The 144,179-nt window shown below is 36.1% G+C and overlaps 3 long non-coding RNA genes across 3 annotated transcripts; 1 reads left to right on the forward strand and 2 right to left on the reverse strand.

Annotated features, from left to right (window-relative positions):
* Positions 1 to 27,713: 27,713 nt before the first annotated feature.
* On the reverse strand, positions 27,714 to 61,654 carry LOC145507093 (uncharacterized). The gene is made up of 3 exons (XR_014054555.1): positions 61,476 to 61,654; positions 57,833 to 57,894; positions 27,714 to 30,571 (listed from the first exon to the last, which is right to left on the reverse strand). It is a non-coding gene; the product is annotated as an uncharacterized LOC145507093 (long non-coding RNA).
* Positions 61,655 to 67,683: 6,029 nt separating this feature from the next.
* LOC145507094 (uncharacterized) lies at positions 67,684 to 73,398 on the forward strand. The gene is made up of 2 exons (XR_014054556.1): positions 67,684 to 67,903; positions 72,845 to 73,398. It is a non-coding gene; the product is annotated as an uncharacterized LOC145507094 (long non-coding RNA).
* Positions 73,399 to 79,076: 5,678 nt separating this feature from the next.
* LOC145507092 (uncharacterized) lies at positions 79,077 to 94,348 on the reverse strand. Its single transcript, XR_014054554.1, has 5 exons — positions 93,622 to 94,348; positions 85,157 to 85,278; positions 82,315 to 82,465; positions 80,531 to 80,632; positions 79,077 to 79,595 (listed from the first exon to the last, which is right to left on the reverse strand). It is a non-coding gene; the product is annotated as an uncharacterized LOC145507092 (long non-coding RNA).
* Between the last annotated feature and the right edge of the window lie 49,831 nt (positions 94,349 to 144,179).

Here is a 144,179-nt window from a genome sequence, read left to right on the forward strand (position 1 = left end):
CCATGTATTTCAGTTAAAAAATATTTGTTGAATCTTGTTCTTACCACTTAGTTTAGTGAAATAGGAAACACTAAATAATTATAAGATGTAGCCCGTGGCATGAAAAGACTTATTATTATTATACAGAAATATATATGTAAAAAAATTAAGAAGGAGTAAAGAGAAGATTGGGCCCCCCTTGTGGCTCAGCTGGTAAAGAATCTGCCTGCAATGCAGGACACCTGGGTTCAATCCCTGGGTTGGGAAGACCCCCTGGAGAATGGAACAGCTGCCCACTCCAGACTGTATATTCCATGGGTCACAAAGAGTTGGACACAACTGAGTGACTTTCACTTTTCACTTTCAAAGAGGAGATTGTCAGGATTATCAGCTGGTGCCAAAAACAAATTTAAATGGGACTGAAATATTTCTGAAACGCTTTTGGGATGAAGAAAACAAGTGTCCCATCTTATAAAATATGGAGAACTTGAACAGTAAAGAAAAGAAGGGTGAAAGTGCACCAGGTTGTGAGAGATCCACAGGCAAAGATTGAAGAATGATGGCAAATAGGAGATAGTGAGGAAACAAAGTTCACTAAAGCAAAATATAAATGTCAGATAATAATAGGATGAAATAGCCAAAAATGAAACTGATTTGTGTTAAAGAATAACATACCATTTGATTTGTTCAAATATTATTCTTTTTTGTTCATAGTTAAATATGTTTTTGAACATACAGAAGAGAAATGTGGCTGTTGGCTATAACCATAAATTTACTCTCATGCAAATGAGCATGCCAGATTTTGCATTTAAAATTCAAGGAGCAAAATTTCATAATTTTGTACAAGTCTGAGTTTACAATGCATAGATTCCTGATGGCAGAAGTAGAGATTACTAGTTAGAAATACATAGGAAGTGGAGTACGTAAATGATGATGAAGTGCAAATGTGCTGAAATCATATTATAAAGTTCTCACCTTCCTTATTAGCTTCATTTTCTATGCTCTTGACTAAAGAATATTTATTCTCCATCTGCAAAAGTCATCCTCTGGTATTGTGTGGCAAACCAAAAGGAAAACTCACGAGCACTGATCAAGATCATAGACACTCAGGAGCCAACCAAATTACCACCAGCCATCAGAAATATGAAAGATATTTCAGTTCAGTTGCTGCACACTTGTGATGCTGCTGTCCCTCAGAATCCTGGTGAAGAATTTTAGCTATTTTAGGAAAATAAAATTCTTATCTGAATAGGTGTATTCTTTTTATTTCAACTTATATACTGATTATACCAAGGGTGACAGGTAAGCAAAACAGTTTATTATATAATCAGGGCTTTGATTTTTTTTAAAAAATTAATGGCATATAGACTCTATATTTGCTATTTAACACTCTTTTGGCAATTTCAAAAACATATTAGAACTATATTATCTCAGTCAAAACTGCAAGTGTTCTTATTTTCTCAGTGAAAAATGAACACATTAATCATCTTTTTATCCATTAATCATTTACCCTTACTGCTATTGTAAGAGGCACTGGGGCACAAAAATGAGATATGGTCCATGTACATTATACTCATTAGTCTTATTTCTAATAGCCCAGCTCCATCTCTTAACAGTTAAGAAACATTAACACACTTCACTTTTCAATGCAAAAATGCAAGCACATGATTTTTTTAGGTTGTCTGAACCCTACAAAAACTGCATTCATTAGACTCATATCTAGAGACTTTGCTTCATATATTTATTCTTTAATCCACCACACACTTACTGAGTACTAATTTGCCAAACATACTGCTAAATGCTGAACATATAAAGATGATTAAGTTCTTGTACTCAAAGAGCTTTTGTGGTTTAATAAAAATGCAGTAATGCAAATAAATATAGGCAATAGGATATCAAATGTTCACAACAACACAAATTTTTAGATAGAAATAAGTAGTTCTTGGTAATCATGGAGAGTCAGAAGATGCTTTATAAAAATGGTGGTACTTGATCTGACTTTTGAAGGCTAATCAGCTGGTATACAAGTGTAGTAGATGGTTCAAAAACCAAAACATACTACTGTCAGAGTGATTTGCAATTGTTTTGATAAGATGTAAAATTTAAAAATTTTTGTGCATGTGTATCTGAATGTATAAATGTGCACACAGATCTACGTCTCATTGCATAATGAGTTATCATTCCAGTTTGAAAAGAAACCAGAAGATGCTAGTGTTTGTGGATTCACTAAAAATCATGAGTTGATTAATTTTTTAAAAAATCTTTGTAACTATTACAATATTGTAAAGTAATTAGCCCCCAACTAAAATAAATAAATTTATAAAAAAAAAAAAATTTGTAGATTCACAGATATGACCAGTATATTGTAAAATAATTAGCCTCCAATTAAAATAAATAAATTAATTTTAAAGAAAAAAAGACGTGTCTTGATGGTCTCATTTTTTTGGGGGGGGAGGTTCTTATGTCCATTCTTGGACATAAACCCATTATCTTTACTATGTTTTCACATTTGTAAAATAAGGATGAGGATACCCACACCCCAAAAGTGATTGAGAAAACTGATAGAAAGACTACATTTTTTTAATCTGAATATTTGTAGACCTGATTTTAGTGGGAGAAATATATTCAGGTAGATGCATGATAAGTGTATCATCTAGAACTTCACTAATGATATGGGAACAGGAGGAAGGGGCTGTAAAAAATACATATAAGAAAAATAATGATGGACAAATTTTCTATTAATAAACTTAAAAGTATAATTATAAAGTCAGAAACAACAATTATATCATCAGATGTCTATATACCAATGCATAGACTTTGGATGTTAAACATGAAGTTATACGAAATGTGAAATAGCTTCTTAATGCTTTGTGTATGTGTGCTAAGTTGCTTCAGTTGTGTCCAACTCTTTGAGACCCTATGGACTATAGCCCGCTAGGCTCCTCTGGGATTTTCCAGGCAAGAATACTGGAGTTGGTTGCCATGCCCTGCACCAGGTGGCAACTTCCCAACCCAGGGATCAAACCTGCCTCTCTTACATCTCTTGCATTGGCAGGTGGGTTCTTTACCACTAATGCCACCTGGGAAGCCTCTTTAGTGCTTTGGCAGGTTTCAAAACTAGCCAGAGGCAACAAAAAGAAATACATAATTTAAAAGAAAGGTAAGAAGAAGTCCTAGTAATGTATAAAAAAAAAAGTATGCTCCGTGAAAATCGCAAACAAGATAATTAAAGTACAACGGAATACATTTGGATGAAATGAATGGGAAAATTTTTATTTTTGTATAAACATACTATGCCTTCAGTTCAGTTCAGTCACTCAGTCGTGTCCGACTCTTTGTGACCCCATGAACCGCAGCACGCCAGGCCTCCCTGTCTATCACCAACTCCCTGAGTCCACCCAAACCCATGTCCATCGAGTCAGTGATGCCATCCAGCCACCTCATCCTCTGTCGTCCCCTTCTCCTTCTGCCCTCAATCTTTCCCAGCATCAGGGTCTTTTCCAATGAGTCAGCTCTTTGCATCAGGTGGCCAAAGTATTGGAGTTTCAGCTTCAACATCAGTCCTTCCAATGAACACCCAGGACTGATCTCCTTTAGGATGGACTGGTTGGATCTCCTTGCAGTCCAAGGGACTCTCAAGAGTGTTCTCCAACACCACAGTTCAAATATTTTTGTAAGAATATACATTGCAATGGAATGAAGGAAAGAGATCCATGCTTTGCTAATTCACAATATACAATAGTCAAAGACACAAAATATCTTCAATAGGAAATCATCTGCTACACATATCATTCAGTTAAAACAAAGCTTTTGATAAATTCTTGGCTTGACTTCATGACAATTTACCTCTAAAAAGTAGTCATAGGGGAGAAAAGGCAGAATTTATAAAAAATGGAATGATCTGTCAGTTAAAATTTTTGCTCTTTAAAGTGATGGGCTTTTTTATTTTTTTTTTTTTTTTACGTACATATTGCTTTACTTATTTATGGCTATGCTGAGTCTTCATTGCTACACGTGGGCTTTCTCTAGTTGCAGAGAGTGGGGGCTACTATCTAGTTGCGATGCTTCTCTTGTTGCAGAGCATGTGCTCTAGGGTGCACGGGCTTCAATAGTTGCAACAGAGGCTCATTAGTTATGGATCGTGGGCCCTAGAGCATGCACACTCATTAGTTGTGGCGTGCAGGCTCAGTTGCTCTGTGGCATGTGGAATCTTCCTGGACTAGGGATCGAACTCGTGTCCCCTGCACTGGCAGGGAGATTCTTATCCACTGTACCACCAGAAAACCCTTTAAAGTAATGTGTTGAACCAGGAAACATTTCTCATTGTGTTAGGTTACTAGAGCTGTAATAAAAAGGGTAATTCTAGAGGGTAGAGTTCTAAGATCAAAGTGTCAGTAGGCTTGATTTCTTGTGAGACCTAAGATTTCTTCCCTCTTTCCATGTCCTCACATGGGTATCCCTCAGTTTGTGTTGTCTTGTGTTTAGTCTTCTTGTAAGGACACCAGTTATGTTGGATTAGGACCCACCTGAATGACCCCATTTAAACTTACCTCTTTAAAGTCTGTATCTCCAAATACAGTCACCTTCTAAGGTAGTGGAAGTAAGGGCTATGATATACTAATTTGGGAGTGACACAATTCAATCCATAATACTCATCTTACGAAGCAGGTTAAGAAAATAGAAAAAGAACATCAAATGCCCAAATGTTAGACCTAAGAATTTTTTCTCCTTTATAAAACCTCTCCCAGTGGTTCTGTCTTCAGCCACACTGTAGATAAAAATTTGGGAAGGTTCTAATGCAAAGATCTAACCATTATGGATAAGTAGGTGACAAACCCAATGTTGTTTGGTGCCTTTTTAGACATATAATTCGATTATATTATGTTGATTAGATTAGTACAAGTTTAAAGGTGCAACAGCAACAAAAAAAAAGCTTCCCCAGTGGCTCAGACTATAAGGAATCTGCCTGCAAAGCAGGAGATCCAGATTTGATCCCTGGGTAAGGAAGACCCTGGAGAAAGGAATGGCAACCCACACCAGTATTCTTGCCTGGAGAATCCCACATACAGAAGAGCCTGGCAGGCAAAGAGTCGGACATGACTGAGCGACCAATACCTTCACTTTCAAAGATTCAACATAGGTAAGAGAGAATGTCGATCATGTGTCAACTTTGGTTGACAATGGTCATCAGATGAATAATAATGTTGTTAAGAGACCACCTCCAAGCTCCAGAGAGAAAAGGCTCACAATGCATTGCCCATACTTGCTATGGAAAAGGTAGGGGAGAATAACTCTGCATGTTCTATATATGTGCCTTTCTCATATAATAGGAAATCTCTTAGTTTCTAATAAAATTGTAGTTTTCAATCATATGACCTCCTACAGTACTCAATTTTGGTTGCTGGTATCTTATCTTACCATCTTAACTACAATAACGCCCACATTATAAACGTGACCAGTATATTTCTTTATTTCAGAAGTAGGTTTTTTCACTGCTTATTACGTGGAATCACATGTTAGCAGCATTTTTTGTGTTTTTTCCTACCCTCTCCAGATCCAAATCTGTCCTATTGTTTCTTTGGCACCCTCCTGCCCTTACTGTCATGTCTTTTCTTACATGCTTTCTCTACTTGCCTTTTCTGAGTCAACTTGCTCCTCTGTCTCTGCCTGCTTTCTCTCTCTTATCTGGTTCTTCGTTTTATGAAATACCTTTTAAGCTCATACAACAACCCACCACCTATACTCATCAGCTTTGTTAGAGCCACAGTAGATTCAGATTATAGATTTATTCCTTTTAAAAAATAAAACACAACATTCTCACTTCATGAATTCTTTTTTTTTTCAAATGAACAAATGTGCATTACTTATAATTTGAGTTTGTAGTTTATAATTTGGCCTCTTAACAATAGGCTGATTTGATATACATGTGTATTGCAAAATCGTTACAACAATAAGGTTGATTAACACATATGTCATCTCACACACACAGTTATCATCTTGTTTTTCTGTTTTGTGGTGAGCACATTTAAAGTCTACTGTCTGAGCAACTTTCAAGTATATAATATTATTTAACTATAATCACTATCCAGTACATTAAATTATATTAAATCATTCATTTTATAACTGGAAGTTAGTATCCTTTGACTAATGTCTCTCCATCTCCAAGAATTCTTGAAGATATTCATATTAAATATATTTATCAGCAATCACAGGAAGAAACTTTCTATTACTATTTATAATAAAAATACTTAAGCCACTATTTTTATAATATATCACTAAAGCTCAATTTACCACATATATTTTCACCATTTAGTTCATAATGATTTGGGGGTTCAGATGAATATTTCACATTATTTTTCAGGATGTCTATTAGTTTTACATTGGAATGATCAGGGGTTTTTTTGCACATGGCAAAAATTAGGAAAAAAGTTTACATGCATTTTTAAAATTCTTAGATGATTAGTTTTGCAATAAATACTGTTTTGGAAGATAGTAGAAGCATTTATAAAACTATGAGTAAATAGCTGTTGAAATTTAAAAATATATCCTAAAGCTGAGTGAAGTGTTTGAAGAATAAATAAACTTCTTTTTAAAATATTCTGGTTTAATTTGTTATTTTGCATCTAAGGAATGCAAGACCCAGAGTCCCCCAAAGGCAGTCTCTCCCATCAGGACACCTCCACAAATTTCTTGTCCTTCTCCATCACAGGGCAGAGAGAATGCAAACCACAATCACAGAAGACTAACCAAACTGATCACGTGGATCACAGCCTTGTCTAACACAATGAAACTATGAGCCATGCCATGTAGGACCATCCAAGATGGATGAGTCATGGGGGAGAATTCTGACAAAACGTGGTCCAGTGGAGAAGGGAATGGCAAACTGCTTCAGTATTCTTGCCTTGAGAATGCTATGAAGAGTATGAAAACGCAAAAAGATATGAAACTCCCCAGGTCGGTAGGTGCCAATATGCTACTGGAGATCAGTGGAGAAATAGCTCCAGAAAGAATGAAGAGATGGAGCCAAAGCAAAAACAATGCCCAGTTGTGAATGTGACTCATGATAGAAGTACAATCTGATGCTCTAAAGAATAATATTGCATAGGAAACTGGAATGTTAGGTCCATGAATGAAGGTAAAATGGAAGTGGTCAAACAGGAGATGGTAAGAGTGAACATCGACAACTTAGGAATCAGTGAACTAAAATGGACTGGAATGGGTGAATTTGATTCAGAAGACCATTATATCTACTACTGTGGGCAAGAATCCCTTAGAAGAAATGGAGTAGCCCTCATGTCAACAAAAGAGTGTGAAATGCAGTACTTGGATGCAATCTTGAAAATGACAGAATGATCTCTGTTCATTTCCAAGGCAAACCATTCAATATCACAGTAATCCAAGTCTATGACCAAACCACTAATGCCAAAGAAGCTGAAGTTGAACGGTTCTATGAGGACCTACAAGACCTTTTGGAACTTACACCCAAAAAAGATGTCCTTTCCATTATAGGGCCCTGGAATGCAAAAGTAGGAAGTTAAGAGATACCTGGAGTAACAGGCAAATTTGGCCTTGGAGTACAAAATGAAGCAGGCCAAAGGCTAACAAAGTTTTGCCAAGAGAACACACTAGTCATAGCAAACACCTTCTTTCAACAACACAAATAAGATTGATTATATTCCTTGCAGCTGAAGATGGAGAACTTCTATACAGTCAACAAAAACAAGACTGTGAGCTGAGTAGGGCTCAGATCATAACTTCTTACTGCAAAATTCAGACTTAAATTGAAGAAGGTAGGGAAAACTGCTAGACCATTCAGGTATGATCTAAATCAAATCCCTTAATTATACAGTGGAAGGGACAAATAGATTCAAGGGATTAGATCTGATAGACAGAGTGCCTGAATAACTATGGACAGAGGTTTGTGACATTGTATAGGAGGCAGTGATCAAGATCATCCCCAAGGAAAAGAAATGCAAATAGGCAAAATGGTTGTCTGAGCAGGACTTACAAACAGCTGATAAAAGAAGAGAAGTGAAAGGCAAAGGAGAAAAGGAAAGATATACCTATCTGAACTAAGAGTTCCAAAGAATAGCAAGGAGACATGAGAAAGCCTTCTTCAGTGATCAATGCAAAGAAATAGAGGAAAACAATAAAATGGGAAAGACTAGAGATCTCTTCAAGAAAATTAGAGGTACCAAGGGAACATTTCATGCAAAGATGGGCACAATAAAAGACAGAAATGTTATGGACCTGACAGAAGCAGAAGATATTAAGAAGAAGTGGCAAGAATACACAGAAGAACTATGCAGAAAAGATCTTAATGACCCAGATAACCATGATGTTGTGATCACTCACCTAGAGCCAGACATCCTGGAATGCAAAGTCAAGTGGGTCTTAGGAAGCATCACTATGAACAAAGGTAGTGGAGGTGATGGAATTCCAAGTGAGCTATTTATTATCCTGAAAGATGATGCTGTGAAAGTGCTGCACTCAATATGCCAGCAAATTTGGAAAACTCAGCAGGGGCTACAGGACTGGAAAGGTCAGTTTTCATTCCAATCCTAAAGAAAGGCAATGGCAAAAAAACCTTCAAACTACTGAAAATTATACTCATATCATACACTAGGCAAGTATTGTTCATAATTATCCAAGCTAGGTTTCAACAGTACATGAACCATGAACTTCCAGATGTTCCAACTGTATTTAGAAAACGCAGAGGAACCAGAGATCAAATTGCCAACATCCGTTGGATCATCGAAAAAGCAAGAAAGTTCCAGAAAAACATTGACTTCTGTTTTATTGCCTACGCTGAAGCCTTTGACCATGTGAATCAAAAAAACTGGAAAATTCTTCAAGAGATGGGAATACCAGACCACCTGACCTGCCTCTTGAGAAATCTGTATACAGGTCAAGAATCAACAATTAGAGCTGGACATGGAACAACAGACTGGTTTCAAATTGGGAAAGGAGTACGTCAAGGCTGTATATTGTCACCCTGCTTATATAACTTAATATGCAGAGTACATCATGTGAAATGCCAGGCTGGATGAAGCACAAGCTGGAATCAAGATTGCTGGGAGAAATATCAATAACTTCAGATATGCAGATGAAACCATCCAAACTCCCACCCCTTCCCCTGTTTATGGAAAACTTGTATTTCATAAAATGAGTACCTAGTGCCAAAAAGGATGGGGACTGATGAAGTAAAGAGAGACTTCTCTATGAGGCAGGACAGTACCCACTCCCAGGAGGAAGTAGTTACAGAAGAATGACAACCCCACTCTAATTCCCCAAAATTATCTTGGATATCAATATATGCAGATGACATCACCCTTATGGCAGAAAGCAAAGAGCATCTAAAGATCCTCTTGATGATACTGAAAGAGGAGAGTGAAAAAGCTGGTTTAAAACTCAACATTCAAAATACTAAAATCATGGCATCCTGTCCCATCACTTCATGGCAAGTAGATGGGGAAACAATGGAAACAGTGACAGACTTGATTTTCTTATGCTCCAAAATCACTACAGGTGGTGACTGCAGCCATGAAATTAAAAGATGCTTGTTCTTTGGAAGAGAAGCTATGACAAATCTAGACAGCATATTAAAAAGCAGAGATATTGCTTTGGCAACTGAGGTCTGTCTAGGTTTTTCCAGTAGTCATGTATGGCTATGAGAGGTGGACCACAAAGAAAGCTGAGCACTGAAGAATTGATGCTTTTGAACTGTGGTGTTGGAAAAGACTCTTGAGAGTCCCTTGGACTGCAAGGAGATCCAACAAGTCCATTCTAAAGGAAATCAGTCCTGAATATTCATTGGGAGTACTGATACTGAAGCTCCAATGCTCTGGCCACCTGATGCAAAGAACTGACTCATTTTAAAGACCTTGTTGCTGGGAAAGATTGAATGTAGGAGGAGAAGGGGACAACAGAGGATGAGATGGTTGGATGGCATCACTGATCGATGGACATGAGTTTGAGCATGCTCCGGGAGTTTTGATGGACAGGGAAGCCTGGCATCCTGCAGTCCCGGGGTCACAAATATTCAGACATGACTGAGCGATTGAACTGAAGGGAAGGAATGTATATACTTAATATAGGAGGAAATCTAACAAAGCAAATATTTTAAATTGAATCCAGGGGAAAGGATTACAATTTTTAACTTAATGAGTTATATTTTATATTCTGTGTGAGATGTTTAGAATGGAATGTGAAAAGGGTAAATGAAAGTGAGAAAGTCATTATAAGTTACATTAAAGGTTTTCATTAACAAAGGAATATATTCTTGACTATAATTCCTATGCTTTAAGGAAAATGTATTTCCTCATATAATGTTTAAGGAATATTCCTTAATAATATTTCCTTAAATATGTTAAAACATATTTTGTACCTTTGTTCATGTAAATCATTAAAATTCCAGAGATTATAATATTTTACTATCTATAGTCTACTACATTTTATATTGAGAAGTATCATAAAAAATTTTATCAGATTACATAGGTTTTAGTTTAGAAAATATGTTCACTGCATGTATGCTAAATCACCTCAATCGCGTCCTATACTTTGTGACCATATGGACCCATGAGGCCCCTCTGTCCATGGGATTCTCTAGCAAGAATACTGGAGTGGGTTGCCATGCCCTCCTCCAGGGGATCTTCTTGACCCAAGGATTGAACACTTGTCTCTTATGTCTCCTGCATTGTTAGGTGGGTTCTTTACCAAACCAAAACCAGGAGTCCTATTGACTTACCATTTTCTTTAAATAAAATGAGCTTGAAGGACTTGTTGATTTTCCTTTTATTCCCCTTTTTATTTCCCCTAGGTGAAGCTTTCTCATCTTTCCTCACCCAAACTGGAGTTTCTGCCTCTGACCCATCCAATAACCATTGACAAGGTGATTGCTTTGCAAAATGTAAAATGCAATATGATAATGTCACTCTCCTGGTTAAGACAAAAATAAACATAAAAATAGATGCTACCAACTCCAAGATAAAGTTCAAACTTCTGAGTATTTCATGAAGTAGATTCACAGATATAGAGAACAAATTATTAGGGGTAGGGGAATAAGGCTTTAGAACTCTTAGGTATAAACTAAGCTACAAGGATATATTGTATAACATGAGAATACAGCCAATATTTTAAAATAACTTACAGATTGAGTGTAACCTTTAAAAATTGTGAATCACTGTATTGTACACCTGTAATAATAATATTACACAACTGTAGTTCAACTAAAAAATAAAATAGTTAAAAATTCAACTCTTTGTGAACTTATTTCCTGTGACACACTTCATATTCTTGCTACACACACCTCATCTCCTAACATCTTGTACATCCTGTAGCCTACATACAGTCTGCCCTCCAGGCTCCTCTGATGCTTTCCTGTGCCTCCATAACTTCCAGGTTCCAATTTAATTTGCACAGGATTTTCCTTGATACACACACACACACACACATACACACACACGCACACACATAATGGATTCTTTGTTATTTTTCAAATATTGTCTAAGACTGGAAACTTTGGTTTTTATTCTGAGTACTCATCTTCTGAGATCAAATTACATTTTGGGGGAAATTATTTCTCCCACACTTCTATCATATATGACTCTAGTGAGAGGTCCTAATCATGGATTTCCATCTCCTGATCCCTGTTGATTTGTTTAGGATAGACATATGGTCCAAGCCACGCCAAACAGTCCATCTCATGATTTTGTTGATTGGGATGAATAAAGAGAATCAGTTCCTATTTAATGACTAAGCTATGCTACAGGAGGTATGGAAGCTGTCAGGGATCAAGTTCCTACAAAAATAATTTGAAGCCTGCATCCAATAACACAGAAAGAGTTAGTAATGTTAGATAGCACAGGAGTCTTGAACTTTTTCACGTGGGTTCCTACTTCCATTTGTCCCTGAGGCTTCTACAAGGATATGTAAAATTGTAAATAAAATTTACAAGCTATGACCAATCTAGACAGAATATTAAAAAGCAGAGACATTACTTTGCCAACAAAGTCCATATAGTCAAAGCTATAGTTTTTCCAGTAGTCATGTATGGATGTGAGAGTTGGACTATAAAGAAAGCTGAGCACCAAAGAATAGATGCTTTTGAACTGTGGTGTTGGAGAAGACTCTTGAGAGTCCCTTGGACTGCAAGGAGATTCAACCAGTCCATCCTAAAGGAAATAAGTCTTGGATATTCACTGGAAGGACTGATGTTGATACTGAAACTACAATACTTTGGCCACCTGATGCAAAGAGCTGATTCATATGGAAAGACCCTGATGCAGGGAAAGGTTGAGGGCGGGAGGAGAAGGGGGTGATAGAGGATGAGATGGTTAGATGGCAATACTGATTCAATGAACATGAGAGCATGAAACTCCAGGAGAGTGTGAAAGACAGGGAAGTCTGTGTGCTGCAGTCCATAGGATCGCAAAGTGTCAGACCTGATCTAGTGACCAAACAACAGTAAAACAACAACAACAACAATCTTATGCATCATTGCTTGTATACACTTTTTTTATTCACGTCTGGGTTCTTTCTGCATTACCTAAAGTATGCTTCCTACATACATTTACCAGAAATTGCACTACCCCTGCCTTTAACTGAAGCTTTTTCAAATCACCAGCCTCCTAACTGGTGTCCCTGTTTGATGTGTCTACTACCTCCAAACTGCATATTCAAAAATCATCAGAACCATACTTTAAAACATACAATTAAGTGTAGCATTCTCCTTTTTAAAAACACTCGATGGCTCCTTAGTTCATATAGCAATAGTTATAAGTTCATTTTACCATCATGTCAGTAATGGCTCTTTATTATTTTCCTCTGTGAAGATGTCCATACATAGGAAAAATTTCTTGAGCCAAAGCAGGGATGTGAGTGGTAGTAGGTAGAGGACCTAGTTTTGCCTGCTGAATCTTCTTATTCACTGCATTCTGGAGCACCTCTGATGAATCTTGAGAATTCAAGACCAGTCAGTTCAGTTCAGTCGTCCAGTCATGTCCAACTCTCTGTGACCCCATGGACAGCAGCACACCAGCCTTCCCTGTCCATCACCAACTCCTGGAGCCTACTCAGACTCATGTCCAATGTGTCAGTGATGCCATCCAACCATCTCAATCTCTGCCGTCCCCTTGTTCACCTGCCTACAATCTTTCCCAGCATCAAGATCTTTTCAAATGAGTCAGTTCTTTGCATCAGGTGGCCAAAGTATTGGCGTTTCAGCTTCAGCATTAGTCCTTCCAATGAATATCCAGGACTTATTTCCTTTAGGATTGACAGTTTGGATCTCCTTGCAGTTCAAGAAACTCTCAAGGGTCTTCTCCATCACCACAGTTCAAAAGCATCAATTCTTTGGCGCTCAGCTTTCTTTATAGTCCAAATTTCACATCCATACATGACTACTGGAAAAACCATAGCTTTCAGTAGACAGACCATTGTTGGTAAAGTAATGTCTCTGCTTTTTAACATGCTGTCTAGGTTGGTCATAGCTTTTCTTCCAAAGAGCAAGTGTCTTTTAATTTCATGGCTGCAGTCACCATCTTCTGTGATTTTGGAGCTCCCCCCCTAAAATAAAGTCTGTCACTGTTTCCATTGTTTCCCCATCTATTTTCCATGAAGTGATGGGATCAGATGCCATGATCTTAGTTTTCTGAATGTTGAGTTTTAAGCCAACTTTTTCACTCTTTGACTTTCATCAAGAGTCTTTTTAGTTCTTCACTTTCTGCCATAAGGAAGGTGTTATCTGTGTATCTAAGATTATTGATATTTCTCCCTGCAATCTTGATTCCAGCTTGTGTTTCATCCAGCCCAGCATTTCTCTTGATGTACTCTGCATAGAAGTTAAATAAGCAGGGTGGCAATATGCAGCCTCCATGCGCTCCTTTCCCAATTTGGAGCCAGTCTGTTGTTCTATGTCCAGTTCTAACTGTTGCTTCCTGACCTGCATACAGATTTCTCAGGAGGCAGGTCAGGTGGTCTGCTGTTCTCATCTCTTGAAGAATTTCCCACAGTTTCTTGTGATCCACACAGTCAAAGGTTTTGGCATAGTCAATAAAGCAAAAGTAGATGTTTTTCTGGAACTCTCTTGCTTTTTTAATGATCCAGCAGATGTTGGCAATTTGATCTCTGGTTCCTCTGCTTTTTCTAAAAAATTTCCCGTTAAAAAGCCTCAAACTTCTCAGCATTTTATTGAAGACCCTAAAAGGGCTGTACCTATCTACTTTTTTTTTTTTTCACTACTCCCACATCATTTATCCTAAATTTTGCAATCCTAACTACTCAAAGTTCACTGAATATAGCATTTATTCATTCATTTTCTTTTATTGCTTTCTATGCCTAATAACTTGAATTCATCCTTCAAGTATTTCTTTTCTTTGAAGGCATCCCTCAGAACAAAACTAATTTTACTTGTATGCAGTATCTCTGAGAGCATTTTGCATAAATGTTTCCTATAACACTGATCATGATTTTCTATCATATATTTATCCTTTTATGTCCTTCTAACAGAATATAAACTTTTGAAAATATAGGGTCTATGTCTTAGTCTTACCTATATGCTCCCAATTCCTCATACAACGTCTGCAACATAGAAGTTATTTTATAAATATGGACATAGAATTGACAATGCGTGTGTAGTATAAAACATATAAACATCATTAAGTGCACATGGTTTATTATTTACACTGAGTCTAATTTTCTAATTACACTCTGATATCCAGCCTCAGTGGTCATCCCAGACTGAGAGTCCCTTTCATATTCATTGTGTGTTAGTTGCTCAGTCGTGTCCAACACTTTGTGACCCCGTGGACTGTAGCCCACCAGGCTGTCCATGGAATTCTCCAAGCAAGAATACTGGAGTGGATTGCCATTCCATTCTCCAGAGGAACTTCCCAGCCAGGGGTGGAACTCTGGTCTCCTGCATCGCAGGCAGATTCTTTACCGTTTGAGCTACAGGGAAGTCCTTCATATTGATTGCTATGTAGTATTTTATAAAGATGCTGCAGCAATAATATCCTTCATCCCACGTGTTCTTCTAGAATAGAATTTTACAAGGTACAGACTATTAAGCAAATCAGCCTAGCTTTATACCATCTTGTTCGTTTTTTACTTCCCTCAAGCTAGGAACGTTTTTTTATCTTTTTAACAATTATAAAATAATGACGAATACGTGACAGAGATTGTGTGGGGGCCACAGAGCCTAAAATATTTATTTGCCCTTTCCAGAAACTTTGCCAAACTCTGTCCTAGAAACTTGACACATCTTTCAAGTGTAGTATCTAATTGCCTTCCCCTTAAATCTATGGATTTAAGACTTACTTACAAGTAATAGAATGTGATGGTATGATGCTGCATGATTCCCAAGGCTAAGTAAAAAAGTCTATGCATTGCTCACCTTGCTTACTGAAACACTCATGCTGATGTCCTGAGGTTGCCACATGGAAAGGAAACCTGAACTACCTCACATGGAGAAACTACATGCAGAATCTATGTGCCTGTGTGAAGAGAGAGAAATATCCAATCAGCTCACAACCACAACATTTTAGCTACAGCCACTATCTGACCATGGCTGCAAGAGAGGCTCAAACAAGAACCGCTCATCAAGGCTCTTCCCAAATTTCTGTTTCATGGAATGTGTGTGGTAATAAAATGCTGGAGTGGTTTATTATGCAGGAATGTGGGCTGTAATAGGTTTTAGCACCTGGAACTAGGACATTGCCCTAAAACTCTTCAAATGTGGCTTTAGGTTTAGAGCTGAATGGCAAACAGAAGCTGGAAGGGCCCTGAGGAGACTCTTAGTAAACTCCAAGGCCCTGAAGGGATTCAAGGAAGCTGTTGGTGAAGACTTAAAGGAAAGTAAGAAAAATCATATTGAAACTGAAGGGAAAGAGATCTGTGTTACGGTGTGGAAGAAAGTTTGACAACTCTGTTACCTGCAGGAAAGTGGATCACAGGAAGCGTACTAAATGATTGTGTGATGATATAACTAAGCACATTTAAAGGCAAAATATTGAAACTTGCATCTATGTTTTTCTCTCTGTTTCTTGCAAAATGTAGGAAGATAGAGATGTGCTAAGGAAAAACTCTTAAATATAAAAAAGCCAAGATGTACTGAATTGAAAAATAAAATTGTTTCTCATCCTTAGACGATTGACATACAATTCTCAAATTAAGGAAGGATCTCAGGCTAAAGATCAAATCCTCAATGGGAATCTGGGATTGATTTTTAAGGCCTTGGAAAAATACAAATCTAGGACTCATAGAGCCTTTTAGACAAATGGCCCCCTTTGTTGCTGTTGTTGTTCAGTCTCTGTTGTGTCTGACTCTGTGATCCCATGGACTGCAGCATGTTAGGCTTCCCTGTCCTTCACTATCTCCCAGAGTTTGCTCAAACTCATGTCCATTGAATCAATGATGCTATCCAACCATCTCATCCTCTGTTGCCCCCTTCTCCTCTTGCCCTCAATCATTCCCAGCATCAGGGTCTTTCCAAAAAGTTGGCTTTTTGCATCAGGTAACCAAAGTATTGGAGGGTCAGCTTTAGTATCAATCCATTCAATGAATATTCAGGTTTGATTTCCTTTAGGATGAACTGGTTTGATCTCATTGCTGCCCAAGGAACTCTCAAGAGTCTTCTCTAGCAGCACAGTTCAAAAGCATCAATTCTTCAGTGCTCAGCTTTCTTTATAGTCCAACTCTCACATCCATACATGACTACTGGAAAAACCTTAGATTTGACTATACAGACCTTTGTTGGCAAGGTGATGTGTTTGATTTTTAATACGCTGACTAGGTTTGTTAATATGCTGACTAAACAAGCATCTTTTAATTTTATGGCTACAGTCACTGTCCACAGTGATTTTAGAGCACAAGAAGGTGATTCACAGATTCTCTCTATTGAACAACATAGCTTCTAAGAATCTTAGAGGTATTGTCTCACAACAGCCTCATAAGGTTGTGGATTTGCCTAGTGGAGAGAACAATAAGACTGGTAGAATAAACCATGACCCTTTAAGAGAAATATGTTGGTAGGAGTACTGCCAGCTTGTACTAAAATGGGCAAACACAGGACAAAATAGATAAAGGTCTTTGAATCTCCATCATCTTATGGACATGAAGCAGGATGAGAAGGTGACTCAGTTTCAATCTTAGGTTTTTGTTATTATTTGTTTTTATTGAAAATAAAGAATGATATAAGATCTTAGGAACTAGAACCAAGATCCCAGAGAACAGTCAGAGTAGTAATTATCCATAATGAAGGAAGTGGTACTATGTCCTTATGCAAATTGAGAGAATGGACTACACTGTTTGGTAAGCTATTAGTTCATTATTTTTTGCTGTTTTACTTTAGATTAATTCCAAAAAATATGAGAAAATAGTTACTAGAGGATGATACTTTTTAGATTATAGATTTTAACAATACAGTTAAGCATCCATTTTCCATCTGTGCCATCCCAACTAAAATATCACTTACTTGTTGTTTTAAATATTCTTGTTAAAATCTGATATCTTTAATATTGAATGAAGAAAACTGGACAGAAAAAATATTACATGCTGTATGATTCTGTCTTTATAAAGTTCAAGAACAATAGAAAGAATTTCTGCTGTTGTAACACAGGATGGTGATGACCTTTGGAAAAGGAGAGCGACTCAAATGGGATATGAGAAGAACATCTGGGTTGCTGGTAATATTCTGTTTCTTGATCTGAGTGATGATTACATGGTTGTACACTTTTGAAAATTCATTGAGTTGCATTCCTATAACTTGTAAATTGCATTTAATATTACACTTCAATTTTGAAGGTGCCTATTTTTAGGCATCAAGTACTTGTAGTTATATGTTAATGTTCAGTGAAATATGCCTTGGTATCGAGGTGGTGCAGAAATTAAATATGAAAAGGTTAGAAAGAGAAGGAACATAAAAGATCACGGAATGCAACCATAATTTTGCATCTGACATACCAAGATGGTATCACATACAAAGTCATGGTGCAATTTACAAGCTGAATTAAATGGTTTTATGGCTATTTAGTGTTCTCTTCACAGTATAAAAAGTTGTAAAATAAAGATATGTTGCTTATTCTTGAATTTATTACATCATTTATTCTTGAATTTATTACATTATGATTTATGAAAATTATTGTCTATTCCTCTACCACCATCTTTAGGTTCTGAACATACATATAACTTGCATTTATACTTCTAGTTCTTATAAAAGCATCCTGGCTCAGTTTTATTCACTGCTGACCCAGCAAGTTTCTGGCAGATTTGACCTCAGAAGACCCTTTTAATCTTAGAGACCTTGTAAGTGTCTATACTTGCAATATCCTCTAACTCTGCTAAAAAGTCACAGTCTCTGGGTTGTTTCCCATTAAAGAGGTGTAAAAGCTTAGATTTCAGCCTGTTCCCTCTCTGCAGGCATCAAGTCTTTATTAGGTATTTTTCCTAGCACATAAGCCAGGACTTCATCAAACTGCATCCCACTGGGTACAAAGACTGTTCTTAAGTTTCTGGAGAGAAATATCTTTTGCAATGACTCCTCTGTCCTTTTTCTCATTTCTAGGTCACTTTCAACTTGTTCTTTATAATATGAGGAGATTAATCAGTCAGTTTTTCTGATGACCATATACTGTTAATCAGAACAGCTTCAGCACACTGCTGCTTTGGGCTCGTCTGTTAGCTGCTCACTGTTCCTTTGACTACATGCCCTTTCTTATCATCAAGAGGCTATTTAGCATTTTATGATGTTTTTACCTTGGAACTTGGCAGTTTAGTTTTTCTACCTTTATGATTTTGATTTTTTTTCTGACTAAAAGTAATATATACCCAGTATTAAAAGATTGAAAAATATAAGAAATCATTGTAATAACAATATAAAAATGATCATAGTAATAGCTAACATTTATTTGCAGGTTACTCTGGAGTACCATACTATTTTTTTACACATATTAGTACACACTCACATTTTATCTAACCCAACAATATCCTAGGGAGGTAGGCACAAATATGGTTAAATGGAAGACAAGTTAAACTGTTTACTTCAAAATCCTATGGCTAATAAGTGGCTGAACTGGGAGTCAAATCTAGATCTTCTGAATATGAAACCCCAGATCTCTCTTAAATCTACTGTTCAAAAAATAACCATTGTTACATTTTAGAGTTTTTCTGTCATGTAATAAACATGTAGAGCTCAATATTTTTCTGTATAATTGGGATCATTCTGTACATAAAATTTATACCCTGCTACTAACACCTAGTACTTAATAATTTTCTCATTTGATTAAAGTTTAAAACATTTGAAATCTGTTTTCTCTGGGTTATACAGTATTAATAACAATTTTTTAAACAATGTAAGAGCTCTGGGGGATAGTGATAGACAGGAAAGCCTGACATACTGCAGTCCATGGGGTGCTAAGTCATGTCTGACTTAGCAACTGAACAATAACATCAGCTATTCATTTCTCATATACATTATATGAAGTAAACAGCTCAACTGTACTCTGCTGGGCTCTGCTTTGGATGATCTAGTCTTGGCTTCAAGTGTCGTCTTAACCAGAATTGGAGCTGGAGAAGAAACTTCAATCTGGAAAAAAAGTGCTCGTGGAGGAACACTAGAACACAAAGAGCCCAGTGAAGTCACTCAACTGCAGTTAAACCCATGTTCAGATATGTGAAAAGTCACAAATGTTTATATCAAATTGGCAAAAGTGTACCACATAGCAAAACCCAAAGACAGTGGTACCAGGGAGCACAGCAAATGTAGGAAGGGAATGAATGATTATATACCAATAATACAACCTACCAGGGTATTCATTTCCATTCTTCAGGCAAAATATACATTCACTCCCTCCTCAAAGCATTGAGATGTCTTTTCTTGAAGTTAAAATAGGATCAAAGCCTAAGATCTTGGGATCTAAGAGCTTCTCGTGAATCAAAGAATGTTCAGTTAAAAAGACAGATTATCTGCTCCCCCTACATACCCAAAGAACAGTGAGGGGACAAGAACAGGATAATCACAATGAATATTCACATAGAAACAGAAAAAAATACATATTCCCAGTAATCACTGGTTCTTAGAAATCCTGAAACCCCACTGGGCAAATGTGAGATTGGCCCTAACCTAGGGAATTTTTCTTGACTAGGCTCCAGCTCTGTCCCATAGAATTAACAGTTCTGTCCCTGGTACTCCAAGGCACTTAGCTCTGTGTTTGGGAATATTCTTCTTGGTGTAGTTTAAGAAGGTTTTGAGATGTGCCCTCCTTGCCATTGAGCAAAATTTCCTTCTTATAGAGGCCTGAGGGAACAAGAGAAATTTTACAGCTAGAATATTTACAGTCATTTTAACCAAGATATATAGCACTTTGATGATACATCTCTCTCAAAAACTGCTGGTTTTTACCTCTTTAATTCTAGTCAGCATTACATAATAGGCAAAGTCCCAATACTTCTTGACATATATCTGTCACTCTAGACTTAATTGCAAAGAGTTGACTCATTGGAAAAGACCCTGATGCTGGGAAGGATTGGGGGCAGGAGGAGAAGGGCCGAAAGAGGATGAGATGGCTGGATGGCATCACCGACTCGATGGACATGAGTTTGGGTAAATTCCAGGAGTTGGTGATGGACAGGGAGGCCTGGTGTGCTGTGATTCATGGGGTCGCAAAGAGTTGGACACGACTGAGCAACTGAACTGAACTGAACTGAAGACTTAATTGATGTTCTTTGTGTTTATCAGGTTTCTATGAGACCACAACAGGGCACTCTTATCTTTAAGAAATTTTGTCAAAATGAAAGGATTTACTTAAGTCCACTTAATAAAATCAGATTTAAGGAACGTTTTGACATTTTTTCCTTTGATTTAGTCTTTGTCCAGACATTACATTTCTATGACCACACCCTTGATTTGGTTTTTACCTTTGCGTTTGATCTTAATTTGAAAATCTTTTAACAGCTGAGGTGAAAAACTGATGCATTTTTCAACTCTGTGAGTCTCCACATTTCTATACTTTCCCTTCTTTCTCACTTGGAAACCATTTTTTTCTGAGCTTGTTTCTTACTTGAAACACTTCTCCAAATGGAGCAAATACTCACCAACTCATGTTGCCATTACTTTGATGAAAACCTTTTAACCCAAAGTTCAAAGTTATATACTCTGCCTCCCAAATGAACATTTTACCAAACATTTCACAATAGAATCCTGTGGTCTTCTTTTTTTTTTAGCCTCTTATGACAGCATTCTCACTTTCTTTCTTCTCCCTCTATAGTTAACGCCACATGTTTTGGTGCTTTGTTATAGCAGATAACATATTAATAGATATCCCGTTTTCTAGAACTCTGTATGCAGTTACCACTAGGTTAAGCTATAGGGGGAAATCCTCAAAATATCAGTGGCTTCAAATGACAAATAATTATTTCTTATTACCATCAAATGAGGGTTACAGGGAGCCCAAGACATCTAGGCTCTGCTTGATGGAGGAAGGGAAACAGGTGCGTCAATTTGTGCCTAAAATGAGGCACTTTCCTAGGCTCTTATATAAGCAAGGTTAAAACATCCTCCGTGTGCTTAAGCTATTTTGAGTTACATTTTCTGTCACTTGTTCTAAGAGAAATCAACTGATCTGCTTTATTAAGGAATTTGATCCTTATCCTAAGAGCACAGCAGATATTGAAAGAGTTCGACTTACCTGGTGGCTCAGATGGTAAAGCGTCTGTCTACAATGCGGGAGACCTGGGTTTGATCCCTGGGTCGGGAAGATTCCCTGGAGAAGAAAATGGCAACCCACTCCAGTACTCTTGCCTAGAAAATCCCATGGACGGAGGAGCTTGGTGCAGGCTACTGTCCACGGGGTCACAAAGAGTTGGGCACGACTGAGCGACTTCACTCACTTTCCATTAGAGAGATAACATGAATTGTGTTTTGAAAAAAAAAAAAATTGCTCCACCTACAGTGTGGAGAAAGAATGGGGAAGAGTCCAAAGTAGATGGGAAAAGACCGAGTCTAGGCCAACAGAAGAATTTAGATAGTAGAAGATTATAGATTGGAATAGAGTAGTGGCACCAAAGAAGGAGACATGCAGATTTAAGAGGTTTAACAGAAGAGACAAGTATTGGTAGTGAATTAGATATGTGAGTGAGGAAGAAGAAAATGTCATAACTGATTCAGAGAAACTCAGAAATTTGTTCTGTGCAACTGGATACATATGATAGAAAGCATTGAAACAGGAGCTGTTTTCTTTATAAAATAACTAGTTAGTTCTTAAACGTGTTGAATATTATGTGCCCTTAAAACATTCAAGTGGAGATGTGGAGGATGCATGCATGTGTTCTCAGTTGCTTCAGTCACGTCCAACTCTGCGACCCTACAGACTGTAGCCCACCAGGCTCCTCTGTTCATGGGATTCTCCAGGCAATAATACTGGAGTGGGTTGCCATTTCCTTCTCCAGAAGATCTTCCCGACCCAGGGATTGAACCTGTGTCTCCTGTGTCTCCTGCATTGCATGCAGATTCTTTACCCCTGAACCACTGGGGAAGCTCAATGTGGAGTATACAGTTGGATATTTGAAAGTTAGAAAATAAATCTTGATTAGAAATATAGATTAATGAGCCTTTAAGCTAAATTTGGACACAGATGAATTCTTAAAGGCACTTACCCTGTTTTGTGAGCATTTAGATTCTCTTTTCTTTTCATAATGAAAAATTCATAGTTGTCAGCTCTTCCATATATATAGAACTTTTCCCTGTGTAAGAAGTTTATACTCTCTTGCAAGATGGGAAATTTACTTCCAGTGTCCAGAATAATGGCTTATACTTGGTAAGAGTTTACTAAGACTTAGTGAGTAAATGAAGATTGCAAGTAGAATCATCTATCTAGCATTTTGGCTGGAGTATTTTTTCTGTTCCTATGATTTCAAATGTGGCTTTTAAAGTCACTGTTCCAACTCTCAGCCATGTATGTCTCCATTCATTTTGCCTGGTTGTTTCCTTATTCAACTATTTACATAGAAAAGACTATTTATAAACAGTTGTGCTCTCATTTCTCTGCACACTTAAGACCAAAAGAGTATATTTTCATAAATATTTTCTACACAATTTTGTTCCTTGTGTTTACATTTAAACTAACTTGTGGTGAAGTGGGAGATGGAGCAGTCTATCCAATATCCATATACCTGATCAATTTCAATTTTTGATGCAATGGTAGTTTGTTTCTTTAGGGTGGGTTGGGTTTTTTTTCCCCCTGAGCCTACAATACAGACTTTTGGAAAGTATTAAGAATAGATTATATGAATACAAAATTTGATCAGCTCTATGGGGTCTGGTGTTTCAGTTTTCATGAATACTTCAAAACAACTAGAGGAATATTAAGATATGTCATCCCTGACCCACTTAAAGTTTTTCATAAATAGTGTGTTCCATTTATAAAGCAGAAGTGTCTGTTGGATGACTAACACAAAAGCAGATTTAATTCAAAGGGCAGCAGGAATTTCTCAGCTTACTGTTTATTGCCACAGCTGCAATATGAACATACAATACATTCAGGGCCTCTACCCCATATATACAAAGAGAAGTCCGAAAGGAGCTAGCCAAGCAGACAGGAGTTACGCTAAACTGGCTTCAGCTGCAGGTCTCTTTCTTCATATCTTCCCACAGCAGAATGGCCCTTCCCTGCCAAGACCAGAGCAATCATTTCTCATGCAAATGATACATTTCTGAATGCCAGAGAATGGAAAAACAATGACACCTGGAACCACAGTCTACTCACCAAACACCCATTATAAAATGAGATCATGTTGGAAAATATGCAGGTGTTGATCTCCAACAGCTTTTTACAGGAAGTAAAGCATTTGGGCGTGGAGCCACAGGTGCTTTTATAGGCTTTTTCCTTTTTTTTTTTTTAACCATCTAGTGGCATATTAGGCTGAGACAGACTATTTTCAGGATTTCATTGCCATATAAATTCTCTTTTGTGGAACAAGAAATTGTAATAGGATGGGATTTTGACCATGCAAATACAGAAAGATGACACTTACAAAATACTGGGTTGGCCAAAAAGGTAGTTTGGATTTTTCCATAAGATAGTGTGGGAAAGACCAAACAAATTTTTTGGCTGACCCAAATTTCATGTTTCTAAAATAAATTCTTATACAGTCAATTCAGTTACCGTAAATTTTCTGCTTCTTGAGAGATCTGGGGGAAAAAATCAGGCTAATAAAATAACTGAGCTTACTGTCTGTAAAGAGTATTTTTACATTCGTCACCATTCTATGGGTTATGTGTAAGTCCACTTTAAGCTAGGTATCTATATTAGCCAGTTCTTTCCCCAGTCTGCTGGCTTTAGCCCTCTGCCAAGTCTCTAGAATTCCTTCAAGCCATGCCTAATCCCAACATTGCACATCTCAAATGGAATTCCCCAATGTCCAGATGTTCTGCTAGGCACCAATGAAATTCCCTTGTTTTCTCCCCGGTGCACAGTTTCCAGGAGCAGGTGTGCTCATCCATTTGGGACTATATCTCCTCTTTTGAGCCTCCAGAATGCTAAAGCTTCATGTTGGTCCATACCATCTTAAAGCAGGGACAGGAGAGAGGAGAGAGTGTGTAGACAAGAAGAACAGGATTCTCTTTGGTATTGTTCTCTTTTAGAGGGCTCCCCAATCCATTTCAGAGCTAGGTAAAACTTCTCTTTCAGTTTTTATTATACTCCTTTCTCTCTCTGGGGCTTCCCTGATAGCTCAGTTGGTAAAGAATCTGCCTGCAATGCAGTTGACCCTGGTTTGATTCCTGGGTCAGGAAGATATGCTGGAGAAGGGATAGGCTACCCACTCCAGGAAGCTTCAGCTTCCCTTGTGGCTCAGCTGGTAAGAACCTGCCTGCAATGTAGGAGACCTGGGTTCGATCCCTGGGTTGGGAAGATCCCGTGGAGAAGGGAAAGGCTACCCACTCCAGTATTCTGGCCTAGAGAATTCCATGGACTATACACAACTGAGCGACTTTCACTTTCACTTTCTCTCCCTGGGACCCAGATATAAGTCCAAGACAGCTAGCATGAACTTTAATAGCAACTGGCATTTTTCTCAAAATTTTTCTCTGAAGATGTCTTTTGTTATATGCTTTAGATAGTCATCCCAGGTTACTTCTTTATTTAAGACAATTCCTTCATTAGCTGTCCCTTAATTCCCTGAAGATATGCTTCTCTGTGGCCATCCTGCCAGTTTGCCTGTTCTAAAATCCAACACCTATTCATAAATCAACAAATACTTATTGAGGCTCTATCATTGACTAGATACTACACAAGTTTTTAATTAAAAACTTTATCCCTAGTTTTTATTTGCTGAAAAAGTACTATCCTGTGTGACTGTTAGAATCCAAAAATAATCTATTTACGTATGTTTTTGCAAAAAACTAAACACAAAAAAGAAAGATTTGCAATTTTGTGCATGTGTAGGAGTACATGTTGTTGATATTTTCTGCATGTTAGTTGATCACAAAACTTCTCTTAACCTCCCCAGTCTGTCAGCTTCCTCTTTTCCAAGGAATGTGGAACCAAACAGTATACTTAAACTTTAAAAATATTCTCAGTAGCCTCATCAAACCTCCAATACATTCCATGCTATCGCCTTCATTGTAGGTGGTGAGTGATGAACCTTGATTTGCAGAACTGGTTTCAGATTTTCTTTAAACATCTTTCATAGGCAACCTGAAATTTCACTGCAGTATATGAGAGTACTTCACACCTCCGTCTAAGACAAAAGGGAACATTGTGTTACATGCTACTAGAGTCACTTTTTTCATGCTCTTCTTTTGTAGGATAACTCAGTTCAGGCAGTTGTCTACAAGGGCTAAGCTAAGGTGTGGCAAAGTTGAGTCTTCCTTCTGTAGCAGGTGCACTCAGAATCCACTGAGGAAAGAAAACAGATTGACTACATTTCTCACTAACTCCTTTCTTACCACTGTGTCTCTTGCAACATTTTCATGGAATAGCATTAAGATGCCTTTCTTTCATCAATGTAATTAAATTTCTACCTTTTAGCCCCCCTCCTATTCTTTCTGTGGTCAGTATTGAGAAATAGCATAGATGTTGGTTCCCAGGGGAAAGGAAAAGATAAAAAGAAAGAAGAGGAAAACAGAGATCCGGGATTCAAATATTATGACCTAAAAGTAAGCTTGTGAACTAATCAGCGGTTTAGTGTTGGTTATTTATCAGCGTTTTTTCCATCTTCTTTTAAATCCTTTTTACATCAACTCCCTTTTCCAACTCATCACATCTTGATGAAAGGACTAGTGTAGATGAAAGCCTTCAAAAGTATCTCATGCGGATACAGCATGAATCTTCTGCCTTAGGAGCCTTTACAAATTTATTTAAAATCTTTAAACTATTATCAACTCCACACGTTTCACATTAGTAACTAGCCAAAAAATAAAAACTATACACTAGAGAAAACAGCGTTTCACGGAAACCAGCAAGTGTATAATAGATCAAAAATCTATTTTCTCCTTTAAATGAAGTGATTGCTCTGTGAAGTCCTCTATTAAACTTGGCATAAAGAAGAAATCTATTTAAATCATTCTCTTCTCTAAAATATTTTCAAAAGTAGATCAGAATAAAAATCGTATCCCAGTGTTCCCTATTTAGAGTGTACGTTAAGCTAGAGGTCTAGACATCGTTAAAGTATTGCTCATGGCATCTTTAGAGATTAGATAAATCTCTAAAGCTTTAATTCAGGCCTTTAGATTGGAATACTTCCAAAAGAGCAAGTAGTTATTCTAGGATTATTACAGAGTTTGAAATAGGATTAAATTCAGAAGTGTTTATTAGATATTTTTTCTTCTCAAGAGGTATCATTTTCACAGTGATCTACTTAATGGTACACTAGAAGATTAAAAAAAAAATTGATGTACATCCACAGAGAAAACCTGATAATAAATATCATAAAAATAGAAATCCACTTTTAGATAAGCACTTTATAATTTAGAAAGCATTTTCACATTTTTAATCTTGCATTCTCAAAGTTAGTTTTCAGAGCTCATATTATCATCCTCACTTTACAGACAAAAAGAATACAGTTCAAAGAAGGTAAGATTTGCCCAATATTGCACAACTTAATGACACAGCTGGGACTTCAACCCAGATTTCTAACACTTTTGGTACCATTTCAAAGACTCTTTTGCTGCAGCAATAGTTGCCTTAGGTACAATTCTCCTTAACTGGTTAGGAAAAAAGCTAAACAAACGTAATACATTTATTCAACAATGAAGTAATCAATTGGCTACAACACATAAAAAAGGTATATGTGTCATTGTAAAAACTTTTGAAACCTGTGAAATGGGCAAAAAGAATGTATGTCCTTTCAACAGAAAGCAGAACATTCTCTAGCAAATCATTCTAAGTTTCTAATTTTATATATGTCTGAACCATCTCCTGGGTTGGATCTGACAGTTCTGTAAGATGTAGAAAACTGACAGTAATGAAAATAATTCTTGCCTATAGAGATCCAATTTGGCCCATAGAGATTATTTCCACCCTGTGGATATTCATCAGTTTTGCACCTATTGGAAAATTCATTTTCATATTTCAATGGCCTATATGTATGTCTGTACTTTGGAGTCACCTTTGGATCTACAGTCCTCCGCTCTACCAGCTTAGCTATTGAAGGGTGCACGGAGTCACCTTTGAACCAGTTTTAACTTTAACTGGTTCCCTCATTAACTGAGTTAAATAAAAACATTTGATACATGTTCATTTTTCATTTGTAGGAGAGTCATAATTTTACTTTTTGAAAAACGTTCTTATCAAATGAAACTAAATGTGTCTTATAAGAAATTACCGTACAATAAGGATTGAAATATAAGTAAAGTAGTAAATGTCAAATAATACAAATTTGTGAACAAAGTGATTTATAGACATAAATAAACAGTACTGTAGGGTTGAGCAATAATGGTTTATTTCCTACCTGAAAATGAAGAGAAAAACCACAAAAGTTAAAGAAACATAACAGTGAACCGTGTTTAAACATAAATTGGACAATTAATAGAGATACAGCAAGCAGTCTGTTTTGGGGTAATGAAGCATCATTCTTCACATGCATGCTCAGTTGTGTCTGACTCCTTGTGACCCCGTGGACTGTAGCCTGCCGGGCTCCTCTGTCCATGGAATTTTACAGGCAAGGATACTGGAATGGGTTGCTTTTCCTACTCCAGGGTATCTTCAAGATCCAGGGATCAAACCTTTGTGTCCTGCATTGGCAGGCAGATTCTTTACCACTGTGCCACCTGGGAAGCCATCATCATTCTTTAGCATTGATAGACTGAAACAGATGGTTTTTATCCTACCTAAGCTGCAATATGATAGGCAAGTGAAGTGGGAAATTGCACTAAGATTTGGTTGATTCAATCTTTTTGGCCTAACTGGATATATATCCAGCCCCTAAAAGATTTTTTTTCTCAATTATTTCAGCTGAATTTCATATTTGTAAAGACTGCATATTCATTAAGAGCATTATTTTTGTAATTCATATCAGTAGTTATCTGAATACTAAACAAAGATTACTGTCAAGAAAATCCATTTCATATATATTTGATGAATTTAAAGAATACTGGAGCTCATGCTGGTGCTTTCTTCTGAAGTGTTCTCCCCTTCAGAAATACCATTTTTTTGAGGGTCTTATTGTAAAGACCCTCAAAATGTTCTCCTACTTGAAACTTCTGTCTGAATCAGACAACCACTTTTTCCATTTCTCTTATAGCATTTCACATCTCTCTATAGCATTGGTTTCATTTTGCCTTGTAGTGTGTAGCTATTGGTGGTTTAGATCATCACATTCTCCCCTCCTAGAATCTTGTCTCCTTGAGGTCAAGACCTTGATTTATAATATATCTGTATAACTTTCAAATGCTTGTCATGATGCTTGCACAGATATCTGCTGGATAAGTTCATAAAAAATAGTTCACTTGGCACTGAAAATGCTTGAGAGACCAAAATATATATTTTGAACATAAAGAAAAATAATTTTTCTAAATAGTGCATTTTCATGAGACAATAATCTTTAATTAATCCAGAATTAGTTTTGAAATTTACTTTTTTAGTACAAAAAATTATTTGAGCCACTGGTAAGGCAGTCTGTACCAAAGTTATATAAATATGGGAAATTTATGGGAGCTATAAATAAACATGCCTCTACCCACAACATTAACGAATAGTGAATGAGAAAATGATATCACGGAAGGAAGGACAACAAGGAACTTTATAGTCACAGACATTGCTTTGTAGAAGCATTGTGATTTACTAGGCTCTGCTCGTATCAATAATACCCTCTATAGTATGCATGTGAGTGCATAATATTCCAAACTAAATAAATATGACTATGGCAGAGCTTTGGATTTTCATATCATCTGTGGGTCTATAAATTATCATCCTGATGACAAATAAAAATTTCTTCATATATAATTATTTTCAGACATTGTCAAATGACACAACATGACAGCTGTGTTAGCGATTCTTAAAATCAAGTATAATTTGGGCAAAAATATCCTTGTATGTGGGGCATCGCAGGTGGCATAATGGTAAAGAATCAGCTTGTCAGTTCAGGAGATGCAAGAGACATGGTTTCAATTCCTGGGCTGGAAAGATCCCCTGGAGTAGGAAATGGCAACCCATTCTAGTATTCTTGCCTGGAAAATTTCATAGACCGAGGAGTCTGGCAGTCTATAGCTATGGAATTGCAAAGAGTTGGACATTACTGAACACACACACTCACACATATTCTAGCATGTTACATACAAAGGAATCATCCAGTAAATGTGTGAGGCAGGGTAGCAACTGGAAAACTGTGTGGTCTGAGGGAAGCCCACAGCCATACTGGTACCAACCAAAGGAGTCTAGGGGAGAGGGGGAGTGAAAATAATGGAATTGACTTCATGTCAGGTTGATTCAAAATCTAATAGGAATGGGAGCAGGCTAGATTCAGTGAAATAGAGCCATTGATTTGACAGTTTTTAAAAGTTACTTACTTGCCTTAAGTGATGTTATAGGTTGAATTATGTGGCCCCAAACAATGGTGAAGGCCTAATCCCCAATACCTGTCAATGACACTTTATATGGAAACAGAGTTATCACAACTGTAATTGGTTAAGTTAAAATGAGTACTGGAGTAGTACTGAATCTAATATGATTGATGTTTTTATAAAAAGAGGAAAATGTAGACAAGGACAAAGAAAACAGCTATGCGATGTTGGAGGCATGAAATTGGAGTGATGCATCTACAGGTCAGTCAGAAGGGCTGATAGGCTTCTGGGAGGATGAGGACTAGGGAACTTCCTCTTCCAGAATCTTTGGAGGGAGCATGATTGGTGGTGCTGGTGGTAAAGAACCCGTCTGCCAGTGCAGGAAATGTAAGAGACGCGAGTTCCATCCCTGGGTCAGGAAGATCCCATGGAGAAGATCATGGCAACCCACTTCAATATTCTTGCCTGGTGAATCCTATGGACAGAGGATCCTGGAGGGTTACAGTCCATAGGGTTGCAAAGAGTCGGACATGACTGAATTGACTTAACATGCAAGGTTCTGCCAACAGCTCAATTTCAGACTTCTAACCTCCAGAGCTATGAGAGAATAAATTTCCATTGTTTTAAACCATATAGTTTGTGGTACTTGTACAGTAATACTAAGAAACTAATACAAAGATTTTTTTTTTAGGTACTAAAGTAACAAAGACTATTTTAAACAGTTACTTTTATGCACTTACCTTAATAACTGGATTCTATGTGGCATAATGCCATTAATATAGAAAAAAACACTGAATTCTTGTGGTATGATTGTCATAAAATCTGTTTAAAATCTGTTTAATTGATGGTAGCAGTAATTATCATGTATCAAATGCATGATCTTTAATTTCTTCCACAACCCTAGAATGTTAGGCAATATTATCCTCCTTCTACAGAAGATGAATATAGGGCATAGTTGGTTAGGAATTATCACAAGGAGAATAGCTACAATTCAAATCCAGGTCTATTTGATTCCATGCAATACTGTTTGAATAGAGCCTCTAGTCGTCTAATAAATCGACACCCAAAATAAATAATTTGACTGATTTTTCTTAATTGAATTGACTATATATTTGAACATTTAAAGTTTCATCCTTAACAAACCAGTGAAAAGTAACTTGCTCAAACATCACAAGCATGTATCTGAATTCTTTTATTCCATCAATCAGTGTAACACAATTAGCAGAAAACATATTGTATTTCTTCTCTTACCCACTACTTCTCCATATGTTTACTGCATATCTTTCATTTCTTAAAAACGGAGTAACTCTTCTTTTTTTCCAGGGATATGGCATATCATATTGATTAAAATGAGAATGAGTTTTGATGTGTTATAGTCCCTATGACTGTGGTGGTTTCCTTGTACCTTCAGAGCCCCAGTTTCTTCATTATAGAATGAGGATCATAATACTTACTTTGTAGCATTGCTACACAAATCAGCTGCTTAGCATAATGGCAGGCACATACACTAAGTTACTATTACAATTACGCCTTCAATAGTATACTTAGAACTAAGAAAATGTGTTGATTATATGAAATTGACTACAAATGTATTGTTATATAATTTTAACCATCAGCTCCTTAGTTTCTATCATCAAAAGAAATTTTAAAAAGATGCAGAAATCAAAGAAGGCATTTTCTTTCCTATATTATTTAAAGAATCTCTTACATTCAAAATACAAAATAATAGTTGTGAAAAGCTAGTCTTTACAGTAAGAAAGAATTTTTAAAGTTTCAAGTTATATATAGAAAAAATATGATTATATAAGCAGATTTAGTGCCAAGCTGCTTCCAAATTTTCTCTGATAAAACATAATAGTCACATATTTTCCATCTGAACCATTTTTGCATTACAATGGAAACCAAATTGTAAAAATAAAAAGTATTTACTTGGATTTTTTGTGTTGCAGATGCGGTCTATCCAAATGATTGAATATTCCCCCCAAAATTGGAAATGAAAATGATGATGGCATTAAAGGTGACCCAATATTTACATTTTCTTTATTTAAAAATTATATCTACCAACAAATTAGTTCTGAAACTTTTTGTCATCATTAGGATTAATGACAGTGAAACAGCAAAGTGTATGATTGAGAGTGTGGACTCTGGAATCAGAGTTTGGGGTTATTAGCCCATCTCCATGGCTCACCGGTCATGAGAACTTTGGCAAGCCACGTGGCCACACATTCCTCAGTTTCCTCATGTGCAAAACATAAACATGAATATTACTAATCTCATAGAGTAACCAAAATTATTATATGGATGCATGTAAAATGTTTTAAGACGATGCCTAACACATAGATAACTGTTAGTCACTCAGTCATATCCAACTCTTTGTGACCCTATGGACAGTAGCCCACCAGGCTCCTCTGTCCATGGGATTTTCCAAACAAGAAAACTGGAGTGAGTTGCTATTCCCTTCTTAAAGGAATCTTCCCGACCCAAGGATGGAACCTGGGTCTCCTGCAGTGCATGCAGATTCTTTACCGTCTGAGCCACCAGGGAAGCCCTAAGCTTTCATTTAATGTTTATAATTATTATTAATATTAAACCTTACAGTGTATCATATGCAGAAATAATAGCTAAAAGATATTATAAAATAAATAATTAAAATAGCTCTGTGTGTATTGAACACTTATCCTGAGCCAGTCCCTATAAAGATTGTATATTATGGATATATCATTCCAAAAACATTATTAATATTATTAATTTTACAGACAATGGAACCAAGGTATATGTGGAGGAGCTGTCTATTGCTTGCATACTCTAGCAACTAGGAGAGCCAGGATTACTCTTCTTGTCCCTCACTCATGGACCAAATATGGAGAGGGGCCCACAGGATGCAACAACCTTCCGTCAGGCCTCTCCCCTGCCTCCAGTGGCACATAGGATTTTCACTTTGAGAGTGGTTCTACTATTCTTTGTTTTGCTAAAAAAGGGAATCTAATGCCTGATGATCTGAGGTAGAACTGATGCAATAACAGAAATAAAGTGCACAATGAATGTAATGAGCTTGAATCATCCTGAAACCATCCCCACCACCCACTGGTCTGTGGAAAAACCAGGTCATGGTGCCAAAAAGGTTGTGAATGTCTGCTCTAAAAGAAGAGCCTGAAGTAGTGACTTCAGTAAAATCACTTGTGAAAGTGACTTATAGAGGGAGTGCTTCTAGGAGAAAATGATAGAGAGAAGCAAGGTAGGGCAAGCAAAGAAAGCTAAGCAAGGATGTGGTGTCAGCTGGCAACCAGCTTCATCCTGGAGGATCAGTTGTACCACACAGTTGGTCCTGATTGTGGCAAGGCGGCCAACGCTTTGTACCCTGTGGCAGCCTGGCAGTAGCCTCTGACAGCCCTATGAGCTGGAGATCAGGGGGCACATGAATTTCTGAGCAATGGAGCTCCCATTCCTCCAAAGCCAATATGCTGTACAAAGGGCATCTGTGAGCCCTTAGAAACCACCACTCTCAGCATCTGGGGAAAGGGTGCACAAGAGAAGGGTGAAGCATACAGTATTGTCATCTGCCTCTTGTTGCAAGGTCTTTTTTCTTCATGGAGACACAACCTCTCCTTTAAATAGTTCTATATCTGAACTCAGGATCAATTCTAGAAATTAGGCAAAGATTTTGATTCTATATTGGGCAGCATTCTGCCTGTCATCGTTTATCCGTAATAGATGTATCTCCTACTTTTTGAAAGTTTGCATTATGCCAGTTTACTTTTACAAAAGAACTCCATTAGTACCTGTTTTCACTACCCGAAAGAAATGTAAAGAGGATTTTCACATTTATGAAAAAAATGAAGAGCAAAAACAACACTCAGTGTTTGCTTTGCAGGGAGCTTTTATAGAGGCAGTGCGCCCTGAGTAGCAAGAGTGGTACCACCAAGCCGCTTCCCTGAGACTATACTCGGCATCTCAGCACCAAGCTGCCAGAGCTTTGAACTGCATGAGCATTTGTGCTTTATCTCAATTTATTCCATGTATTCGTTAGCAAGATGTGCCTTACGGTGACTGCTTCTTCACTATATGCCATTTCAGCTTAGGGAAGTTTTCCAAGGAAGCCTCTACTTTCAGATAGTGGGTAGAACCTGTTTATATTCAGTTGTTTTGCTGGCAGCCATCTATTTTGACCTGAGGATGTAATGTTCCACTTGTATTTCTACAGATCACAGCAAGCCAGGTGCCCCTGGCTGCTAGTCTGACCTTGCCGCTCATGTTGGTGATTATATCCACATTTCTGCTGGCACTGAAGTGTCACCACCTGGCTTTTGCTATATGGGGTTCCTATCATCCCACTGATACAAGGCAGCATGTCCTCTTCAGCCCTGAGGAGAAAGGGTGACCACTGCTGAGTTCTCAGTGATGCTGGTGTCCTCCTTATAATCACATATTTTTTCATCTTTATAAATCACCATCTTGTGGGTTTTCAATCTGTTATAGTAGACCCAATCTAGTATGCCCAATTCTTTGAGGATTTTTTTAAATCCTTTATTCTAATCTGTCACAGAGTTCTACCTTCCCTATTTCAATTAGTGTGGTCCATTTAATTTCCCAAGAATTGAAGGGCCAACCAATAGTGTATTTGGAACACTTTCCAAACCCCTTGCAGGATGTTAAATCTTGTGTCATGGGAAAATATTCTCATATCAAAAAAACTCCATTTTTCAGTCTCTTGTCTGCTCTCTTTGTTCCAGCACTCTGAGAATACATTCCTGGCATATTTTCCTTTTTCCTGCTGGTACATGTGAGCTGGGTCTTGCAGCTCATTTGGCATATAATCCATCTCCTCCCATAGAAGGCCAACTCTTTCACAGTCAGGCCTTGCTTAATGCTGGCCTCATCAGCATGGCTCAGTACTAAGTGCAATAAATAGGGGTCAGCTTCCCTACAGTGATTTTTGCATTTTAAGCATAAATGCTATTTACTTAAATGATCATTTTTATCCAGTGTTTGTCTAACTGGAAAATGGCTTCACTTGAAAATGTGGCACATTATTCTCTAATTATGCATGATGAAGAAGGTAGGTAAGGCAGAGCCCAAGGAGGGCAAGTGCGGTTTTGTAAGGCATTTGCTTCATTTGAGGACTCTCCATAGGTGGGAAGTCGAGTCAGCTGATATCGAGCTGACAAGGTGAATTGAGGGTTCAAGATTCTCAACTGCATCAGACTAGATATCCCCTCTCAAGTCTCAGGATCACTCTTTGTTATTAAGGCTCTGCCTTTGGCATTGGACTCTTGTCTGGACTAAAGTTCCTCCTTCTTTACAAATCTCCCAGTCTTACAATTTGGTCCTGTATCTGCTCTTCACTGCTGCCCCCCTCTGGTTGTGAGCAATAAAGAGTATCCAAATGAGCCTCCAAGGAAGCTTCCTGACCCTCATGAGACTGATTATAGTTCTAAGTCTCTAATTTTCTCTCTTCTGTACATCAATGGAACTTAGCAACAAACATCAAGTTCCACAGTTTTATTAATTACTATTTACATTCTATCTCTGAAATGTTAGAATTACTGCACCAGCCAAAGAATTATCTTCCATAAACAGCCTATTCTAAGTAATTAGTGAAAGTCTGAGCAGTCACTGTTACAGTCCCTCAGGCCCTACTAATATTTTTCCTACTTTATTGTTGTTGTTTAGTTACCAAGACATGTCTTACTCTTTACAACCCTATGGACTGTAGCCCTCGAGACTCATCTTTCCATGGGATTCTCCAGGCAAGAATACTAAAGTGGGTTGCCATTTCCTTCTCCAGGAGATCTTCCCTACCCAGGGACTGAACCCTTCTCTCCTGCATTGGCAGGTGGATTCTTTATCATTGAGCCACCAAGGAAGCCTCCCTTTTTCCTATCTTACTGGGAGCTTATTGCCTCCCTGCTAGCAAATGACTCACCTTCAGAATCATATCCTTATAGTCTATTTCCAGAATACATTTTGGCATCATCTATGTAGGATTCCAAAAAGCAGAGCCTTAGAGCACTTGTGTTTTCAAAGTGATACATTAAAGATATCCCCTCAGGAGGAGAGTGAGGTTCCCTGCTGAGGCAGGGGGCATTATCTTTGCATCCCAGAGTCCATCTGTCATTGGGATCTTGCTATGGTGTAAAACTTCTCAGAGAGGCAGATCCAGTTCAAGTGAGGGCAATGCTCTGGCAGATGCAGGGGATTATGAGCCGTTAGTTAACAACTGGGGGGAGATGTACTGGTCCAGTGAAGGAGATCTTGGGAGCATATGGACAGCATCCTCTATGCCATTTCTAAGACAGAATTTCAAGCCATGCTTGCAAAGCATAATGCTATCTACTAATTTTGGACCTTTTCCCTCATTTGCATGCTACCTGCTTTGCTCTGCTTATCACCCATCCCTTTCTCTGTGTTTTACTCTGCATTCTTCCATACAGGCAACTCAACCATAAGCTAATGCTAATGCTAATGCTAAGTCGCTTCAGTCGTGTCCGACTCTGTGCGACCCCATAGACGGCAGCTCACCAGGCTCTGCCATCCCTAGGATTCTCCAGGCAAGAATACTGGAGTGGGTTGCCATTTCTTTCTCCAGTGCATGAAAGGGAAAAGTGAAAGTGAAGTCGCTCAGTCGTGTCCGACTCTTAGCGACCCCATGGACTGTAGCCTACCAGGCTCCTCCGTCCATGGGATTTTCCAGGCAAGAGTACTGGAGTGGGGTGCCATTGCCTTCTCCGATAACCATAAGCTACTGTATTGCAAAATATTACATCTTATTTATTTTTAAATTTAAGAAATTAAATTACCTATCTAAGGAAATCTACAGCTTCAAATATAGATTTTGACCCTCCACCCCTCAAATTTCTCCTTATTTGGCTGTTAGGGACATGGCTGAGGCCAGCCTTCCTGCTCTTAGCCTGCACCACCAAAACTGTGCTCATATATGAGTTCTTAGTCAATGCTTTCCATTTTGGGTAGGCTTTCTGAGGACATAAAATTAAATAAAAAATTGCAAAAGGATCCCTTGCTATATTATCAATATGAATTAACTTAATCCTTCTTTCCTAAATGTAAAATTTCCATTTATAATTTTAAGAAAACCAAGAGCACATTAGGAAGAGCATTGGAAAAAGCAAAGGCTTATTGCAACAATAGTGAAAGCAGGGCAAGCTGAAAGATCTGCCTAGACAGATTGCAGAAAACATGCAGATTTTCAGAAGGCATTAATAGTTTAAAGTGAGCAGTATAAAGGGGAATTTATGCTTCAGCGGTGATCACAGACCTCCGTCTTTTGAACATACAACAGCAACAAGTAACTAGTTATGAAGGATAATACATCAATTTCATAGTCTTCCATCATCAAGGCAATACTTTTGCATAGTGACATCCATCCTTACCTCTGGAAACAGATGTACCAGGAAAGGAGGTTGGGGACTGGAGAAAGAAGACAAATTTATCTGTTAATCCTGGTAGTTGAGGGCCGTAATATTATATTTTGAGAAGCTACATAATTTTTCCTCTTCAATTAGAAACAACTCTGTTACATATATGTGTTATGATCAAAAACAAACCAATCAAGTATTAAATTAGTAAATCTGAGGGAGAGAAAATACAAACTACTGTGTGAATTTGATCTGTGAAATTCTGGTAACAAAATGTATCAGCTCAAGTGTCCACAGGTTAATGCAAAGAAATTCTATAATATTTTAGAAGATTATAGTATAAAACTACACTGCAACTGCTTTCAAATAACACGTTAGAAATATGATTTTCTATTCTTAAAGTATGTGATCGGACTATTAACAACTATGCATGGAGAAAATTCTTTTCCAAGGAACCACACAGAAATCATCAGTAAAGTGTTCCACATTATGTGATTTTAGTTTGCTAACTTCATAGGCTCTAAGAAAAGGTAGTGAAAATGTTTCAGTAGTCCCCACACCTAAATTTAGGCCACACTAGATTTCAAAGTAGGCTGCATATCAATGAATGCCTCAGTAGAAATATTATATCAAAAGATCATAATTAGCTTTGTAATTTACATTTTTATTTTCAGCCAAGAAGTTACCCATACACATGTCCTCATTCTAAAACTTCTTTCCTTTATATTACATCTCTGGAAATATTTTTTTTTTCTTTAAAATTCTGCTCAAGCTTCATTTTCTTTTTAAAACTGTCTGTGCTTCCGCCATCTCACTCTCAAGTAGGATTGACTTAGACTTTTTTCAATGCGTTCACTGCAGTTGCATTACCTTTATTATAGTACCTATTAAAAAACATGTTGCAAATGTCATTTACTAATTTGGAATCTATATGAGTTAGTGATCTCTTTGAGGATAGGTATCCTTTCTTATTCAATTTTACCACCAACTTGCACAATACCAAGAACTTTTGTCAGTGCTCAACAATTATTTTTTGAATGAATGAATGTATGAATAGTTTTTGTTAGAAATTGACAGATGAATATCTAAAACATTATTGCATGATTTCCAGAGTTCAGGTGCAGGTAGTATTCAGAAGCAAAGTCTTATAATGCTTGAGTACATGTGCTATTTTATGCCTTTTTTGTTATCTCCATTTGAAAAGTCTTTAATTTCTTTTAGCATCTTCTCACATTACTTACTTGAACAAAATTTAATTATAAACCTAATGAATAACCTACTCTTGCATTCCAGTACCCTATAATGAAAAGGACATCTTTTTGGGGTGTTAGCTTTAGAAGGTCCTGTAGGTCTTCATAGAACCATTCAATTTCAGCTTCTTCAGTGTTACTGGGCAGGGCATAGACTTGGATTACTGTAACATTGAGTGCTTTGCCTTGAAAACAAACGAAGATCATTCTGTTGTTTCTGATGAAGATGATGCTGTGAAAATGCTGCACTCAATATGCCAGCAAATTTGAAAAACTTAGCAGTGGCCACAGGACAATTTCCAATTTTTACAGGTCAAAGGTCAATTTTCATTCCAAACCCATATAAAGGCAATGCCAAAGAATGTGTAAACCACCTCACAATTGCATCTCACATGCTAGCAAAGTAATGCTCAAAATTCTCGAAGCCAGGCTTCAGCAGTACATGAACTGTGAACGTCTAGATGTTCAAGCGGAATTTAGAAAAGGCAAAAAAAACAGAGGTCAAATTGCCAGCATCTGTTGGATCATTGAGAAAGCAAGCGAGTTCCAGAAAAACATCTACTTCTGCTTTATTGACTATGCCAAAGTTTTTGACTGTGTGAATCACAACAAACTGGAAAATTCTTCAAGAGATGGGGATATCAGACCACCTGACCTGCCTCCTGAGAAATCTGTATGCAGGTCAAGAAGCTACAGCTAGAAATGGACATGGAACAACAGACTGGTTACAAATTAGGAAAGGCATACAAGACTGCATATTGTAACACTGCTTATTTAACTTATATGCAGAGTACATGATGCGAAATGCTGGGCTAGATGAAGCACAAGCTGGAATCAAAATTGCTGGGAGAAATGTCAATAACCTCAGATATGCAGATGACACCACCCTTATGGCAGAAAGCGAAGAACTAAAGACCTCTTGATGAAAGTGAAGGAAGAGAGTGAAAAAGTTGACTTAAAACTCAACATTCACAAAACTAAGATCATGACATCTGGTTTCATCACTTCATGGCAAATAGATGGGAAAACAGTGGAAATAGTTAGAGACTTTATTTTGCGGGCTCCAAAATCACTGCAGATGGCGACGGCAGCCATGGAATTAAAAGACGCTCTCTCCTTGGAAGAAAAGCTATGACCAACCTAGACAGCATATTAAGAAGCAGAGACATTACTTTACCAACAAACGTGCGTCTAGTCAAGGCTATGGTTTTTCCAGTAGTCATGTATGGATGTGAGAGCTGGACTATAAAGAAAGCTGAGGGCTGAAGAATTGATGCTTTTGAACTGTGGTTTAGAGAAGACTCTGGAGAGTCCCTTGGACTTCAAGGAGATCCAACCAGTCCATCCTAAAGGAGATCAGTCCTGGGTGTTCATTGGAAGGACTGATGTTGAAGCTGAATCTCCAATACTTTGGCCACCTGATACGAAGAACTGACTCATTGGAAAAGACCCTGGTGCTGGGAAAGATTGAAGATGGGAGAAGGGGACGACAAAGGATGAGATGGTTGGATGGCATCAGCGACACGACGGACATGCGTTTGAGTAAATTCCAGGAGTTGGTGATGGACAGGGAGGCCTGGTGTGCTGCAGTCCATGGGGTCAAAGAGAATTGAACATGAATGAGCGACTGAACTGAACTGAATGAATAACCACCATGACTTCTGATTATTACTGGGAGAAATAAAGGAAATGGCCAAATATACTGTCTTCCATATAATTTAAATTGTTTCAATAGGCTCTGAGCTAAAATTAATAAGAGTGATACTTCCTGAATTAGGCACCATCGTGCCAACTTCACCTTCCCTCAGCCTTCAACCAGAAATGTTGTTAGGAAAATAACTTGAGTCAATTAGAAAATTTCAGTCGGTAAGTGTTTGTATCATGTTTACAGACCTTTGAAATAATTGTCAATATATACTTTTCAAAATTTCACTGATTTCAAATTTCACAGATCTTGCATCTAACTTTCTCATTAACCTGAAAGTCTGCAGTATCTGAACATGATTTCTCAAGGATGTTGTATAGACCTATCTTTATGAGGTATCACCTGTATGGTAAATCAACTTTTTATCAAGTTGAGAAGCCTATTAGCATCTAGGGAATAAAAGATAGGCTTTTCAAAAGGTTGAACTCTACAACAGTGCAGTCATTTGTAGCTGGTAGGTTTTTGTTACTCTGTAACTGTCAACTCACTTAATTCTTCAAATGAGAAAAGTCTGTTCCTAAGCCCGTAATACAAAAATTAGATGCCTGGAAATTTTTCTTTCTATTTTAAAGGTACAACTTATCATCCAAATCATATTTGTTATAAATGTTTTCTTAGCAATTTACTTGTCACAAATGTCTATTGTACTGACAAACTGCAGGGAATAGTGTATGTTTATTCTCATATGCTTATGACTTTATAAAGAGATGCAGTGACAATAAAGGTAAAAAATATTATGACTTGCAAACCTCCAGATGGCAAGATTTGTTGTGTTATAATCCACATTCCAAGGTCTGAACTAAATCCAAACTTCAGAAAGAGAAATACATTATAATTTTATCACAGCGTGAGCACATAACTGACTTGGAATTAGCCAACCGCTGAAAGATTTATAGAAAACTGTTGCTTTCATGTGTGTGTAACAGTTGGGAAAGTGATTTGGGAAGATAAGCCAGTATGAGATTTTTTTAATGTAATACACCTTAAAAGAGATGGAAAGAAATTTTAGAAATAGAAAAGTTTGAATGTATATTGCCTTACATAGTTATGAGAGGTTAGAAAAACACTACTTTTTCACAGTACTATTCACACAGTACTATTTCAAAATCTGATATTTCTTAAAATTATCATATTATCTCAGGATAATTATCTTAAAGTTATCATATTATCATATTATCTCAGTCTTTGCCATTATATGAAAGTAACCATATGTCAATCATAATATCATAGAAAATGTTCAAAGCAATTTGTATGTCCCCAACATTCATTTTTTCATGCATGCATTAATTCATGTAGCATATATTTATTATTGACTATTGTTCCCTATTTTTCGCAAGTCTTTTTGGGTGTCCCTGATGGCTCAGACAGTAAACAATCTGCTTGCAATGTGGGAGACCCAAGTTCGATCCCTGGGTCAGGAAGATCTCCTGGAGAATGAAATGGCCATTCCAGTATTCTTGCCTAGAGAATTCCATAGATGGAGGAGCCTGGCAGATTATAGTCTATATGGGATCACAAAGAGTCGGACATGACTCAGTGACTAACATTTTCACTTTTTTCATTTTGTGCAAGTCACAGTGATAGGGATTCATCCTCACTTTGAAAAACTTTATTGAGGCTAATATTCTGGAAATTCTTTTCTCTCTCTCTATTATTTTTTTTTAATATTTTTAGTTTATGGCTACAAATGGCCCATGACAAAGAATGACAGATAAAACATTGTCTATATCGAGTATCATCAATCAGCCTTTCATTTGCTTAATGTTTACTCAGAATAACATTTTTGTGAAATTTATCTTTAAAAGGCCTGAAAATAATTTTTATTCATATCCTCGGTAATCAAAATAATATCTGCCATTTTGATATCTTAAATCTCAGATTTTTAAACTCAAATAAAATTGGGTGAACCATATTCACAGATGTAATACATCTCACACATACTTTAAATTTAATACCTTCTAACATTTACATGTCTTTTCTCTGTTATGCTGGCATAAGGAAAAACAAATAGATCAATAAAACAGAATAAGGCAGCCAGAAGTAGACTCACATCTATAGATAATTTGTTATTTATTTATTTATAAAGTTGAAAGCAGTCCAAACTGGAAATCAACGTACTTGGGGAAGACAAAACACAAACCTGAATATCTATATGGAAAAAAAAAGTGAACTTTTATTTATTAAATGAACAAATATCTTCTGGTATGTTGCTTCTGAGTCAAGAGGCAACATGGAACACAATATGGTACAAAGGTCCTGATCAATTTCTCTAAAGAATTTTGAAAATTTTCTGTTTCATTAGAAAATCAAATTCTTATATACTAATAACACTACTCATTCCTACTTAGTATTTACCTCCTGAGTGTCAGAGACCATGTGAGACATTTTTCATCTATCATATTATTTTTCTTTGTAATACTCCATAAGACAGTGTCAGATTGAGCATAAGACCTAGTTTCTAAATAACTTGCCTACAGTTATGGGAAAATCCTCTAGAGAAGGAAATGGCAACCAACTCCAGTGTTCTTGTCTAGGAAATTCCATGAACAGAGGAGCTTGGGAGGCTCTAGTCCATGGGGTTGCAAGAGTCGGACACAAGTTGGCGATTAAACAATAGCCACACCAGTAAATGATTGAGCATTGATTTAATCTAGGACTATCTGAAGCAAATTTCAGGACTTTAGTTCACTAAGGAAAAATTTAATATATATATAATGTACTTAAATATATCATATAACACATTAAGAGATATGAAATCACTAGATGCTTTATTAATTCAAACATACATCTAAGATAGCATAAAAGTCATGGAACTAGCTAGATAGAGTTTGAGCTCCAAAGATGCCATTCCCCATTAATGCCAGATTAAGTCAACAAGTTTACTGATATCTGAGAATGAAAAGTCTCAACAGCAGAGATTCTTTTTTCCCAGTAATAGGAGAAATAGTAAACTTATTGGAACAGAAAGTATTTCATTTCAAGAAAAGTTAAAATAATTATACAATATACATGCCTCACTTTACTCAATTTAGTTGAAAAATTTGAGTCAGTTTTTATTTAATCAGTTCACAATAGTCATTTTAGAGCATATTTTGTTTTGGGAAAAAGATGATGAACACTTTTGTGAGAAAGATGGGTGCATTAGCAATGGAATAATCAAATAATCAAAAAAAAATTCAAGGGAATAATCACTCATAGAAAGAAAAAATGGTCACTTGGGCTCCCAGAGTCTCTGGATCTAAGTAATTGATCTATAAGCTACATATTTCCAGGAAGAGCAGCAGAAAGTAAGATGAAAAAGCAGTTACTCTGAGTTTGCATGAGTAAGAGAAGAAAGATATGAGCAGGCACTGATTGCCTGAAGCTTAGAGATCATAAATGCAGAGGAATAAGCTTGAAGTTTTGAACAAGTTTCAAAATTATTTTGTGTTCTAAATTAAAGAAAGACTCAAAATTACAATCCTGCCTGTCTAACACTGTGTTTCAACCTAGATGCTAGTAACATTTTGGTCTGGATAATTTACTATGGAGAGCTACCCTGTATATTGTGGGAATTTTAGCAGCATTCCTGTTGTCTACAGATTAGATGCCAATGGCACCCTTCTCCAAGCTGTGACAACCAAAACTGAAAACATTGCTGATGTCTTCTGGTGAGAAAAATCATCCTCAACTGAGGACCACTGGTCTAATATGCTGGTTTGCCTTTCTAAAACACAAAGTGTTTAGAACTAAATCTCATACACTAGTTATTAAGGAACACTTAAATTTCTCTCCCTTCTCTGGTGAGAAGTTGAGTTTCCTTTGCCTAATAATAATAATGTTGCTGGATGTGAGCTGCAGAACTTGTCACATCTATATGCTAAGAATTTATATTTATCAGATAATGAAAGTAATGTATTAATTTTATACAGTATTGTCATCACTAGAGCCACATTAACTATCTTATCTAAATTAAAATGAATCATTCTTTTATTATTACTTTTTTATTGAAATGATGATACAAATGACGATATATTTTCTTAAAATGAACATTAATATGTTAGCCCTACACTTGAAATTAAAGATGAGACATGAACCTTAATATAAAATAAGGTACTTCTCTGGTGACCCAGTGGTTAAGACTTTGTGCTTCCACTGCACAGGTTAGGTCTTTGGTCAAGAAACTAAGATCCCACATGCTGTGTGACAATACCAGAAAAAATTTATTTACTGTCATCCAAGTAATTTTAGTATATGATACTGAAATTAAAGACTGTAGGCCTGGAGACTGGCTGATGCATTCAAGGGGAATGTCTATTGCAGTTTATTCATTTATGCAGTTGTTCAGTTGCTAAGTCATGTCTGACTCTTTTGTGGCTCCATAGACTATGGCCTACCAACTCCGCTGTCCATGGGATTTCCCAGGCAAGAACACTGGAGTGGGTTGCCATTTCCTTCTCCAGGGAATCTTCCTCATCCAGGACTGAACTTGCATCTCCTGCTTGTCAGGCAGATTCTTTACCACTGAGCCACCTGGGAAGCCCCATTGATCTAGTTAGCCAATACCTATTTAATGATACTTTGTGTAATGCATTGTTTCTGAGAAAACAAAGGATCCACTAGCCAAAAATCTCTAGTGGAGTTTATGTCCTAGTTGAAGGAGAAAATAATGAACTAATAAACAAATATAGAACATTATAATGTTAAGTAGATAAATTATTTGCACGAAATAAAGCATATCAAGGACTAGAGAATTTTACGTGGGATGATCAAGGAAATCTCTCCATAGATGATTCTATAAACAGAACTCTGAATACAATAAGGGAACGGGGTTCACGGAGAACTGGGAGAATTCTAAGCAAAGAAGAAATACAGTGCAAAATTTTAAGTCAGAATCAACCTAGCTTATTGAAAAATCATCAGGAAAACTAGTGAGACCAAATTAAGCAAGTAAACCAGAAACTTTCATGAGTGGAGGCTGTTGGAGAGGTCATGCAGAGTCATTTGAGTGAGGTTAAAATTTTCTTTTCTGTGGAATAAAAAAGAAGAATATGAGCAAAAGAGTGTGTGATCTGATTTACATTTATAAATGATCAGGCTGCCTGCTTTGTAGAAAAGTGTCTGTAGAAGGAAAGGAATTGAAACAATGAGAATTATTAAGAAGGCACTGAAATTTCACAGGGAAAATGGGGTGGTTTGGATAGGGACAGAAGAACTGGGGCAGATGAGAAATAAGCAGATTCAGGAAATATTGTTTCAGAAAGATGGAACAAACAGAACCTGTAGAAGAACTAAATACATGGTATGCTTGAAAGTAACAAGAACAACATGAAAGGGTTTGGGTTTGAGTGACAGTGTGAAAATAAGTGTCGTTTTCTAAAATGGGGACAACTGGAGAAGAAACAGATGTGGGTGTGGATTTAAGAGTGAGATCAAATGTCTTCTCAGACACATCAAGTTTGAGATGACCTTTATATATTAAACTAGCACTATGTTATCTACAGAACTCATCAGGTATGATTTTCCTCTTCAGTTACCTCTCAGTCACTTTTTAAAGTATCTTTTTTTTCTCTTAATAGTAGAGTGTTTAATTACATCAGCTTTCCTACTTATCTCCAGTTTATTTATTTCTTATCCGCTAGCTTTGCCATAGAAAATATGTGTCTTGATTGGTGTTTATCAGAGCTAGTGTTTTGTTTTGTTTTTTCCTTTACCATGTTATCTGGGGCTTCCTTAGCGGCTCAGTGGTAAAGAATCCACCTGCCAATGCAGGAGACGCAGTTTCGATCCCTGGGTCAGGAAGATCCCCTGGACAAGAAAATGGCAACCCACTCCAATATTCTCGCCTGGGAAATCCCATGGACAGAGGAACCTGGAGGGTTACAGTTCATGGCGTTGCAAAGAGTTGGACATGATTTAGCGACTAAAACAACCACCACCATATTATCTATCTAAGCCTGGGCAGCTCAAAAACAAACAAACAAAAAAAAAGGTCAGCGAAAAAAAGCAAGACATGAGTAAATTAAATTTCAGGGGTCTGTTTTTTCCTCAGGCAACTGGTGAACATTGACAAATATTGTTTTAAAACACAAATGTTAAAGTTGAACAATACAAACTTTAAAAAATTTAATTGTGACACAAATTATATGCACAATTTGTGGGATCTCTTCTTCAAAGTATATAGTTTGAGATGGTAAGAATTAAAGATTGTTCCCTGAATGTTTAAAAATGTAGTAAATCTAAGTTTGAAGATTATTGGTATGTAAATTCATTGGGGAAGAAAAAGAACTGTAAAAGATGGCTTCATAGTAAAAGTACCAGCTATAATTTTTTACTGTCATTAATTAGTATTCCACATTACTATTTTTTGACACTTTGATTGAAAGTTGAACCAAAATCAAAGAGTAGGTCTATATTTATAAAGTTTGTCTTGAAGTATTTTACAATAGGCCATGTAAAATCTTTCTGGGGTGCAAACTTTTTAAGATGACACTTGAATTGTAAACATCATTTCAGCCAAGAAAGGTAGTATTATAATTTTTATCATCCATTTATATCATAGGAATAATATTTTTTTTTTTGAGCAGATTCTGAAGACACACTAGGTAAGATAAATTGAGAGAAGGGAAAGATCAGAATAGTGGAGTATTCCTGGTTCTAATGTTTAAGTGGGAAATCTGAAGGCAGTTTAATGATTTATAAGAGAGGAGGAGAAGAAGAGTTTGTTGTTGTTTTGCCATGTGCTCAGCTCTGTTCAAACCTTTGCGACCCCATGGGCTGTAGCCTGCTAGACTTCTCTGTCCACGGAATTTCCCAGGCAAGAATACTGGAATGAGTTGCCATTTTCTACTCCAGGGGATCTTCCCAACCCAGGGATCCAACCTGCAGTGCACTCTCGTATCTCCTTCATTGGCAAGTGATTTCTTTACCATTGTGCCACTTGGGAGGCTCGAGGAAGACAACAGAGATGATTAAAGGAATAGCAAGACATGGCCCTGACTCACGTTTGATTTGGGGTCAATCCCTATTTTCTACATTGCTCTGGCTTCTTATTAAAGGAACATTCTATATAGTGTGAAAACTCATATTTTCAGGCCTGTTACTGTCCTATGGAATTTGTTTTCATGCTCATGAAAAAAAGAAAATAAAAAATACAAATGAAACAAAGTTCTTAATAAGCTGGATAAGTGAATTCTATCATACTTTAGGCAAGAAAAGTAAATTCTATTATTTCATCGTGCTAAAAGAAATATTAGTGACTCCTGGGGTTCAATAAAAGGACATAGCCTGTTTTAGCCTCTAGGTCATTTGATAATTTTAAGTGACCTGTGGAGACTGAAAATGTTTTATGCTGTTTTCTATCTCTGTGACAGCAGGAATGGGCAAAGATGATTAAGAACAGCCTTTATGTATGAAAATAACCATAAATGAATATAAAAGAGCAATTTATATTCATATCTCAGGAAACAACTGACAAAAATATTCTTATTATGACATTTAAAATTATGAAAATTAACTAAATTTACTAAATTCTTAGGTACTTGGTAAATTTTTAATTTGGCCTTTAATATTATATTCCAAAAATAGTTAAGAGCTAAATGGTGGTCAAATAAAACTTGTAAAGTTAGAATATTTACTAAATCTTACATTGAAGCACACTAATGAATGATAAATTTATGAAGAGTACAATAACAAATGAAATCTTTAAAAAAAGTTCCAAAATATTCAATATTTTTATATTTCTATAACTGAATTTAAATTCTAACTCTAGCTTTTAATTATCCCAGAAGTTGAAAAGTACATTAATTCTTGTCAGGGCAAAGTAAGCCAATCTAACTGTTTTCATTTATGTACAGAATATTTTTCATCAAGTTTCAGACGCTTTTTGGATTTGATCTAAACTCTGGAAGGTTTAAAAGCATCTGTGGAGTTCTGGTGGTAATGTTATTGGTGGTGGTAGAACTTCTAGCCCTTAATCATCACTATCTATTATTTTTTAAAAATACCATTCTCGGTGGCCCCAGGTGTCAGCATCTCCCCACTGGGAGTCCACTAACTCTTGCCCAGCATTTGTTTTCTGTTGGTCACATCTTTCTTTGAATTGTGATTGCTTTACCAAGACAGAGACACTATTCAAATAGGCCAACTTTTCTTCAGGTATATCTTAGTCCTTGCAGACAAGAGAAATTCACATACCCTTCTCTCCTTTCCAAAGCATTTAGATTTAGCAGCTAAAGAATGATTAGGAGTTTTTCAGCTGTCCCATGAGAATGGCAGGGCTCCTGGAAAATTCCTCATGTCCAGAAACTTCCTATTTACCCAACTAAAACCCAGGTGTAGTGTAAGAGCCTGATAGTTAAGTTTTGGTTGTAATGTTAATGCCCAACATTAAGCTTTTGGTTTCAAAGATATCCATGTTGAATAAACAAGTTGTCAGCATAACGACAGAGCTACTAGCTAAAGAACTAGTTAAGAAACAAGGCCGCCCACACCCATGAAACACCCCTTTCAGAAAACCCCAGGTAACCCAGATAACTGATCACTTGAGTGACACCTCACCCTCATTCTTGTTCTTATGTTTTTGAATTCACCAGTGAAGAGCGAATGCATGAAACCTTAGCTCCCCACCCATGACGTTAATAAAGGCAGAAGCCAAAGTACATGCTCTTCTCTTCCTCTCTCTCCCTCTCTTCCCCACTGCAACCTCATTGTGTGACCCAGGGCTGCTGTGTACTCTTCAGTACTCATGAGTAATAAACCTTGGCTTTTCACAGTTTCCTGATGGCTGTTGCCAAGGTAAGTCTTACAATCATAATAAAAAAACACCAGGGTCCAATATTGTCACAACATTGGCTCCATTCAGAGAAATTTCTGTGGGTGCCTGCTACAAGTAGTATGGGCCTAGGTGAGTGCCTAGGCTTTCCTAGCCAATAACATCACTACCAATAGGCTGAGACCAACGCAAAACACCAGGCCTAACTAACTGGTTACTAGCCCCAGACAGTCTATTCTGCTCTACCTTGTCTACATTCTTCCATCTCCAGACACAGGAAACTGTATGTACTCTGTGACTCTCCAAAGCTTCTAAAATCCCCATAAAAATCCTTTGGCACCAGCAAAAGATGGGGTAGTCCTTTCCCCAAATTTTCCTGTGCCAAAGTACATTGCAAATAATAGTTGAACTTGGATTTGAGTCTCAGGATCAATTTTATCTTTCTGAATGACAGATCCAGCAGCTTCAGCAAACTCAATAGGCTATCTCAGTGACTTAACAATTTCATTATATATCATGATTTTGTGAGTCAGAAATTCAAACAGAGAGTGGTTGGCAATTTTTCTACTCATTTTACCAATGACTGACCAGGGTTGTTCCTTATTTTTACCTTGCAGCTAGGCTCTTGTAGAGGTTCAGAAAGGCTTCACACAGATGCTAAATACTTTGGCAAGGACAGTTGGAAAACTGGACTCAGCTGAGCCTTTCTTTTTCCACGTAGACTCAAGGCCAATCCATTTGATTTTGTCCACAGGGAAGATGGAGTTCTTACATAGAGGATATCTTTGTGTCCATGGTAGATCTTTTTTGACTCAGAAGTTATTTTGAAGGGCTTAAGTTCCAAACCTTTTGAAATATGATTTAAAATTATATTCTATTAAATTTTTACATCATTTAATTTTGGTTTATTTCTTCTGGGCTCCAGATATAATCTGTAAGAATTTGACATTTTCAAATTTATTAAGGTTTTCTTTATTGCCTAGCATATGATAAAAATTATAGTCAAAAATTGATTAAATGTAGTCTCTGTGTAGCTAAAAGATCATGTATTCTGAAACTGTTCAACTCAATGTTCTATATATGCTCATTCATTATGTAGTTAATTGTAAGTTACTTATACCAAGCTGTGTTACAATTAGCAATTATGATATTTGCTTATTTTTCCCTTTTAGTTCATTTTTGGCACTATATATATTGAATATAGGGGAGCACAAATATAAATATTGTTATATCTTCCTATTAAGTTTCATTTTTCATGAAAACTCTCAATATACTCCTTGCCTTAAAGTCCCCTTTGTCTGATATTAATGTCACCACACCAAAATACCTATTAAGAAGATAACAATTAAATTTTTACCTCTGTAACTTCTGGGCATCAGTCAAGAGAAGTTTTAATAACTGTAGCATGTGAAACAATTATGATTAATATTTAAATATATTTTTATTAACCTGAGAGAGTCTTAGACTAGGTCTAATAATATTTGTTGAATTATTTTCCTGACTGCTAAAGGACTCTTTTTGCAAAAATTATAGCGTGTATTTATATTTAAATTTATTGGTGATTACACTAAATGGCTGCCCATTTTGTTTATGGGAAAGTTTGAGCATTTTATTAGAACAGGCAAAAATTTGTTTTAAAATACAAAATGAAAAATAATGCCTTGTAGTTCCTAAAGCAGCTATTTGAATGTGAGGCAAAATTTATATGCCACTTATTACTTGATTTTACTTGTTTGTTTTTGTTTTTGCTTCAGCTACCCATGGTTAGAGAATAGTTAAGTTTAGGAAAAAGTGACTAAGAAGGTAATGTAAGTGAAGGCAGTCACTATTTCTTTGGATGTAGTATTCCTGGAGGTGACATCAATAGTCTGAAACAACTGGGCAGTTACAACGTTTGGTTAACAAAATATTGCTCTCACCTGAATACCTGTAAGCCCCATACATATCGTTACTATGTGTTTAAATATTGCTATTTAAATATTAGCAAAATACTATGTGTTTAAATATTGCTATTGAAGCAACTTATAAATCCTGTTAAAAGAAATAATTTATAATAGCTTGTAATAATCATATACTTTACTGATCAAAAAAATTTCACTAAAAGTGAAATTACTCTAAGTTAAGGATTCATGATTTTTATTTTACCTTTGAAATTACTTCTTAAACTCTAAAAGGTGAATATTGCTAGAATGGTCGATTCTATAAATGTACTCCTGTCACTGCCCAATATTTTAAAATGCAACAACTTTATAGCTAAATCATTAGACTAAATTCATGTGAGATATGTATATGGTACAATTCCTTAAGTGTTTGTGAAGTATGGCTTGCCACTTATTTGTAAGCATTACATAAAAACAAGCATAGCAAAATATGCCTATTTAATACAAGATATTTAGTCATGACACTAAAAAATACTAAAGAAAGAAAAGTTAAATGTTTTGTTCGGATATAAAAAGTAACAGAAAAAGTTTCGGCAATAAATTTATTGAACTTATATAAAATATGTAACACCATGAACAACAATAATAACTAATAGTATAGAGTCTGTTTACATGCCAAGTACTTTGCTAACCTTCATATGCGCATTATCTCCTTAAATCATTGTAACAAATGGATAAAATTAGTAGTGTTTTTACTAATTTTTACATTGAAACTAGGCATAAAATGTTATTCAAAGACCATATAGCTAGTAACCAATACATTTGGTATTGAACTTATGAAGACTATCACTAGAACCTATGTTCTTATTCACTTTGCTGATGAAACAATATAAATAGGAAATAGTGAGAGAAGAGAAGGCATAAAGGATATAAGGCTGGTAGGCCAACTCATGGGCAAACTAAAGGGATGTTGCACCTTGGGAAGAAAAAAATTGACTTAAATTTGTAATTCAAGAGCAAATAAAATCTCAAGCAAAACTTTAAACTTCAGGATATAATTAGCCAAATTTGTTTCACAAGGATTGACAATAAAAATGCTATGTGTACATTACAGTAAGAGGAATTCTTAAGATAGCCTAAGTTTGTAAGCTTTATAGGAATTATTTAGATTACCATCAGAGTTTACAGCCAATTAAACTATAGAAGTAAAACATAATTATTAAGTCTCTTGTAATCAAAATTTTAGGGCAATTTTAAGCTGTAAACTTGATGCAGTGCTCACTCTCACTACATGCTTGGAAATGAAGAGGAAGTAAAAATGATCACTAAACTTCCTTTTTAACAGTATGCATATTTTAGTGTATACCTCAGCAAATCCATACTGTAGAAGATGCTTGGTGTGTGTTTGTGTGTGTGTGTGTGAATGTTAAGTCGCTTCAGCTTCAGTTGTGTCCAACTCTTTGTGATCCCATGGACTGCAGAATGCCAGGAGCCTGCCAAGCTCCTCTATCCATGGGATTCTCCAGGGAAGAATACTGGAGTGGATTGCCATGCCCTCCTACAGGGGATCTTCCGTACCCAGGAATCAAATCCGTATTTCTTATGTATTCTGCATTGGCAGGCAGGTCCTTTACCACTAGCACCATCTGGGCAGCCAGAAACTGCTTTAGGAAGGTAAATAAAAGTAGGTTTGCATCTGCAATTGTTGTTGTTCAGTCCCTTAGTCATGTCCAACTCTTTGCAACCCCATGGACTGCAGCATGCCAGGCTTCTCTGTCCTTCACCAACTCCAGGAGGCTGCTCAAACTCATGTCCATTGAGTCAGTGATGCCATCCAACCTACTTGACCTCTGTCGTCCCCTTCTTCTTCCATCTTCAATCTTTCCCAGCATCAGGGTCTTTTCCAATGAGTTGGCCCTTCACATCAGGTGGCCAAAGTATTGAACTTTCAGCTTGAACATCAGTCCTTCCAATCAACATTCAGGGTTGATTTCCTTTAGAATTGACTGGTTTGTTCTCCTTGAGGTCCAAGGGACTCTCACGAGTCTTCTCCAACACCCCAGCTCGAAAGTGTCAATGCTTTGGCACTCAGCCTACTTTATGGTCCAACTCTCACATCTGTACATGATTACTAGAAAAACCATAGCTTTGACTAGATGAAACTTTGTGGACAAACTAGTGTCTCTGCTTTTTAATAAGCTGTTTAAGTTGGTCATAGCTTTTCTTCCAACGAGTAGTTCAGTTCAGTTCAGTCACTCAGTCATGTCCGACTCTTTGCGACCCCATGAACCACAGTACGCCAGGCCTCCCTGTCCATCACCAACTCCTGGAGTCCACCCAAACCCATGTCCATCAAGTCGGTGATGCCATCCAGCCATCTATCCTCTGTCGTCCTTTCTCCTCCTGCCTTAAATCTTTCCCAGCATCAGGGTCTTTTCAAATGAGTCAGCTCTTTGCATCAGGTGGCCAAAGTATTGGAGCTTCAGCTTCAACATCAGTCCTTCCAATGAACACCCAGGACTGATCTCCATTAGGATGGACTGGTTGGATCTCCTTGCAGTCCAAGGGACTCTCAAGAATCTTCTCCAGCAACACAGTTCAAAAGCATCAATTCTTCAGTGCTCAGCTTTCTTTCGAGTCCAACTCTCACATCTATACATGACCACTGGAAAATCCATAGCTTTGACTAGACGGACCTTTGTTGGCAAAGTAATGTCTCTGCTTTTTAATATGCTGTCTACGTTGGTCATAACTTTCCTTCCAAGGAGTAAGCATCTTTTAATTTCATGCCTGCAGTCACCATCTGCAGTGATTTTGGAGCCCAGAAAAATAAAGTCTCTAACTATTTCCATTGTTTCCCCATCTATTTGCCATTCAAAAGCATCAATTCTTCAGTGCTCAGCTTTCTTTCGAGTCCAACTCTCACATCTATACATGACCACTGGAAAATCCATAGCTTTGACTAGACGGACCTTTGTTGGCAAAGTAATGTCTCTGCTTTTTAATATGCTGTCTACGTTGGTCATAACTTTCCTTCCAAGGAGTAAGCATCTTTTAATTTCATGCCTGCAGTCACCATCTGCAGTGATTTTGGAGCCCAGAAAAATAAAGTCTCTAACTATTTCCATTGTTTCCCCATCTATTTGCCATGGAATGATAGGACCAGATGCCATGATCTTAGTTTTCTGAATGTTGAGTTTTAAGCCAACTTTTTCACTCTTCTCTTTTACTTTTTTCAAAGGCTCTTTACTTCTTCTTCACTTTCTGCCATAAGGGTGGTGTCATTTGTGTATCTGAGATTATTGATATTCCTCCTGGCAATCTTGATTCCAGCTTGTGCTATATCCAGCCCAGCATTTCTCATGATGTACTCTGCATATAAGTTAAATAAGCACGGTGACAATATACAGCCTTGACGTACTCCTTTCTAGATTTAGAACCAGTCTGTTGTTCCATGTCCGGTTCTAAGTGTTGCTTCTTGACCGGCAAACAGATTTCTCAGGAGGCTGGCCAGGTAGTCTGATATTCCCATCTTTTGCAGAATTTCCCACAGTTTCATGTGATCCACACAGTCAACGGCTTTGGCATAGTCAGTAAAGCAGAAGTAGACATTTTTCTGGAACTCTCTTGCTTTATCAATGATCCAGTGGATGTTGGCAATTTAATCTCTGGTTCCTCTGCCTTTTCTAAATCCAGCTTGAACATCTAGAAGTTCACAGTTCATGTACTGTTGAAGCCAGTCTTGGAGAATTTTGAACTTTACTTTGCTAGCATGTGTGATGAGTGCAATTGTGCGGTAGTTGGAACATTCTTTGGCATTGCCTTTCTTCGGAATTGGAATGAAAACTGACCTTTTCTAGTCCTGTGGCCACCGCCGAGTTTTCCAAATTTTCTGACATATTGAGTGCAGCACTTTCACCCCATCATCTGTTAGGATTTTGAAATAGCTCAGCTGGAATTCCATCACCTCCACTAGCTTTGTTCTTAGTGATGCTTCCTAATGCCCACTTGACTTCACATGCCAGAATGTCTGGCTCTAGGTGAGTGATCACACCATCATGGTTTTCTGGGTCATGAAGATCTCTTTTGTATAGTTTTTCTGTGTATTCTTGCCAACTCTTCTTAATATCTTCTGCTTTTGTTAGGTCTATACAATTTCTGTCTTATATTGTGCCCATCTTTGCATGAAATGTTGCCTTGGTAGCTCTAACGTTCTTGAAGAGATCTCTAGTCGTTCCAGTTCTATTGTTTTCCTCTATTTCTTTCCATTGATCACTGAGGAAGGCTTTCCTATCTCTCCTTGCTATTCTCTGGAACTCTACCTTCAAATGGTTATATCTTTCCTTGGAAATCCAGCTGAGCTATTTCACATCCTAAAAGATGATGCTGTTAAAGTGCTGCACTCAATATGTGTTCAAATTTGAAAAACTCATAAGTGGCCACTGGAGTAGAAAAGGTCAGTTTCATTCCAATCCCAAAGAAGGACAATACAAAAGAATGTTCCAAGTACCACATTTGCAATGCTGAGCCCTAAATGGCTCTGAATAGGGACAAGCCTGTGACTGTCGTGCATTTTAAGTCACTTCAGTCCTGTCTAACTCATGTGACCCTGTGGACTGTAGCCCACCAGGCTCCTTTGCCCATGGAATCTCCAGGCAAGAATACTGGAGTGGATTGCTATGCCCTCCTCTAGGGGATCTTCCTAACCCAGGGATCAAACCCGTGTCTCTACGTCTCCTGCATTGGCCGGGGGATTCTATTCCATTAGAAGGGCGGGCATAATCTTGCATGGAGTTTCCTTACTCAGAAAAACTGGCAAAGCTGCTCAAAACTTTTAGCCTGTCCCTTTCTGCTTTGCTGAACTTCTCGGCAACTCTTAACTCCCTCTCCCAGACCTTTCCCCACACCCAAACAAGACTGCACATGTTCTTTCTTGTGAATTGATATAAAACGTTCTAAGATTAATGCACTGGATTTACAGCATATTTAAGTGAGGCAGCACTACATTATCCTCTTCTTCAAATGCAACTCAAGGTCCTCGCGATTCTGCATGCATTCAATCAAGTATATTAGCATTCTGCAGGTAAAGAAATATCTTCTCTCTAACCTGACCTCTATTTTCAATCAATTTCAAAACTTTAAATGACTGAGGCTTGAAATAAATGATTAAATATGCATGTGACAAAATGTGTGTGGAAGGAATAAATGACAGACTCATGGTGTTGCACTGAAAGTTCAAACAGAATTATCATGTTAAGAGGCCTATATCCAGTAAAGCGATACTAATCTAAGAAGGGTTTCTATTTTAAACAACTTCAGGGAGCAACACAAAACACAATGTAAATATTAACCACTGGAATTTTGTAACATGGCAGTTCATGACCCTGTTGAAAAGACTTTTCCATTAGAAGACAAAGTTCACATTTATTTAGGTTTTGCCATTTTTCTGAGTGGTGATATATTTTCATGATTCCAAATTACAAAACGTGCTTCATTTTTGGTTTCTACTTACCTCTCAGTGTTTTTAATGATTTCCTTTTCCCTCCTTGCCATTTCCATTTTGCCTTCTACTCTGCCTAACCAAGTGCTATACATTTTTAATGCCAACTCATCTCATTTCCTCAATTAAATTCTCTGATAATTCTATACAGTGTTAATCTTATATGATCTTTGTAAATTTCAGTTGAGTTTTAATAATGGGAATTTTTTGTCCCAAGTAATAAGTAGATTGCCATTCAATACTGCTGGTATCTAGATATTATCATATATCTATTATCTATCGTGTTTGGACTAAGTTATTGGTACGTGTGTGCAGACTGAATTTCAGCCTGAACTTTTCCCCAAACTGTGTCCTTGTGTTGGAGTTAATCATTAAAAGTCAGGTTTCCTAACCAGTATGCCAGATTATAGGGGGAATTAGAGCTCAAACCTGAACAATAATTAACTTTGCTGAATTTCCATTGCTCTACACAAGTGGCATGATTTTCCAAAACAGTAAGCAATTCTTGGTAACCTTCCAAATACACTGCACTCTTGCCTTGATTTATACAGCAATTACCTACCTGGAAAAATTAGTAAATCTTAATAGCATTCCAAAATTTTTTTTTTTTTACATGTAGAAGTGATTTACATCCTTGTATCAAATAATTTAAATTGATTTTAATCTACATGATATCTGGTCAGAAATATAAGAGCCACAGGGTATTTCCATTCTATGACACTTCCTGTGCATTGAAAGGTATCAAATTTTCAGCCTTTAACCTGTAAATGGCAATAGTGCCCCTCCCCCACAGTTTTTTGTGACAAAGAATAACACCCCATACAAACTTCAATATTTCTCTAAAAGCTCCCACTGAGAATCACATCTGTTAGACTGGGAACTAAGGCAAGAGCCAAATCATGGCGAGCTTGTAATATATGTAAAGGACTTGAGGTTCATCTTTAGGATAATAAGAAACCATTGAAAATATTTAAGCCAGAGAGTAACATGACAGCATTTTTATTTCAAAAAATATAATTGGTCTATTATGTACAGAATGAATTGGAAGGTGTTTCTGTGGCAAATTGAAGACCTTAAATAGTCCAATGCCTTGAAATAAGCTATTTAGAAATTACATTATTAAAGACTGATTCTAAAGGAGTAGAAAAGGAAATGGATACGTAAAGGATAAATGGTCAGTGTAGGAAAAAGCTAGAGAAGAATCAAGTTTGGAGTTCAGTCTTGTATATCTCATTTTCCTCTCTGAATTTAAGCTGTTACCTATGCCAATAATTCCACTTTTAAAGATTTTTTTCTCAATTTTCTAAATTTCCTTGAAGTTAGTTTATGTCACTAGGAAAAAAAGAGATTTCATATACAAAAATTACCTATATACAGAAATTTTATTAATAAACTTACCACTTAAAAATTTGAAGTTTTCTTTCAGTAATCTTTGAGAGATTTAAATTTTTCCATGGATGCTATATTAATGGAGATTAACAAGGTCATTACTTTGTATTTCCAAGTATTTGGCACTAGAGTTTCTAATCAAGTTATAATATTTAACACATTTAACCTTTTTAAAATAAAGTATTCATTTTTTCTCAGATTCATGCTTTACTTTCACTATAGAAAGAGATACAAAAATTCAGCTTAGAAGAAAGTAATATAAATGCTTAGATAGGATAAAGTTCTTATATCAATATATTTTCATTGTACACTAGAATCATCTGGATTGCCTCTTAAGAACATATATTTCTGGGCCCCATTCTTTAAAAAAAATTCCTTTTTTAAAAAATAATATAGTGAAAATTTTTATAGAATGAAAGAATTCCATTTAGCTAGATATTAATGGACATAAATGTAGAAGCAGCTTGGCCAATGCTATTAAGTGACCAGTCTGTCCAAGACAGTGTCCTTCTAAACATTCACCTGTACAGGACATTCTCTTACATGCATAACCATAAATCTCAGATGAACAAAAAGTAGTCAGAAGAGTTCTTAGAAGTCACATGTATCCCAAGACCACAGTGCTTAGCACCAGTCACTGTAGCTATAGCTGCCTGGGCCATGGATGTGTAGAATCAAAATTTCTGGTTCAGTAAGTCTGGAGGGAAGTTCAGGAATGTGATTTAGTTATTGTTTATTTCTTTGTTTATTAGTAAGAAATTTGGTTAATGCAGGTAGTATTAAGAGTACACTTTGAGAAATAGTGCTATTTCCAAGGAACAATTTACCACACTCTATTCTTTCCTTGATATGTAAGACAGAATAGAATTAGTTGTTTCCAAGCCTATAAATATACTAATTTTCTACATTGTGGAATGGTCTATATTTTTCCAGGAGAAAATTACATAATATTATGTGGAAAAGTTCCCCATGTGCCAAAATTACGTTTAACCCAGACTATCTCAATAAAGTACACTCTGATACTATTTCCTGAGGCAGGGTTGAGGGATTGGTAGTAGTTAGCTATGGGATGCAAACAGCTAATTCAGTAATTATCTGCCTTGACTGTGTATAAAAACCACCTGAGTAATTTAATAACATCATTTTACTCAAGTCACACCCTAGACTATTTAAATAAGAATATCTGGAGGTGAGGCCAAGGCATTTTTAAAACTATTCTAGGTAATTTCTATGGGTAGCCAAGATTGAGAACCACTCATTAAATGAATGTTCAATGATTAGCCCAAACTGGGTTTTACCTCCCCGTATAGCTGAGAGGTAAAAGAACGCAGTATTCATGTGCCCTACAGTGATGGTTAATTTTATGTGTCAGCTTGCGAGGACGAAGAGATGCCCAGACAGCTGGTGAAACATTATTTGTATCTGTGTCTGTAAGATGTTTCTGGAAGAGATTAGCGTTTAAATGAATAGAGTTAGTGAAGAAAGTGGGTATCATTTAATCAGCTGAGGGTCAGAATAGAACTAAAATGCAGAAGAAGGGTGAATTTGCTTTCCCTGTCTCAGCTGGGATATCCATCTTCTGTTCTTAGACATCAGTACTCTCAACTCTCAATTCTTCAGATTGGGCTAAATTACATCAGTGGCTTTCCTGTTTCCTCAGGTTGCACATGGTAAATCATGATGCATCATGGCTTCCATGATCACAGAAGCCAACTCTTATAATTAATTAATACACTTTCTCTTTATTAATTAATTAATGCTCTTTCTCTGAAGAACTCTAACACCCCTGTGAACCTTACATGTAGCCTTCTGAATCAAATGCTAGTGGCCTCGGCACTATTTGCATGTCAACTTTCTGATAGTAATAATCACCTAACATGAATTAGTTTTCAGAGTGAAAAACCCGTTTTGAAGAACCAGCTTTATTAAACTTACAGATGATAAACTTCGTTTCAAACTTTCTTATCATTGAATCAAGTTATTCATAATTTCCAATGCATATAAATCTCTCCATTTGTCTTGGGGCCACCGTAATCATCTTAATTTTTTCAATTTTATGATTCAACTGGAAAAGACAAATCTGCATTTCACTTTTGGCCTTATACAGCCCACCATTTCACAACTAAATGCAAGAAAAAATAGTTGTAAGTGGGACCATTTGGAACCAACACAATCACATGGAATTTTAAATTTAAAAACAGTAACTTAATTTTCAAAAGAGGTCTTTTACTGGAGAAATACAGTTGCAAGGATTTTTTGTTAGATATTTTTCCTGACTTTTTAAAATGTCATTTTCAATAGCAAACACTCATGGTTTCTAGAACTGAGACAGTAGAAAAGAATAGGTACAGAAATATTGTCTGTTTCTTTAAACAAGAACAATGCCTTCATAAACCAAAGTTTTTTAATGTCTGACAAATAATTAGTAATTCAATCCTGAAATGAGCTAATACTGACAGAAAATACATCTATGATTTCTCACTGATGTATCTTAGTAGTTGTAGTAGTTTCCTAGTGTTCCTACTGCATATTATCACAAACTTGGTGGCTTAAAATAATGGAAATTTATTCACTCACAGTTTTGGAATCTAGAAATCTGAATCAAGATTTTGGAAGCGTTGGTTCTTTCTGGAGTCTCTGACGCAGAATCCCTTTCACACTTATCTCTTAGCTGCTGGTAGCTCTGGCACTCCTTGGCATTTTTTGGTTTGTCGACACAGTATTCCCATTTATACACCCATCTTTATTCATGGGTCTATCCCCACTGTTTCTTTATGTATTTTCCTTTTCTGTCACTTATCAGGAATCCTGTTGCTGAAACAGGGCCCACCATAATCCAGAATGATCTCACTGGGCTCCTTTCCTTAATTACATCTGCAAATATAATCCCATTCTGAGGTTTCAGGTGGAGAAAGAGCTTGGGGAAGACCCTATTCAACCAACTACTGTACTGATATATTTTATCTCTTATTCTTTTTCATATATATATGTTTCACATATACATAACCAGTTTATTCCATGATAGCATATTAATTCTTTTCCCAAAAATATTCTACTTTTTCAAGTAGGAACAGACATTGGACCCAACTTAAACAACCTGAGTTAAAGTTTCATCTTGGTCATCTAGCTGTGTGGTTTGGAAAATCATAACTTAAATAAAGCTTAATTTTTCATTTATGAAAAGAGGATGATAATACCTGCTCTATAGCCTGTACAAAATCATTGGAATCAAAGAATGTATGAGCGGGTCAGCAGTGCCTTAGATTTGGGCTTTTCGCAGGATAGTTTTCTCTCTCTAGCTGTCCCACAGTTTAGGTTACTATCTCACGTTAGCTCCCTCAGATTGCCCTCAGGGTGTTCAGGCCCAGTCCTTACCCTAGGCAGTGCCGCCCGCTCCTCTCGGTTCAGCCCCCACTTGCTGGTGGCAGATGCGAGCGTCTGGGGTTCTTTGTTGGGAGTTGCCTTTAGGCACATAATCTGTGGGTTTTATTTATTTTTTCTCACAGTTATGTTGCCCTCCGAGATTCAAAATCTTCTCCCAAACCCGCCGGTGGTGCTTGGAAATTTCTCCTCTTTTACGACACCCTCCCCAGGACGGGTCTCCGTCCCTAACTCTTTAGTCTCTCTTTTTATCTCTTATAATTTCTCCTACCTGCTTTCAAAGATAATGCGCTGTCTTTCTGGATGCCTGACGTCCTCTGCCAGCGTTCAGAAGTAGTTTTGTGAAGTTTGCTCAGCGTTCAGATGTTCTTTCGATAAATTTGTGGAGAAGAGAGTGGTCTCCCCGTCCTATTCCTCCGCCATCTTAAGCCCCGCCCCCAGGACAGGATCTTATTTTAACAAAAAAAAATGACGTTTTAGACTTCTTTCGAGATCAACTGAGATCTCTGTTGCAACCACTTATCAAAACTACACTTAAAAGCAAAGAATCACAAGTTGTGGATCATCTTCATCAAAGTACAGAAATAAGACATTTTGTCAAAATTGGCATTTTTCAACTTGTGCAAAGAGTATCAAAACTTTCTAATCAGTGTTTTTTGAGGATTTGTTTGTTTTCACAAGAAAAACATAAAGTTTGAAAATATTGGTCAAAATTGGTATAGAACGGAGCTTACAAAATAAGAATTATTTTTTGATAGAACTATCACACATATAACAGATGACCTGGTTGTTCCACAATGTCAGTAGGCTCATCCAATTTTATACTGAAGGGATCTGTTATATTTTTTCACAGGATGCTTCAAAATTCTATGATAATAATGTCATGATAAAAATTTCTTTACAGAGATATCACTTTAAAATTCATTTTCTGTCCCAAGTCAAATATGACCACTTTGATTCAGACCAACTTGACCATTTTAAATTACAGGGTTTCAGCATCCACTGTCTCAAGGAGCAGTGTTAGAAAAATTACTAAATAAAATACAATAAAACTCAAACAAAATAGAGGGAAAGTATCTTCTGGACCCTGCTTTCAAAACCTGGGATCCAATAGGAAAATAGAAAGTATCCATGACAAAGGAAAGATTTGGTAAAATTATGAGCTGAAGTTGAATATGAAAACCTTCCCCTTCCCCTCTTAGAGTGTTTTATATACAGGTGAGTTACATGAGAAAACAACAAAGACAAATGTATGACTGGTGAAATAAGAAGAAGGCATTAGCAAAATGAAAATGCAAACCACAGTCAGATATCCCTATACACATTGTACATTCATGTTGACAGCATCTTCATTTGTAAGAGCTAAAAAATGATAAGAACTAAAATGGCCATCAACAGGTAAGTGGAAAAACTGTGTGTAGTCAAACATTGTAATATTATTCAGCAATAAAACAGAATAAACTATTTATATACACAAGAATATACAAAAAATATGTATAAATCTCACAAAATTATGGTGAATGACAGAGGCCAGACAAAGAAAAGTATTTACATCCTGTATGGTACCATGTATATTTTATTTTAGAAAATACGAACTAAGTGGCAGAGTGTAGAACAATGATATCCTGGGGACTGAGCGTGAGGCATGGATAGGGCCAAGAGGGAGTGACTAGACAGGTTATGAGGAAACATCAGTTCAGTTCAGTCACTCAGTCATGTCCTACTCTTTGTGACCGCATGGACTGCAGCACGTCAGGCTTCCCTGTCAATCACCAACTCCCGGAGCTTACTCAAACTCACGTCCATTGAGTCAGTGATGCCACCCAACCATCTCATCCTCTGTCGGCTCCTTCTCCTCCCTCCTTCAATCTTTCCCAGCATTAGGGTCTTTTCAGTGGGTCAGTTCTTTGCATCAGGTGGCCAAAGTATTGGAGCTTCAGCTTCAGCATCACTCCTTCCAATGAATACTCAAGACTGATTTCCTATAGGATGGACTGGTTAGATCTTCTTGCTGTCCAAGGGACTCTCAAGAGTGTTCTCCACCACCACACTTCAAAAGCATCAATTCTTCGGTGCTCAGCTTTCTTTATAGCCCAACTCTCATATCCATACATGACTACTGGAAAAACCATAGCCTTGACTAGAGGGACCTTTGTTGGTAAAGTAATGTCTCTGCTTTTTAATATGCTGTCTAGGTTGGTCATAACTTTTCTTCCAAGGAGCAAGCATCTTTTACTTTCCTGTCTGCAGTCACTATCTGTAGTGATTTTGGCTCCCAAAAATGTAAAGTATACTACTGTCTCCTCTGTTTCCCCATCTATTTGCCATGAAGTGATGGGACCAGTTGCCATGATCTTAGTTTTCTGAATGTTGAGTTTTAAACCAGCTTTTTCACTCTCCTCTTTCACTTTCATCAAGGGGTTCTTTATTTCTTCTTCACTTTCTGCCATAAGGGTGGTGTCATCTGAATATCTGAGGTTATTGATTCCCGCTTGTGCTTCATCCAGTCCAGCATTTCTCATGATGTACTTTGCATATAAGTTAAATAAACAGGGTGACAATATACCTCCCTGATGTACTCCTTTCCTAATTTGGAACCAGTTTGTTTTTCCATGTTCAGTTCTAACTGTTGCCTCTTAATCTGCATACAGATTTCTCAGGAGACAGGTAAGGTGGTCTGGTATTCCCATCTCTTGAAGAATTTTCCACAGTTTCTTGTCATCCACACAGTCAAAGGCTTTGGCGTAGTCAATAAAGCAGAAGTAGGCATTTTTCTGGAATTTGCTTGTTTTTTCTATGATCCAACGGATGTTGGCAATTTGATCTCTGGTTCCTCTGCCTTTTCTAAATCCAGCTGAACATCTGGAAGTTCACAGTTCACATACTCTCAAAGCCTAGTTTGGAGAATTTTGAGCATTACTTTGCTAGTGTGTGAGATGAGTGCAATTGTGAGGTAGTTTGAGCATTCTTTGGCATTGCCTTTCTTTGGGATTGGAATGAAAACTGACCTTTTCCAGTCCTGAGGACATTGCTGAGTATTCCAAATTTGCTGGCTTATTGATTGCAGTACTTTCAAGTGTCATCTTTTAAGATTTGAAATAGCTTAACTGGAATTCCATCACCTCCAATAGCTTTGTTCATAGTGATGTTTCCTAAGGCCCACTTGACTTTGCATTCCAGGATGTCTGGCTCTAGGTGAGAGATCACACCATCGTGGTTATCTGGGTCATGAAGATCTTTTTTGTACAATTCTTCTGTGTATTCTTGCCACCTCTTCTTAATATCTTCTGCTTCTGTTAGGTCCATATCATTTCTGTCCTTTATTGTGCCCATCTTTCCATGAAATGTTCCCTTGGTATCTCTAATTTTCTTGAAGACATCTCTAGTCTTTCCCGTTCTATCATTTTCCTTTATTTCCTTGCATTGATCACTCAGGGAGGAAACTTTTAGGGTTAATGGATATGTTATCTTGAATATGGTGATGGATGAATATATATATATGCTAAAATTTATCAAATTATATACTTTATATATGTGCTGTTTATCATATGGCATCACCCCTCAAAGATTTTTTAAAAAACAAACCAAATAGGAGAGTTAAGGTCTACATTGTCAGGCCTAAAATTTTTATTGCCCCATTTAAATTGTTTCCATCACTTTGGAATCTTGGTTTTATGCTCATTTTTTTTAATTGCGTAAAAATATTCCTTATAATCTCTATTCATATGAGCTTGCAGCACAATTAAATGTAATATGCAAACTAAATTACAGTAAGAACTTACAGATTTTGTCAATATCACAACATAAAACATAAAATGCAAGCAGGTAGAAAAGGTGTTAATTGGTTTTTAGAAAATACTTTTATTAAAATAACCTCAGTGCTTTATTTTACCAAGATTATAGAAATATAAACATATACAGTTATATCAGAATGCAGTATGTTGTTAATTTATATCTTAACATTATTGAATATGTTTATCCCCTAATTTAACCAGCCTAGAGGATTTTCTAGCATTGTTTCTTTTTTCTCACTTTCAGTTCAGTTCAGTCGCTCAGTCGTGTCCGACTCTTTGCGACCCCGTGAATTGCAGCACGCCAGGCCTCTCTGTCCATCACCAACTCCCGGAGTCTACCCAAACCCATGTCCATTGAGTTGGTAATGTATGTAAATATACATTTAGAATTTTGTTAAAATCAAAATTTTGTACATAAAGCAAAGCACAGTAGTAATTTCCTAAATGAAACTCTAAAGAACATGTCACATGACTCTCCTGAAATGAATGACAGATCACTGAGAGCTATCAGGACTTCCCTGGTGGCTCAGACTGTAAAGAATCTGCTTAAAATGAAGGAGATCCAGGTTCAATCCCTGGGTTGCGAAGATCCCCTGGAGGAGGACGTGGCAATCCACTCTAGTATTCTTGCCTAGAGAATTCCATGGACAGAGAAGCCTGGTGGGCTAAAGTCCATGGGATCCCAGAAAGTTGGACATAACTGAGTGATTTTCACAAGGACAAGGACATTGGAACATACTACCAAAAACCTTCTTGATAGTAAATCTGTGTGAGTTCTTTTAATGCCAGTGCTATTTCTGGAGCTATAAGAAGCATTTAGTATTCATGTAATTATTATTTTGCCAAAGTCACTTTGCTCAGTAAAAAATAAAGAACCCAAACTCTGCCTGTTAAAAATAAATATAGCTCCCATAAGCTCTGGTGGATTTGAATGAAAAACTTTTTTCCTAAACTTCTTTAATAAAATGTATTAATATCAGAAATAGTTTACTCACTATCATGCTTCATGCTTGGCTGCTCAGTCATGTCAGACTCTGCAACCCCATGGACTGTAGCCTGACAGACTTCTCTGTCCACAGGATTCTCCAGGCAAGAATACTGGAGTGGGTTGCCACTTCCTCCTGCAGGTGATCTTCCCCACCCAGGGATCAAACCCATATCTCTTGAGGCTTCTGCACTGGCAGGGGAATTCTTTACCAGTGAGGCAGCTGGGAATCCCTGCTCACTATCAGGAATGCTTATTATGTGTCAAACATTGTTCTAAGTGCTATCCAGATACTAATTCTCCCAATCCTCATAAAAACTCTATGAGGTAGATAATACTGCCATTCTACTTTTAACAAATGCAAAAATTTTGGGTTGGGGAGTTGAGGTTATTATGAATTGAATTGTGTCCCACCCCAGTTCATATGTTGAAGTCCTAACCCCCAGTACCTCAGAACGTGAGCTTATTTAGAAATAGGGTTGTTACAGAAGTAATTAGTTCATTTAATATGGTGCTGTACTGGAGTAGGGGAAGCCCCTAATTCAATATGACTGATATATTTGTAAAAGGGGAAATTGGCAGAAAGGCACACACACAAGAGGAATGCCACGTGAAGATGAAGGCAAAGATCTGGGTGATGTCGCAGAAGCTAAGGGATGCCAAAGATTGCCAGCAAGCCAGCAGAACATAGGAGACAGGCATGGAACAGATTAGCCTTCACAGATCTCAGAAGGAACTAACTCTAGCAACACTTTAATCTCAGACAGTTATTTCCAAAAACCCCAAGACAATAAATTTCTATTGTTTAGTCCTCCCAGTTTGTGGTACTTTGTTGTAACAGCTGTGGTAAATTTATACAGGGATAGAATCCTGATATCTCACTCCAGAGTATGCACTATGTTATATATTTCCAGCAAGTATCAATTACACTAATTCTACATCAGAAAGGAGATATAGATTTTCAGAGGGGACAGATCAGAGGGAGTAAACTGTGGAGCTGGTGATAGGGAGTCCAAGTGTGCGAAATGAAGGAGTGGCTGGAGGCTTCATGTAAATTGGAGATAGAGTAGGAAGAAGGAGGGGAAGGAGAGCCTAGTGGGAAGTAAGGAAGATTGCACTGAGAGAGGAAAAAATTAACTTACAGAAACTTCACTTGTTTTTCAAATGTGTCTAAAAGTTTGTACCTAAATCCTGGTGTAAAAAGTCTAAGAAACATGTAAAAAAACAATATTCACCACAAAACCAAGAGGATGACTAGAATTACAGCAAATTGCCTCTGTCACAGAATAGCTCTCATAAATAACCTCAAGCATGTCTGGTTTAAAATTTCAGGCCAATTGACATGAAAAAGTGAATGACTTCCTTGAATACTCTACCTTCAGAAAATAACTTGTTCTAAGAAATTCTGATGGGTCAAAAACAAACAAACAAAAAAAAACTCCCAAGAAACTACTGTTAATGGTTAGTGTTGCCAAAAAGAAATATAAAACTCATACAGCTCTTTTGTTGCTTTGTTTGTTGTTTGTTTTCTTTTGGTCGAAGACCTATTTTATTTTCTGGGAAGTGCTTGGGAGCTTTTCTTTGCAGGGTAAACCAATATCCAGTCTTAGCATTTACCGGCACAACTGAAAGGGACTCAGGTAACTAAGCTTCTCTGTTTCCACATCACTGAGCTCTAGAACGTTCTTGCACCAGGCCGAACCACAGTGGAGAGATTAAGAATGATGACTAGGGATGTTGTTCATGGGCTATAATGTTGTGCGGTGTTAAATCCTAGCTGGAGTGATGAAGTACACAGAACCTAGTTCAGGTGGTCGCCACCACACGGCTGAAGGAAGAGACATCATGGACTACACCAGCCTTATGAATCTAACGCTGGTGGGATCTGGCAGGAAACCGTTAGGCTCCTAACTGTTCTGGGTAACCTTTACATACTGAGACATTATCATTTGAAAGTATGCATTTGTTGGTAAAAAGTCTGGAGGACAAGAAGCTCTTTTCTCTTTCTCAGAATGTTGCTGCTTTCTATGCTGCGCATCCCATTATAAGATCAACCCTTCTTTTCACAACTCTAAATTCAGTAAAACCTTTTTCTCACTTTTCCATTCCAGTTTAATGTTGACATTTATCCACATAGTTGTAATTTAGTCTTTTATCCATGATGTAGTGAAATTTTACCAGGTTTTATTTATTTATCATTGTATCTATCTATCTGTTGTCTTCTATCCTCCTTGGTGTTTAGTGAAGTCTTTCAGTTTGAGAATAAACATTATCTTCAGCTATAGAAAAATTTTATATTATATTTTTGAATATTGCCTCTATTTTTCCTTTTGGAATTGCTCTTAGACTGGATTTATCCTTTTTGAATCTTTCTGTATACACCCTCAATATTTTAGGCTTGAAATATTTCCCATCTGTTTGATTTTTTTAAGCATGGGAAATTTCCTGGTTTCCATTTTTCAGTTTGCTAATTAGCTCTTCAGATGATTATCTTTCAGTCTTAATTTAGTTGTTCTTTTCCTTATAGATTTTTTTTCTTTCCAAGGTTTCTATTTAATTTGTGACTTGTTTCATAGATTAAACACACTTTTTTACTCCTCTAAATATATTATCTTTTTAAGTTTTTCTGTGTTTATTCTCATGTTTCATAAGATACTACTTCTGCTTACTGAATTTAGTGTCACTATTTCACAGTGTTATGTTTTTAAAAATTGTTGATTTTGGCTTCTTTTTCTGAGATTCTTCAATGGTGGTCCTGTGATTACAACTTTTTTAGTGTCATGAGATATTCTTACTCTAAGCTTTAAGAATTGAATTAGTTCAAAGTCAAAATGCCTACTTATATATTTTCTTCTTGGAATATAAGTAGACATTATTCATTAATGTTATTAACCATGTTAATTCTATTCTTCACATTTGAAAATCAATTTCTTTGAAAAGGAGCATAAAGCAAACATAGAAGTCATTTACTTATGTTTGCAGAGCTTTGGCAAGATGAATGAAGGAAAATAGCACAAAGTCACACATAAAGGTTAAGGAACAGGGAGGGTTTACTGGTGGCTGTCTCAAGTCAGTTTCTCTAAAAGCAGAGTTTGAGATGAAGATTTTGGTATTTTGAGAGTGTGATTTCAGAAGAATGGGAGAAAAAGAAGTAGAATGAGACATGGAGAGAAAGTTAAAAAAGAATATGGTCCTCACTGGAGACTAGATTCATCCTGGTGCCATGAGGATCTCTGAAACATGTTAAAACTCAGAATTTATCCTAACTTGAGACAAGAGGGATGATCTTCTGTACCCTATGCCATTCATTCATTAGCCTCTTGCTGACCCAGCAGTAAGGAGTGGCTAGCATAATTATTTATCCAGCCAAGACATTTCTCTATAGAGGATTCAGTTGTGAATTCTCTGTAAGCATCATTCACAGTTGGAATGTTCATGAATTTTGCAGGCTAGGTGTTACAATGGTAGCAGCTTGAAATCAGCCATGATGAGAGATTTTACATAATAGAAATTGGTAAGTAGTACAAGTCAGAGATTTTTGGTTTTTTTCCAGAGAGCCATTTTACCTGCGCCCAACTGATATGGTGGAGGAATAAAATGGCCCTTGATAGGGATTAGGGTGGTGCATGAAAAACAACCTACAATTCACTCCTGGCACTACTCAGATTTACTTCTTTCATTTCCCAAGAGTCTAGTTGGTCGACCATATTCTGAGAAAACATTAAAGAAAGGTTTGTGGGATAAAATACAGGTGTTACTTCAGGTTTTAGTCATGAAGCTTAACTGATATTAATTTTCTCTCTTCTCTAACATACACTCAAGATTTCCTTTCCTTTATATAGCACTTCTTTCTGTGTGGTTAGGTGGCCTGTCTGGTTATCATGCTCTGATGAAGATACAGTTGCTTTATTTGCTCATTTACAGTTAAAATTGGACACAGGAATAATAAGAGATGCTCTAGTAGATTACCTAGGTACTAAACATATATCTGCAAACCCCCATTATATAGCATCAATCCTTCCTCTGGACCACTGGTAAATTCTTTGTGCTCTTTGATCTACTGAAACTAGTTTACCAAAGAGTAGAAGTTTTAACTGCATGTTTATGGGAACTCTTAATTGTGTCCCCTGGCAGAACCCAGGATCTCCAGCCAACAGTGCTGAAATTCATAGGGTCAGGAGATATAAACATCACAAGTAAGTCACTGGGAGTCATAGTAAAGGGACCATTTCTACATCCACTCCTTGCATTCTACCTATTGATGACACGACATCCAACAATATATAATGGCTATTTGTTGAAAATACGTGACAGCCTGTGGAATGTCCAGACCATCTAGGCCCTTTTGAATTACATGATAACAGGGAGCAAGAGAATGAACATAGCCTTCAGATAAGACTACTATCAATCTCATACAAGTACAAGTTATTTCTGATACTCCTTCTAGATGGTTAATGAAATGATAGAATTTTTCAGATCAGTAGTTTCACTACTTACACAAGACCACGTTAATAAAGATACCACATGAAGCATAGCAAGAACAGTTGGGGCTTCTACTTGGTTATGGTAGTCCATTTTCTTCTGCCATTTCACTTTAGTCTTCACCTGACAAGAGAATTAAATGTAAATGTAAGAGGAACATTAGCACTGAATCTTTAAGTATTTGTGTAGCATCAGTTAGAGCTTGTGAGTGGCATTAATCATTGCCATTCTTTCTAAGATTGGATACTACTTTTATTTACCATCTTGGGGAGAGGAGGCAATTTCAGGGGCTTTCACCTTGGTTTTCCTACCGCAATGGATCTTACTCTACTGGACAACCAATTTGTAAGAGTTTTACAACTGCTTATTATTTCCACTATGGTTATTATAATTAGGAACCCAAAAGATAATTACACAGACTTTGGATCTAGGACTCCATTTATAAAGAGACCTCCAGTGCCCTGGTTGATCTTGGAGAAAATGATGCCTTCTCTCACCAAGCTTAGGTACCCAGATGCCATTCATATCCTGTTTCCCACCTTGTTTCTAACAGACAAATGCTACCATCACATTTGACTTAATCTAGGATCCTATTTTTTTCATTGTCATTGTGGGGTCCAGTTTTGTAACAGCAACTCCTACCTTCAGTCCTATCTTACAAAATATAACTGCCATACACTTTTGGTTATTTCACAAAGTGAGAAATATAAACAGCTCATGGGTATCTAGCATTGCTACTTTTCCAAATATGTTTATACCTTCCTCCAGTCTTCCTTCTCAGGCTGTTCTGGAATCTCTATTTATCTACCCAACAGTTTTTGTAAACTCATTATAAATGGAAATGGAGATTTATCCTGAGGAGGACAGGCATTGTCTTCTAAGTCATCTGCATTGAAAGTTTTTCATAATATTCCAAAAGCAATGGGGGAGGTATAATCACTTCCTCAACTGATAAAATGAACATTTCTGTAGACCTAGAGTTAGGAAAATCTGGGAACTCAATATTACTTGTTTGAAAATTAAAATACTGTGTGTTTCCATGAAATACACATTCACCAAACATGAACAGCTTTGTTTTTCATGTGCTTAAGACCTTCTTCCCAATTGTAGAAGCCTTTTGGGAACCATACTACTCTCACGATACTTCATTAGTTTTCATCATGTATGCTAAGCCTGATACAGTTGACAGCGTGTGCAACTGAGGACAGTAGAGTTTCCTTTTAAATCTATAGACAGTGCATGTTTTGCAGTACTCCAGGTGCCAGCACTCAATGAAACATTGACTAAACAAACCAACCAACAAATCCTGGAAGAAAAACCATGGTAGGAATATTTTTAGGAACATTACACTAATCTTAAATTTAAAAACTCAGGTTTTTTGTTGTTATATCTTGAATGAGTTTTGATACACTTTTTCCAATAAATCCAAGGAGGTTTTCCTCAACTTCACCATCTAACTTCACAATTTTGTCAAATCCACATAACCTTGTATGGGTGAGAGTGTTCAATTCTCGGCATAACTCTTCTTATCCTTGATATGTTTTTCCCCTTAGAACAGGTGTTATAAAAGACTGATTACAGGAGGCAGTAAAACAGTATGATTTCTATTTTAACTTAAGACAATACCAAGTAGAGAGGAGTTACAATGTCTGACTTGTAGCCCTCCAAAGACAAGCTCAATCCAAAATCTTTAACATGATCTCTTCTTTAAACCAAGTGTCTGTCCTATTCTTACATGAAATTGAATAACATTGAAGCTGTTCTAGAATCAGTGTCTTGCTTTAGTCTCCATGATTTCTGAATGCTGTCCAGATACTAGTCAAACAAGAATATCTCAACCAGTCTTATTCTCAAGAATCCCAGTCAGTTCAGTTGCTCAGTTGTGTCCTACTATTCGTGACCCCATGGACTGCAGCACGCCAGGCTTCCCTGTCCATCACCAACTCCCAGAGTTTACTCAAACTCATATCCCTTGAGTCGGTGATGCCGTCCAACCATCTCATCCTCTGTCATCCCCTTCTTCTCCTGCCTTCAATCTTTCCCAGAATCAGGGTCTTTTCAAATAAGTCAGTTCTTTGCATCAGGTGGTCAAAGTATTGGAGTTTCAGCTTCAGCATCAGTCCTTCCAAAGAATATTCAGGACTGATTTCCTTTAGTATTGACTGGTTGGGTCTTCTTTCAGTCTATTAACTATTTACACACTTTAATAGTTTATAAAAACTCATTTAGTGTTTTTCAAGTCTTATTCCATAGACCAGTTTTCCCACAAGGTGATAGTGGTTTTACTGTTCTTGTCTTTTTAAACATGATTTCCAAGAGTAAATTTGGGGGGATATAATTGGCTTACTAAAGCTACTTTTTTTTTTTTTTTTTTTACAGTTTAGAGAAGCGATTATTTATTGTGAAACTGGTCTCTACATCAACTCCTTTCAGTGGATGTGTTCGCAGCAGAATCTCTGTACATAGAGATGTTAAATTCTGTTCTGAATCCCAGCTCATGTTCCTTAGGGCTTGAATTACATTTTTTTAAAATGCCTAAGCACTGATATTGCAGCAACTATCAAAGTATTGCTATGACAAAGAATAGAAAGAAATGCATTACCTATTTCTTTCTTTAACTAAAGAAATTAAATTTTCTTGGACACACAGCAGGCAATGGTTTAATTGTGAATAAAGGGGAATAGTATCTATACTAGCAAATTGTTTAGTCTTAAATTGTAGCTCTACTGTAAATTCTCTAATTACTTACAAGGTCTTCTCCCACAGGAAGAAAAAGAATTATTATTGAGTGTAATTTAAAAGCTGCCTCTCCTAGCAGAACAAAAATGAGGAATTATGACCAGCTAAATTTACTTAAACTGTTCTAAGTACTTCTATGTCATTGCCTATGGAGGGAAATTTTAAATTCAGAAATATAATTGTACCATTACTCACCTTTTTGTCTGACCTTCTATTTCTAGCTTTATATAATATAAAAAGTTTATATAATGCCACATCTGCTCAATCAAATAATAGCTTTTAAGCACACCCATGCATGATTTTTAAATAAAGCATATATGAGTGCTCTAAATAACTCTTTTTAGTAGCTCTGAATATTGAGGAATTAGCTTGTATATTTCAATTGCCAAAGAAAAATGAAAAAATAACAATGAAATTAAATTTTCTAGATGGGAAAGCTTATGTGTGAAAATATCTGCAAATATGAAATAAATTCTCATTTATAATGGCCTAATTTATAAATAAAAATATTTTGTCACAATTAAATCATAATAAAGAAATTCATATATATATTATAGAATATGATGTGTTATAGCTAATATTTATTCATGACCAAGTTTTCAGTATTGGACCACACATAGAGAAAATGAGCTTGTTTCTTTTAAAACTATTAGCACATAGATACCAATTATTCACTGAAACTATGTAGAAATGCATGATTTATGAGAATTGGTTTCAAATATTTCCATATACTGATTCCATAAGTGTACAGAATGTGGATGGTGGGAGTGTTTTAGTCCCACAGGAAATGAAGGAAATAAGAAGAAAAGCATGATCAAAATAATAAGCATCCATCATGCTAAACTGGTAAAATTCATGTCTGTTAGATAAAATAACCTCTAATATATGTATTTATCCAAAGGGTGGGGGGTACGACTGCAGATGAGAAATCACAATAGTGGTCAGAGAACACTAAATAGAGGATGATAAGCTTTTTTATTTCCCAAACTTTGACCAAATACCTCATGTGCTCTACTTCTTTCTTTAGCTCAGAGTTTGCATGAGGAGATCTTTGCTGAGTTTCCGATCAAAATAACACTTAATGCACTTTACATTATTGAAATCTACCGGTTACTCCAAGACATTTTCAAAGCTATGAGCTAACAAAATAGAGGCAAGATACTCCTGCATGGCCTGTAGTAATAAGAGTGTAAAGCAGCCTCCTATGGCTTGGTTTTCCAAGATAGTGTTGGCTTTCCCCTCATGCCATCCTGCATTCATCTCTCTGACTGTCAATAGGCTCTGACAGGACTTTTAGACTATTATCAGTATTCAACTATATTTCTCAGTGATTCAAAATTACACAGTGATTTAAATTGATTATATTCTTGTTAACCTTATAATATTGCTCCCAAACTTGTATAACCAAATAAAAGCTTTTTTTCTTCTCTCCACCCCCGTTTATTTTTATGGGTTTTTAAAATAACAATCGATGTGATGTGGGAGTTGTACATTGATAGGGAAAATGGTGTATTCCAATATATTATTTTAATTTGATATTCCCTAAAGCTAAACTTTTGCCAGGCATTCATGAGCTTGGATAACTTTGTACTATGAAGTAAATGATGGGTTTCCAATAAAAGTGTAAATGTGAAGCTCTGTTATAAAATAGGGTATATATTTGGGGATAAAGATAAAACATGTGCTAAGTATTGATAGAAATTTAGCTTTTGCAAAGTGAATTAAGTGAAAAGTATTCAATTTATTCAGAAAATTGGGCCTCAAATCTGAAATCACCTACTGGATATGAGTCTTCAGCAAACCACTAACCTGTCTGTGGTTAAGTTTAGCCATCTACAAAAATGAAGATAATATGCTTGCCTGACTTGCTTTTACGTGCTCAGTAGAGAAAATAAATGCCAAGTCACTCAGTATATTCTAAAAAACAATAAGCTACAACTTGTTATGGGCTTTGATTAATGCTTTAGATGAACTAGTTCTGTTGTTTTCTTGTGCAAAAAGTCTGAGATGCATTAAAAAAATTGACATAAGTGAAGTGGATCTACATATTTATCCCAGAGAATGTCTCAATAAATCAAATGACAAGTGTGGAATGATAGAGTCTATTTCACTGGGACAATTTCCTTCAGACTATTGATTTTTAAAGTAATTCATTACTCCTTAGACACAAGATGGAGTTAAAACTTTGGCATCTTCCTAATTGCATAAGCATAGCAAGTTCCTGAGGGTGATGTAGTTAGTAAAAATAATTTTAAATTCATTTTACTTCATTTAGGAAAATTCTGAAAACTTTTACTATTTTTCCAAAAATTTTCTAGACAAAATTGTTGGGGAGTAAGTGAGAATAGATGCAGATTATTTGTCATTTTAGTAAGGATACTTGAACCAATTAGCAGAAACAAGAAAATCTTTGGTTTACCTTAAATATTCCTTTCAAATGAAGAGAGGCTTCTAATAAATAAAATTACTTTTTACTAGGTATAAATATTTTAAAGTCTTAAATATAAATTGACATATTTTACCATTTTGAAAGTAAATAAAATTTTTTTCTATTCTGTTAATATCAACTTTTAAAATACATTTATATTTTGTTTACTAATATGCCATCATGAATGAATCATTTTAAAGTATTAAAATTCAATTCAGCATGAAAAAACAGAATAAAATTATTCTACATTGATTCTCCAGTTTCACAAGACTGTAGCTTCATTCTTAGACTCCTTTTTAGCTTGCATTATCCTTACACAGCCAACAACTTAAATAATATCTATGTTTTTTCAAACTTGCTCACAACTGAGTTGTCAGTAATCAATTTAATTTCAATGATAAAGTACATGTGCTTTACTATTATTGCTTTCTTTTCAATCAAAGAAGAAAGATTAACATGTACTCTCAATACTTTGGCCACCTGATGCAAAGAACTGACTCACTGGAAAAGACCTTGATTCTGGGAAAGATTGAAGGCAGGAGGAGAAGGAGATGACAGGATGAGATGGTTGGATGGCATCACCAACTCGACTGATATGAGTTTGAGCAAGCTCCAGGAGTTGGTGATGGACAGGGAAGCCTGGTATGTTGCAGTCCATGGGGTCCCAAAGAGTTGGACATGACTGAGCGACTGAACTGATTGACTCAGTGTTATTTTAACTACCCCAAACCTCAGAATGTAGTTCCATTACAAGTTAGTATGCTAGAACATATCTGCGCACAAGTGCAAAAATGTGGTATTGACCTTAAAATATAAGGAACTGAATATTTCCACCCTATTTGATTTGTGTGAGATGTTAATATTGCAAACAGCCTACTTCCTATCTGCTCAATACAGAATCCTATATAGATAGAAACATTTAAGCAGGTGTTTGTTCAACCTGAACCAATATTGGAGGCATGACATTGCAGCACATTTAAAGCAAAATATAAGTAGAGTGGTCATTCCAGTAGATGTAGAGATATGAAGTGTGGAAAGAAGTTCATGTTGTGCCTGTTCCCAGAAATATTCTTTATCCTGTGTTCCTGGTTAACTTTTTCTTACCATTCAGTTGTAAGAAGAAATATGCCTTCTACAGAAAGTTCTTCCCAAGGCCTCTGTTAATTTTTTTATTAATAAATTTCATGATAATGTGTAATGCTACATTTGTTCTAAAAGGCATTTTTGTATCTATCTTCAACAAATTATAAGCTCTGTCAAGTCATCTTAACATATAACTGTTCACTATAGTTCATTTAACTCTTACAAGAGCCATATACATTCTAATCAGACAATAAATATTTTTGAACAAATAAATGCAGCATTTGGGGGCTATATGGAGCATCTGAGAGGCTTTAACTAGCTTCTCAAGAGTCTGGGCTCTTGAGCTAACTCCAACTATGTCAAGATATGGATACTGAGTTCAGCAAGTTAAGTTGAAGAATATTGCAGAGGAATTCTAATATTAGTTGAGAGATCTGTCTGCTTGTGACAGACAAAGGTTGATTCAGGGTGTGAGAATGTGACCAGCGTGTCCTTCTGAAAGGCTGACTTTTTATTTGACAGAATATGTCCTTCAAATGAATTGAAAAACTGAACCCAAAGAGAACGATGTCTTTCTTATTTAGCCTTGTAGTCTGCCCTCTTTTTATTTTTGGAAACAGGGATAGTAGAGGTTGTAAAAGGATGAGAGTGTATGAGTCTTTACTGAATTCAAAGGGGCATCTTTAGATTTCTAAGAATAGAAGGCTTCAACGGAAGTTCTTAGAGTACTTACTATGTGTCAGTATTCAAAACCAGCAAACTTCTACCTACTGTACCACTTTGACTTTAATGTAACATAAAAGCTGTTTTGCATGAGAAATTACACTGTTGCAACCAATATTATAATTAGCATAGAAAGCAGACACGTTAGATTCACATTTAGGAAAAAGCTGGAGAAGATTAATTACAGTCTATTAAAATTCTAAGTTTATCATCATTTAAATTTTTTTCACTTGATGCCAGAATGTAAGGATTCCAACACATTTGTGAGATGAATCTAGCATGCCCTAATCTACCATGGTGAACCCATTCAAACTTAAGGACTCAAATGTGTTATAAAGCATAATTACTTGAGAGCCAAATCTCAAGCAAGACAGAAATCTGCATTAAAATTGGTAAGGATCACATGTAGACAGAAAATAAAATCAAGGAGAATCTATATAAATAAAGATTTGTATTTAAGTAGTCCAAAATCACAAAATTACAAGAATCATGTCGCCTGCTATAGCTTAAAGTGGCTTCTTATGAATTAATTTTAAGGCGTTGAAAGGCATACCTACTCTCAAATGTTTAAACATTCCTTTTATATTAGCTGGCGCATGTCACAGTTGAGTTTCATCTTAATCTTCTAATCATGCATGCAAATGAAGAGAATTCTTTAAGACTATTTTAATAATATGAGTACTTGATGCCACTTTTTGATTTTTATTAGACTAATTAATATCATTGCATAAAATACCATTTGTGCCATAAATTCCAAGTAACAAGCTGTCATTCAAATATAATGTGATAAAACATTTTGGTTAATCTCATCCAAAACCACAGTCTTAGATTTCAGAGCTCCATTTGCCTTTTTCAAACAACAGATCAGTGCTCTTTCACAGGTAATCATGAAAGTCTTTGATGTGAAATACAATGATCAAAACAAATGGGGTCAAAACTGACAGTGATAAATAGTACTTCCTCATGAAGAGAGCTCTTTTGAAATGAAACCTTTGGATAGACTTCTCAGGTTCGGTTTTGAAAATTCTGATTTGCTTTATTTTGTTTATTTGCAAAAAGAGTATGGGGGGCAAATTAAACCTATTCTGTCCTTCTAAGCTAAATGTACTGCATTAAGTTAAAAAAAAAAAAGGGGTGAAAAAACTGTGACAGAAGCACTTCATTACTTTCTTACTTTAATACTCAGCCTAATTTATCCTGGATTAATTATAGCTGGATGATCAGCTAATTAGGAATAGTCATTATCATTTTCATAGGCTCTTTGTAGAGTGTTATGTCTGAGTGATTTAATATTCATTGCTTTATGAATACACTCTTGCAAGTAAGACACAATCAGAGCCATAGGAAGATGAAAGCAAATGCCATTTCATGACTATGAAAATCACTTTATTTTTTTAACTAGAGTTTTAGGTCTGAACAAATTTATATATGTTAGAGTCAAAAGAATAAAAAGCAGCTTTATTCTTCAAAAATACATTTCTGTATTAATGTGTAATTTTCTGGTTTTCTATATAGTTCTCACCACACATTATTTCTTTTCCTGAATGTTAGGACTTTTACTTTTATGCTAAATTTATCATGGATAAAATTATTGGATTGACCAAAAAGTTCCTTCAGTTTTTAAGTAAAAATAAAAAATACATTTTCATAAAGAACTTTATTGAAAAATATATTCACCATTATATTCAACTACTTTCTGCCATTTTCCAGGCAAATTCATAAGTCCATCTTCCCAAAACTTTTAATCTTTTTGATTAAAGAACTGTTCCAGGTGCTTTGTATAGTCTTCAAAAAAATTGAATTTTTTTCAATTAAGGAGAATTTTGTAAAGACCAAAATATTAATAAATGGAAATCCAAAATTGTAATGTCTGGTGAATACAGAGGATGAATCAGAACTTCCTAGCTAAGCTGTAACAGTTTTTGCCTGGTCATCAAAGAAACACGCAGTCTTGTATTCTCCTGATGGAAGATCATGCATTTTCTGTTGACATTGTTACCGAAACGCCAGTCTGCATGCCAGATGCACAGTGAGGCCAAACAATATCCGATTGTCAGAGTTTGAAACAGGGGAAGTTTCCTTGAGGGCAATGCAAGGAGATGGATGGCTCATGCCTTAAAAAAAAACCCAAACTCCCCAAAAGCCTTCAGCAAAAGTCTGAAAGGAAAAGGAAAGATGAGGGAGGGGTGTGGATAATTATTGCAAACTTCTTGGTGTCCAGTCCTTTGTTCTTGAGGTCAAGTTATGGTCAAGTAATGATGGTTCTAAAAATGTCTACCAAATGTTATTTTGTTCTGACGAAAAAGGGCAAGGTCTCAAGGCATGACTTTTATCTTTCGAGATCCAGGTCCTGGCTAAGAGGAGGCAGATCTCAGCTGGCGGCTCCCTCGGGGCCAGGTCCCCACACCCTGCCCAACTGTCATAGCTGAGGGAGCCAAGTGCCCAGGACACAATTGCCCTCAGGCTCCTCAAGCCCCCCAGATGGCGAGGTCCAGGTCTCACACATTGCGTCCCGTGCAGACGGCTGCTGCCATTAAGTCGCAGAGGTGGGGGTGGGGGAGAGGATCACTGCACCCTCCAGGCTTGGGCCCGGCTAGTGGGTGGCTTTGATGAGGGCTCTGGAGTCCAGCTGGACACAGGCCAGTTCCCTGGGCCCCCTAATCATCTGCTGGTCTGATGCCCATGAGCTGGAGAGCCCTGAGGAAAAGGCTGAAATTCTTCTCTTATCTCATTCTCTGCCTGGTGACTGTCACTCCACCGCGGACCGCTGGCTAAAGTGAAGGGAGCAATAATGTTCACTCACTGACAGTTGCTCGCTTGGGCAACTGATCAATGTGCAGCCCTGACCAATGGCTGAGTGGCCGTTAGTGGTCTTGTGACAACCATTGCCTGGTACTGGGGCAGAGCAAAAGCCATGTGCTAAAGGTTGCATATGGCAACACTCTATTACATAATTCCAGACGCTTTTCATCTAGTGTTGCTTTCAACTGGTCTAGTTGGGGGCAGTACTTGTCTAAATTAATTGTTCGGCTTTCAGAAAGGACCTCATAATAGAATACTTCCTTCCAATCCCACCATACACACAACATTACCTTCTTCGGATGAAAATCAGCCTTTGGTGTGTTTGGTGGTAAGTTCATTTCACTTGCCGCGGGATCATCCTACATTATTGTACAGTATCCACTTCTCATTGCCTGTCACAATTTATTTTAAAAATGGACATTTTTGTTATGTTTAAGTAAAGAATCGCATGCGGAAATATGGTCAAGAAGGTTTTTTTTGCTTATGTGGAACCCACACATCAAAGTGATTAACATAACCAAGCTGATGCAAATAATTTTCAACACTTAATTTGGATGTTTTGAGTATGTCAGCTCTCCCCCACATGGTATAACCTTGATTATTCTCAGTTAACGTCTCAATTCAGTGGTTATCAATTTCAAATGGTCTATCTGACTGTGGAGCAACATCCAATAAGAAATCTCTAGCACAAAATTTTGCAAACCACTTTTGACATTTTTGATCAATCACAGCACCTTCTCCATTCACTGAACAAATCTTGTGTTGTGTTTCAGTTGCATTTTTACCTTTCTTGAAATAATAAAACATAATATGCTGAAAATGCTGATTTTTTTTCTTCCATCCTCAATATTACAATAGCTACACAAAAGTTCACCAATTTTGAAAAGTGCTTTTCAAATGCACTCTGATATGGCAGCTGTCACAAGACAATCTAAGCGAATTGTTTCTAATAAAGTTAAAGACGACTAAGTACTACTAGGGGTCTTCCCAGGTGGCACTAGTGGTAAAGAACCTGCCTGCCAGTGCAGGAGACTTAAGAGATGCGGGTTTTATCCCTGGGTCAGGAAGATCACCTGGAGGAGGGCAGGGCAACCCACTCCAGTATTCTTGACTGGAGAATCTGCATGGACAGAGGAGCCTGGTGGGCTACAGTCCATAGGCTCTCACAGAATCAGAGACAACTGAAGTAACTTAGTACACATGCATGCAACCACTACTAGAGCCATCTTATGGAAATATTCCAAAGGAAATTTTTGGTCAACCCAATATGTTATTGAAGAAAGAATTTTAAGTGTTAGAAAAACTTAGTTTGAAGTCTACCTTCACTATACAGCAAAGGTAAAATCCTTAGTTGCATGCAGTAATCTCATTTTAAAGTAAGTCAAATAGTTTTTCCTCTTATCTTGGCAGGTGTGATTTTAAATTTCAAAAGAAAAAGTGGATCTAAAATATAGTCTGTAAATGGACTCTATGCACATTATATCATTTGTCCCACATTCTGAAATTCAGACTACTGTTATATATATCTATATAAAAGAAAATTTATACCATTTGTCTATTAATATGATTGGTGTTATCTTAGATCCGTAAAAAGACTACTTAAAGTAAACTCTAATGTGAACATTTCGGTGGGAGAATTAATAAGAATTAGGTGATAGAGAACGAAAATGACATTCCCTTTAATTTTGATCTGGGAGATATCAAATATATTTTTTTGCAGTAGACAAGGGTTTTTTTAAATAATGATGAACATTATAAAAAGCAAACATTGTGATGTGCCCCAAATATTTTTGTAATTCAAAAAAAACTAGGTTTCCCATGGTCAATATCTGCTTTCACCTGTAGGCCAATTTCTGCTCAACATCACAATAAGAATATACACATGTGCACAAGTACAGATGGCATTTTAAAACGCTGATAAAAAAGTGTAGATATTGCTGGAATGTTTGGGAGAGAGAAAAGAGAAAGTTATATCAAACACTAAACATTTTTTGAAATTTTTTTAAACATCAAATTATTCTATGACTTTCGCTGCCTATTCTACAATGAAAATATTATTGAAAAATTCCCTCACCTATGATTTCCTGCTATATAGTGATTTCATCCTCTTTTCTTCCAGTTTAGCTTTGTTTTAGCTCCTCCATTTTTCATCTCTCTTCTCAGAATAAAATTATCAAATGATAGATCTTTCTTTGGAACTATCCATATTTAAGCCTGAAAGAATTCTAAACAAAGTTTATTATTAGAGATTTTGGATAAACATGACTGAGCATATACATTTTTCTCCTTGCCTAGAACTAATTCATAGAAAGAATATGAGTGAAAGTAGCTAAAACAATATTAATGTCAGCAAAACAGAACTGAAGGTGAAAAGCGTAAAGAAGGGTGAGGAACAAATTTCATGAATCAAAGAAGCAACCCCCAAAATAGAATTAATAATCACCAAACTTTAAGGATCTAATAGCATAACTTTGAAATGAACCGAAAACTTTCAGAAATGAAAGAACAAACTGATAAAACTACAAACATAGTGGTAAATTTTAACATAATTCTCTTCTAAATCAACAGGTTGAGTAAATAAATAATAATTACTTAAATATAAGTTCAATGAAACAAGTTTGGTGTAATTGAAATATATAGATTGTTCGGCCAAGCAAAAGAAAAAAAGCACAATAGTTACAAGTTGCATGGAAAAATATAGCTCACAATGTTACTAAAGCAAATGTGTATGAATCATCTTCACTAACCAAAATAAATTAGAAATGAATTGTAGCAATACAAATTTTACTATGCATCAAAGCAGGAAAAGGGTAAAACTTACAGTTACTTACAAGTGAATCACAGTTGAAGTAATACCTACCATGGCATGTGAGTTAAGGATAAACTGATACTAAGAGGAACATGCACTGCTTAAACAAAACTATTAAAAAACAAGATGCATCCAAAGTACATGAACCAAGCTTTCAGTTCCAGAGGCCAGAGAAGACTATTAAATGCAAATTAATATTAAAAGAATCCTATTGCTTTTTGAAAGAAAGGGTATAGCTAAAAGTATAAATTAATGACATGGAAAAACTGCCTCTAATTTAGAATTAATGAAGAAATCAAAAGCTTTTTAATTTCTATTGTGGTTAAAAAACACATAACGTAAAATTTACCATCTCAACTATTTTTAAATGTATTAAACATACATTAGTAGCATTAGTACTATTAAACATATTAACACTGTGATGAAATGTCACTAGAACTTTTTCTTCTGACAAAACTCAAATGCTATCTATATTCATTAACTCCCCTCACCCCTCTTCCTCCACCTCTGGCTATCCAATTTGGATGCCTTTTATTCTTTTTCTGCCTACATGTTCTGGCTGGGACTTTCAAAGCTACATTGAATAAAAGTGGCAAGAGGAGGCCTCCTTCTCTTGTTTCTGATCTTAAAGGAAAAGATCTCAGCCTTTTATCAACAAGTATGTTAGCTATAGGCTTTGATACACAAATGTAACTCATTTTATTGCACTTGCTTTCTGGTGATTCATGGACATTGTGGTTTTTTTGCAAATTGAAGGTGTAGGCAATCCTGCATTAAACAGATCTATCTTCACCATATTTCCAACAACATTTGGTTACTCTGTATTTCTGTATCACTTTTGGTAATTCTCATCATACTTCAAGCTTTATTAATATTATCATTGTTATTGTTATGTGATCTAAGATCAGTGATCTTTGATGTTACTATTGTAATTTTTGGGGGTACCATGAACTGCACCTGTTTGAGATGACAAAATGGATTACTTTTGTGAGTGTTCTAACGGTTCCACCAACCAGTCATTCTCCCATCTCTGTCTCATCAGACCTCCTTATTCCCTGAGACGCAACAATATTGAAAGTGGCCAATTAATATTCCTACAATAGCCTTTAAGTGTTCAAGTAAAAAGAAGAGTCATATGTCTTTCACTTTAAATCAAAAGCTAGATAAAATTCAACTTAGTGAAGAAGGCATGTTGAAAGCCAGAACAGGCTAAAAATAAGGGCACTTAGTGTTGTAAGAGTTGTGAATGCAAAGGAAAAGTTCTTGAAGGAAATTAAAAATGCGACTACAGTGAACACACAAATGATAAGAAAGCCAAATAGCCTTCTTGCTTATATGGAGAAAGTTTTAGCGGTCTGTTTAGAAGATTAGACCAGACACAACATTCCGTTAAACCAAGGGAATCCAGAGCAAAGTCCTAAGTTTCTTAGTTCTATGAAGGTTGAAAGAAGTAAAGAAGCTGCAAAAGAAAAGTTTGAAGTCAGCAGAGGTTACTTCATGAACTTTAATGGAGACATCATCTCCTTTACATAAAAGTGCAAGATGAAACACCAAGTGCTGATGTAGAAGCTGCAGCAAGTTGTACAGAAATTATAGCTAAGATCATTAACAGAGGTAGTTACAATAAACAACAGATTTTCAATGAAGATGCAATAGTCTTCTATTGGAAGAAGATGCCATCGAGGACTTTCATAGTTATCAAGAAGTCAATGCTTGGCTTCAAAACTTCAAAGGAGAGACTAATTCTCTTGGTAGGGACTAATGCAGCTGGTGACTTTAAGTTGAAGTCAATGCTCATTTGCCATTCCAAAAATCCTAGGGCCTGTAAGAATTATGCTATATTTACTCTGCCTGTGCTTTATAAGAATCAGACACAAATGAGGAACCAAGCACACACATACACACACGCTTTATAAATGGAGCAACAAAGTCTGAATAACAGGATATCTGTCTATGACATGGTTTACTGAATATTTTAACTCCACCGTTGAGGCCTACTACTCAGAAAGAAAGATTATTTTTAAAATATTGTTGCTCATTGACAATACACCTGGTCACTCAAGAGCTCTGATGGATACATACAATGAGGTTACTGTTGTTTACATACCTGCTAATACAATACCCATTCTGCAGCCTTTTGATTAAGAAGTAATTTCTTTCAAGTCTTATTGTTTACGGAATACATTTTGTAAGCTATAGCTGCCATGAATAGTGATTGCTCCAATAAATCTGGGGAAAGTAAATAGAAAAGTTTCTGGAAAAGAGTCAGCATTATAGATGTCATTAAAAACATTTGTGATTTATGGGAAGAGGTCAAAATGTCAACATAAACAGAGTTTGAAAGACGTTAATTCCAATCTACGGGGATGACTTTGAGGAGTTTGAGACTTTAGTGGAGGAAGTAACCACAGATGTGGTAGAAATAGCAGGAGAGCTAGAATTAGAAGTGGAGCCTGAAGAAGTGACTGAACTGCTGAAATCTCATGATAAAATTTTAATGGATGAGGAGTTGTTTCTAATGGATGAACAAAGAAAGTAGTTTCTTGAGTTGAAATCTACTCCTGCTGACAAGGCTGTGAAGATTATTGAAATGACAACATATGATTTAGAATATTAAATAAAATTAGTTGATAAAGCAGTGGCAGAGTTTGAGAGGATTGACTCCAATTTTGAATGAAGTACTACTGTGGTTAAAATGCTATCAAGCAGTGTTAACATGCTACAGAGCAGAAATCATTCACAGAAGAGTCAATTAATGCATCAAACTTCAGTGCTGTCATATTTTAAGAAATTTCCACAGACATCCCAGTCTTCAGCAACCACGACCATGATCAATCTGCAATCATCTACACTGAGGCAAGACAATTCAGCAAAACGATTATGACTCACTGAAGTGAGTGTTTTTTAGCAATAAAGTATTTTTTACTTAAGGTAGATATATTGTTTCTTAGACATACTGTTATTACACACTTAATAGACTATAGTATAGCATAAATATAACTTTATATATATATACATTTTTTTTTTAAATCAAATAATCTGTGACTCACTTTATTGTGGTGGTCTGAAGTCAAACCCGTAATATCCCTGAAGTATGCCTGTATGGACTTTATTACATCGAGGTAATCTCCTATTCCTAGTTTTTATTGTTTTTATCATTAAAGTGTGTTGAATGCTTTTCCACATCAATTGAAATGATCGAATTTTTTTCTTCTGTTTATGTGATGTATTGCATTGACTGGTTTTCATATGTTGAAACACCTTTGCACTTCAGGAACTAGTCCCACTTGGTGAAGGTGTATAATTCTTTCAGTATACTGTTGAATTCAGTTTGCTAATATTTTGCTGAGAACTTAAAAACAATTTTTTTATTGGAATGTAGTTGCTTTACAAGATTTTGTTAGTTTTTGCTGTATAGCAAAGTGAATCAGTTTTACATATACATATATCTCCATTATTTTAGAATTAAATCATTTGCATTTGTGGAACTTACTGACAGGGAAGTACTTTCTATTGACATTTTTCCTGACTTTTTGTGTCTTACAGCTTTTCCATCCTTCACTTCCTTTCTTTTCTTTCTTTTTAAATTTTTTATTGAAGGATAATTGCTTTACAGAATTTTGTTGTTTTCTGTCAAACCTCAACACAAATCAGCCGTAGGTATACATATATCCTCTCCCTTTTGAACCTCCCTTCCATCTCCCACCCCATCCCACCCCTCTAGGTTGATACAGAGCCCCTGTTTGAATTTCCCGAGCCATACAGCAAATTCCCGTTGGCTATCTATTTTACATATGGTAACGTATAAGTTTCCATGTTACTCTCTCCATACATCTCACCACTCCTCCCCTCTCCCCATATCCATAAGTCTATTCTCTATGTCAGTTTCTCCATTGCTGCCCTGTAAATAAATTCTTCAGTACCATTTTTCTAGATTCCATATATGTTTGTTAGAATATGATATTTATCTTTCTGTTTCTGACTCGCTTCACTCTGATAATGGGTTCTAGGTCCATCCACCTCATCAGAACTGACTCAAATGTGGTTCTTTTATGGCTGAGTAATATTCCATTGTGTATATGTACCACGATTTCTTTGTCCATTCATCTGTCGATGGACGTCTAGGTTGCTTCCATGTTCTAGCTGTAGTAAATAGTGCTGCAGTGAACAATAGGATACATGTGTCTCTTTCAATTTTGGTCTCCTTAGGGTATATGCCTAGGAGTGGGTTTGCTGGGTCGTGTGGTGGTTTTATTCCTACTTTTTAAAGGAATCTCCATACAGTCTTCCATAGTGGCTGGATCAATTTACATTCCCACCAACAGTGCAAAAGCATTCGTTCCCTTTTTTCCACATCCTCTCCAGCACTTATTGTTTGTAGACTTTTTGATGATAGCCATTCTGAATGGTGTGAGCTGATATTTCATTGTAGTTTTGATTTGCATTTCTCTAATAATGGGCGATGTTGAGCATCTCTTCATGTGTTTGTTAGCCGTCTGTATGTCTTCTTTGGAGAAATGTCTGTACGTCTTTTTACCACTTTTTGATTGGGTTGTTTGCTTTTGCTTTTCTGGCATTGAGTTGTATAAGCTGCTTGTATATTTTGGAAATTAATCCTTTGTCAGTTGTTTAATTTGCTATTTTCTCCCATTCTCAGGGTTGTCTTTTCACCTTGCTTATAGTTTCCTTTGCTGTTCAAAAGCTTTTAAGTTTAATTTTGTCCCACTTGTTTACTTTGTTTTTTATTTCTGTTACTCTAGGAGGATCTTGCTTTTATTTAAGTCATTGAGTGTTCTGCCTATGTTTCCCTCTAAGAGTTTTATATTTTCTGATCTTACATTTAGGTCTTTAATCCATTTTTAGTTTACCTTTGTGTATGGTGTTAGGAAGTGTTCTAATTTCATTCTTTTATATGCAGCTGTCTAGTTTGCCCAGCATCATTTATTGAAGAGGTTATCTTTGCCCCATTGTATATTCTTGCTTCCTTTGTTAAAAATAGGGTACACATAGGTGCATGGGTTTATTTCTGGGCTTTTTATTTTGTTCCATTGGTCTATATTTCTGTTTTTGTGCCAGTACAATACTGTCTCGATGACTGTAGCTTTGTAGTATAATCTGAAGTCAGGAAGGTTGATTCCTCCAGCTCCATTCTCCTTTCTCAAGACTGCTTTGGCTATTTGGGGTCTTTTGTATTTCCATATGAATTGTGAAATTTTTTGTTCTAGTTCTGTGAAAAATGCTATTGGTAATTTGATAGGGCTTGCATTGAATCTGTAGATTGAATTTGGTAGTATAGTCATTTTCACAATATTGATTCTTCCTACCCAGGAATGTGGAATATCTCCCTATCTGTTTACGTCATCTTTGATATCTTTCATTAGTGTCTTATGATTTTTTGTGTACAGTTCTTTTGTCTCCTTAGGTAAGTTTATTCCTGGACATTTAATTAGTTTTGTTGCAATGGTGAATGGGATTGATTCCTTAATTTCTTTTCTGATTTCTCATTGTTGGTATATAGAAATGCAAGTGATTTCTGAGTATTGATTTTGTATCCTGCAAAATTTGCTAAATTCACAGATTAGCTCTAGTAATTTTCTGATACTATCTTTAGGGTTTTCTATGTACAGTATCATGTCATCTGCAAACAGTGAGAGCTTTACTTCTTTTCTGATCTGGATTCCTTTTATTTCTTTTTCTTCTCTGATTGCTGTAGTCAGGACTTTCAGAACTATGTTGAATAATAATGTGAAAGTGGACACCCTTGTCTTTTTCCTGATCTTAGGAGGAATGCTTTCATTTTTTTCACCATTGAGAATAATGTTTGCTGTAGGCTTAACACATATGGCCTTTACAATGTTGAGGTAGTTTCCCTCTATGCCCATTTTTTTGAAGAGTTTTAATCATAAATGGGTGCTGAATTTTGTCAAAGACTTTTTTTGCATCTATTGAGATGATCATACGGTTTTTATCTTTCAAATTGTTAATATGGTGTATCACATTGATTGATTTGCATATATTGAAGAATCCTTGAATTCTTGGAATAAACCCAACTTTTTCATGGTGTATGAACTTTTTGATGTGTATCTGAATTCTGTTTGCTAAAATTTTGTTGAGATTTTGCATCTATGTTCATCAGTGATCTTGGCCTGTAGTTTTCTTTTTTTGTGTTGTCTTTGTCTGGTTTTGGTATCAGTGTGATTGATGGTGGCCTCATAGAATAAGTTTGGAAGTTTTATTTCCTCTGCAATTTTTTGAGAGAGTTTTAGAAGGATAAGGATTAGCTTGTCTCTAAATGTTTGATAGAATTCTCCTTTGAAGCCATCTGGTCCGGGGCTTTTGTTTTTTGGGAAATTTTTATCACAGCTTCACTTTCAGTGCTTGTAATTGGGTTGTTCATAATTTCTATTTCTTCCTGGTTCAGTCTTGGAAGACTGAACTTTTCTAAGAATCAGTCCATTTCTTCCAGGTTATCCATTTTATTGCCATATAGTTTTTCATAATATTCTCTTATAATCCTTTGTATTTCTGTGTTGTATATTGTAACTCTTCTTATTCATTTCTAATTTTGTTGATTTGATACTTCTCTTTTTTCTTGATGAGTCTGGCTAAAGGTTTGTCAATTTTGTTTATCTTCTCAAAGAACCAGCATTTAATTTTATTAATCTTTACTATTGTTTCTTTCATTTCTTTTTCATTTATTTCTGTTCAGATTTTTATGATTTCTTTCCTTCTATTAATTTTCTTTTTTTTTTTTGTTCTTCTTTTTCCAGTTGTTTTAGGTGTGAAGTTAGGTTGTATATTTGATGTTTTTCTTATTTCTTGAGGTAGGATTGTATTGCTATTAATGTCCTTCTTAGAATGGCTTTTGCTGCATCCCATAGGTTTTGAGTTGTCATGTTTTCATTGTCATTTTTTTCTAGAAAATTTTTGATTTCCCTTTGATTTCTTCACTAACCTGTTGGCTATTTACAAATGTGTTGTTTAATTTCCATGTGTTTGTATTTCTTACAGTTTTTTCTTGTAATTGATATCTAGTTTCATAGCAGTGGTCGGAGAAGATGCTTGATACTATTTCAATTTTCTTAAACTTACCGAGGTTTGATTTGTGACCCAAGATGTGGTCTATACTGGAGAATGTCTCATGTGCACTTGAGAAGATGCATTCTACTCCCTTTGGATGGAATGTCCTGAAGATACCAATGAGATCCATCTCATCTAATGCATCGTTTAAGACTTGTGTTTTCTTATTAATTTTCTGTTTTGATGATCTGTCCATTGGTGTGAGTGGGGTGTTAAAGTCGCCTACTATTATTGTGTTTCTGTCGATTTCTCCTTTTATGTCTTTTAGTGTTTATCTTATGTATTGAGATGTTCTTATGTTGGGTGCATAGATATTTAAATTGTTATGTCTTCCTCTTGGATTGATCCCTTGATCAGTATGTAGTGTCCTTCCTTATCTCTTGTGTTCTTCTTTATTTTAAGGTCTATTTTGTCTGATATGATGATTGCTACTCCAAATTTCTTTTGCTTCCCATGTGCATGGAATATATTTTTTCATTCTTTCACTTTCAATCTATATGCATCTTTAGGTCTGAAGTGGGTTTCTTGTAGACAGTATATATATATATGGGTCTAATTTTTGTATCCATTCAGCCAGTCTGTGCCTATTGGTTGGAACATTTAATCCATTTACATTTAAAGTAATTATTGATATATATATATGTTCCACGGAGAAGGCAATGGCACCCCACTTCAGTACTCTTGCCTGGAAAACCCCGTGGATGGAGGAGCCTGGTAGGCTGCAGTCCATGGGGTCGCTAGGAGTCGGAGACGACTGAGCGACTTCACTTTCACTTTTCACTTTCTTGCATTGGAGAAGGAAATGGCAACCCACTCCAGTGTTCTTGCCTGGAGAATCCCAGGGACGGGGGAGCCTGTTGGGCTGCCATCTATGGGGTCACGCAGAGTCGGACACGACTGAATCGACTTAGCATATATGTTCCTATTGCCATTTTCTTAATTGTTTGGGGTTAATTTTGTATTTCTTGACTATATAAGTCCCTCTAACATTTGTTGTAAAGCTGGTTTGGTGGTACTAAATTCACTTAACTTTTGCTCATCTGAAAAGCTTTTTATTTCTTCATTGATTTTGAATAAGATCCTTGCTGGACACTGTAATCTTGGTTGTAGATTTGTCCCTTTCAATACTTTAAATATATTCTACCATTCCCTTCTGGCCTGCAGAGTTCCTGCTGAAAGATCAGCTGTTAAGCATATGGGATTTCCCTTGTTTGTTACTTGTTGTTTTTCCCTTGCTGCTTTTAATATTCTTTCTTAGTGTTTAGTCTTTGTTAGTTTGATTAGTATGTGCCTTGGTGTATTTCTCCTTGGGAGTCCCTCTGTATGAGACTCTTTGTGCCTCTTAGTCTTGATTGACTATTTCCTTTTCCATGTTGGGGAAATTTTCAACTATAATCTCTTCAAAAAATTTCTCATACTCTTTCCTTTTCCCTTCTTCTTCTGGGACCCCTATAATTCAAATGTTCGTGCATTTAATATTGCCCAAAGGTCTCTGAGACTATCTTCAGTTCTTTTCATTCTTTTTACTTCTGCCCTTCAGAAGTTATTTCCACCATTTTATCTTCCAGCTCACTGATTCATTCTTCTGCTTCAGATATTCTGCTATTGATTCCTTCTGGAGTATTTTTAATTTCAGTAATTGTGTTGTCTCTGTGTGCTTACTCTTTAATTCTTCTAGGTCTTTGTTAATTGATTCTTGCATTTTCTCCATTCTGTTTTCAAGGTTTTTGATCATCTTTACTATCATTATTCTGAATTCTTTTTCAGGTAGTTTGCCTATTTTCTCTTCATTTACTTGGACTTCTCTGTTTCTAGTATGTTCCTTCATTTGTGTAGTATTTCTCTGCCTTTTCATTATTATTATCATTATTTTTAGCTTATTGTGTTTGATGTCTCCTTTTCCCAGGTTTCAAGGTTGAATTCTTTCTTCCTTTTGGTTTCTGCCCTCTTAAAGTTGGTCCAGCAGTTTGTGTAATCTTCGGATAGGGTGAGATTTGTGCTAGCTTTTGCTTGTTTAGTTTTCCTCTGATGAGAAAGGCTGAGTGAGGTGGTAATCCTGTCTGCTGATGATTAGGTTTGTATTTTTGATTTGTTTGTTGTTTAGATGAGGCGTCCTGCACAGGGTGCTACTGGTAGTCAGGTGGTTTCCTTTGTGTGAGTTCTCACCATTTGATACTTCCTAAGGTTAGTTCTCTGGTAGTCTAGGGTCTTGGAGTCAGTGCTCCCATTCCAAAGGCTCAGGGCTTGATATCTCATCGGGAACGAAGACTCCACAAGTGGTTTATTATGGCATTAAGTGAGATTAAAACAAACATCCAAAAATGAAAAACCAAAGATGAACTCCAGACAAATGGCAGTTAGAAAATCAGGCAAATAATAATTAATGGAATATACACATACACATATACACCCATAAGCAAAGTAAAAACAGTCCAACAACAACAAAAAAGTACAATAGATTGACCAGCAAACAAAGGAAATCAAAAATTATACTTACCAATTAAGAACAAAACCAAGTAAAGCACAAACAGGAAAACAAAACTAAAGTAAGGTGCCAATTGGGGAAAAAAGCAATGAAAATACAATTAACAAATATGTTGAGAGGAAAGGAAGGAAAGAAAAAAAAGAATAGATATACAAAGTTAAATAGAGGTAGATGAAGAAGATTTATATACATTAAAGATTAACTGCAAGGGGTTGCACAGAGTCAGACACAACTGAAGCGACTTAGCAGCAGCAGCAGCAAGGGGAAAAGAACAGTAGGAAAGGGATACAAAGGAATAAATGTAGAAAAATAATAATAGGCTTAAGAAAATTAAAATTAAAAATAGAGAAAAGAAAAAAGGGAAAAGGAAAACTCCCCAGAAGTGTAAAAAAGCCCAACGTAGAGGCAGAGGTTTATAACAACAATAAAAAATATGACTGCTAAAAAAAAGGAAAAAAAAGCTCAAAATCTTAATTAGATTTAATAGTGTCAATAAGAGGGCTTCCTTCATAGCTCAGTTGATAAAGAATCCACCTGCAATGCAAGAGACCCCAGTTCGATTCCTGGGTCAGGAAGATCCGCTGGAGAAGGGATAAGCTACCCACTCCAGTATTCTTGGGCTTCCCTTGTGGCTCAGCTGGTATAGAATTCACCTGCAATGTGGGAGACCTGGGTTCAATCCCTGGGTTTGGAAGATCCCCTTGAAAAGGGAAAGGCTACACACTCCAGTATTCTTGTCTGGAGATCTCCATGGGGTTGCAATAAAATTGATAACTACAACAGAGGGGGGTAGAAAAGAACTAAAAATCCAAAAGAATCTACAGAACAAGTCAAAACATAAGAAAATAAATGTTTTCCTTGAGTCACTGCTGTCAGAGTCCTTTCCCTCGCTGGGAGTCACAGTCCACCTCACCTCCCTAGGATGCCCTCCAACATTGTGCTGATCTCTGGACCTGCTGTGGGGGCAGCTCAGATTCTAATTTGGTCCTCCTCCTGGGTGTTCTTACCTCTAGTGTCCACAACTATCAGAACTAGTGTTTTCTTTTGTGGGAGCTCTCAATGACCTTTTATATGTTCCGTCAACACAGAGTCTGCCTAGTTGATTGTGTGGATTTAATATGCAGCTTGTACAGCTTGTCTGGAGGTTTTGGGTCTTCTCCCTTAGTCACACTGCCCCTGGGTTTCAGTTGTGGTTTTATTTCCACCCCTGCATGTGGGTTGTCCACTGGGGTTTGCTCCTGAGACTGCCCTGGAGGACTTCGGTTTGTCTCTGTGAGGGCCAGGTGTGGATGTGGTGCAGCTGTTTGGGTTTCAGGGGTTCTGGCAGCACCAAGTACTCAGGAGAGTTGGTGGCTAGGGCAGCAGGAAATACGTGCTCTGGAAGTGTATGGCAACCTGTATTGGCCAATACGCTCCAGTATTCTTGCCTGGAGAACCCTCTCCCTGACGGAGAAGCCTGGCAGGTCACAGTCTACAGGGTCACAGAGAGTCTGGACACTACCAAAGCGATCCTGCTTGCATAGATACAAGACATTTTTTGCCTGTGGTAGCTCTGCCCCAGTGAAACTTGAGAGTGAAGGTGGCTCAGCTGTTTGGCTTGCAGGGACGCTGGCGGCGCCAAGTGTGCAGGGACACAGACCGCCTCTGCCGCCCTATAAGTCTTTTTTTGAGCCTCTTGTAGCTGGCGATCAGAAGGTCTCTTTAGCCAGTCTTTCTTTGTAGTTTTGTCCATTCAGGCACTTAGAGGGCTCCCTCCGCTAGGGTCCGTCTCCATTGTTCAGCGAGTCAGGCACATAGAGGGCCCCCCCACCCCTCGGCTGGGGTCCTATTCTGTAGATTGGCGCTTCAGGCACTTAAAGGGGCACCATAGGTGGGGTCCTACTCTGTAGTTCAGTGCCTCAGGTGTTTGATGGGCCAGTCTCTCTATTGTTCGGCTGCCAATGCTGGCGTGCAGGGGGCAGAGAGGCTGTGGTGATGGTTCCACCCACTACGTGTGACTCAGCAGCATTGCCTTACTTCCATGGCTGCCTGGCTTTCCTCCACAGGCATTTCCCAACACAATCTCTTCCCTCGCATCCCTGCGATATGTCTCTCTGCGGTCAACAGCAGCCTTCGCCTGCGATTGCTCCACAATCCCTAAACTCCAGCTCCCAGCCACTGCACCTTCCAGGGGACCTGTATCCCTGTCTGGGGTATGTATGGCTGTGGCAAGGACTGTCTGATTCTCATTCCATTTAGGTTGCCACAGATCAGCTGTTTCACTCTCAGCCTTAAATGTTTCTCCTCTGACTCAGATTATTGCCCCAATGTGGAGATCGGACCCCTGCTTCAGTTCCTCCACCTGCTGAGGTCAGGTCCAGTCCTACTAACACTTCTGTTTTTCCCCTAGTTCCTTCATCCTACCAAGTTTTGAGTGGGTCTAAATATTCTTTTCTGCTGGTCAGGTACTCCTGTCTGCTCTCAGCTGGAGTTCTGCATGCACTTCTGTGTCTGAAGGTGCATTCCTGATGTATCCGTGGAAAGAGATGTACTCCACGTCCACCTACTCCTCTGCCATCACTTCTCCCCTTCACTTCTTTTCTCACTGCCTTCTTTTATGTTTCCTTGACTATTTTTTAGTGACGAGCTTTGAATCTTTTCTCATTTCATTTTGTGTATACTCTACAAGTTCTTTCTTTGCAGTTACCATTGCAATTATTAATATATAAAACATCCTAACAGTATTGTGTTCTATTCTGAATTGATGATAGTTTCAATCACACATAAAAACTTGACCTTTTTATAGATTTAGTCTCCTTTTCATGTTATTGACATCACAAATTACATCTTTACATATCATATACCTATTAAATATATATATAATTGTTTTTTGGTTTTGTGATTTAAATTCTATACAAGAATTAAAAGTGAAACTTGTACAATAAAATTAGAATAGTGCAGGTTACTATATTTTGTTCATGCATTTACCTTTGTCCATGTTGTTTATTCTTAATTTTGTTTAGTGAAAAATATTCCAGGCCCTACAAGGCTGCATTTTCCCATGTGTTCTTATAATAAACTGCCTCTCACTGAAATACTCTGAGAATATATCTAGTCCTTGAAAACTAAGAGTCCAACAAGTTAAAATATTTCTTTTTTTTTAGTATTTCTTCCCCAGCCAACTGGCTTTAAAAAGCAATGAAAGACATAAACATACAAAAATTTTATTATTGTAGAATTGTCATGCGTGCATGCTCAGTCGCTTCAGTTGTGTCCCAGTCTTTGCAATCCCAAAGACTGTAGCCCGCCAGGCTACTCTGTCCATGGGATTTTCCTGGCAAGAATACTAGAGTGGGTTGCCATGCCCTCCTCCAGGGGATCTTCTAGACCCAAGGATTGAACCCACGTCTCCTGCATTTCAGGCAGATTCTTTATCACTGAGTCACTGGGCAAGCCAATAATTGTTATATTTGTGATTAAATTTTGTTCTAATTTTAAAACTTAACCCATTAACAGCATCATAGGCTTTTGAGAAGGAATTGAAAAAGCAAACCACTGGTTTAGAAGTTTAACTGATAGAAACACAAACAAAATGATATTCACACTTAGAGTAGTAAAGCTTGGGAAGGGAAAATCCTTACAGTACTACAGGTTTGATGTTTGTTTTTTTCTAGATAGAATGTCTGATAGCTGTCAAGTTTTGGATCTGGCAGGGATTTAAAAAGAAGAGCCAAGAAATACTTTAACCTTAGTCATTAACTTTACAAATAGAGAAATGATAGCATATTGTAGAAAGTTTGGTGGTAGGGGAGGTAAATCAATAGAAAAAAATTAACTCTGTGCAACTATGTTTTTATTGGTGCATATTAATTTTTGCATTTATAGTCTTCTGTGGAAAAGAAGAATGCCCTTGGAGCACTGCAATTGTGTAAGATAATTAGATTTGTTTCAATATAGTATTCAGAGGACAGTATCTTGAAAATAAAATAAATTTTTATTCAGAATAGGCATCTTCCAAGTAGAAAATTAAAAGTATGTAATTGAAATATAAAACTGTCATGAATAAATACACAAAAATATCCCCAGGAAAAATTTAATCTTTTTTGTGAATTTCTGGCTTAAAAATGAATATATATGACTTTGATCTGGACTAGTAGAGTATCTACATGTATGATCCAAATATCCAAATTTTTTTTAATTTACAAATTGTGTCACTTTCAGTTTATCTAAATAAAATAATTAGGCCTTGAGATAATTCACAAAAGTGTAAAATAGTTGACTTCTGTGTTTTAGACTTGTTTGGGGAAGAATTTGACTTTAATGGACTGTATTAGCTAAAATTAAAGGGAGAGATTGGCAATACACCCAGATTCTCTAAGTCTAAGCCTCTAAGAAACCTCAGTATAAATACAAAGACCTAAATAAGTAAAAAGTAAAAGGATTGAAAATGATACACCATGCTAATGCTAATTTTAAAATATCCTGTAGTGGCTATATTAGTATCAGGATAAAATGAACTTTCAGAAGAAACTGTATTATCATGGATAAGAAAAGAATTTTATAACAATGACAAGTGAACATAATAATCCTGAATGTTTATGTGGCTCATAATATAGCTTCAAAACATAGGAAGCAAAACTGATAAAACTGCAATGTAAATGCAAAGACCCACAATTATAGTCAAATTTCAATACCCTTCTTTCACTAGGTAAAAAGCAAGAGAGAAATTCAATAAAGGTTATACCCTTCTGCATCATTATCCAGCAGGATCTAATAGACATTTGTACAAAGCATTATCTAACACTGGAAGAATAAACATTCTTTACAAGTGCAATGAACCATTTGCTAACATAGACCATTTTCTGTTCTGGGCCATAAAACAAGCTCTATAAATTGAAAATGATTCAAGTGCTATGAAATGTTCTCTGACAAAAATGGAATAAAATTACAAATTAATAACAAAAATAGATTGGAAAATTCTTGAATATTTGGAAACTAAAAAAATTCTATATAATCCATAAATCTAAAAGTAACTGAAAAAGGCAATTAAAAAATATTATGAGGGGAATGGAAATGAATGCACAACATATTAAAATATGGGATATGTGGCTAAAGTCTTATATAAAGAAATATTTATAGCATTAAAAACATGTATCAGAAAAGAAAGATCATTAACCCCAAATTAGTAACTTTGGAGTAACTTCAGAAACTAGAAAAAGAAGAGCAAATGAAGCCCAAAATAATCAGAAAAAAAGAAAGAAGAGCAGAAATCAATGAAATAAAACACAGATAGTATAGAGAAAATCAGTGAAATAAAAATCTAATTCTTTTAGAAGATTAATAAAATTGATAAAACTCTTTTCATATTAATCCAAAAATGATGGACAATGACACAAATAACCCAGGTTGGGAATGAGAGGCTGTCATTCCAAATGATACAGGTATTGAATGCACAATAAAAGAATTACAATAAAAGAAAAATTATGAACAACTTTATGATAATAAATTCCACAACTTAGGTTAAATGAACAAATTGCTTGAAAGATACAAGCTACTAAAGCTTACTCAAGCAGAAATCAATTACCTGACTAGGCAATGGCTAATATAGAAATTGAATTTGTTTAATATTCAAAGCTATGGTCAGACACGACTGAGTGACTGAACTTAACTGAACTGAATATTCAAAAAAACTCCAGACTCAGATGTGTTTGTTGTAGAATTTTCCCAAATGTTTAGAAATAATACTAAATCTAGACAAATTCTTCCATAAAATTGAAGAGGAGGTAACACTTCTAATCTCATTACAGGAAAAGAAAACTACAGGCCAATACTCCTCACTACCAATAGATAGAATATTCTTAAAATGCTGGCAAATTAAACCCAACTGCATATTTAAAAATATAATATATTATGAGCAAGCAAGATTTTTTTCAGGATACAAGATTATTCTTGCATTCAAAAGCCAATAAATGTAATTAAAACATTAAAAATTTCACAGTTCATCAGACAAGTCCCTCTGTGACCATTAAGGAAAAGGACAAAAGCAATTTAAATCCTCAGTCATAAATGAACATGGTGAGAAACATGAATATTGTTCAAATCTCAAAAATGGGCAAACTTCTCTCTACAACAGCTAATATGTGTGACTGCAGTTTCTTTACCAATTTACAGATACAACTTTGTTTCATTCATCCCAAATTATAGATAAAAAATTTTTGAGGTACCCAAAGACTTGCCTGTACTTATTGGAAATTAAAAAATAATTACCATAATGTCAATAAAAATTGCTTTAAGAGAGACTATTATGGAAACAAAATCTCCATATTTTTCCTTCCATTATTCCTTTCCATTATTTTTTTGCCAACCAGTAAGGCAAGTCCAACCAACATCTCCTTTTCTGAAGTTTACTGGCTTTGTATTAACTCTTACCTGCTAAATCTCTTATCCTCAGGCAACACTTCTAGGATTCTCCATAGGCACGATTTTCCTTGCATCATTATCTAGCATGATTACCCAGCTGATTACCTAAGACTCCACTCACTGCTTCTTCTTGTAGTTCTAACCCTTCTGTTTACAGGTCTAAAATTACAGGTAGGGTCTATTCAAGATGATCCATGCCCAAACACTCAAATATTTCCATAATATTAGTATTTACTCTAGTGTTTGAGAAAATAGCATTTTTTTCTGCCAAACTCTTGAAACTCAGTCCTTCCCTCTTGTTCTCCAAACAGGGGCAGTTCCAGCTATTTCTGGCCTTTAGACTTTTGCACTAAGAGTCCAGTCTTGGTTCTATGCTTCTGTTTCCTCTGCATTCGAGAAAACAGATTTTACGTTCTCAGAGCCATTCTCTTCAAACTCCTCTTGCCTCATTTGCTTTGGGATGAATTTCAGGTTGGAGAGTGGTAAAAGTGAGTACACTCCTTAAATTCATAGCATTCCAACCAAACTTTCCAAAGAAATTCTCATTACTTCTTTCTTCTTCATTATTCTTTCTCCCCTTCTATAATCTGGAGATGATGCAGGACTACAGGTATCAGAAGCAGTTTAGGGTCACTGCGATGGTAGATTTTCTGAGATTTCTCTTTGGCATGTAAGAACATTTATCCCCTGCTATTCTATGGAATCTTCAACCAACCAAACGCTTAAGGCACAGAAGGTCATATTTAGTAATATATCTTTCTCTGTGTCATTTGAAATTTTAATCAACACTATTAACATATTACTTCAGATATAGTCAGTTCAGTTCAGTTCAGTCGCTCAGTTGTGTCAGATATAGTCAGCTCAGTTCAGTCGCTCAGTCGTGTCCGACTCTTTGCGACCCCATGAATTGCAGCACGCCAGGCCTCTCTGTCCATCACCAACTCCCGGAGTCTACCCAAACCCATGTCCATCGAGTCGGTGATGCCATCCTACCATCTCATCCTCTGTCGTCCCCTTCTCCTCCCGCCCCCAACCCTACCCAGCATCAGGGTCTTTTCCAATGAGTCAACCCTTCGCATGAGGTGGCCAAAGTATTGGAGTTTCAGCTTCAACATCAGACCTTCCAATGAACACCCAGGATTGATCTCTTTTAGGATGGATTGATTGGATCTCCTTGCAGTCCAAGGGACTCTCAAGAGTCTTCTCCAACACCACAGTTCAAAAGCATCAATTCTGCGGCGCTCAGCTTTCTTCACCATCCAACTCTCACATCCATACATGACCACTGGAAAAACCATAGCCTTGACTAGACGGACTTCTGTTGGCAAAGTAATGTCTCTGCTTTAAATATGCTATCTAGGTTGGCCATAACCTTCCTTCCAAGGAGTAAGCATCTTTTAATTTTATGGCTGCAGTCACCATCAGCAGTGATTCTGGAGCCCAAAAAAATAAAGTCTGACACTGTTTCCACTGTTTCCCCATCTATTTCCCATGGAGTGATGGGACCAGATGCCATGATCTTAGTTTTCTGAACGTTGAGCTTTAAGCCAACTTTTTCACTCTCCTCCTTCACCTTCATCAAGAGGCTCTTTAGTTCTTCTTCACTCTCTGCCATAAGGGTGGTGTCATCCGCATATCTGAGGTTATTGATATTTCTCCCGGCTATCTTGATTCCAGCTTGTGTTTCCTCCAGCCCAGAGTTTCTCATGATGTACTCTGCATATAAGTTAAATAAGCAGGGTGACAATATACAGCCTTGACGTACTCCTTTTCCTATTTGGAACCAGTCTGTTATTCCATGTCCAGTTCTAACTGTTGTTTCCTGACCTGCATACAGGATTCTCAAGAGACAGGTCAGATGGTCTGGTATTCCCATCTCTTTCAGAATTGTCCACATTTTATTGTGATCCACACAGTCAAAGGCTTTGGCATAGTCAATAAAGCAGAAATAGATGTTTTTCTGGAACTCTCTTGCTTTTTCGATGATCCAGCAGATATTGGCAATTTGATCTCTGGTTCCTCTGCCTTTTCTAAAACCAGCTTGAACATCTGGAAGTTCATGGTTCACGTATTGCTGAAGCCTGGCTTGGAGAATTTTGAGCATTACTTTACTAGCATGTGAGATGAGTGCAATTGTGCGGTAGTTTGAGCATTCTTTGGCATTGCCTTTCTTTGGGATTGGAACAAAAACTGACCTTTTCCAGTCCTGTGGCCACTGCTGAGTTTTCCAAATTTGCTGGCATATCGAGTCCAGCACTTTCACAGCATCACATTTGAGGATTTGAAATAGCTCAACTGGAATTCCATCACCTCCACTAGCTTTGTTCATAGTGATACTTTCTAAGGCCCACTTGACTTCACATTCCAGGATGTCTGGCTCTAGATGAGTGATCACACCATCGTGATTATCTGGGTCGTGAAGATCTTTTTTGTACAGTTCTTCTGTGTATTCTTGCCACCTCTTCTTAATATCTTCTGCTTCTGTTAGGTCCATACCATTTCTGTCCTTTATCGAGCCTATCTTTGCATGCAATGTTCCTTTGGTATCTCTAATTTTCTTGAAGGGATCTCTAGTCTTTCCCAATCTGTTGTTTTCCTCTATTTCTTTGCACTGATCGCTGAGGAAGGCTTTCTTATCTCTCCTTGCTATTCTTTGGAATTCTGCATTCAGATGGGAATATCTTTCCTTTTCTCCTTTGCTTTTCACTTCTCTTCTCTTCCCAGCTATCTGTAAGGCCTCCTCAGACAGCCATTTTGCTTTTTTGCATTTCTTTTCCATGGGGATTTTCTTGATCCCTGTCTCCTGTAGAATGTCACGAACCTCTGTCCATAGTTCATCAGGCACTCTCTCTCTCAGGTCTAGTCCCTTAAATCTATTTGTCACTTCCACTGTATACTCATAAGGGATTTGATCTAGGTCATACCTGAATGGTCTAGTGGTTTCCCCTACTTTCTTCAATTTAAGACTGAATTTGGCAATAAGCAGTTCATGATCTGAGCCACAGTCTGCTCCTGGTCTTGTTTTTGCTGACTGTATAGAGCTTCTCCATCTTTGGCTGCAAAGAATATAATCAATCTGATTTCGGTGTTGACCATCTGGTGATGTCCATGTGTAAAGTCTTCTCTTGTGTTGTTGGAATAGGGTGATATAGTCAGTTGAAACTAATTAAGTCTATAAGAGGTCATAAGCATTATGTTAAAAATAAACACATTTAATATAAACATAAAAATAACATATCCACTGATGTGAACCAAAAATTGACACACTTTGTCTAAATACATAGTCAGCTCTTGAGTAACAAGTGATTTGAAACATTTTAGAGTCAAAGAAGTTTTTATACAAATGACTTAAAATGTTAAGTCTTTTTTGTAGCATAACTGTATCATCCAGTCAAATTAAAGTAACTTGAAATCTTTATTTTTCTTAGTGTCATTACTTATTTGCAAGCCAGTTTTCCATCATTCTCCAAAAATAATATGGCTCTTTTATGACCCCATAACTTGTATATCTCTTGCCCCCAAATCTCTTTTTAGTCCTTATTTACTACATACTTACATTAAAACTAACATATATATTATGGCTTCTATTACCCTCTCCCACTCACTAAGGAAGTGTTATCTACCTTATTGTCGATGTCACAGCCTTAAGTTCATCATCTGTTATAGCATATAGATCCTCCGGAGGAAAGCATGGCAATCCACTCCAATATTCTTGCCTGGAGAATCCAGGCAAAGAAGATCAGTGGGCTACAGTACATGGGGTGGCAAAAGAGTCAGACACAACTGAAGCAACTTAACACACACATAGCATATTACAGATATTATTAATTATAACAATTTAAAAACTCCTGTAATATAATTAATTCCTTAATAAATATTTGATAAATGACAGTATCATATCTCCTCAATTTGAAGGCCAGAATAAGGGAAACTGATACTAGGTTTTCAGTTCTGGGTTATGCAGCGTAAGATGCAGCAGCTGAAAGTGTGTGAAACTGGAGAATATTGAGGCGTTTGCTTTAATTTTTGACTTTTAGGTCACCAGGAAAATAAGTATACTCAGGTTATTTTCAGCAAACTGGTTTATTAGTAGATAAAGACAGAATATAAGGAAGGAAACAAAGAAAGCATGTCAAGAGCCAAATAGTTCTCAAGGAGAATTAAAGCTATAGCCACTGCTATTTTGGATTCAACAGCATTGTAGCAGATCAGCAATAATTTCACTAGCTCAGCTGTGGCTCTGGTGACCCAATCCATTCGTCTAGTGGACACCTAGTGCTTACTACTCTAGTGATTCCTGACCCAGCTCCTCTTACCTCTGATTTTCTAAATTTGCTACTCTCTATATACTTCCTTTGCTTCTACTCTGCGTTTTTCTCTAATATGTTTCTGAATTATCTATGCTATTTTTGTGTACCTACACTCTACATTTTTTGAGATCATAATATTTTACTGAACTTTTTCCTAATTGGTAGAACACTTTATACTAGGTCACTGTATATGTTACTGGACTTCTTGCACCTACCCTATAGTTGGTTCTCTTTTACTTCACTATAGGTGCAGATTCAATCAGTTTTGGTCACCGTAGCAAGATCATGAAGCACTGACTAGGCAAAATAAGGCATAATTTCTATATATATGATAATGAAATGTGGTTATATTAAATAATCTTATTCTTGATATTATTGGGGGATGAAAGGTTTAGGTTTCTGCAACTACTCTTCAATGGATTAGCAAAGATATATGTGAGAGAGAATGTGAATAGTTGTCAAATAAGGAGGTGATATGCAGAGTTGTTTTTGTTGTTCAGTCACTAAGTCATGTCCAGTTCTTTGTGACACCATGGACTGCAGCAGTCCTTGCCTCCCTGTCCTTGGCTATCTCCCAGGATTTGCTGAAACTCATGTCCTCTGAGTCAGTGATGCCATCCAACCATCTCATTCTCTGTCACCCCCTTCTCCTCTTGCCCTCAATCTTTGCCAGCATCAGGGTCTTTTCCAGTGAGTCAACTCTTCACATAAAGTGGCCAAAATATTGGAGCTTCAGCTTCAGCATCATTCCTTCCAATGAATGTTCAGGTTGATTTCCTATAGGATTGACTAGTTTGATCTCCTTGTTGTCCAAGGGACTCTGAAGAGTCTTCTCCAACACCACAGCTCAAAAGCATCAATTCTTCGGCGCTCAGCTTTCTTTAGAGTCCAACTCTCAAATCCATACATGACTACTGGAAAAACCATAGCTTTGACTATAAGGACCTTTGTCAGCAAAGTGATGTCCTTGCTTTTTAATATGCTGTCTAGGTTTGTCATGCTATTCTTCCAAGGAGCAAATGTCTTTTAATTTTGTGGCTGCAGTCACTGTCCGCATTGATTTAGGAGCCCAATAAAATGACCTCTGAAACTATGTCCACATTGTCCCTATTTGCCATGACACTGTTTCCACATTTTCCCCATCTATTTGCTATTACACTGTTTCCACATTTCCCTTATCTATTTGCTGGCCAGTGAAGGGTTAAACACTCAATGAAGACCAGCGGTGGGACAGCCAGGACACCAGGCATGTCATCCAGCTACACTGAGTGGCTGAAGGGCATGTCTCTGTTTGTTAGGGCCTGACAAAAGATGGTCCACTGGAGAAGGGAATAGCAAACCACTTCAGTATTCTTGCCTTGAGAACCCCATGAACAGTATGAAAAGGCAAAAAAAAAAAATGACACTGAAAGATGAACCCCCCAGCTTGGTAAGTGTACTACTAGGGTAGAGAGGAGAAATAGTTACAGAAACAATGAAGAGGCTGAGCCAAAGCAGAAATGATGCCCAGTTGTGGTTGTATCTGGTGGTAAAAATAAAGTCTGATGCTGTAAAGAACAATATTGCACAGGACCCTGGAATGTTAGGTCCATGAATCAAGGTAAATTAGAACTGATCAAATAGGAGATGACAAGAGTGAACATTGACATTTTAGGAATCAGTGAACTAAAATGGATGGGAATGAGCAAATTTAATTCAGATGACCATTATATCTACTACTGTGGCAAGAATCCCTTAGAAGAAATGGAGTAGCCCTCATAGTCAGCAAAAGAATCTGAAATGCAGTACTTGGGTGCAATCTCAAAAATGACAGGATGACTTTTTCACTTCCAAGGCAAACCACACAACATCACAGTAATCCAAGTCTATGCCCCCAATCTTTAATGCTGAAGAAGCTGAAGTTGAATGATTCTGTGAAGATCTACAAGACTTCCAAGAACTAACATAAAAAAAAAAAAAAAGATCTTTTCATTATAGGGATTGTAATGCAAAAGTAGGACATCAGGAGATACCTGGAATAACAGCAAGTTTGGCCTTGGAGTACAAAATGAAGCAGGAAAAAGGCTAACAGAGTTTTTGCAAAGAGAACACACCAGATCATAGCAAACACCCTCTTCCAGCAACGCAAGAGATGACTCTATACATGGACATCACCAGATGGCCAGTACTGAAATCAGATTGAATATATTCTTTGCCACTGAAGATGGAGAAGGTCTATACAGACAGCAAAAACAAGACCTGGAGCTGACTGTAGCTCACCTCATCATCTCCTTATTGCAAAATTCAGGCTCAAATTGAAGAAAGTAGAGAAAACCTCTAGGCCATTCATGTATGACCTAAATCAAATCCCTTATGTTATGGAGAGGGGTATTGTTCTATTTGTTTTCCTGTATGTTTGAAATTTTACATAATAACGTTGAAAGAAAAATAGAGAAAGTTAAGAAAAAATGACTAAACTGGATGCTTTTCATACAAGTGTTTTATAAAGGTTGTGCTCTATGTTTTAAGACATATATGAGAAGAAATTAAAAGTGTAAAGTTATTGCTGGGCTTTATCATGTCTTATATGACTTTGGATCATTCCATTATTCTCTGTAAATATTGAATATTTATTGTCTGTTCAGGATGTTGCCAGAATTAAGGTATTAATGTCTCCATAATTCTCTGAAATTCTTAGATGAGAAATGCTACGCAATTGAAATGTATTGTGATAATGGTGATTATCATTATTAACCTTCATGGTACTTCATATTTGATAGTGCTTGGTAACTATTTTTATTAGTCATTATTAACATCTTTTGTAGAATGCACTTCAGATTGATTAATCACATTTCTGACCTGACTACTCAATTTATGTTCAGGATTTGCCTGTATGTTCTGTTACAATTTATTGTTATAAGACATCTGCTTACTTTTTAAACCCAGAGATTTTCAAAGTTATCTTTGAGATCAAAGTTCTTTCAAGTAATTCCATTTTGTCCTCCACCAGGTTTTTGAAGATAGAGTTATTATTTTTATGGTCCTTTAGAGGTCATACAATTCAGTTTGTGAAGAAAATTGCCAAATTATATTCACATTTTATTCATATCTTTCAAATCTACTGGCTTTTTTGCTATCCTTAAAGTGGTGGACCTACTTTACTCATTTATTAAGTCCTTGATTATAGCTTTTATACAAAGTCAAAAAATAAAAGAGCATGTCTTTGGGGTAAGACAGTTGGGTGTGATTTCTGAATCCACCATTACCTGACCATAGCTCTGTAAATCAGCCTTCTTAGTTTTCTTATCTATAAAAAGGAGAAAATCATTGCTTCATAATTTGTCTTGGTGATTTAAAGAATTGTCTATTATGAATTATTATTACAGTATCTGACTCATGATAAGTACTTAGTAACTTATTTACTTAGTAACAGTACTTAGTTCAAAACCAATTTACCATATTTCTATTTTTTTCATTCAAATTTGTGATAGGGTGATAAATCTGAGAAAATCACTTTTATTAATTAATTAATAATTCCCATTTTCTTTAAAGGACATAACAGAAGTCTACATAATCTTATGTGAATGTCATATTCTACCATTTCTATAATCATTTATTTTTAACAGATTCTAAACTATATGGAACTAAATACTACTGGCCACCATCTTGAGAAGTCATCCTGGGAACTGTCCATTTTTGTAAGCACTAGATACCTTGTAAAAGCTTTGCACTTGCCAAGTATACAGAACTGCCATGATGTTCTTTGCAAAACCTTATTTAGCCAGCAAAGTTTAACTCAAATGTCACCCTTCAGCAAAAGCTTTCCCTAATAATTTTTTTCTTCATTGTTGTCTCATAGCAACTTGACCCCATTCATCCCTTGAATTTCTATAAATACATATTTCTCTCTCTTCCTTTCCCTCTCTCTTCCGTGACTATGAGCTCCTCAAGGATAAGGCTATATTATACTGATCTTCATTTACCAAATGAAATAGCCGTCAATACCTAATTTCTCCAGTATTTATCTAAAGGGTACACTTCAGATAGCATCACTAGTCTCTCATTGTCTCAAAGTATATGTTTCGTCCTCATGAGGTAATGCTGTTTTCTCTTCTATGTTATCTGGAATTTCTAATAATGATTCTATTGACCAAAATGGAGGTATTTTCTTAAAAATGTGCTACTTGTTTTAAAATGTGTTACACATTGCTGAAAGGTCTATTTTATTTCTTACTTTTTTCCCAATCACAAATTAGTTTGTCAGATTAGTCAGCTGTGACCTTAAAAGATGTAGATAAATTTTCTCTAAATTTAGAACTTATAGAACAAAATAATTATTTAATTGGGAGTAGAGAAGAAATCGAAGAGAAAATTCAGTGCATATATTTTGGGTATAGCAAACTAAAGAACTTTTCAGGGCTGTGGGTCAATGTCTATTAAAATGCTTATGTATCTATAATGCATTAGTGAGTTTTTATTATGTATAAGTGTTACAAGCATGGGCTCTGGAGTAACCTAAAGTTCCATTTCTAATGTTTACTAGATCTGTGAGTTGAATCAAGGTAACTAACTAATGAGTCTCAGTTTTCTCATCCACAAAGTGTATGTAAAATGATACCATTCTTATATAATTGTTGTGAGAGTTAAATAAGATGTATAAAGTATTTATTGCACAGGCAGGCACGAAATAAGAGTGCATCATGGTAGGTGTAAGTAATAATATAGTTGTTATTATTATCTCACCTTGAAGCGAGTGGAATTCCTTACATATTATGATATCAAATCTCAAGAAATGTGAATAACTTGCCTATAATGTAAAGCTGATATTAATTGAAGGGGCATATGATTCAAACTTAAGCTTTCTGATTCTCAAACTTTCTGATAACTCTCAAGGCCAAGGATCTGAGACAAGTGGAAAGGGAAGAATAACTCTAAAACAAAATCTCTGTTTCCTAGGTATTGCTGATGTTATCTAAAAATTGATGCTACCTAAAAAAACACAAATTGCAGGGCACCATGCTAAGCATGGATATGGAAAGACAAAAAAAAAAAAACTAAATTAAATTAAAATTTTCTAATAACTAATGTCAAGAAAAAACAAAGTTCACATAATGCATTAGCAGAATAAGTCCATAATGGCAAAATAAGCGTAACTGAAGATGTTTCTATAAGTTAAATCAAAATTATTTTTGGATTGAATATAGTAAAAGATTTTATGAAAAAAAATTAAACCAAATATCCTAATTGTTATATGAAAAGAGGAAAAAGATAAGGGAGAATATTCTAAGGAATGTGACTCTTCTTCCACTTTCCTTTTTTCCTTGGATCATTACCATTTACCTCCCAACGATCTATCTTTATTCACATTCTGTCATTTTTCATATTGCTTCTTAAAATCCTAGTAACACATGTCCTATTTGCTTCACTTTCTTAGCTGTGAAGACAGGTGATAAAATCCTTTTTAGAAATGTCCAGATCATTTTATTCAAAAAGGACCAATTACAACAGTCACTTTCAATATACTAACTAAATACATTTATTGATACTACAGTGTAACAAGAATATTTTGTAGATGTATAGCTTTCCATTTCAGTTGAAAAAATTTAAGCATTATAAAATGAGTAGCTCAATAACTTGCAGTGTTAATGAAGTCAAATTTTCAGGTTTGGTAATAAAGCATGGAGATTAAACTACTTGCCCCCGTCAAAGCATGATTCAGGAGAAAGCCATTCAGATAATCTCAGATATAGTAAGTCTATAAACAGAATCCTTAGAAGGAAAATATGAAAAATCTGACATAATATATCACTCTATTAAATTATGTTAATTTACAATGATTAAATAACATCCTATTTTAAAGCAGAATTGTAACAATTCCGTGCAATTTACTAATTTATTTTTCCATTCTTCACCTAGGATTTTGTTGAAGAAAGGAAAAATCATATTGTTAGACTCAAAATTATCGTCTTAATTCTCTCTCTAATGTGGTTTTGGAAAATACTTTCTTTGAGTAGTCTTAAATTCGAGTCGATCTGATTAATTGGTTAGATTATCATGTTCCAATCACTCCACTAAATACCAAGGACAAAATGTTTAATAAGCCCTGCATCATTCAATGAGAATTTTACAATCTCCTGGAGAGAAAAAAAACACACATAATTGAAATCAAATATGTTAAATGTTAGAGATACACAAAATGCCTTAGTTTAAACTTCATTATCTCTCATCTGGAAAACTGGTAGAATGTAATAATTGTTCCTTCTGCCTCTGGTATCCTCCCACCCACCAGCTATTTAGTCTCTTTTGCACATGACTGCCAGAATAGTCTATATAAGGCAAATCTGATTTTGTCAAGACTTCGGAGGCTCTCTGTTATAAGCAGAATGCAGCCTGAGTTCCTTAACAGGATACCTAATATGGATGTGTTTTTCTCTACGTTCATCTCTTATCACCTATTATCGATTTTTTGCTGATAGATTAATTACAAGCATCATCTGTGGTAGGTTTTTCTGGCTTCCTGTATCTGACATGTTCTTTACATACTTTTCCTAACTCATTTTTACTCTTTCTTTATGATTCAGTCAGGGTTTATTTCTTCTAAGAAACCTAGCTAAACTAAGGATTCTTCCTTTGCCTTTTTATAATACACTATGCTAATCTCTATTTTACCACTTTCCACATTTTTGGTTATGTTACATGCATAAGTATAAAATCCTTGTGATGAAAATGGTCCTTTCCCATCCCTTCTAGTGTATCCTCCTGCCTTGTAGACTTAGGTATGTTTCTGGATTCAGATTAGATTCTTCCACACTTTAAACTGTATTTTAATGAAATTTAAAGGCAGATAAAGTAGAATCCAGGGCTTCCCTGGGGGCACAGTGGTAAAGAATCTGCCTGCCAAGCAGGACAGGCAAGTTCAGCCCCTGGGTCGGGGAGATCCCCTGGAGAAGGAAATGGCAACCCACTCAAGTATTCTTGCCTGGGAAATCCCACGGACAGAGGAGCCTGGCAGGCTACAGTCCATGGGGCTGCAAAAGAGCTGGACATGACTGAGCGACTACACAACAACAACAAAAGTAGAAGCCATCTTAATGTTTCTTTCACTATTTTCTCCTGGCAAGCAAGAAGTTATGGTGCAGCAGTGTTCTAGGGTCCAGTTCTTTATCTTTGCAAGTGTTGAAATATAGTTTTGGAAGAGGCAGAAGCCAGACTTCAAATTCCTGTGTCCAGATACGGATTCCATGGAATTGAGACGCCGTTACGTGGGATTTCAGTGGCTTCCCGATCCCCCATTCCTGATCTCTGAATCATGTGTTTGTGTGCTTGGTTGAGTGTGTTCAAACCCAAGTGTCCCAGGGCCAGCTCCCTATTGACCACATTTCTGATCTTAGGAGAATGAACAGTTCCCTCTCAGATCAGTTCTGCACTTTATCGGGGATCATTTCAGGAGACCCAGCCTGGAGGCCAAGCTTCCAATGACTTTTTAAGTGCCTGGCTCCCTATATTCAATTTTCTCTTTTTGAGTAGAATGCCTAGAGTTGTTTCTGTTTTCTGTTCTACTCCTTGACAGAGTTTTTATACCAAAAATGGCTGCAGACAACAACATATTCTCAAGAAAGGGAATCTGGGATCAGTTATCTGGCTACATTAAATTGAAAAGCAGTGAAATGAGGGTATAACTGAAGAATGGATGGTGTTGGTCCAAAGAAAGCAGGGTAAGTCAGTAACTTAAGTTATTTGAACATCTACTGATAAAACATCTATTGTTTCTTGAAGTGAAGCCTAACTGATACACTCTCCTCAAGGCAAAGATTCTCATCACCATCTTGTAGACATAGCTCCTGGCACATGGCCTGACACATAGTTGCATGGCACATAAGTGTATGGAACTGAAATGAGTGATATATTCTGCCTAAGTTATGATAGTATCTCCATGAATGAACTTATATTTGACTTTGATATTGAAGCATTTCAGTCATATTTTAGATAAAAGAGACAGTGTGTTCACAGGAATAAAGACTCTTAAAGACAAAGCATGCTTAAGAAGTAGCATGTAAATCAATAACTATATCAGCAGGTTTTTGAAATATATGGTGAGAGATCATACTAGACAAATTCTGAAGGAATTTTTCTGAAAAACAAAATTTTGAAATACATAGTGTATCGTACTAAATCCAGTGCCACTCTTAACAATTTTCATTATTTTTTCCCAGAACTAACTTTTAGAATCTACTCTGTTATTTCCCATCCTATATTGGGGGAAAAAAAATTGTAATAACATTATTATACCTCTATTATCCATTCTAGAGCACTGCTATTTTTCACCCGTTGTCATTTTATTTTAATAAATATAAAACAAAATACAATTGAAAATGATCCTTTTCTCCTAAAATAAATCTTCTTTAGCAATCATTTGTAATTTATGTTTCTTACAGATAAAATATCTATATCTATTTTTACTTTGTGTTTTTGAATTACTAATTCAGAAAGGATCACTTCTTTCTATAATTTGATCTTTTCTCAAATGTATTTTCAAGATAACTATTTTAAAAGTCAGATAGGGAATTAACTTTCACATACCTACTTTCATCTGTTAATCATAACAACCAGCATTTCCATAGACTAGAATATTGATCTAAATTTAGATAAAATTAATTTTTTAATTAAGATGATTATTTTACAGAAAAGATCTAGAAATTAATATTCTTTTTTCTACAAACAAAAATGTTCTAAGTTCCCAGTTCTTCCACATGTAAAATACTAGATATAGTAGAAAATGGGACAAGTCTTCATTGTTACTGCATCAAACCAATACTACTCAGGAATCTATGATCTGGCATTCTTTAGATAATAAAATTTGCTCTTTAGTAACAGGGCTTATGAAATTTTAATGTGCACTCCCTTTGGAATTTATTTCATGCCATTTTCTCAGTCATTTATTCAGTAAATATCCGGTGAGTGCCTACCATATGCTTGGAAATATCAGCAAATAAAACAAAGATCTTTGCCCTGGGGAGCCAACATTCTAATATGGGGAGACAAAAAATACGCAATAAAATAAATTGTTACTACTCCTAATAACCACTGTCTAGGATTAAACGACAGATCTGTGAAAAGTGCCTTAGTTCTTAGAGTCTAATATATGATATCTACTCAAGCTGTAAATACAATTTCCCCTGACTTTCTGTACTATAAATTCAACATATAAATAATATTCACAGTAATAAACAGAAATACAAAAAGGAGCAGGATGGCTCAGAACTAGCAGGAACTAGTAAACATTATATCTTATCAATAGCAGTCATCTTTATCAGATACTACCTGCCAGACACTATTTTATATGCATTTCATTCTTTAGCAAAAAATGTTTATAAAAATAAATAAGCTCAATTATAGAATTTATAATATAGCCAATTTATAATGTAGCCAATTTATAGAAAAGGAAACAAAAACAGAGATGATTCCAATATTGAAGAGTTGTAGAAGCAGCTTGATGTGGCTAGAACCCACTCTTACAGGTAGTAGACTTAATTGTGTCTAGAATGTAGTAATATATCTATATAAATAACAACTGTGCTAATTATAAAGAGATATTGGGCGCTATGGAGGAATGAAAAAGGTGAAGTAACTGTTGCAGTGCACATCTAAATGCTCTTTAGGAAAGTGCAAGCCTTAAACAAGGAAAATAAAATTCTGTTCTCAAGACCATTCTAATGTAGATGGTGCCTCAGGCTAACTTGATGTGATGAGAAATATTTGATTCATCTAATTAACTCTCTAATTTACTTATCAATCAAATTTCTGATTATTGTTTGGAGTTTCAAGTTAACACCAAGAAAGAAGACACTGACCATGTCAATGTGAGTTTTATGATGTATATATGACATTTGTGTTTCCTTTGACATATGATAAGTTTGATTCTAGTTTTAGTCATCTGTCTCATAATCTTAGCTAAAAACTGAGTATGTCATGAACTCTTTGATATTCAAAGTTCTATGCTAAAGATCTTATATGCTCTAAATATTTTTTGCCACAAATATTTATTGAATTTATTAGCTCTAAATATTTAGTGTGTCATTTGTCAATGACATATCATTTCAATAGAATTTTTATTTTGAAAAGCAGTTTATCATATCTTTGTTAAAATTTGCATTTAAGATGATCGCTAAAGCTAATGTTTTCTCAAAACAAACTTTGCTTTATACCTTTTATACTAGTTTCCTGTGACTAATGTTACAAACTACCACACACTTGGTGACTTAAAAAAACAGACACATATTCTCTCACCATTCTAGGGACCAGAAGTCTAGAATCAGTACCACTGGGACAATCAAGGTGTCAGTGGGGCCATGCTCCCTCTGGGAGCTGTAGGGAAAAGTCCATTCCTTGCTTCTTTCAGTTTCTGGTAGTAGCCAGGATTCTATTTCATTCTTTTGATGAACACGATTCTTATGTCAGAATGAAGATCTTTGCTCTGTTCCAAAAGCATATATAGACTGTAAGCCTTTACAATGCTACTCTATAAATTATGATGCACATTTTATAATATTTGCAAAGAGTTTGCTGCTGCTGCTGCTAAGTCACGTCAGTCGTGTCCAACTCTGTGCGACCCCAGAGACGGCAGCCCACCAGACTCCCCAGTCCCTGGGATTCTCCAGGCAAGAACACTGGAGTGGGTTGCCATTCTCCAATGCATGAAAATGAAAAGTGAGAATGAAGTCGCTCAGTCATGTCTGACTCTTAGCGACCCCATGGACTACAGCCTACCAGGCTCCTCTGTCCATGGGATTTTCCAGGCAAGAATACTGGAGTGGGTTGCCATTGCCTTCTCCAGGAAAGAGTTTAGGGTGTTTTTAATTTTAATATGAATTTTGCTATTATCAGTGCCCTTTTTAATAAAGTAAACTATTGTTAACCACTGCTCCCATGTAATGACTAAGCAGAATAAGGGTACTAATTCTGGCCCTTTCCCGAATTCTGGCCCTTTCCCGTCAAACAGGGAACTGTCCAATTAATTTGGCTTCTTGTTGGTCTGGCAAAACTTTTCTGGGCATTTGTTACAGGCCAAATTGCATTCCCCATAAATTCATATGTTGAAGTCCTGACCCACAGTACCTTGAAACCTGACTGTATTTGGACATAGGGCCTTTGAAGAGAAAATTAAAGTAAAATTAGGGCATAAGTGTGGTCCCTAATCTAAAATGACTGGAATCTCTATAAGAAGACATTAGGATACAGAAACAGAGGAAAGATCATGTGAAGATACTGGAAGAAGACTGCCATATACAAGTCAAGGAAAGAGGCCTCAAAAGAAGCTAACCTACTGACACCTTGATCTTGAATTTCTAGCCTTCAAAGCTGTGAAGAAAGAAATTATGCTATTTAATCCAGTCAACTTCTAGTACTTTGTTAGTCATGTCTGACTCTTTGCGACCCCATGGACTGTAGCCCACCAGGCTCCTCTGTCCATGGAATTCTCCCAGCAAGAATACTAGACTGGGTAGCCATCCCCTTCTTCAGGGTATCCTCCTGACCCAGAGATTTAACCCAGGTCTTCCACACTGCAGGCAGATTCTTTACCATTTGAGTCACCAGGGAAGCCCCAGTACTTTGTTATGGCAGCCTAAAAGTCTAATATCAAACTATTCTGCAGTTCAGTAATCTTCCTGATCCCTTTCCCTTCTGTCTCCTGTTCCACAAGTGTAAGACCTGAATCATGGCCAGAAATATCATCCCAACAGCTTCTGTTCCCTCTCACTTTATTCTTCACAGATTTTCCCTCCAATATAACTTTTGCATGTATAAGTCCATTTTGGTCTGTTCTTCATTGAAACCAAACTAGCACAATCTTCTAGATAAAAAAAGAGTAAAACAGTATCTCTAATTCCTGTAATAGAGACATTAACTTTAACTCATCATTGTTCAAGTGTTCTTTTTATATAACTTTAATCAAATTCTCATATTTATTTCTTCTCAATTTTTATGATAAAATTACTCTATAAATCTAATTAAAAATCCCTTTCAATCTATAAACTTATTTTTGAAACATTATTTCTTGCAAAGGTCTAAAGGAATTAAGAATGTATTTTTATCTATAAACTTACATTTATTGGCTTGCATTTTATGATAGCTCCCATGTCAGTCATCATCTTTAAAATAACTGAAAGAGATAACATTGAATAGCAATAAAAACATAACCTGTTCAAAAAGCAATTAAGTTGAACACATTCACTTTTAAGGTGTTAGTTGAGGGACCAAAAAAAGAACTGAATAACAACAACAGATATAATGGATTTTTTTCATTGAAATATATAAAAAATGAATGAGAAATGAGAAAATTTACATAGAAATATTTATTGTAAAAAGTTTTAAATAAAGTTTTCAGTGCTGAGTGTGTGTGTGTGTGTGTGTGTGTGTGTGTGTGTGTGCGCATTCAGTCATGTCTGACTCTGAGACCCTGTGGACTTTAGCCCTTGAGGCTCCTCTGTCCAGGGAATTTTCCAGGTGAGAATACTAGATTGGGTTGCCATTTCCTACTTCAGGGGATCGTCTCAACCCAGGATTCAAACCTGTGTCTCCTGCATTGGCAGGCAGATTCTTTACCACCGCACCATCTTGGGGAAGCCCACAAAGGAAATATATACGTTTAGTCACTTCAGTTGTGTTAGACTCTTTGCGTCCCCATGGATCGTAGCCTGCCAGGCTCCTCTGTCCACGAGATTTTCTCAGCAAGAATACTAGAGTGGGTGACATGCCCTCCTCCAGGGTATCTTCCCAACTCATGGGTTGAACCCACATCTCCTGGGAGTTTCCTACATCTCAGATAAATTCTTTACCACTGAACCATATAGCAGTCATTAAATCAGTAAACTGAGAAATCATAGAAGACATTTTATCACTATAAATCTTTTAATGTCTCTAAAATATTTTCAGTATAGTGTTACTAATGGAAAAATTCAACCAGAAAGATAAGGTTTATGAATATTCTATTTTTAAAATATTTATGCTAGTACAAATTAGGAACTTTGAAAATGACTTCACCTTTTCAGCTATAGATAGTTTTTACAATCATGTACTTTTATTCTTTGAGTGAGATTATGACCCTGGCTGGATGGTATCACCCATACAGTGAGTGGACATGAACTTGGGCAAACTCGGGGAGATGGTGAGGGACAAGGAGGCCTGACGTGCTGCAATCCATAGGGTTGCAAAGAGTTGGACATGACTGGGTGACTAGACAGCAACAACAACATGACCCTATTAGTGTATTTTCAGATTCTCATTTTATTACAAAAGGTGCCAAAAAGAGAACTTAATGTGGACATACTCGTCCCACATTCACACTCAATTATTTCCCAAGTGAGAACTTTCTCTCTGCCACCAAATATCCATGCTTACCTGCAACTGCAATTATGACCTTCTTTCCCACTAAGACCCAAAAAGACAGATGTACCATTTTTTCTTTAGTTGGTCTCCTCTCATTCATTCTGGGCCCTTCTCTTCCTCACTGTGGGGAGAGAGTAAATTAGCCAAGATGGCATGGTCAGGCTTTCTCCCCTCCATGTTTTATAAATAATGACTATGTAACAGCTGAAATTATTTATAGCACTGCACATGCATGTGATGAGGTTTATGTAACAGCTGAGGTCACTTATAGCACTGCACATGTGCCTCACGAGGTACTTTGTGCTGTAGACATATATGAGCTCCACCTAAGAAAGCTGTGGCATTTTACTGCTGCCTCATGGCTGTGTCCATCGAGTCAGCCATGAGAGCAGAGAATAAACATGTCTGCAGTTCCTATGGCTCTTCAAGTCTCCTACCAGCCTCTTAGATCACACTTTGCCTACCCTGGGTTGAGTAAACAGTATGAAGAATGACAAAATTGGTGTCACAAACAGGATCAGCAAGACACTCACTATCTATTTTTTTCAACTGTTTCCTTTCTATTCTTCTCCACTGCCTCTTCTTTTAATATTTTAAAATGTTTAAATATCTTCCATGAAAAATATCACCCTCTCAAATCCTTTTCAAAACCAGCTATTTCCTCTCTTCACAAAATTGCAAAAGAGTGCTACCTACTAGGGATAAGTAAAATTTTCTCTAAAAAGCTAGTGTGTAAATATTGTGAACATATGGTCTCGGTTTCAACTACTCTTCCTCTCTGCCATTTTAGGATGAAGATTTAGACAATAGAAAGTCAAATGAATGTGATTGTGTTCCAATGAAACTTTACTTATGGATGCTGATATTTAGATTTAATATAATTTTCACATTTCATACATAAGATACTCTTTTGATTCCTTAAGCTTTAAATAAATGTCTTTTCTATGCACTGAATTTCTCAAGCCAAAACTCTAAGAGCTATTTCCTTTCTTTCTCATACAACTCTTCCCATTGGTCAATCAGGAAGTTTGTTTCAAGTATTCCTACAAAAGACTCCCTGAACCTATGTGCACCTGTCCAAGCCACTACGTGCATCTTAGCCCAAATCCTTATTGTTTCTTACTTCCAACTGCTCTCTTGACCCTATAATTCAATGTCCATTCAGCAATTAGATTGCTTTTTTAAAACATAAAAATGTTACATCATTCCCTGACTTAAAACTCTCCAAAAAATCCTCATTACATTTATAATAAAAGCAACATGCTTTGCACTGGCTGCAAACCACAGGTTTGCAAAAACCACATGTTACCTGGTCCCTGACTTATAACTCATCTACCATCATTTCATTTCTCTGCCATAATATTGGTTGTCTTTTCTGTTCTTTCAATATGACAACTTGCTCCCACCTTAGAGTATTTCTGCTTGGTTTTCCCTCTCCCTTAAATTCTTTCTCCTGATATTCCTATGACTAGCTCCAGGTATCAACTTAAAAATCATCTCTGAATTGGGATCTGTGCTGGCCAAAATCCACCAATCTAATGTAGCTAACTCATATACTGAATAGTACCTATGGCTACCAGATAAGGTTCTTGTTCACACATAAATTTTTCCCAACAGATAGACCAGTATCTGATTTGATTATATAGTTTATCATCTAAACTAGGATAACTTAGGAGTATAAGAAGGAGCTACTACTAGTTATACTAAGATAAAGTGAAATGTGAAATTCACTTAGTTCTATCTGACTCTTTGTGACCCCATGGACTGTATAGTCCAAGAAATTCTCCAGGCCAGAATACTGGAGTAGGTAGTCTTTCCCTTCTCCAAGGGATTTTCCCAACCCAGGGATAAAACCTAGGCCTCCTGCATTGCAGGAGGATTCTTTACCAGCTGAGCCACCAGGGAAGCCCAAGAATACTAGAAGGGGTAGCCTATTCCTTCTCCAGCAAATCTTCCAGACTCAGGAATCAAACTGGGGTCTCCTGTGCTGCAGGTGGATTCTTTACCAGCTGAGCTACTAGGGAACAGACATGAAACAAGACTGTCCAAGCAAAGAAATATAATAATCACCCTACAAAGGCCTAACATAAAGTGGAGTGACAGCAAATGTTTTGAACGAATAATCTCTCCTGCCCATTCGCTTCAAGAAACTACACATTCTGATAAAAAGGAATTTAAATTATTCTAATCATAATATATAATGAAGTTTCATTTTATGGGAAATAAGCAGATTGTGTGTTCATTTGTTTATAAACACAATCCTTGATATAATATTAGTTATGACACTATAACGGAGAAGGCAATGGCTGCTGCTGCTGCTGCTAAGTCGCTTCAGTCGTGTCCGACTCTGTGCGACCCCATAGACGGCAGCCCACCAGGCTCTGCCGTCCCTGGGATTCTCCAGGCAAGAACACTGGAGTGGGTTGCCATTTCCTTCTCCAGTGCATGAAAGAGAAAAGTGAAAGTGAAGTCGCTCAGTCGTGTCCGTCTCTTAGCGACCCCATGGACTGTAGCCTACCAGGCTCCTCCATCCACGGGATTTTCCAGGCAAGAGTACTGGAGTGGGGTGAAGGCAATGGCAACCCACTCCAGTACTCTTGCCTGGAAAATCCCGTGGATAGAGGAGCCTCATAGGCTGCAGTCCATGGGGTCACTAAGAGCTGGACACGACTGAGCGACTTCACTTTCACTCTTCACTTTCATGCACTGGAGAAGGAAATGGCAACCCACTCCAGTGTTCTTGCCTGGAGAATCCCAGGGATGGGGGAGCCTGGTGGGCTGCCGTCTTATGGGGTCGCACAGAGTCGGACATGACTGCAGCAACTTATCAGAAGCAATGACACTATAAAGAAAGAAAAAAAGATTAAAGAAATTCTTCTTAGCTACTAATTCTTTGTCTTATAAAAAATAGACTTTGAAATTGAGATTTTGACATGCAGAAATTAACTTCATTACAAATAGATAATATTAATAACATCATTTATGTCAGTTAAGAATGATATACAGAAGTTTGAAGTGTTTGAATTTAACATTTATTCTGCTAAACTTCCAATTATCAACTGATGTATTCAGTTATCTTCTTTGATAAACATTTTAAGTGGTTTTTAATATTTCAGTGGGGCTTCCCAGGTGGCTCAATGGTGAAGAATCCACCTGCCAATGCAGGAGACATGGGTTCACTCCCTGGGTCAGAAAGATCCCCTGGAGAAGGAAATGGCAATTAACTCCAGTATTCTTACCTGGGAAATACAATGGACAGAGGAGTCTGGCAGGCTACAGTCCATGGGGTCACAAAGGAGTCAGACACAACTTTGTGAAAATACAACAGCAATATTTCAATAAAACATACATTGATCATAAAAATTTTTACACTCTCTGTTTGTGGTGATTAGCCTTTTGTCCTCTATCCTCTAGAGATACAGTTTGTTTAAAAATTATATAAAAAGTTTGGTTGAAAATTAATTTTACAAACTCATTAATACAACTGAGCAAAGCAAAAACTGAGAAAGAAACCCAGAGGGTTTGTTTTATTTTTCAAGGTCTGTTTCTTGAATAGGCATGCTGCTGCTTCATTGTTAAATAGCTCAATTTTTCTGTGCCTCTCAGTCACATGTAGATTTATACATTTTTGCACTTTACATTTGTTTCACCCTTGTAGTTATTAAAATTTTAAAATCCAGGTGGTAATAGCCAAGTTCTATAATTCATGAGATGGAATTCTTTTCCCCTTTCCTACTAAAACTGTGATTTAAAAAAAAATGCAGCATTTTCACAATTATTTTTCATTATTAACTTATAATTATAACCTAAAGTCATATTTATATAATATGGAGCAATATAGGATAAATTTAAGAAAAAGTATTTAACAGTATTTCCAAAACAAACAAAAGTATCTTATTAATGCTAATCTAGCCTGAGTTCTTCACAAAGTGGAACCTGAGGCATGTGGCTTTTTTGTCACTACTTTACTGGAGAGTCCCATCCCAGGAAACTAGAATGAAGGACAAATGGAGTGAGATGGTGGGTAAGAAAGGGACGCATTATTTAGTTAGATCCCCCTGTGACTGACTGTTCCCTTCTGTGGGATCATCACCCTAAAGCATCCTATAAACTAAATTGCAGTCCTCTTTATTAAGGGCAAGAAAAAGAATAGATTTTACCCAGTAACTTCTAAATATATGCAGTTGTTTCCAAATCTTTCTAGTCAGAGGTTTGTCCCATGGATATTTAGTTCTTTGCATGCTAAACACAGCAGCACCAATAGGGAAACCTTAGTGGAAGGTTATGGACTCACAGGCGAAGTGATGTCCAACCTCAGATGTTAGGTTTTGGTGGAAGCAAACGCTATCCCTGTCATCACAGCGACAATTGGAATGGGAGACAGGTAAAATCAAGAAGTGACTTGATTTTTTTTGAACATTTTTAATGTATTCAATATTTTATCTTTAAAAACATATTTTGAAAATAATGAGTAACTAAAGGGAATTTACTAATCTGACATAGAATATATAAAACTATAAATTAAGACTACTATCAGCAACTATATGCCAATAAAATGGACAACTTGGAAGAAATGGATGAATTCTTAGAAAAGTATAACCTTCCAAAACTGAACCAGGAAGAAATAGAAAATCTTAACAGACACATCACAAGCACAGAAATCGAAACTATAATATAAAATCTTCCAACAAAAGCTCAGGACCAGATGGCTTCCCAGGTGAATTCTACCAAAAATTTAGAGAAGAGCTAACACCTGTCCTACTCAAACTCTTACAGAAAATTGCAGAGGAAGGTAAACTGCCAAACTCATTCTATGAGGCCACCATCACCCTAATACCAAAACCTGACAAAGATGTCACACAAAAAGAAAACTATAGGCCAATATCACTGAATAAAATAGATGCAAAAATCCTTAACAAAATCCTAGCAAACAGAATCCAACAACATATTAAAAAGATCATACATCACGACCAAGTGGGCTTTATCCCAGTGATGCAAGGATTCTTCAATATTAGCAAATCAATCAATGTGATACACCACATTAACAAATTGAAAGATAAAAACCATATGATTATCTCAATAGATGCAGAAAAAGCCTTTGACAAAACTCAACATCCATTTATGATAAAAACCCTTCAGAAAGCAAGCATAGAAGAAACATACCTCAACATAATAAAAGCTATATATGACAAACCCACAGCAAACATTATCCTAAATGGGGGAAAAGTGAAAGCATTTCCCCTAAAGTCAGGAACAAGACAAGTGTGCCCACTCTCACCACTACTATTCAACATAGTTTTGGAAGTTTTGGCCACAGCAATCAGAGCAGAAAAAGAAATAAAAGGAATCCGGATTGGAAAAGAAGAAGTAAAACTCTCACTGTTTGCAGATGACATGATCCTCTACATAGGAAACCCTAAAGACACCACCAGAAAATTACTAGAGCTAATCAATGAATATAGTAAAGTTGCAGGATGTAAAATTAACACACAGAAATCCCTTGCATTCCTATACACTAACAATGAGACAACAGAAAGAGAAATTAAGGAAACAATTCCATTCACCATTGCAACTAAAAGAATAAAATACTTAGGAATAAATCTACCTAAAAAAACAAAAGACCTATATATAGAAAACTATAAAACACTGGTGAAAGAAATCAAAGGGGACACAAATAGATGGAGAAATATGCCATGTTCATGGATCAGAAGAACGAATTTAGTGAAAATGAGTATACTATCCAAAGCAATCTATAGATTCAATGCAATCCCTATCAAGCTACCAAAGGTATTTTTCAGAGAAATAGAACAAATAATTTCACAATTTATATGGAAATACAAAAAAACCTCGAATAGCCAAAGCAATCTTGAGAAAGAAGAATAGAATTGGAGGAATCAACGTACCTGACTTCAGACTTTACTGCAAAGCTACAGTCATTAAGACTGTATGGTACTGGCACAAAGACAGAAATATAGATCAATGAGACAAAATAGAAAGCCCAGAGATAAATCCATGCACCTATGGACACCTTATCTTCGACAAAGGAGGCAAGAATATACAATGGAGAAAAGACAATCTCTTTAACAAGTGGTGCTGGGAAAACTGGTCAACCACTTGTAAAAGAAGGAAACTAGAACACTTTCTAACACCATACACAAAAATAAACTCAAAATGGATTAAAGATCTAAATGTAAGACCAGAAACTATAAAACTCCTAGAGGAAAACATAGGCAAAACACTCTCTGACATAAACCACAGCAGGATCTGCTGTGACTCACCCCCCAGAGTAATGGAAATAAAAGCAAAAATGAATAAATAGGCCCTAATTAAACTTAAAAGCTTCTGCACAACAAAGGAAACTATAAGCAAGGTGAAAAGATAGCCTTCAGAATGGGAGAAAATAATAGCAAACGAAGCAACAGACAAACAATTAATCTCAAAAATATACAAGCAACTCCTGCAGCTCAATTCCAGAAAAATAAACTACCCAATCAAAAAGTGGGCCAAAGAACTAAACAGACATTTCTCCAAAGAAGACATACAGATGGCTAACAAACACATGGAAAGATGCTCAACATCACTCATTATCAGAGAAATGCAAATCAAAACCACAATGAGGTACCATTTCACGCCCATCAGAATGGCTGCTATCCAAAAGCCTACAAGCAATAAATGCTGGAGAGGGTGTGGAGAAAAGGGAACCCTGTTACACTGTTGGTGGAAATGCAAACTAGTACAGCCATTATGGAGAACAGTGTGGAGATTCCTTAAAAAATTGGAAATAGAACTACTGCCATATGACCCAGCAATCCCACTGCTGGGCATGCACACCGAAGAAACCAGACTTGAAAGAGACACATGTACCCCAATGTTCATCGCAGCACTGTTTATAATAGCCAGAACATGGAAGCAACCTAGATGTCCATCGGCAGATGAATGGATAAGAAAGCTGTGGTACATATACATAACGGAATTTTACTCAGACATTAAAAAGAGTACATTCGAATCAGTTCTAATGAGGTGGATGAAACTGGAGCCTATTATACAGAGTGATGTAAGCCAGAAAAAACCCCAATACACTATAACACATATATATGGAATTTAGAAAGATGATAATGATGACTCTATATGTGAGACAGCAAAGGAGACACAGTTGTAAAGAACAGACTTTTGGACTCTGTGGGGGAAGGTGAGGGTGGGATGATTTAAGAGAATAGCATTGAAATATGTATATTACCATATGTGAAATAGATCACCAGTCTGGTTCAATGCATGAGACAGGGTGCTCAGGCCCAGTGCACTGGGATGACCCTGAGGGAAGGGATAGGGAGGGAGGTGGGAGGGGGTTTCAGGATGCAGGACACATGTACTCCCATGGCTGATTCATGTCAATGTATGGCAAAAACCACTACAATATTGTAAAGTAGTTAGCCTCCAATTAAAATAAGTAAATTAATTTAAAAAAAGAGTATATTATTGACATGACACAGGAACTGAATAGAAAGTATTGAAAGAGATTTAATTATATATAATATCAATTCATATGATAAAGAAAATTTTCAAGTGCAAGCTAAAAATATATTATTAAAGTTATCATGTGTTTACAACTTGTTAACTTAAGAAGAATTAGTTTAAGCTTTTAATTTACATCAAAATTAATTTCACATAAGCCATAGATTTAAAAATAGGGGAAGAAAGAAAGCACAAAAGTATTTTTAAAAATGGAGTAAATATTTATAATATTTTGACTTATAATTAGAAATATGTATTTGATCCTTGACCCTTTTTATGGCATGTGTGCTGTCACTTCAGTTGTATCTGACTCTTTGTGGCCCCACAGACTGTAGCCCACCAGACTTCTCTGTCCATGGGATTCTCCAGGCAAGAATACTGGAGTGGGTTGCCATGCCTTCCTCTAGGGGATCCTCCTGACTCAGGGATCAAAGCCATATCTCTTATGCCTCCTGTACTGGTAGGAATGTCTCTTACCTCTAGCGCCACCTGGCCACTCTTTTTCTGTACCTTGCCCTATACGTGTTTTCCACGTATCTGCTCCTGAGTTATCTCCTTTCATAAGTAACCAATGATCTAGTGAGTAAACTGGTTCCCTGAGTCCTGAAGCCACTCTCACAAATTAGCCAAACTCAAGAAGGTTGTTGGAATTTCTAATCTATATCCTGGATCAGTCAGAAGTCCAGGAGAAAACCTTGAATTTAAGTTGACATCTGATGGGGGGATGGGGACAGTCTTGTAAATTGTGGAATCTGATGCTAATTCTGAGTAGGTAGTATCAGAATTGAACTGAATTATAGGACATTCAGCTGGTGTCAGAGAGCTGATTGCTGGGCATGGGAACACCCACCACCACCACATATTGGAATTGAGATCAGAACATAGTTATATATATATATATGTGTGTGTGTATTTATATATATATATGTGTGTATATATATATATATATAATCTCAGGAGAGAGAAACAAAACAGACTGATTAATTGAATGACATTAAAAATTGATTCTTAACCTCAAACCATCAGAAACAAAAGCATATATTAAGGAAAATATTTGATCTGCATTATAAAACATTTTTGTCCTTAATATATAAATAATTATTTTTAAAATTAATAAATATTAAAATCTTTCTCAAAGAAAAGTGAAAAATGAACTTGGTAAATTCTCAAAAACACTCTACAAATGTCTAATAAACATGATAATATGTCCACTATTACTAAAAGAAAATAATTGCAAATTACAAGCAAGAAATCTATTTTTATAAGCATAAACATAAACATAAAATAATGAAATATGAAATTGCAATGGGAAAGTACCCTAACAATATTTCTGAAGTTGAGTTTTAAAAATATATATCAAAGCCATTAAAATGCAATCCTTGAAATATATGGGAACAAATATAAAAAGATGATGGTACATTCAGCTGGCATGTGCTAACCTGGCAATACCATTTATATAAAAATATCACTTATTCTCCTTAATTACACATTTGTTCTGCTTGATACATGAAGATTGGTAGTTAAAAAGCTTTAATTTTTGCATCTTTCTATAAGGATACTTATTGTGGTGCTCTGTATTTAAAAAGGTAAACAAACTGAATATGTAATAATAAATATTGATAAAAATAAATTCTAATATATACTAAAATATATTACAATGCAGTTATTAAAGGCATTGTACAGAACAATAATAATCACATAATAACTATGCATAACATTCTATTAAGTTAAGAAAACCATAAAATGGTATTTTGTAAATGCAGTTCATCCCTACACAATACAAACTAAGGAAAATGTACACCATCATGTTATGACTAATTACAGATCATAGGATGATGGTGAGTTTCATTTCTTATTTTCTTATTCATATTGTTTAAAATCTCTGCAGCACATTTCTTTTTAAATATTTAAAAGATTTTTTAAAATTGTTCTGATACTGATTCCCAACAGCATAATAATAATAATGTGATGGTTAAAATGGCCATAGAATTTTAGGGCTAGAAGACATCATCAATTCCAATAATAAATAAAGTGTGTGCGTGTGTCCTCAGTCTATCATTCATGTCTGACTCATTGTGACTCCAGGGACTGTAGCCCTCCAGGCTCCTCTGTCCCTAGGTTTTTTCAGGCAAGAATAGTGGAGTTGGTTGCTGGTTTCCTCCTCCAGGGGATCTTCCTGACCCAAGGATTGAACCTGGGTCTCCTGCATTGGCAGGTGGATTCTTTACCACTGAACCACCTGGGAAGCTCCCAAAATAAAGTGAACTCCTTATTGCCAAATTCAGACTTAAATAGAAGAAGTGGGGAAAACCACTAGACCATTCAGGTATGACCTAAATCAAACTCCTTATGATTATACAGTGGAAGTGAGAAATAGATTTAAGGGAATAGATCTGATAGACAGAGTGCCTGATGAACTATGGATAGAGGTTCGTGACATTGTACAGGAGAAAGGGATCAAGACCATCCCCAAGAAAAAGAAATGCAGAAAAGCAAAATGGCTGTCTGAGGAGGCCTTACAAATAGCTGTGAAAAGAAGAGAATCCAAAAGCAAAGGAGAAAAGGAAAGATATACCCATTTGAATGCAGAGTTCCAAAGAATAGCAAGGAGAGATAAGAAGGCCTTCCTCAGTGATCAATGCAAACAAGTAGAGGAAAACAATAGAATGGGAAAGACTAGAGAACTCTTCAAGGAAATTAGAGATACCAACGGAATATTTCATGCAAAGATGGACTCAATGAAGGACAGAAAGTGTATGGGCCTAGCAGAAGCAGAAGATATTAAGAAGAGGTGGCAAGAATACACAGAAGAACTGTACAAAAAAGATCTTCATGACCCAGATAATCATGATGGTGTGATCACTCACCTAGAGCCACACATCCTGGAATGTGAAGTCAAGTGGGCCTGAGGAAGCATCATTACGAACAAAGCTAGTGGAGGTGATGGAATTCCAGTTGAGCTATTTCAAATCCTCAAAGATGATGCTGTGAAAGTGCTACTCTCAATATTTCAGCAAATTTGGAAAACTCAGCAGTGGCTGCAGGACAGGAAAGTTCAGTTTTCTTTCCAATCCCAAAGAAAGGCAATGTCAAAGAATGCTCAAGCTACCTCACAATTGCACTCATCTCACATGCTAGCAAAGTAATGCTTAAAATTCTCCAAGCCAGGCTTCAGCAATACATGAACCGTGAAATTCCAGATGTTCAAGCTGGTTTTAGAAAAGACAGAGGAACCAGAGATCAAATTGCCAACATCCTCTGGATCATCAAAAAAGCAAGAGAGTTCCAGAAAAACATCTATTTCTGCTTTATTGACTATGCCAAAGCCTTTGACTGTGTGGATCACAATAAACTGTGGAAAATTCTTCAAGAGATGGGAATATCAGACCACCTGACCTGCCTCTTGAGAAACCTGTATGCAGGTCAGGAAGCAACAGTTAGAACTGGACATGGAAAAACAGACTGGTTCCAAATAGGGAAAGGAGTACGTCAAGGCTGTATATTGTCACCCTGCTTATTTAACTTATATGCAGAGTACATAATAGGAAACTCTGGGCTGGAAGAAGCACAACCTGGAATCAAGATTGCCGGGAGAAATATTAATAACCTCAGATATGCAGATGACACCACTCTTATGGCAGAAAGTGAAGACGAACTAAAGGGCCTCTTGATGAAAGTGAAAAAGGAGAGTGAAAAAATTGGCTTAAAGCTCAACATTCAGAAAACTAAGATCATGGCATCCTGTCCCATCACTTCATGGCTAATAGATGGGGAAACAGTGGAAACAGTGAGAGACTTTATTTTTCGGGCTCCAAAATCACTGCAGATGGTGATTACACCCATGAAGTTAAAAGATGCTTACTCTTTGGAAGAAAAGTTATGACCAACCTAGACAGCATATTAAAAAGCAGAGACATCACTTTGTCAACAAAGGTCTGTCTAGTCAAGGCTATGGTTTTTCCAGTAGTCATGTAAGGATGTGAGAGTTGGGCTATAAAGAAAGCTGAGCACCGAAGAATTGATGCTTTTGAACTGTGGTGTTAGAGAAGACTCTTAAGAGTCCCTTGGACTGCAAGGAGATACAACCAGTCCATCCTAAAGATCAATCCTGGTTGTTCATTGGAAGGACTGATGTTGAAGCTGAAACTCCAATACTTTGGCCACCTGATGTGAATAGCTGACTCATTTGAAAAGACCCTGATGCTGGGAAAGATTGAGGGCAGGAGGAGAAGGGGACCACAGAGAATGAGACGGTTGGATGGCATCACTGACTCAATGGACATGACTTTGAGTAAGCTCTGGGAGTTGGTGATGGACAGGGAGGCCTGGCGTGCTGCGGTTCATGGGGTCACAAAGAGTCGGACACAACTGAGTGACTGAACAGAACTGAATTATAAAAGAGATCCATGCTTGTTCTGAATTTCTTGCATTTGTCCTTTGAATCCCACTCTATGCATCTCTGTTCCACAGGAGACTTAACCATAAAGACTATCATCAGCAAGCTTCCGTGCCTCAAGTTACTACTGGTTGTGTTCTACCAATGGATAGCATCACAGGATGTCAAAGAAATACAATGTGTCCTAAAGTGATTTGGTTACAGAACTCTTTATTTAAGCACTATCTTGTCCAGTTAACATACCCCACGTAATTTCAGTCTAGTCTAGCATTATGTACATAAAATGATTAAACTGGAACTGAACCCTGGTGGCTCAGATGGTACAGAATCTGCCTGCAATGCAGGAGATCTGTGTTTGATCCCTGGGTCAGGAAGATTTCTTAGAGAAGGCAATGGCTACCCACTCCAATATTCTTGCCTGAAGAATCCCATGAACAGAGGAGCCTGGTGGGCTACAGTCCATGGGGTTGCAAAGAGTCTAACAGGACTGAACAACTAACACTTTCACTTTTACTTCAAACACCCAAGTTAGGTTTCATCAGAGCAATAGAGCTACAATGAATAACAGAAAATAAGAGCCTTATAGTTACCTGATTTTACATAGTTGGCAGAGAAGTCTATCGAATAATATTGCTTTTGCATCTGGTGACAGTCTTAAAGCTGCTAAAAGGCAGCTGAACTGGCAGCTAAAACAAATAGCTAGGTGCCTGTCAAGTGAGGGAGAACAGGTCAAACTGAAACCAATGAGAACAAAGTGAAATTGGCATTTTGTTTTCACCATCTTCAATTTTGATGATTCAGTGACTTGCATAAACTGATGTTCTAAGTGAGAGTGGTACATTTACCTAGTTCATGACCATTGGACTGGGTCATATGCTAATTTGGGGGGTAATTATATATTTAATATTTACAAGTATATATAAGAATAAAGAATAAAAGAAACAATAAAATTTTAGCTATAAATTTGTTCTGAAAACAAATAGCATTATTTGTAAATAGGTGGAAATTTCACAAATCTCACTAGGTAGAACTGACCTTTATTAAGCATAATAACAAAACTTCTTTACCTTAATGAGATTTAAATAGCTGCCAATGTAAATTCTGTACTCAACTGCTAAAAATATTCACCTTCAAATCTAAGTAACAGATAAATCTGAACATTAGTATTCAGATCATTTTTCTTCAGAAATTAAGTGTGCAGTTAAGTTAATATGGTTCTCACTAAGATAATGAAACTTCATTAAAATATGTGTTATATTTTTTCAGGGAAAGAGAAACCTGTAGGTACAACATTTATCTATAATTTAAAATGATTCCATGAAACAACTGAATTTCATTGAATACTTTTTTGTATGTCATTTTTACTCATTATTTAATACAAAATTATGATTTTTAGTTTAAATAAGCTCTGATGTAACAGAATGCTTCATATTTAAGATATTGTTCTTTGGGAAAAATAACTGATCACTGAATACTTACTATATACCTGGTACTATGTCAGATATATTACCAAATTTTCTTATTTAAGTTTTTATCAATCTAATGAAATAAATTTTGCTATTGCATTTCATATAAAAAGTTAAATATGTTAGAAGTTAAACAACTTGGAAAATATTGTATAAATGGTGAGGATGGGTGAATATTATTTCATAAATATGAAATCAGATTTTTCTACTGCAAAGCCAATTGCCTTTACCACAGCAATTTGAGGAATTAGAAAGATAATTTAGGGATTAAAGGAAGGCCACATAATTAAAATATTAGCACAGCATTTCTATACCCTCTTTACAGATGTGTGACCAAATTTTTTTGAGATATTACATTTATTTTTATTTATAAAGGTGTGATTAAGACATTGTCAGAATAGTAGATAGAAAAGTTGAAGTAATGCAGTATGGAAAAATTACAATTTTTAGACATATGAGATCAGAATAAAATATAGATGATATGTTCATTGAAAAAAAAGAAAATTCTTCCCTAGTATGTAAAAGAAAACAATCACAACAGAAATCCATTCTATTCAATAGTGGCAAGGAAATAGATGAGCAAATAAATAGTACAGATTCTTTTATAGGCTTTATAAAAATGTTTTATGTGAGACAAGTGGTCACATTATTATTATTATCAGAATGATTATGATTATTGATTTGTTTGGTATAACTTTCTTTCTTTTATTTCTTCCAAACTTGTAACATCCAATAAATATACTGTAGGTATTCTGCTTCCATATGGAGTACTAAGCATCTAAAAAACAGATCCTTTGTAATGTAAACTAGACTCAGAGTGATTCTAAAATTAATCTGGAGAAACAAAACACCCAGAATAGCCAACATAATATTGAAGGACAATAACAAATTTGGAGGACACATGCTACCCATTTTCAATACTTACTGTAAAGCTTCAGTGAGCAAGACAGTGTGGTATTGGTGAAAGAATAGACAGATGGATCAATGGAACAGAATGGAGAGTTCAGAAATAGACCCACATAAATACAGCCAACTGATCTTTGACAAAGCAGCAAAAGTAATACAATGGAACAAAAATAGTCTTTTCAACAAATAGTACTAGGACTACTGGACATTCACATGCCAAAAAAAAAAAGAATATAGACAGAAACCTTAGAATCTTGACAAGAATTAACTCAAAATGGATCACACATTAGTACTTTAATGTAAAATGCGAAACTATAAAACTCTTAAGTATATAACAGAAGAGAAAACCTATTAGTAGATAATCTTGAGTTTAGCAATAACATTTTAGGTAAAATACCAAAGGCATAATTCAAGAACAAACAATTGATAAACTGGATTTTATTAATATTAAAAACGTCTGCTCTGACAAAGAAAATGTCAAGAGAATTAGAAGACAAGTTAAAAATTGGGAGAAAACATTTTCAAAAGACACATATGATAAAAGACTATTATTAAAAATATATGAAATACTCTTAAAACTCAACAATAAGTAAATGAACAATCCAATTTTAAATATGGGCCAAAGACCTTAACAGATATCTTACCAAAGAAGGTATATATGCATGGCAAATAAGTATATGAAAAGATGCCCCATATCATATGGCTTCAGAAATTTTCAAGTTAAAACAATGAGATACCACTCTACACTTACTAGAATGACCAAAATCTGGGACACTGACAACACATACTAACAAGAATACGGAGCAACAGCAACTCTCATTAATTACTAGTGAGAATGCAAAATGATAGAACCACTTTGGAAGAGATTGTTTGGTGCTTTTTTAAAAAACTAGACGAAGTCTTTCTATATGATCTAGTAATTACACTCCTTGGTATCTACTCAAAGAAGTTGAAAACATATGTTCATATAAAACTGCAATAGATGTTTATAGCAACTTTATTCATAATTGCCAAAACTTAAAGCAATCAAAATATCTTCCAGTAGGAGAATGGATAAATAAACAGAGGTACATGCAGACAATTAAATGTTATTCAGCACTAAAAGAAATGAGCTATCAATCCATGTAAAGACATGAAAGAACTTTAAGTTTATACTACTAAGTGAAAGAATTCAATCTGAAAAGGCTACATGTTATATGATTCCTTGTATATGACATTATATAAAATGTAAAACTGTGCAGACAGTGAAAAGATCAGTGTTTGCTAGGGCCTGGTGGTGGTAGGAGAGGTAGGGATGAATAAGCAAAGCACAGGGGACTTTTAGAGCAGTGAAAATATTCTGTATGATAGCATAATGATCCCTGGGTCAGGAAGATCCTCGGAGAAGGAAATAGCAACACACTCCAGCATTCTTGTCTGTGAAATCCCATGGACAGAGGAGCCTGGCGGGCTACAGTCCATGGGGTTGCAAAGAGTTGGACATGACTTAGTGACTAAACAGCAACAAAACAAAACAAAACAAAAAGTGAAATGAAAAGAATATATACAAAATAAAATAATTCACCACATGGGCTTAAATAGAAGAGTTATATGAAAGAGAAAATAGTCAATAATTAATATGAAAAATAAATCAATAGAAATGATCCAATCTAAAGATGAGAGAAAAGAATACAAACTTTTAGTACCTTTGAGAAAATGTCAAAGTTCTAAAAAACATATCACTGGAGTCTCAAGAAGAAAGGAGAGAGGGTGGAGTAGAAACAAGTCTTCGAAGCTATAGTGACAAAAACTTCCAAAATCTGGTGAGACATATACATTCATAGATTCTAAATCTCAGCAAACTTCAAACAGCATAAATATAGAGAAAATTATGTCAAGGTATCTTAGAGTCAAACTACTGAAACCACAGATATAAAGAAAATTTGAAAGAATTCATAGAAAGATTACCTATTACATAAAGAAAAAAATTAATAAGACTGTAAAATTCTTAAAAGAGGCCACAGAAGCAAAGAGAAAGAAATAATATTGCTAAATGATGAAATAATAATCTTTCAATCCAAAATTCTATATCAACTGAAAATATTATTTAAGAATGAAGATAAAATTTAAAAAATTTATAAAGAAGGAAAACTAAGAAATTTGTTGCTAACAGAAGTGCACTATAGAAATGCTACACTGTATTTTTTGTAGGATGATAGATAGTGATACCACAGGAAATCATTTATCTTCAGAAATGAATGAAGAGCATTAAGAATGACAACTATCTGTGGAAATAGTTTTGAAAAGAAATTTTGTGTCCTAAATGTTTTAAAATAAAAAAATTGTTCATATCTAAAGTGAAAAATATTTTGTAGGTATAATATATATGACAACTATATCATAAAGGATAGGGAGGAAAATGAACAGAACGTTATGGTCACAAAGTTTCTACATTTCCCATAGAGTAGCACACCATTAACTCAAAATACTGAAAAGGATAAATATTTTAATCTCAGAGCATCTTGAGATAACAGGTAAAAAGATAATAGATAAAACAAATTCCAAAATATATTTAAATAATTTAAATACAAAGATGATTGTTCAATATAAAAATCATTTTTGTAACAAAGTAGCAAATTCATCAGGAAGACATAATATTCATAAATGTGTTTTTGCCTAATAATGGAGCCTGTAAGTACACAAATATTTGCTGTAGAAATTGACAGAACTAAAGTCAGAAACACATTTCCACAAATAAAATAGATGCTAGCATCTTGCTCACAGAAATTGATAGAATAACAATAATAAAAATAATCAAGCAATAAAAAATCTCTATTAGCCACACTTATTTGATATTTATAAAAGACTTCTCCCCAAAAATAAAGTAAGACTCTTACTTAAAACCATATACAAAAATTAACTCAAAATGGAGACATGCTCTAAATGTAAGACCTAAAACTATAAAATTCTTAGAAGAAAATGTAGCACAAAAGCTCCCTGACATTGAATTTGGCAATATCATCTTGGATGTGACACCAAGGCACAGACAATAAACTAAAAAGTAGGCAAATTGAATTTCATGGAAGTTTTTGAAAATGCTATCAACAGACACTATCAACAGAACAAAAAGGCAGCTCAACAGAATGGGAGAAATTTGCAAATCATAGAGCTGTTAAGGGATTAATATTCAGAATGTATAGGAAATTCCTAAAACTCAATAATAAAACAAACAATTCAACTCAAAAATGATCAAATGGTTAGAACAGCCATTTCTCTAAAGATATTGAGATGGTCAATACATTCACGAAAAGAAGATTATCATCGCTAATCATTAGAGGAATGCAAATCAAAACTAAAATGAGATAATATTGCATACTCACTGGAATGGCTGCTATCAAAAAACCCAGACAAACAAACAGAAACAGAAAATAGCAAGCATTAGAGAAGATATAAAGAAATTGTAATACTCTGCACTGTTGGTGGAAATTTAAGAGGATATAGCTACTGTGAAAACAATATGGTGTTTCCTCAGAAAAAAAGAAATAGAATTAACATATAATTCAGCAATTTTACTTCTGGGAACACACTCAAAAGAACTGAGACCAAGATCTCAAAGAGAGATTTGTAGGCCCATATTCATAACAGCATTATTAATAACAGTTAAAAGACAGAAGCAACCCAAGCCCCCATTAACAGATGAATGGGTAAGCAAATATGGTATATACATACAATGGGATATTGCTGCTGCTGCTGCTAAGTTGTTTCAGTCGTGTCCGACTCTGTGCGACCCCATAGACGGCACCCACCAGGCTCCACTGTCCCTGGGATTCTCCAGGCAAGGATACTGGAGTGGGTTGCCATTGCCTTCTCCGACAATGGGATATTATCCAGCCTTAAAAAGGAAGGAAAGTCTGACACATGTAACCACATGAACAAACACTGAAGACATTATGTTAAGTGAAATAAGCCAGTCATAAAAAGACAAATACTGTATAATTTCACTTACATGTGGTACTTAGAATAGTCAAAATCATACAGACAGAAAGTAGAATGGTGGTTGTCAGGGACTGGAGGGAGTGGGGATAGAGAGTTATTGGGTAATGGGTATAGAGTTTCAGTTTTGCAAAACGAGCTCTGAAGATAGACGATAATGATGGTTGCACAATAACATGACTGCTTTATGTCATTGAACTATGCATTTAAAAATGATTAAGATAGTAAAGTTTATATTATGTGTATTTTACCACAATTTTAAAAAACTGGAAATAAGCATAATATGATACTTTTATAAATTTTCATTTTTTCAAAGTTTTTCTATTTCATTTAAGCTTTCAAAATGTTGGCATAAGGTTGTTTATAATAATGTTCTAATGTCTACAAAATAAAGTAGAAAATCATATAGTACTATATCTATTAAAAAAAGATTCTTTTTCAAAAACACTGCCATTGAGAAAATTCTAGGTTTACATTGTTCCACCCTATCACACAGGGGCTTCCCTGGTGGCTCAGATAGTAAAGAGTCTACCTGCAGTGCAGGAAACCTGGGTACAATCCCTGGGTCAGAAAGATCCCACTGGAGAAGGAAAGGCAACCCACTCCAGTGTTCTTGCCTGGAGAAACCCATGGACAGAGGAGCCTGGTGGGCTACAGTTCATGGGGTTGCAGAGTCAGACAGGACTGAGCCACTTTCACTCTATCAAACATTCAAGGAATAAGTAATGCAAAATTTATACAAGATCTTTCTAAAAATAAAGGATGAGGAAATACCTTCTGTCTTTCAATCAGCATAATATGATACTAAAATCAGACCAAGTAGAGCAGTGAGGAAAGCAAAGAAACCCCAAATTTATACAGATTAAGAGAGGAAAAATTAAAACTGTTTATATTTATAAATGATAATGATTGAATAGTAGGATGTCCTAAGAAATCAGCAAAACTATTATAAGACTAAGCAAATTTAGTGTGTGTATGTAGATTTTTGTAACAGGTTGCAGGTTGCTTAATTTTTGATGGGTTGATAAATCAATGTAGAAAGAAAAGTTTTTCAATAAATGGCATTGGGACACTGGGTATCCATATTGAAAAATTACACCAATCCTTATTTCACCCACATCAGTTCAGTTCAGTTCAGTTCAGCCACTCAGTCATGTCTAACTCTTTGTGACCCCATGAACTGCAGCATGCAAGGCCTCCCTGTCCATCACCAACTCCCTGAGTCCACCCAAACCCATGTCCATTGAGTTGGTGATGCCATCCAACCATCTAATCTTCAGTTGTCCCCTTCTCCTCCTGCCCTCAATCTTTCCCAGCATCAGGGTCTTTTCCAATGAGTCCCCTCTTTGCATCAGGTGGCCAAAATATTGGAGTTTCAGCTTCAACATCAGTCCTTCCAATGAACACCCAGGACTGATCTCATTTAGGATGGACTGGTTGGATCTCCTTGCAGTCCAAGGGACTCTCAAAAATCTTCTCCAACACCACAGCTCAAAACCGTCAATTCTTCGGCACTCAGCTTTCTCTGTAGCCCAACTCTCACATCCATACATGACTACTGGAAAAACCATAGCCTTCACTAGACGGACTTTTGTTGGCAAAGTAATGTCTCTGCTTTTCAATATGCTGTCTAGGTTGGTCCTAACTTTTCTTCCAAGGAGTAAGCGTCTTTTAATTTCATGGCTGCAATAACCAGCTGCAGTGATTTTGGAGCCCAGAAAAATAAAGTCTGACACTGTTTCCCCATCTATTTGCCATGAAGTGATGGGACCGGATGCCATGATCTTAGTTTTCTGAATGTTGAGCTTTAAGCCAACTTTTCCACTCTCCTTTTTCACTTTCATCAAGAGGCCCTTTAGTTCTTCTTCACTTTCTGCCATAAGAGTGGTGTCATCTGCATATCTGAGGTTATTGATATTTCTCCCGGCAATCTTGATTCCAGCTTGTGCTTCCTCCTTCTCAGCGTTTCTCATGATGTACTCTGCATATAAGTTAAATAAGCAGGGTGACAATATACAGCCTTAACATACTCCTTTTCCTATTTGGAACCAGTCTGTTGTTTCATGTCCAATTCTAACTGTTGCTTCCTGACCTACATACAGGTTTCTCAAGAGGCAGGTGAAGTGGTCTGATATTCCCATCTCTTTCAGAATTTTCCACAGTTTATTGCACCCACACATAAAAATTAAATCAGCAATATCATAAATCTCAATAAAACACCTACAAGTAGAATATTTCTAAAATAAAACAGAAAAAAGTCTTTGCAACTTGAGGTACTATTGGGGGAGGTCACCAAGAAAATGTGACCACCAGTTTGACCCAGGAGCTGGACCCAGGTAATTGAGACCTTCCTAATCCCCACTCTGGTCCTTGAAATGTGCTTTCTGCTTGTCATTCCTGCTCCAGGAAACTCTCCCAAAACTACAGCCTTGAATACTAATGTGGTGATGAGACTGTTTGGGCTGTGTATGTGACTTTACCTGGTTAAGGCCTCTATAAATCTTTTAAGATTCTGGCCAGCTGGCGCAATCTACTCGTCATGTGGCTGCCCATGACAAGCCTCATAGTAAGTTCCCTTAGCTATTAAACCTGCCACCTACGAATCCAAAATTGTCTACCTCTTTCTTTGGTCTCTTCTTGCTTTCCATCAGTTGTAGATTTTACCCTGGAAGCTCCCAAGGAGGTTGCAAACCCACAGGTAGGCAATGTTTTCTTAGATAAAACACAAAAAATACAAACCATAAAACATTAATAAGATTGATTTCATTAATTATAAAAACTGTTTTAGAAATACAATTAAAAACTGTTTCAAAAATACAATTAAGAAAGTTAAAATAGAAGTCACTAGACGGGAGAAATATTCCCTAAACTTTTATCTGACAAAATACTTCAGCCCAGAATATATGAAAAGCTTAGGTTCAATAATACAAAGACAACTCAGTGAAAAATGGGATAATGATTTATAAAGAAATATAGAAATATTTATATAGAAAATATAAATATATATGTTTTAATATAATATATATTTACATAATATATATTATATATTTATGTTATATATAATATATGTTATATACTTCATAAAATATTATATAATAATATATATCTTTATATAAATAAAAATAAATATAGAAAATATAGAAAAATATAAATGATTGTCCAATAAGAACGTAACAACTCACTGAAGGATGAGGAATTTCAAATTCGGCAGTTTTACTTACCCCCTTTTTCAAATATACACACACACACACACACACACCTATTCATTAGTGTTTACTGACCATGTACATGTAGGCTACCTATTTTACACTTAACAGAATCACTAGATTTATTTTTTAAGTCAACAATAACAAGTGTTGGTGAGGATAAATAGTAAATGGAACTGGTATTTCATATCTTACTTTAATATATCTTGTGCTGGAGGGAATTAAAAATTATGACTGTCACAGGAAATTCTTTGGCAACATTGCAAAAAGCTATACATTTGTCATCTTATACTCATTCTTTCCATTCTAAGTATTTATCCAAGAGAAATGAAAACATGTCTACTTGTAAAGGAGTGTATATAACAAAGAATGGGATATTACTCAGCAATACCAAAAAAGCCCAGATTATTTATATCTAGATAGATTCATAAAACATGGATGAATCTTAACAATGCCGATTGAAGGAACCCAACCATGAAAGAGTACATATTACATGATTTCAATTTTAGAAAATTCCAGAAAATACAACATAAATCTACAGTGACAGAAGGCAAATCAGTGGTTGCCTGGAACCAGGAGCAGAGGAAGGAATAGATGCAATGGGGCTTGGCAATGTTTTGAGTGTAATGTTCTGTATCTTGATTGAGGCAATGGTTTCTCAAATGTATGTAACTGTAAAAATAGTCATTAAAATTTCACTTTAGTAGATACCTATTGTATGCAAATTATATCACAGTAATGTTGATTAAATGTAAAAATGTAAATGCATACTGTAAAACCTACAAGTTTGAGAACACTAAGCATGAAGAATATAGATAAAAGTGCTTAGAAGTCATCCAAATAACTTAATGTCTTGATGAACTGAACAGAATGAAACAGTACATGCATTCACTTGGTGAAGGAGCTTAAAATGTCCTTGCTTGTCTGCTTACCACAAAGGTTTTATGATGAAACACTGATGCAGTAAACCAAGAGCCACCAAAATGCTTTGCTTTAAGTTTTTTTTCTTGTTAATCAGAGGAAGTGGAACGATATAATATAAGGTATAAGTTTTGTGATTTTTTTTAAACAAAGCGAAATTAGCTGAAGATATAAAGAGTATAAACTATTAAGTAGGTTGCAACAGATTCCTTGGAAAATAACTTTTTTTAAAGCATAGAATCTACTCTCTAAAAGGGATGCAGAAAAATACAAACAAATAAAAATATTTAAAAAGCAAACTCTATACCATTAAAACACTTTATGTTGCAAGTATAGACAATATATTATGAAGTTATGCAAAATACCTGTCTTTGAAATAACGGAATGCTACACTGGAAACCTTAAAAATCTCCAAATGTATAACATCATACCCCAATAAGAAATTTGCTTGTTATTCATTTTTGCAAAAGGTACTTTTTCTGTCTTCATATCTATGTTCTTTTCTTTTCCATGTATCATCTATAACTGATATTTGAAAAAGTCTGCCCTATGAACAAGCTCAACATTAACAAGAAGACACTATTGTCTTCTTGCTCTGGAGGTTGGTGATCTATTTTTTGATTCTAAAATCCTGCTACTTTCAAAGCCATTCAATTGTCAAAGAATAATTCTTTGTTCCACTCAGGCATAGAGTACCTATGTCTGGGTGGGAATCATTGAAAAGATAACAAAAAAATTTTTCACAGGAAACATAGAAAATGATAGATTTTCTCTGATATAAAAGATATATAATTTAGCAAGAATTTAATTTTTGAATTTTTTTCATCTTAGTGCTGTTAAAATACAATATACATAGTGAGGAGTTATATACTTTTTGTTAAAATATAATTAAGAAGTATATTTGACAATTGTAGTTTACATTTACATATATTGCATATTATATTACAAATAATATTTTTAAAATTATGTTTTTATGATATAATAATTAAAGAAAAACTGATATCTTTCATTAATTTATTTTTAACATTTATATATACATTGATAACAATTTCCTGGTTAACCAAAATTTTTATAGATAATCAGATTCATCATAGAGCAAATATTTTATTCCACAGAAAGAGGCTAACATGGACCACAAAAGTAATAAGCTCAATTTGAAAGATGAAGAAAATTTAAACCATTTGAATCTCGGTGGTTCTCTTTCATAGTAGACATGCCTCTATTATAGTTATGCTAAGCCAGAAAAGGAAGAAAGCACAGTGGTTGAGAGTACCAGATTTGAAATCAGATGAACGCATAATTTGCTAGCTATAAGACCCTGAGAAAGCATTTTTACTTCTTCAAACCTCAGTTTCTTCATCTGTAGGATAGAAATAATTATAGGCACCCCATGGGACATGCAAGGATTCAGTATCATCATATAGGAAAGTGTTTGGCAAAGTGACTGCCATGTAGTAAATTCTTAATAAATGATGGTTTTAATTCAAAAATTAGTCTTTCTACACAATTGAAAATTGGTTGTAATTCACACTTCTCTAAAATTTTGAACCTCAGTGTCAGAAGAAAGACCCTGGAGGAAATGCTTTCACTAATGAATTAAGAAAAATTTGGTAGCATTGTATAACCTACTCAAGATAAATCAATGTTTTGAGAAAATATTAATATACAATTATCTTTGAAAGAAGGAGCCATTCATTCTTGTATAGTCTTCTGAACTTTTTAACTTTATTGAAATATTTAGGAACAAAATCAACTTCAGCATATATCCTACTTCTAAATCTAGTTTCATGTTCAGAATGTCTTTCTATGAATTAATTATTAACCCAGTTGGTTCTATTAGATATTGTGATGAGAAAATTTGAGAAATGTATGTAGGCTATATCTCTAAATGGAAGCATGTCATTTGTCTCTGCTTTATATAGTTTAGTTAATGAACAAGTTTCTTATTCTTTTCATTTCATTCTAGAAACTTTATATTCTTTTACTGGGCCTGCCTAATGGTATCTTTTTACAAATCATATCATCATTTTCTGGAGACAAACCTATGCCACTAAAGAGCAATGCCACTACTTTCTCTTTTTCATAAAAGCAAACAAAAATATTGGAAATCAGTTTGCTCTTCAAAAAGAAAGTTTAAATAAATTACATTATGTTTATATCACAGAATCCTATCTAGTCATTAAAAGAGATGATGTTATGTTTTAATATGTGAAAGTTGCTCAGTTGTGCCCGACTCTTTGCATCCTCATGGATTATACAGTCCATGGAATTCTCCAGGCCAGAATACTAGAGTGGGTAGCCTTTCCCTTCTCCAGTGGATCTTCCTGATCCAGGGATAGAACCCAGCTCTTGCTGCATTGCAGGAGGAAGGATTCTTTACCAGCTGAGCCACCAGAGAAGCCCAAAAAAGAGATGAAGTAGAATTATATTTACTGATATGGTTATAATCCCAAGCTAAACAGTTGGCTGAAAATAGTATTATATAGCAGTATTAAACATATATAGAAAGGTTAATTAGATGATTGATAAATGTAAAATACACCATTTTTCTCAGATTTTGTGAAAATGAGTCCAAATACAGGAATATAAGAAGTTCAAAGACAGAGTGGATACAGTTATAGTCTTGGAAAGAGAAGAAACACAGATTCATAATTAGTGCAGTTTGTTTAGTGTTTTGTTTTGTTTTACCTAGTACCATTTGAATGAATCCTTGAATACACAGGGATTACATATGCTTTAATAGGAAAGACACTCTCATCAATTTTTTGAGCTGGCTCTCTAGCCTGAGAAATGAGCTCTACACAGATCTGTGGGAGATTGCCATCCAGGTCTAGTGCTCTCCTCCATGCTAAATCTGATTATTTTGCTCAAAAATATAAGCAATATTTTCTTTCCACAAGGGATACTTTTACATCCAAGCTTTGAGGCATATTTGGATTTGCTGGACCTCATTTTTATTATCATGAAGACTTCATAGATTCTCCAAATGATCCTAGCATTCATCTGGTACAGAAGATCTTAATGATTCTCTGTCTTCAGTGGGAGATTGCTTAAGCCAACTTTGTTCCTGAAACAAAATTCTTTACACTTTGAGAAATGTTTATAAATCTTTATCTTAACAACAAACCTACCAGGGTCTCTGGAAAACTATCTGAATTATTCTTCTCTGCATTGTGGGTAGATTGCTCCAAAGATATTTTTATAATAGGGTTGAGCACCCTACTAGTGTTTTCATTGGTCAAAACTATAGACTTGCCAGACTGATACTCAATTCTGAGCTCTGTTTCATATTTTCTCGTGTCTTCTTTCTCATGTGGAATTCTCAGGCATTTTCAAGCTTGCCTGTGTACAACAAAGGGCTGAGAAGAAAACTGTGATAAACTTCTCAACTGTTAGTCCCTTTTAACATTGGTCTTCTCATTTTTTCTTTTTTCTTTTTTGGCCACACTGCATCTGACGGAATCTTAGTTCCCTGACTAGGGATCAAACCTGGGCTGTCAGCAGTGGAAGCATGGAGTCTTAATCCCTGGACCACCAGGGAATTCCCAGTTCTCATACAACATAAGTAGGATATATACTTTATGGACTGAATTGTGTCTTCTCCCAAATTCACGTGTTGAAGTCCTTAAGCTCTAAGACATAACATGACTATATTTGGAGATGGTATATACAGAGCTGGTTTAATTAAAATGAAGTCATTCAGATAGGCCCTAATTCAATATAACTTATGTCCTTATAAGAAGAGGAAATTAGATAGAAAAAAATGACATGAAGACATAAAGAAAATACAGTTATGTGCAAGCCATAGAGAGAGGCCTAAAATGATTCTTCCCTCATATTCCTCAGAGGGAACCAACCTATAAGTGAAGTAAGTCAGACAGGGAAAGACATATTATATGATATTAGTTATATGTGGAATCTAAAAAAAAATGATCTAAATGAACTTATTTATAAAACAGAAATAGACTGACAGACATAGAAAATAAACTTAAGGTTACCAAAGGGAGAAGGAGGAGGGAGGCATAAATTGGGAATTTGGGATTAACAGATAACACACTACTATGTATAAAATAAACAACAAAGACCTACTGTATAGCACAGGGAACTATAGAACTACGTTCAATATATTTTGTAAAAGATCTAAAAAAGAATATATATATATATATATAAAGAATATACATGTATTTGTGTTTATATAACTGAATCATTTTGCTGTACATCTGAAACATTGTAGATCAACTATACTTCAATAAAACAAAAGAAGGAACCAACCCTGTGACACTTTGACCTTAGGCTTCTAGCCATTAGTACTATGAGATAATGAATTTCTGTTGCTTAACAAATAGACTCATAAAAAGGAGGTCAGATTTGTAGTTATCAAAAGCAAGGCGGTGGGGGTTAGGGGAGGTGGAAATTGGATGAAGGCAATCAAAATGTACAAACTTCCATTTATAAGATAAATAAGTACTAGGGACATAATGTATACCGTGATAAATATAACTAACTCTGCTGTATGTTATATATAAAAGTTGTTGAGAGTAAATTCTAAGAATTCTCACTACAAGAAAAGAACATTTCTATTTCTTTAATATTGTACCTATATGAGATGATGGATGTTCACTAATCTTATTGTGAAGATCAATTTGTGATACACATAAATACAAATCATTATGTTGTACACTTTAAAATTATACATTGCTGTATGTCAGTTATATCTCAGTAAAACTGGGGGAAATGTATTTACCTTAGGGTATCAGACTTACAAAAGAACTTAAAAGAACTGGAGTAGTGCATGGTAAATGTTATAAGAAATATAGACATAGTGATGGAGTTTATGCCAAACTTTTTACTTGCTTATATTTTCCTTCTTGAAGTAATTAATAACATTATTCAGTATGAGATGTTATAACATCCTGAATGCTGAGGGGAAAAAAGTTAGGTAGGCAAAAAAAGATGGACTAGAGTACAAATGAAATTCTCCCAAATCTGAGTCTATGTAAGTGAATGCTAATGATGAAAGTCTCTAGAATCTGAGATAAAAAAATAAAATTGTCCTTCATACAAAAAAATAATTTTGTTACTTAAGCTGTTTAGCCTGTTGGAACTTGTTAT

This window comes from Giraffa tippelskirchi, chromosome 5, assembly GCF_054371585.1.
Source record: "Giraffa tippelskirchi isolate mGirTip1 chromosome 5, T2T-mGirTip1v1.2.pri, whole genome shotgun sequence".
NCBI lineage: Eukaryota > Metazoa > Chordata > Mammalia > Artiodactyla > Giraffidae > Giraffa > Giraffa tippelskirchi.